The sequence below is a fragment of the Aulostomus chinensis genome, chromosome 14 (assembly GCF_037954235.1).
Source record: "Aulostomus chinensis isolate RoL2024-O1b breed Wild chromosome 14, RoL_Achi_v1.0, whole genome shotgun sequence".
In the NCBI taxonomy this organism is placed as follows: domain Eukaryota; kingdom Metazoa; phylum Chordata; class Actinopteri; order Syngnathiformes; family Aulostomidae; genus Aulostomus; species Aulostomus chinensis.
The window spans coordinates 11,403,175-11,547,353 of record NC_141333.1 but is presented as its reverse complement, the minus strand read 5'-3'; the positions used below and the strand labels follow the sequence as shown (position 1 = coordinate 11,547,353).

The 144,179-nt window shown below is 44.0% G+C and overlaps 2 protein-coding genes and 1 long non-coding RNA gene across 9 annotated transcripts in view; all 3 read left to right on the top strand.

Moving 5' to 3' along the window:
- opa1 (OPA1 mitochondrial dynamin like GTPase) overlaps positions 1-11,093 on the top strand; it is a 36,162-nt gene extending 25,069 nt beyond the window's left edge. For 4 of the 6 annotated variants that reach the window (XM_086224116.1, XM_086224115.1, XM_086224118.1 and 1 more), the window contains 2 exons: positions 5,770-5,843; positions 6,158-7,940. In XM_086224116.1, the coding sequence (XP_086080242.1) occupies positions 5,770-5,834 (65 nt within the window). In that variant the 3' untranslated portion in view covers positions 5,835-5,843; positions 6,158-7,940. Of the gene's footprint in view, positions 1-5,769; positions 5,844-6,157; positions 7,941-10,736 lie in introns of those variants that run through there. The other 2 variants (XR_015119204.1, XR_015119203.1) reach the window with 2 other exon arrangements.
- Positions 11,094-37,208: 26,115 nt separating this feature from the next.
- Positions 37,209-126,236, top strand: LOC147249735 (uncharacterized). 2 transcript variants are annotated; one of them, XR_015119315.1, is made up of 3 exons: positions 37,209-37,379; positions 38,765-38,889; positions 125,982-126,236. It is a non-coding gene; the product is annotated as an uncharacterized LOC147249735 (long non-coding RNA). The 2 variants fall into 2 exon arrangements; XR_015119314.1 differs by lacking the exon at positions 125,982-126,236 and adding an exon at positions 44,370-44,956 and having other exon boundaries at positions 37,210-37,379.
- On the top strand, positions 90,104-91,863 carry hes1 (hes family bHLH transcription factor 1). Its single transcript, XM_086223646.1, has 4 exons — positions 90,104-90,480; positions 90,605-90,700; positions 90,796-90,883; positions 91,031-91,863. Exons 1-4 carry the CDS (start codon positions 90,373-90,375, stop codon positions 91,570-91,572), a joined length of 834 nt encoding a protein of 277 aa, XP_086079772.1. The 5' UTR covers positions 90,104-90,372; the 3' UTR covers positions 91,573-91,863.
- Positions 126,237-144,179: the final 17,943 nt, after the last annotated feature.

Below are 144,179 nucleotides of genomic sequence, written 5' to 3'. Positions count from 1 at the left end.
GTTAAGATGAGGTACTTGGAAAACAACACACTGAGTAAAGTAGCATCTTGATTCAGAATTCTCCAGTATCTCATATTTTATCAGCTTCTCGTTTTTAACCACTACTGACAGTTCAGTGAGTGAACAAAGTGACAAATGCTGACAGCAGCAAGTCATTTCCACCATCATCCCTCCATGCCAATATTCCGAGTAACTTGATGAGAGGCCAAAATTAAATGTGTCAGTTGGTTCGCGTGTCTGTATCCAGCCCCTTTGCACACCACTTTATCAGAGTGGACTCAATGTTCCTGTACACACTTATACAACAGAGGAACACATCTTTTTACACATTGATTGCGTCTATTCTTAGGGGTCACATCTCCTCTAAAACATTTCTTATCCTCAGTGATTTATTTCTCCCAAACAGGAAAGATTTCGAACAGGACTTACAGTGTTGGCGTTAACTGACATGCCCATCATAGACAAATGGACGTTAAACACCTCAAAGCCCAGTGACTTCAGCCTTTGGGCCTCAGCAAGCTGTATCACAACTCCAGGTGTGTGTTGCTGTGCTCTTTGTGTCCTGTAGATGTGAAGGTGTATGGAGGCAAGAGCAGCTGTAGAGGAAGAACTGGACTGTCTGATGTCTCACTTGAGCAGGCGTTTTGGGAAGGGACTGAGCCAGACTGATTTTAAAACCTGTTCCTCAGTTAGATTCCCAGCTCTCCGCCAGTGGTTTGGTATCTCCATGTGCTCAGGTGCAAGTTTCGTGTGTGTTTGGCAGCTTTGCGTTCACCTAGGTGTTTGTATGCCGCTTTCCATGTGCATGTGTTGGTAAACTCAGGAGTAAGTTTCCCTGCTTGTGTTCACACCTGTTGCTGATTCAGCAGAGGGGAGTTTTATGACAGGATCTCAGTTTAAACCAGACTCGTCGGCCTCACATCCTCGGGCTCATGTGTTTACCTAAGATTGATTGCCGCTTTGCCTCATCACAGAGTTGCAAAAGGTGAGTCTTTGAATACTTCAGACATGTGTCCGGCTTTGATTTAGAACACGAGGTAAAAACAGATTTATAGCTTATTTCCTAAGAATAGTTATTGAAAGAAACATTGACTTGTTGACTCCTGTGTTTGGATTAAAGATTGCACTTAGCCTGTTCTCAGTAAAACCCTTCAGGCCCCAGGTTAAATCCATGATCTCCAAAATTTTGGTATTGCTACCTCTATCTTTACAACCCCTTGCACTAAAAATCTCAAATGTCTGGCCCTTCAAAGACACAAGTAATGCCTGTCAATAAAACCTGCGCCACAAAGCCCAACAAGCTGTCACCTGGTGCTTTCAAAGGATTTTTCTTCGCATTTTGTTGTTTTTGCGCTGTCCGCCCTCTGGCTGACCCCAAGCTTTGACCTGTTCAGACCTATGTACGACTCTCCCCAGGTTGGGCTGCTCTCTTCCAGGCATCTGTTTTCTAGATAAGAGCTGCGATTATAAGGGCTGATGCATTGCTTTGCCGCTGACACAGCATTGACATCCCGGTTGTGCTCGTGTCCGTGTCTCCCCATGAACCATTTTGTTATAGTGTGACAGTCAAACAGTCGTCTAAGGAAAAAGGACTTTTCTGTTTGTTACATTAAAAGATCGGCTTTCAAAGACTGAACCAGCCCTGTTCCCACCTACACTGTGACCTTGACAGTCGTGAAATATATAAAAAGTTTCTACATGAATGATGACGGGCTGGAACTGGAACCAAATACTTTGTCTCTAGTGACCATGCTTTTGGTCTTTGGTAGAAGAGCAGGATGATGAAGTGGCCTCAACCTTGGCACTGAACTTCATCCGTTGAAACCGTTCTGTTGCCACTTTTTCATCGCAGCCACCTCGTCTTTACAGTTCCCTCCTTTTCACATCCAATAGAGAAGAGTGGCCATCTCTCATAGAAAGAGGATTAGCTTTTCCTTTGAGCCTCCCTGTCCTCCATCTCTCATCTTTTTCTGTCCTCTGTCCACCCCCCCACCCCACCCCCCATACTGGCTACTTGTCCAGCAGGCCACGCAGTTTCACAGTCTAATTACAGGTCAATTAAAGGCTTTCTGGCTCAGCTCTCCTTCTGCCAGCGCTTCGGCCATAGCAGGCTTAGTGGACTCCCGAGTTAGAGTGAATGAGATATCATTTCATGTGGAGATCAGCCGAGAGAAGGCCTTGAAAGAGGGGATTGGGCTTCCCTCTCTGTCTCTCAATGGGCGAGAGTCCCTCCACCCTCTGCAACCCAAACAACACCCAGCATCTTAAAGAAGGGGCCTCTGGGATAGAGGCCAGAGGATTATGGGAATATTCATGACTAGATAAAGGGGTGAGCGGTTGAATGACTGTATTTTGGGGCTCATCTCTTAGGTAAACAGGAGTCTAAACGGAGTTTTAGATCTATACTCCCTCCGCTCATGAGGAACAGGCAATGTTCCTCATGTTGTTGCATTTCCACAGGACAGTGAAAGGAAAGCCTTGTTGTGATCTTTTCTTCCTCCTGGTATTTGGTGGCAAACAGATGGTTCGGGGGGAAATAAATATCTGTTTCTCACAGTTTTTATCCACAGAATATTGGCTTTTCTGAAAGGCGCCATTCACTGTCACCCGTGGCCTCCTGGGCTCCTGAAAGCTGCCCAGGGCTCATTTTAAAGTCATTAAGCATCCCGCTGTTGATGGATATAACTGCTCTGATCCATTTGATAACCAAAATGTCATAGCTGTAGTTGCGCGATTATTCAGGATACATGACTGGACATTTGGGCGACATTGTGACACACATTCAGGATGAAAGATTTACCCCACTTTTTTGTGAGTGACTTTAAAACTCCCAAATCGACTGTACACTCACTTCCAAGCACAAAACAGCTGAGAAACCTCAAGACGAGCTGGTTATCATCGCAGAGCATTTAGTAAATCCCAACTCACTTTTGGTGTCCTATTGTCTCTTAAGATTAGGAAACCCTACAACAGTTAACAACTTCCATGTCTGTTCTCAACAAGCTTTTGTCATCGCTCCAAGATCATTTCAAAAACTTGTTCAATTTGGTCATTAAAACATACAAAATTGAACAAAAACTGGGCTTTGATGACATTAATTACATGTTTGCTTGTCCTGGATAAGGAATTCCTCCTCTGTGGGTCTTCCTGATATCGTTCTCTCTTTTTCCTGTTAAAGGGACTTTTACCAAGTTAGGTTTCAGGATACCGGATGCCATCTGTTGCACAAATTGACAAATTGCAAAGTTTAGAAATGGAATCTACAGGTGGTGTCCAGTACAGTGTTGGCTTTTGCTCTTCAGAGACTCTGGATCCATTCCCAGCCAGTCTGGGGGTTCAAGTCTGTGTCCTTTCTGTTCACAAGCCCCTAATCTAACCTCCAGTCCACTGCTGCCCTCAGTGATCACGCGAAGCTGCTGTCTCTGCCCAACAGTTGGCAGGATCCTTAATGTTTGACCCAAGTTAAGAAGTCTGCATCTGTAACACCAAGGCTCTACACCGCACCTTATTGTCAACCACATCAAAACCCACTTCAGCTTTGAAGCTTGAGCCAGGGGATTCCCAGCGTTTTGATGATCTGTCAGTCGGTACCCTCCTTTCCTTACACCAATCCAAATGCCACCCGCTCCTCCAACCCTCCCTCACCGCCACACTCCTTTTCATCAGGTTGGACAGATGTTGGTAATCCTGCTCTGACTGACTAGGATTGAGTTATGTTGTCCTGTGGTCAGGGCACTCAGCCCACACGGCTTACTTTGCCGGTTGCCTTTGAGCCGTGGCCTGCGGTGCCCTGCATGCTGGAATGGCGTACCGCAGGGTTATGTTTCATTCAGCTCCACACCTGCTCCGCTGACTTGTCAGCATGCTCTATAGGTTCTCTTAATGCCTCCATTAGGTGTTGTAATCTCCCCTAACGCCCCTGCGATTTTGTGCGTGTATTAGACTATCAAAGGTTGAACTTTTTTTTCCCCCCACCTGCCAACTCTGTGTGTGTGTGTGCACGTGTGTGTGCATGTGTGTGTGTGTGGAAGGGACTTGATTGTGCAGCTCTGACTGGCTTTCAAGACATTGGGGGCAAATTCTGCCACCCTGTACGTGGGGGGGGGGGGGGTGTGGAAGTGTATTTCTCTTTTTATTCAGCACTTCTCAAATCTGCTACTGTTTCAGGATATGTGTGTGTGTGTGTGTGGAGGGGGGGGGGGGGCGGTTGCATCTCTCCTAACAACTGTGTGCTTTTCATCTGTCAGGAAAAGGATACCTCAGCAGCCGTGCGCCCTTCAAAGGGGCTGCACACAAGCCCCTGAGTATAATATTTAGTTTCACTCCAAAGCACGCACATAGTTATCACCTTTGTGCTGACCTGAAATGGACACTTAGGACATGACGCTCTGAGGTCCAAACCACAACGATTTATTTCCCTGAAGCTGACAGTCTCTTTAATGCTGTGTTTTCATTGGGCCTCCTCATAGGAAAACAATCGACAATAGGTTGCCTATGGATTTCGTGTGGCCGATTGCTCAAGATAGAGCAGCGCTAGTTTGTTCTTCAGAGCTCGCTGTTTGAGTTTGTGCTTGGGGCAGATCGAGGCAGATTAGCAAAGGGTGACGAGGAAGTTGAGAGCCAGCCAGGCCTGGAGGTGCAGCTGGCATTGGGAGCCATGGCTTCCTTTTCTCTGAGTTGGCCCACAGTCTTGCTTCAGCCACTGTTTAATCAGTGATTAAGACCGCTTTAGACAGCTCGCTCATCTCGTGTGACAGTACATGTTAGCTGGAAGGATTGCTGGTCTTATGCAGTCTCTGGACAATAGCTGTGTAATAATGAAAAGAAATGACTGACTGTTTTTCCAGTAGATTCCCCCCTTTCATGTGAATTGTTGTTGTTATGGTATCTCCTTCTGTCCGTTTGCAATGTGCCTGGGAGGGACGTACCATGAGAAGGGGTGGGGGACAGCTTTGATGTGGCTTGTGTTAAATGGTCCAGGGTACACAAGGCTTCATCATCAGATGTGTGAAGGAGGTTTGGCTGTCACTGTCAGAAAGGACCATCTGGTGTTTTGGTGAAAAATGTGAGGGAATGACTACCTGTAGCTGTGGGGAAAAAAACCTGAAAAGCTCCCTCCACTCAAAAATCAACTTGACTTCACTTAGACACTCAGAATGATATACGTGCAGAGTTTATGACTAAAGTCTGTTTTCACAATTCAACATTTCTCTGCGCTCATGTGAAATCACTGCGAGGCTCATTTGTGGGTTAGTGACATCACCAAGAGTTTTAAGCCAAATGTGATCCAGTATGCAACTTACATTGGTGCGCACACGCAACTTCAGACACACATTTACATATTTGTTTATTCTAGGCTCTGGAGTTAATTGAGTATTATTTGTGGGCAGAAAAAAAAACCCATTCTTTTAAAACACTACAGGCACTCAGGTAGTGCAGTGGTCTGTTGCCTATCAGCACACGAACAGAGCAGCGTTTACAGAGAGTCTTTTTCAACGCTGTTGGATCATCGTGTGATGCGGGGGGGGGGGTACACCAGATGCGTCACACGGGGGCGACTGCAGTCGCTGTGGACAGTGTAGCTGCTCAAGTTGATTTGAGTGATTATTGACGGCTGTGGCCTTTGCACATCTTTTTTGTACAAATTGATTCCATCCTGAAGTTGCATCCAAGTGTTTCATCCAATCATTGACTTTTGTGCCGATATTTGGGAGTTTTTTTTGTATGTAGGATTTGAATAACCAAAGTCTTTTTTGCAATTCTCTACAGAAAAAGTCCGTGAGATCCAGGAGAAACTGGAAGCGTTCATAGAGGCTCTTCACAAGGAGAAATAAGAGAACCAGGTATTTGACTCTATGGTATTTAGCTCACCTGGACTGTAGTGATGATCAGATATGCAGCCAAACCAAAGCAACAGGCTCTTTTCACAGCAAATGTTTCAAATTGTAAGTCCTGTCTTTGAAGATGGCTGCCATCCTGACCCGGTGCTCTGAAACTCTGCATGCTCACTCACTGTTTTGGTGTATTAGGACAGTCAGTGTTGGTGTTCATGAAAAGACCTTGCTGTTGAAAAAAAGTGATCCATCTTTGTTACACCAAGATGGGAACCCTTTAGAAATCACCGTGTATCTGATGTGTTTGTCCTTCTTCTTCACAGAACTGCTGAAGGTATCGCTCATTTTTTGGATCATAGCAAAGAACTGCACTGAACAAAGACAACAAACGCTGTAAATGACATTCGCTCACTCACACACACACACACACACACACACACACACACACACACACACACACCGGCTCCCACCCAACCACTCACCGGATTTTAACACCCACGGTTCAGCTCCGCTGCCTCACCACCATGGAGGCCAATGGAAGGATGGACCTGAACAGAAGGATGTTGTGGAAGAACTGCTTTCTCTTGAATTTTCTCTTTTTTATTTGATGTTTCTTTGGGGTTGTTTTTGTTGCTGTCGAGAGGAGGACTACTACGCAACATCGTCACACAGCGTCGTCTATCTCATTTTAAACAAATGAGATTGAACTGATGTGTGCACAGAGAGACGAGATGGGGTTGGAAAAAAATCCTTGAACTTGGTACCTCTTCTTTTCTGGGGCTCTAAATATTTGACGTTAGATTTCTTTAGTTGCACTTTTGCATCCAAAGCACTTGGTTGAGTATTTCCTGTTGGATCGATGCGTGTCCCCTAGGGTCTCCTATCCCCCACACAAGGAGGCGGTATCAGATCCCAACCTGAGAACAATAACATGTATAGATTTATTTCTTATTATTTATACTCTGCTGGGGTTTATTTTGACAAATTCCATACATCTGCCAAATCCACAGAACACCCTGATCACACCTCTTAACTCGCCTTTTGTCTCATGGTTGTGTGTGTGTCTGTGTCTGTGTCTGTGTGTATAACCACATGAACATGTCACCTCTACTTTCCATCTGTCAACCAGTTACAAATCGCTAAAAATGCTATTTGACTATAAACGCATATTTCAAATATCCCTGCTTAATTTACTGATAATTCAAGAAGAGGAGGACATGATAAAACTAGCACTGAGTAATTCTTATTCCAGACCGATATTTCATCACCAGATCAAATCCTGCAGTATGTTTGAACAGGTTTTAATACACGGTCCATCACTTAAGAGCTGCAGATTGTCTGTCTGCTTTATTCTGAGATATTACAGCATCAGCTGTTGGACCAGAGCTTATGCTTCTTGATCTGGACTCAGTCACATAGTAGCAGTTTGGCCGGGCGTCCACGTGTTTTTCTAAACTCCAGCAGGTTTTGTTTTATATTTGGCAGAACAGTTTCTCCTTTATTCACACACTTGTACCAATCTCCTTCCCTTTCTGCGTTTGACTCGGCGTGGGGATCTCGTGAAATTAGACAATAATTGTCCTCTCATGTTCCAAAAGAAAGAAATAATCTAACATACATTGGGTGAATTTGTTTTGTTTTTTAACCAACTCCTCACCTTTTCTTCTTCCAGTCAGATCCAGATGTTCTTCCAGCATTTGGAGCATCCTGAGTCTTTCCATCAGCCATGTAGACGAGAATGTAAATTTCCTAGCTTGAAAACTGTCAGATATTTGACTGAAAGCGCGAGAAAGGCCGCGTCAACCCCCTTCATCCATGTATTCATATGTGTATATGGGTATATATAAATCTACTGCACATTCTTGTACAGGTTAAGTGGATGGGAGGTGGCGGAGCCGCTATCATGTACAGCATGTGTATGCAGAGCGAGTCACTAGTGTCACAGAACATCGGTCAGTTGGTGAAAAGAAAACAAAAAAGTTTTATGTTGTAGAAAGTAATGTTTGCATGGTGTACCCCATCAGATGTGCATTATTTATTAAATTTGTGTTTAAGAGGAGAAAACGTGGAAATAAAATTGACAAATAAAAATGACCTTTTTCATGATGTGTCAGCAGCATTTCCAGCCCACCCCCAAAAAAAAGACAGCTGTTGACAAAATATATTCACTTCCTGGTGTTTAACCAAACAACGGAGAATCTTCATCTGGTCTGCACCGTGGTTAAGAAATAGTAATAGAAACTATAGTAATACCTGCTACTCATCAGCGTGTGGCACTATAAATATATTATTGGAAAATTATAGGGAATCACATTGAATAAGGGCTGTAAAATGATAATCTTTACTATTTATTGATGACCTGTGTCATCTATAAAATAAGGTATCAAAGAATTAAGAAAGAAAAAAATGCCCGTGTCTGTTTCCTAGAGCTCAGAGTGATGTGTCCTAATAAAGAAAGAAAAAAGCTTTAAATCCTTATACTCAAGAGTCTGAAACCAGCAAATGTTTCACGTGTTTTCTTGAAAAAAAAAAAAGACATGATTAATTAATTAATCAAAATAGAGCAATGATGTAGTAACGGAGCCTAATGAGTTGTCATTGCAGCTCTCCATGTTGATGTGGTTTCACTCATCCCTGCATCATCGGTCTGCTATAATCCCACAGCCGTTGTCTTCTGGGTGAGTGACCAGATGTGCCGAGGCCTCCGCTCCAGGTCTGGGCAAAAACTTTGGGGTATTTAACTGTGTTATCTCATCCCAGATCGGGTTGAAGGCATGCTCCAGCCTGCAGCGGCGATGAGGTAGGGGCAGGCTGGCTGCCGGGGGCCTGACTGATTAGTAAATCAGAGAGCAGAGGTCTTCCTGGGCATCCTCTCCTCTTTCACTAGAGACTGGTTGTTATCACATCTCTTCATTGCCCGCAGCACAGCAGTGAGGTGTGTGTATGTGGGAGGGCTTTGCAACACCTGAGGCTTTACTCATGGAGTTAACTGCCTCACGTCAACTAGCCGTTGACTGAGCAGCTCCTCCTCTGTCTTCTTAAAAACAAGGAAAAGTGCCTAATGACTATGTAGCAGCCATGAAAAAAAAAGGGGGGGGGTGGGGGAGTCAACCTCCAGCAGAATGCCTTTGTGTTATCAGATAGCCACGTTCTGGGAGGAGGGAGGCTGACTGAGACACACTATACGCTATTAGCATCTGCAAAGGCCGTCACGTTGACTAATAGCCAGTACCACAACGGCACAGTGGTTCAGTTTGTGTTTTCCTTCAATCCCCTTTATGCTGTTGACACAAAAGCAGCCGGGCCAGACCTGTCAAATGTGCCACAGCAGCGGACGCGCACAAAGCTTCATTTTTAGTCTTTCTCAGGAATTTTAAAAAAAAAAGGGGTCAGTCTTGCTTCATTTTTTCTAATCCCCCACCTCAACACAGACCCTTTCTGTGCTCTCTGGCAGGGGGCGTGGCGGTCGGTATATGATGAAAACCTTGAATAAGGCAATAAATTGTGGGGATGGGCGTATTTTGGCAGTAGCAGCAGTGTTCACGTTTGTTTGCCTTCTTGTTGTCCACGCTGGCTTTGTTCTCCTCTTTCTGACTCCTGGGTGATGGAGCTGTCGACTGAGCTTGAGAGGCAGGAGTGAACGTGGCGCTGTGATCTCCTCGGGTCTGGTCTGTTTGTTCTACTAAAACTGAAAGAAATTTGTCTGTAAGATTTGAATAAATGCATTGGTGTCCTTAGCAACACATCCTCAAACTAATAGAGCCACGCAGGTGCGATGATCGAAAGTGGGTTTTCTCATGAAGGCTTTGGACTTTTTACAAACTAACTGTTGGCAAATTATGGAAGTAAATTTAAGCTTTTAAAACATTTGGTCTCATCTTCATACGAGCTCCAGCCAGATGCTTCAGTAATATTTTCACCAAAACTACATTGTGAGGTCCATTTGAGAAATAACATTTCTTTGACTTTGTTTGTATTTAATGATATTTATTATTCATGGGAGATCCTGAAGATTTACTTGAGAGGATTTGAGGGATTTTTAAATTTTATTTTTTTTTTTTAATAACTGGGATCACGTCAGGGCGTCGCTTGCTTCGGCCACATGAAGCAAATTTGAATACGGATAGGACGTCATGAGGCCTCCACGGAGCATGATGGACCGCTGACGGTACATTAAAGAGACTATACCACATAAAAGGCGGCGATTTGGCCTGTGAGTCACTTATCAGCAGTTCAGTCAACAAGGGCAGAGGTAAATCTTAACACTTTGCGGGGGAGAAACTGCTGCTGCTGAATCTTATCAGAGGATTGTTGAAGCAACAAGCTTCCTTCTCCGTTTCAGCCAACAGAACTTCTACTGTCCCCAGGGCCCGCGGCTCTCTGACCTGCAGAGAAAAGCGTCACAATTGGCCTTTGTGTTCATTATGTCGGTGGCATCTTCCCAGTGCACTGTGGGGTCCATTCCACTGTTGAATTGGCCCATGGGGATTTTAGCCAAGTCACAAAGGTCGGTGACCTTCGTTGTTACACCCCCATCTCACACACACACACATACAGAGAACCCTCTTCTTCTGTGTGAGCTATAAATTATGGTAGTACTCCAGGCTTAAATTTTAAGAATTGAAGGAGGCTTGACCGTGTGATTCCTGCAGTGGTCCTGTATTATTAATATATACGTGTGTGTGTGTGTGTGTGTGTGTGTGTGTGTGTGTGTGTGTGTGTGAGACTGAGTCAGCCTCCACAGGGGCATCAGGGCAGAGGATTACTGCATGCTCTCACCATTCAAGTCTTGTATCCATCCTGGAAGAATTCATAAAATGACCTCACCATCTCTCTCTCTCTCTCTCTCTCTCTCTCTCTCTCTCTCTCTCTCTCTCTCTCTCTCTCCCCCTCTTTGCATAGGACGTCACAAATGAATCGAGCCATTGTGGAAGAGAAACAGCCTCCGTTAATAAATCCCTGACACTCTATATTTTCCTTCTAAAACCCCCGAGATGCAGGATGTCCTCCCACACAGAAGGTCGGCCAGGGAACAGGAAAAAACAAACAAATGCTGGACTCTGATCCCAATATATCAACTTCAGATTTGACAAGTAGAAGCTTTTAAATTTGATTAAAATATGTTGTATGTATGAGTATCCAGATACTGGGATCTTCCACACTTTAATGACTTACAAACATTTTTTCGACGTGTATTTATGTGTATTTTTTGATGTGTATTTAAGTTTAAAAACAGGTAAAAACTCCTCCATTCAATCCAATTTTACAGAATTAAAACTGATTAATAAAGTGTTTTTTTATTATATTATTAGTATTATTATTATTATTAGCCGACGCAAAAATATCGATAATCTGTCCAGTAATTATATAAGCATCCAACATAAAGACACTCAAAAGAATTCAATGTTAGCCGTCCCGCCTCCCCAAGATGGCAGTGGAACTGTGATTGAGTGATGAAAGTGAGCCGAGAAGTGAAAGGGACTTGTGTGTAAAAATAGAGGGGTGGGAACTTTCCTTTGCAGAATGCTGATATGTAAAGTTGCCATGGAAAAACTGATCGTTGCACAAACTGTTTCTTAATCGAGTGGAGGTCTAAGGGAGAGGGAGGGCCATGGAGCTTTTAGCACAAGAAGCGGCTATGGGTTTGCATCGACTTAGTGGGATTATGGGAGCATTCATGGCGGCTAGTGAGGCCAGCAGGTGAGGTCTGGGCTCAGCTGCCTGAGCCTTTAGGTAAACAGAGAACAGGGCTGCCGGATCCTGGATGTGTTGCCAGGCTGAAATTGTATCTGTCCATACGACTTAGGTCAGTCAGGCTGATCAGCCTCCTCCTGTAGAGCTGCGTTGACAGGGGCCGCACTTGTTGCCGGATGGGGGAAGCTGAGGACCAGCTTTTATCATCTAAGTGCCACAGTCAAGCCAGACCAAAAACAGTCTGGTGACATTACTTGACTGGCCGTCAATAGTATCTTAGCAGGCGCTAAAACCAAAAGCAAACAGGCACCGAGGCCGAGTGTGAATGTTTCAGGCGAGGCAACGCTAGCGGGGATAACCACAGGATGATCGAGCCTTTGTCTCCGTTAGGGAAATGCTGATCTAATTCTACTGAGCTTATTCCTTAAATTAGATTTACATGTTCAATCAGGCCACTTTTACATGTGTTTTGGCAGCTAAATGCTAAAACAGGCTTATGTTAAAGAATTGGAGCTGTGTTTCCCAGAATAAATCGTTTCAACCTGCCTGACACGGCATTCGATTAAGACACAAGAGTCACCAGGTTACATTTTAAGTAGTTTCTGGAATTGCTGTATATTTGCGTCATATTCACTGGACCGAACATTTTCGTAATCTTGTCTTGAATTTTTCCTTACTTTCCCTGCTTAATATCCCCGTGATTCGGAATTCTAAAGGCAATTTGTGGATTTAAACTTAAAGACTTTTTTAAAAGAATCAACTAGACACAACCCACTAGTCATCAGCAAAGTTTCACTGCTTTGGGGAGCAGGGATTTGTTGTGTGTGACTGTCAGACAACATGTCTGAACCACTGCAAGTGAAAATCCATAATGCAAATTCATTGCGGAATGTAATTAGTAGAGGTAGAATTTATGTTTTTTTCTGTTTTTAAACAAAAATAATGCACGTCCAGGAGAAAACATCAAGCTCTTATTTGCTGATGTGGATATCCGACACACCAGGAGCGGCAAAAGTAAACGAACGCTGTTGGCTCACTTTTGTGGGCTCTGTTATTAAAAACTGAAACTTTTGTTCGTCTCTCTTTGTCATCTCTGTTGTAACCATAGAAAACACAAACTTAACCCTCCTCTGTGGCGTCCTATCATGTCTGCTCCTCCTACACTGCAGCCTCTCTGTGTTTGTTCACCTGCTGGTCAGTCGTGTCCAGGCTTAAAGGCCACCTCGTTGCTCCGCTGACCTCCTGACCTCCCGCAGCCTCCACACGCCTCCTCTCTGGACCAGCAAATATTGAACCAGTCAGTCAGGGTTTGTTACTCCACTGCCCACTGAGTGTTTGACTGTTGCCAGAGAACAGCTTTACCAGCGCTGGACAACAGCAACAGCAGGCCCAGACCTGCCCTGCCCTGCTCTGTTGTTTCTATATATTCTCATAATAAATGATTAATGTGTAAGCGCAGCTTCAACTCACTAGAATTATCTTTAAATCAATAAACTATTGCTCAACTTCTCTTTTTTTCATTTGCAACCTAATCTGAAAGTAAATCGTGGCATGTTTGGCCCTTGCAGCTAAAAAAAAAGCTCCTGCTGAATCAATAGATTTAAGCGTAAAAGCAATTTGAACCTTTATGTTCTGTCCAATTGCTTCAGATGTTGAAAGAATGCTAACAATAAATGGATTATTAACAGTGATTCATTCTTCGTGCCATCCCTAGATAACGTCGAATCCATAATTTTCCTGAAGAACGAGCAGGAGCCAGTGGCACTAATCTATACTGTAAATGAGCAAGAATTTCAATTTTACAAATAGAAATGCTGCAAAACACTTGCTGGCGAGTATTTTCGTCTCATTCCCGGTATGTTAAGGCCTTTGCAAACACAAAAAACATTTGCAAAACTGTCTGAGTATTTCTCCAGGAATCGCCACGTCATCTTTCAGCAGTTTTTGCTAACACTGAAACACTGAAATGACTCGTTTGTTCTTTGGAGGTTGTCCAAGTCAAGGTGAGCTGCAATCGATGCTGATGCAAGCAGTTGGACTGTAATACAAGGCAATGACCTGCAACAAGTTAAAAATACACAATCTGCAGAATTAAGTTTTAAATGAGTTCATCCTTCTGTGTTACTTATGGCATTAAGATAAGAATTTTTTTGCAACCTCGTGTTCATTTTCTGGACAACTCTGCGGGTGTAAATTCTAGCTGTTGTTTCTGAGAGCTGTTGCTCCGATGTGTGTCTTTCCCTGCATTGTGTGTGTGATCCTTGGTGCTCAGGGAATGTTTGCTCTGCCAACACTTACTGACTGTAGTCGTCGTCTTCTCTCCAGACTCGAGTGAAACAGACACTGCAGTCTTTTATCAGTCAGACACGGCCCGTCCCTTCAAGAGGACCAAGGTAAATAATGGCAGGACTTTAATAGGTGGATAATGTAGTTGCAGGGTGTGAGGCTGACTGTTCCTGAGCAAACAGGACCTTAGTATCCTCAACACACACGCATACACACACAAACACACACACACACACAAAAACATTTGGGATTGTTTTTGTTACATCGGTTTGGTAACTGTTCCTTTTTCTTTGTGTGTCCATCACTGGAACTGTTCAATTTTCCCTTAGATATAATCCAGATGTTTCAAACATGTTGCTCTTTGAAGAACACACACACACACACACACACACACACACACACACACACACACACACACACACACACACACACACACACACACACACACACGCTTGTTATCTTTAACTCCAAAGAATTAGTTTCTATTTTCTGTTACCTTCTCTTGCTTTATTCTTCATTTTTAACTTGTCTGATTTGTATGTCACACCTTGCTACTTTCTTTCATTATTGTGTCTGCTTCTCCTTTCTTGTGCCTAAGTACAGTTCCAAAGACAGACACACAAAGAAGATGAAGAACTGAACATGACTGTATTTTCAAAATGTATCTCAGGTTGACACCGTCAAAATATTATTCTCATCACATTTTCTACATCAATCAAAATCTTAAAGTTGAAATTCTGAAATGCGAGTTTAAGAAGTCAAAAAAGTTGGAAGTTTTTTTTTTGAGAGCTCCGAGAAGTTGGTTTTACCTTATTTGTAATGTGCTGAGCATTGAGAATGAATGAAATGTGACTGATGCAAGCCTCGTGTCATTACTGATCATTTTGGTCACACTTATTAGAATAAGTGACGTCAAATGATACTTGACAATTTGAATTGTTTTTGTCATCCTGCAGCTAGTTTTGTGCTACAAGTGTAGCATTAGCTGTCTAACTTGCTAAGTCCAACAAACAGTGAAAACATTGACCTCCTCCAGTTCACTTCAGCCATATTCGTTAGCAAAGGTGATGGAAAACAATCATTCACAATTTATGTGTGTGACTTCGCGGTCATCCTGCTAATGTAATGTTAGCCGTCTGGCCAGCTAAGTGCTGTTACCCATCAATGCTATACATGACAGATAATCGACGGTATTGGCGGTAATATTTGTGATTTTTTGTGCTCTAATCTGTTATTAGAAAAGAACGTCACCTGTTTATTGAAAGGGATGCAAGGGAAACTAAATAACAGTGGCTCCTTTTGCATATCATATCTTGTGTTTGTTTTCATTCTGATGTTTACTGGTTTAAGTTTGACGGATGCAAACATCCAGGAGTTGTGTCATCCTTTGCTGTTTTTTTTGCCAACTTCCTATGGGAATGTCTCATGTTTGTCTGTTTGCAGGTCGGGCAAAGTCATTTTTGGTTGTTTTTAGCTGTGTGCTACCGCTGAAATCGATGCTGATGCGAGCAGCGGGACCATAATGGTAACATTACAACCAAAACAATGACCGGGAACAATCAAAAAGCAAAAACACGGTTGCATGTGTTCCTTTATAACTTTCTCATTTTCACATTCACCAGTTTACGCTCACTTTTTCAACATAAAAACTTCTTACAGTGAAGGAATAATATAATGTTAATGCACCAATTTGAGGCTAATGAAAATTAGCCTCTATCAAATCAAGTGTGCAGCCACTAGTAATCAAGTACAAGATATTCCAAATAAAGTATTTCTACCTAATTACTGTCGGCCACTAACCACTGACTTACTCCCTGCAAACAAACATCATTATCCATTCATATCACATCTACATTAATATACAGCACATTTATCTCCAAACACACTAAAATATATTTAAACACACACACACACAAGCACACACTCACTAATGTCTCTAGAGGCCAATTAAGATAGTCTATCTACCTTGGGGCATGCGCAGGCCTCCAGCCCCTTAGCACCCCCGAGTCACCACCACCTCGAACCACCTCATCCTCTCCCCATAGACACTTTGACCCCTGACACACGACCCCTGTGCTGAATGAGTACACACAGGGGTGTCAGAGCAGGACCCCCGGGCATTCCTTACACACACACACACGCACACGCACACACACACACACACAACCCCTCTGGCTGTGCACGCTGAAGTGAACAGTGGAAAAAAAAAGGTATGGACCAGTGGTTATACACAAGGCGTCCCACTACACTGCCTTTTCACCACACACACACACACACACACACACATTCAGAGGTTAGTTGTGGGTCACAGGTTAATACAGTTCAGACAGCTGCAGAATGCAGGGGGCGCTACAGAGACCAGGAGCAGCTGAGAAAGTCTCATAAACACATAAATACATAAAATGTTCCTGTGATCCGGTGATTCTCTTGTGATTATTACACCATTTTATCGATTTTTCCTTTCTAAAAGAAGAAGGTTTGAAAAATCACCAATTTGTAATGTTCTCATCTCTGTTCATCTCTGGACTTGGAAAAGGTTCACAACATTTATAGAAAAACAACCACACTGATTACTTGCAGAGGAATTCAGGCACGGCCTTGAATCCGTGTTTTCATATGTGAGGGAGGGCTTTTTACCTCCAACCTAATTCACACATTGAAAGTGACCCAAAATATTGAATAATTCTGCTTAAAAATAGAACATCTCTCCCATGAATCGGTGTCCCAACTATTCCAGTCTTTTCCTGGGTCATGCCTGAACAAAAAGCCAGTTATTACAGTTTAAGGTTTGACACCAAATCCCATAAATCACGCCTACAACTCTCAGGTCGGACTGCTCAAATTAGGAGCAACAAATCCAATTAATTTACTTTCAGTTCCACAACTGCAACATACTCCATCCACCCAGGAAATCCAACTAACTACTTATTGTTATTGTGAGACAGCTTCAGTTTTATTTGGAAAGATCTCTTGTGCATTTAAAAAATTTGAATGTCAAGACATTAACTCAGATGTCAGCTTTCTGGTAAACCTTCCACTGACCTCCTGTTGAAATAAAATTCCTGAAGTAATAGCACCATTATTTAACGCTGTGTTACATTTTAGTATCACACCAAATCTGTAACAATCCCCTTAAATGTTTATGGAAAGTATCAGATGTGAGCTGCTGTGTGGTGGTGGTCAGTGTATGAGGACATCAAAGGGATCAGCCCAGCGGAGGCAACACTAGGAGGAGGATAAAACCAGAGCCGGCCAACAAAACTAAGTCCGACCTGAAAGGCAGCCCGGCCCAGTAATACGGGATCATCCTCGGTGTAATTCCTCCCTCCTGGCCCCCAACAAAGACCCTTGGGACAAGAGCTGCACATCTGGGGGAGGTGCTGAGGAAAGGTCTGGTGGTCCAACAGGGACTGATCAAGTTGCCATGCCAACAACACACACACACACGCACGCACGCATGCACGCACACACACACACACACACACACACACACACGCGCGCACGCACGAGCACACACACACGCACACACACACACACGCACACACACACAAACAACCTTGCAACAGTCCAGAGCCCCCTTACACTCTTTCATCCCATCCATATTCTAATCAGCATCTCTGGGGTTCACTTTGTGTGTGGACGTGTCCAAACATGGCGGGAGATCAGAGGTCACGCCGGACGCTGACCTTGGCCCCAAGTGGCCCCCTTAGATGTGGGTGGTGTCAGGCCATGGCTCATTCCCTCTGTGGCAGGTCCGGTTCCTAATCGGCTCAGAGGCCAGTCAGAGGCCGGAGACCAGTCGGTATTGTCCATCTGTGTCTGAAAGGCCCGGCGCTGAAAAGCCAGGGCAGGACAGGGTCAGACTGGACACAGTACCCTTTCAGATGCCATCGATACCCCACCGGTCGACTCCGCATGCTGAGCAGCCAGCGAGTGTCTGCTGTCCTGTGGTAGCAGGATGAGGTGTCTCTGGAGAAGAGCATCAGCTAGTTATTAATCAGAATAGAAAAGATCATTTTGATCTTCACCACCAATCTGATACATAATCCACTGTCTCTTTTCTTCTTCTTTCCATTCCTTCTTCTTTTTCTTCTAAGCCAGATATTTGATGCTCTCCTTTTTGCATCCTTAGAAAATTCCCTGGGAGTGTTTGGAAGGGGGAAAAAAAAGTTTTAATCCACCTTTAAGTAAACTACCTCAAATTCAGTAGGGATAAAGCAAGTAAGAGAATGTAAAAGACGTCAGTGGTCAATGATCGGAATTTCGTTGCAATGCTGGTGGATTCTGGTGATAATGTAGAGAAAGACTTGCACTACTTCTGCTTGTTTCCTCTGAGGAAGACTGGCCATGTTAGCATCCAAGCGTTCAGTTCAGGGTTTCAAACAAGAAAAATATTTTTCTGAGAGGACTCTGGCCCACATTAAAAGAGTCGCTTGTGTTTTTGTGCCAGTGAAGGCATTACTAGTGTAACAGGAGAAGAGTAATTTTAGTGGTAAAGTTTCGTACTAACATAACTTTCTTCACAAATAAGAACAGAGATGCAGATGTTATTCCTGGGGTGTCATGGCTCAGAGCTAGAGTGGCCGTCCAGCAACTGAGGGGTCGCTGGTACGATCCTCTCTTCCTCCGGTGACCACGTAGAAGTATCTTTGAGCAAGATACTGAACCCCTACCAAAAACCCCCACAGGCACCAGCACTACTAACACCCCCCCCCCCCCCACACACACACACACACACACACTCACCCCATATAGCTTCTGCTTGTTGACTCGGGACTCAATTAGCAGCTGATAAAAAGTTGTTGCCAGACTCTTAATTCGCTTCCATTCACACCAGCGCTGACGACCGGGCGGCGCCCTCACACACTGACCCACACACACGTTAATTCTATTACTGCCATCTGTCAGACTAACTTTGTCAATTATCTCTCACTAACTTGAACCTACTGATCAATGAAGTGGCTGAGAAGATGAAGTGGAAACATGCAAGACTAATACAGATGTTCGCATTCCCTCGCCGTAGGCCGTATGAAGAAAAAGGGAGATTCTCAGGGATTGTTTTTATTCACAACGGTTCTGGAAACACTTATTTACTTTCCAAAAGCAAACATGTGCCTCCATGACAGTACACTGATGACCTTATACTGGTAGTTTGACTAAATTATCTAAATATTAGTTAATTTTCTACTTCTTTCCTGAACTCTCAACTGTATTTTAAAGTGTTCATCCGCCTGTCTGACAAAGACAGTCCCTCTTTATTATCTGTATTACCAACATTTCTTTTGCTTGTGGAAAATTAATCTTACCAGTATAACTGATGTTCCTTTAAACGTGGGAATGTCACTTTAACGTCCGACAGGGTGTGACTGAGTGGGAGAGACCGTAAGAGCTTTAAATGGTAAAAAGGTGGAATGGGAGGGCGCTCTCAGGTCACTGTGACAACACCAACAACTACTTCTTATTTCACAACGAATTTCTTCATTTTCCAAATCAAAATCATGATTATCATACAAAGAAACAATATGGCACACATTTAGTATACAGTAAGGTCTATATAAATAAGAAGCCAGGAAAATAATGAAGAAATATAAAAGAGAGAACACAAAAATTTCAGGGGGGGTCAACATAAAAAATACAATAAAAGTTGACATATTAAATTGGGAGACCAATCTTTCAGCTTTCTTTTTTTCTCCCGCAGGTTGTGGTTTAATATGGGACTAAAATATAAACATTATATTTTTTTGTAACAATAAAAAAGTAGTTGGAATTTGATTCGGCAATGCTGATTTCCAGATAATGCGTCAGTCTCATCTTTTAGAACTATAAAGTACAATTTTCCAGCTTGGCATCATATTTATCTTTCTTTGACACTTCCTGGAAACTCTCAGGTACAGTAACCATGGTAACCAGTATTTCATGCTTTAACTCTATGAACTGTGGGTAATTCCCTCAGGCAAGTACTGTAGAAATGCAGCCTTATGTTAAGTGGGCGTAAAGGGATCAAAATGTCAGTAGTGGAGCCCTCGTGCACTTATCGATTTGTCCCTGGGACAGACCTCAAGCCCTCACATGTCACAGTCCATTTTTTGTTATGGACTTAAAGTTTGGACATTACGACTCTTGTGTTTTGGTTTTACATTGTTTTCATTGCCCCTTGCTTTCTCTTTTGTTGTCAGTTCCTGTTTTACTTTGAAGTTGACTTCCCTCGAGTGTTACTTCCTGCATTTATCTGTTTTCCCACATTTTCTGTGTCTTCCCCCTGTGTCTTGTCAGTTAATCAGTCCTCACCAGTCACGGCCCTGCTCCCAGTGGTCCTCGACCGACCCACCCCTTCCTGCCCTCGTGCTCTCCCACCCGTTTCTTGTTGCATCATCAGTGGAGTTTTTATTTAAGTTCAGGTTCTCATGTCAATCTTTGTCAGATCGTCTGCTCTGTCCTCCAACCTGTTTGCCCCATGTGTGAGTTCCACTACTGATTATTTCAACAGTAGACTTTTTTTTTTATTATTAAACTTTGCACAAAAAATCTTTTCTCTGCCACCTTCACAGCTCTGAGTTTGTTACCTGGTTCACACCTGACATTGCTGACTGCGCGGGTCTGTGAGAGGGCAGATTGGAGTCGGGCCTTTCTCTTCCTCTTGAACCCAGCGTGATTGAATGCGAGTGATATCAGGTGACTGTAATTCAATGTCAGAACATCTAATGCAAAGTCAGTTTCACTTAAAACACTGACAGCAGCTCAAGATGGTGTTTTGTTTATTCTGAGTTGTTTGCGTTGTGTGACTCAGCTGTGCCGGCACCGTTTGACTGACGGATTCACTGCGATCCGTGTGAGCTTCTCATCTGCAACGGTAAATGTCCACAAAATGTAAAAATGTAAAATTAGACATTGAAATTTAGCGGGACAGCCCAACGTCTGTCAGATGATAAACTGACATCATTTGGTGGCAAGTCTTCTGTATTAACCTGCCCTAAATTCCACCTTGGCTTTGTTTTAATAATGTTGGCCAACATTCTGAGCAATTAAATTTGTTATAGCAATGTTATAATTACCAATAAACATCTGCTAAATTTACCGCAAAAAGGAACCCAGAATTCCCTTTAATAAGGGTCCTTTCTACCTCCAACCTGCTCTCCTGCAGCAACTCATTACAGAATGCTAGTTTATGACACAAGATGGCTGACAGTGCAGAGTGTAAGGAAAGTCCAATTGCACCTAAGTGGGTATGTTTTAATGAAGTGGGCTCTTCAAACACACTCACACGATGTGTGACATCCCAGACCTCTCAGGCTAATAGGACCTGCCAATGAAATCGTCTCTTTTTCCTCTCACGCTCAAGAAAAAGACGAGCAATTAAATCCAATTCGAGCCTAGAGCAATGCTAGGACCTGGGCCCCTGGAGGCCCTAGTGGTCCGGACATTTAATCATCATCTGACCTAGTTGCCGGTTCTGATAAATGGGTCTGGGGAGGGAAAGCGTTGGCCAGTCATTAATCTACAGTCAGATGGGGACAAGCACACATGGTCGCCGCCAAGTTAATTGGCCACTTATTTTTGCACGAGCGGGAGGCTCCAGCAGGATGGAGATGGATGCGCCTCTGTTGATCTGTAATTTGGCCCTCCGGGGTACTAATACAAGCAAAACAAACAGAATAGGTGGAGAGGGTGAAGACGATAAGTGGAGTAAAGGAGGAGGGGAGCCACAACTCCACGGATCATGAAGAGACGGCATGTGGAGGAGAAGGAGGAGACGAAGAAGTCTCAACCTCTCGTTTAAGGTTATGTAAGATGAAAAATGCTCAAAGACGTCCCATCTATGCTCCGTCCTGAAGAGAAAAATACTGAATTACAAGAATTTGCACAAGCTTCTTATCTATCTTATCTCCTCCACTCTTGTGACTCCTCTCTGCACGGCCATCCAATCAGCTCGTGGCGAGGGTCAGCAGTCGTCCAGGTGGCCGCCCGTCTGATGGATGATGGGAACAGGCGGGACTGACCCAGACCTGATAAGGACCATATCTTGACAGGGGCTTCCTCTCCAAGCCTGAGCTCAGTCACATGGTGTTGACAGAGAGAGATGGATGTGCAGTTGGGAGGACGGATGGATGAGGGGGAGATGGACATGAGGGTGTCTTATGGAACGAGACACAACCCGTCTTTATGTGTTATCAATTCACCTCCTGACCCCTGGGCTTTTTTTGGTCCTTTCTTTCAGCGCAGAGGAATGAGGAGAAACTGTTTGGGGATATTTCTTAACTGGCTGTGTATTTTTGGGTGGAGAGACATAACTGCAACTCAGCTAAAGTATAAACTCTAATGACAAAAACAGGCATTAATCTTAAAAAAAGCATCCTCATATTTTCCACCAGTATTTACAAGAGCACAACGGGGAGTTTTGCCTCGAAAGGTTTTCTGCCACTGAGTTTTCCTAACAGAAAACCTGTGCGAAAGGTTCTGTTTTAACCTGAACCGGGATGGGTTTTTTTTTCAACCTAACTTCTTTCTGAAAGAGTTTACAGGAGCTTTCTGCTAGAAATGGTTCAAGGCAAACTTCTCCTCTGTGCTTTGAAACAGTCCAACTTTCATCGAAGGTCTCATGTGATCCCTAGGGACCTCCAAATCAGCATCTTAAAATGATACCATTTACACACATTGATCCAAATTGATCTGAATTTATCACCAATGAATATTCTGCATACATAAACTTGTCTTGGTCACTGTTATGTTAAAGGAGGCCTGGAATGAGAGCCAACACATCGAGTGACCTGCAACCGTGCATACGTACTACACTCGTTTAAAATGTATTTACAGTTTGTGTGTGGACACACTCATTGTGGCAGTGGAATACAAATTTAATTTGGTTAAGGGCCACTAGCACCAAAAAATAAAGGTATGAGACATTAGAGCATCCACTGAAAAAAATGAAAGTTTGACCTTCAAGTCTTCGGAAAATGATTGAGATGTTTCCAAAATGTTTTGCTAAATCCATGACATTAAACTATTTGTATATGATGCAGAAAAAATGGAAAAAGCATGGAAGAAACATCAAGATCATTTCCCTCATGGGGGGGTTGTCTAAACCCATGCAGGGAATAAATTTGTCACATATTTTTTGCACAGAAAACCTGATTTCATGCATAAAAATACACGTTAAGTCTGGAATTTCCTCTCCAGAAACACTCCACGATGTGAGCTGTGATCTATGACAACAAACAGGTAGATGGCCGGTCGCTCTCATCCATCACGCTGAGACGTCAGATCAGATCAGAGGACTGAGCGCTCTCGGTGCCTTGGAGGAGGCTTCTCATGGGACTCTGGCTCAGTGTGTGAATATGGGTCCAATTTATATTTTCGTTTCCGTTTGTTACTCCGTTTTACGTGTGGGAGGAGTTGAGCGTGGACTGTAGACCAAATTATGAAATTTGAGGATCAATTTTTTTTTCACACTTTAACAGTTTATAAAAATTATTTTAATATGTTTGTTTTAATTTCTCACCAAGTTACCTAATTCTTTGTGGAAGCAAAAATGTAGCACAGTCATTGAACATAAGGTGGTTTCAGTTGTGGATTCAATTATGACTGAAGGGAGTTATTGGCCTCAGCAGTGGTCTGCGCCCTTCTGTTTCTGCATTTTATTGTGTGCTTCATCCAATTCTGGTGATGCAATGTGATTGAATGTGTGTTTGTCATTGTGTTTAGGGATTTTTGGGAGGACTGACCATCTGGATTTTCACGCAGTGTTAGTGCTGCATGACTTATGCTGCTCCACACCATCACGCCTTGGTGATTACGAGGAATTGGACTGAGCACCATGAGTCTGATCAATATGATCAATCGGGGCGTCACTGCACCGCACAGCCTAATTCCAGCTAATTGGGACTTTTCACTCATTTCTCCCGAGCAGAATGCCTTCCGTAATGAACGCGGCTGATTTCACTCTCTGATCTGCAGCCAGCAGCAGGAGCCTGGCCCGGCTGACCTGCCTGGTCCCTGGCGGTCAGCCCTGAGCAGGATACAACTCCTGGTTCAGTTCTATTGAATAGATGTTCATCCCCTGCTCTCAGCTGGAGCTTGAGGTCCTCTGAGCATCAGGCCTGACCCCACAGGAGGGGAGCAGGCCAGGGTCAGGTCCCAGAGTCAGCAACTCTGCACTGGCCTCCACATCAGTGCTGTGCCCTCCAACCACCAGTCTTTACTCAACTGACCCTGCTCAGGCCTGGCGGGGCTCCCTGCAGTGAGCCATGGCTTCAGTCTCCTGGAGGGACATTGTACCGGCTGCTGACCAATGATAAAAGAGCTTGTGGTCAAGCCAAGGAGGGGTCTCGGTGCTATGAAAGCGAGGGGATAGCAGCACCCCTACCGCTGCAGTCTAATTTGGCAGGATGCTGGTACATCAGCGAAAGACGCCGGACCAACAATGGCTCGGCACTGGTAAACAATAATGTTTGTGCAAGGTCTCTTTCTTGGGGCCAATCTAGAGCTCACAAAGCCCATCTGGCATCAATAAGATGTCCTGAGATGCTATTCAGCACATCAGTCTTCATTTTGCCCGGCTTTTCACCAGAGGATGCTCTATACGCAGTGTTAGCTAACACTCAGAAAGTGACAGATGCTATAGATCTAAAGTTTTTGAGGTGAAAGGAGCAACTGTGAATTGACCCGTGATTAGATTTCGGATTTCATGTTGTCTCACATGGAAGTGTGAAAACACTTGAGTGATGTTTATTAGAAATCACTGAGTGGTCCACATTCCTGATGAAAGTTGTGACATCTATTGATCACAATTGTAACAAGAGTTGCATGATTACAAAAACAAGTCTTTGTCGTGCAAGAATTGATTGGATTGGTCAATGATCTTGTAATTTAGAAGCTGTGATTCCAAATCCGAGCAGGTTTGATATTGACCCTATAATTCCATTTTAGTTCAAGCAATATGTTCTCCTCAAGTCTGGCAGTGTTTTCTTTTGCCTCTTATTTGCAAGTGACGATGAGAAATTAATGGCACACTTCGCTGCTTCAGCCCTAAAGTGCACAGCAGCACACAACGTCATTCTAGTCCTCAGTTCACAAATTTCCTCTGATAAGCTGAACAAGTCCCACATGTAAAAACCTCCTCATTCAAGCCTGATTCAGGCCCATATGAGTCATGTCTTTATACGAAGGAGTGTGGGAGGAAGTTTGGAACAAGATGGCCAGTGAGTATTTTGTTCCCAGCACAGGGGCTGGGCTGGCTGGGGCCGGGGTGAATAGTCAGGAGGATAATGAATAAGAGCGAGAGCGTGAGAGTGGAGGAAGTAAGCACAGCAAGTGGCAGATAGAAGCCAGAACTCTCTCTCTCTCTTTTTCTCTCTGTCTCTGTCTCTCACTCGATCCGGGACAGGAAGTATGATTGTTTGTAACCAGCACGTGTGATCCACAGCCCAGCATGTTGTGGTCTCCTGAGGGAGGTCAGGCAGGAAGTGGCCAGGCGTGGGCTGTGACCTCTGGGTAATGAGCGAGGACCCTCCGGGGGAATTGCTGCCTGCCGCCACGTTCGCTGCACACACACACACACACACACACACACACACACACACACACACACACACACACACACACTAGTAAACACAGACACTCAGTGATAGCATGTGTGGACAGTTGACTCATGGCTTTATCACTTGGAACCTCTGATCCCTCCATTACACTGGAATATTATAAACAAGTATAAATACTGATGCTGAGAGCCCCACTGTCAATATTACACAACAGTCAAGCAGCAGAACTTCGTCCACACTGCAAAAGGACATTGTCAGTGAGTTTTGATGTGTGACGGGTGCTGAGTGTGGCTCCAGCTGCGACTTCACACTGTTGTGCTACTGCAGCATCTTGATGATTCTAAACACCCCACATTGTTTGTGTTTGTGCGTAACTCAATAGTGAGTCATCTCACTTAAGAACCCCCAATTACGTGGACTCATTGCAAATGATGAGCGCAATTGTCCTCAGAGATGCATGCAAATCAAAGACGATGTCTGCTGTCTTTGTGATGTTCTCACAATATATCTTCCTTATTGGACGTTTTGGGGATCTCATGTTAAATTTCCATGAATTGTGAAGTTTTAAAGTGTGACAGATTACAGATCAGTCACCTACAAGTGGCGAGACTCATTCATGAATCATAATCCAAGTGTTATTGCAGACCATTAGAACAGTCCCTGTCCCCTCTCAAAGACAGTAAGTGTACACACAGCTGTAGTGATACTAATAGTGTTGCTACAAAAATTCATCATAACTCTGCATTGGTCATTCAAGGAGGGGGGAATCAACAGCAGATTTATTTGGTTGAAGCTACTGTACATGACGATGTTCCGCCTTTCATCCACAGGGCCTACTTAGACCCCTGGAAGAGGGGCAAAATATGCGCTTGCCCTTGATTAAACCTTCTCAGGATAACAGCGACCAGGACGACTGAGGATATTCGCAAGCATCTGCATCAAATCTCATCTTTACTTTTTTTTTTTTTTTAAAGCAAAAGTCAGACATTTTCAGATGCAAACTTTTGTTTGTCAATCCAGGATCCTGTCATTGTACATTTGTGAATGTACCACTGCAATCAGACCCCCTGGTGCATTATCCTAAAAACATATAGGCCTAACTGTAAATAGAAAATAACTTCTCATCCTGGAAAATGCTGGTCAGTCTGCTGATGATGACTAAGACAAGTCTTATCTCAAAAAGTGTATTTTACCGTGAAAGTACTCACAAATACGTGTCTTGAGCTCACAAAGACTATTTTGCCGTTCTTAAACATCTTGTTCTGACTTCAGAATGCAGTAAAAACCAACCACTTACGTTTACCTGGAAATCAATGATGACTGATGGCTAACAACATAGCTTACAACCCAAAAACGTCCATTTTCAAACTCTCAGGCTAGTGTTTGTGGACTACTGGTGACACGGCAGATCAAGAAGATGTGGTGTGCTTGAAACATTTGTTTATTTTTGCTCTTGTTTTGTTGCTGTAGTTTGTCTGTTGCTATCCATCATTAGCTTCAAGCTAAAGATACATGGTTTCTTTTTTTTCTGCATAAAAAAACTTCTTTATGAGTTTAAGATTGTGAGTAACTGCTTGAAGTAAATGTATCAAAAGACATATTTTCGAGTGTGACCCTCCGTATGGGTGTAAGTATGTCTATCTTGAGAAACAGTTTGAGCTGTAGACATTGGGGGTGAGTACACTTTTCAGTAGCGAGGACATTTGGCTCTGCCCCTGACTCTCTGACACACACTCAAAGGGCAACTTAGTGTGTGTGTGTGTGTGTGTGTGTGTGTGTGTGTGTGTGTGTGTGTGTGTGTGTGTGTGTGTGTGTGTGTGTGTAGCTAAAAATTCACTGGCAAAATGCTCGTTTCCCATGCCTCTTGCCCTTTCCCTGGCAAACTGCTTGTCAAACTCTGCCATTGTCAGTAATGTGTGCGCATGCATGTGTGTGTGTGTGTGTGTGTGTGTGTGTGTGTTCATCTGTCCATTTAATCATTGTGTGTATGTAAAGTGAGTGGCCTGTCCTGGTGTCAGACAGTGGGCTAATAAGTGCTAATTCAGGGGGTCTGACCTGGAGGGATGGATGTTGAGTTGAGGTGGGGATGGGGGTGTGGGGGGTGTCAGTGGGGCAGTCAGCCAGGTTCCCAGGGCACCCTCTGTGGACCACTTGAGAAGAAGAGAAAGAGAAAAGAGGGAGAAGGAGGAGAGAGAGGAGAGGGAAGAGACTTCCCTGAAATTAAACACAAAAACCTGAGGCCACAAGTCAGTCTGGGAGGCTTTCAGATCCCATGCAGGTAGCCAGAACACAGAGCAGCCAAATTGTCCTTTGTGACACAAGAGCCATTCAGCAGGAACAGGATGCTGTCTGCGGGATGTCCCAGACCCCTCGGCGCTGTATTGTAGTGTGTGTATTTCTGTGCATGCGCACGCACGTCTGGCCCAATGTTGACTTTCGGGAAAGATTGACGAGGGAGAACTTGGCCTGTCTCGAACACAGCTCTCTTCGCTGTCAAATGTCTGAGCCTGAATGGACACCTCATAGACAAACTCAATTAGCCTGTATAGAGATTTGAAGGAGGTGTCCATCTCCTTCCACAATAGGACCCCTATTTTGACATAAAGCTGCAGTGAATGTATGGCAAACATATCTCTTTGTTGATGCTGAGACAGTGTCAGACAGGTTTACGAAGTTTGAGACAGCAAGACAGACAGAGATGGAAGACCATAAGTAGTAGCAGTGGAGAGAAAGGCTGAAAGAGACGGCGGATAAATGATACACACCACAAGTCAGTATGTTTCATATGTGTTGAAAAAGAAAATGTTAGCATCTCGGGCTGCCAGCTGAATCATGCAAAAACTACAGATTCCCATGAGGCGCAGTAGATGGGTGGAGCATGGTTCGAGGACAAGACCCATTTAACGTGGGATTCGAACGTTAACATTGTCAGTGTGCGGAACTGACTCGATGTTCAGAGGCGAGTAACATCACACATAAAATGGGAGATTATGTCTGAAACTTTTTGTTTAACTCCATTTTTCAACCCTTCATGTTTCTCCACCATTTACCGAGTCAACAGAACACCAGGACCGTTGACGTCACTGATGCCGGGGGAATCTAAACGCTGATAGGCTCTCTCAACACAGTGTCATGCGCATTTGTCGCTCAAGTTGAATATTTTCAACTTGCTCGTAGATGTAAAATACGAGTCATTCGTGTTTGCATCTATTCGCCTCTCTATATAGACTTTACATGTAATCTTAACACGTGTAGCATTCGTGTCACGCTTGGTGTGAACACACCTTAATCTTTGACTGAAATTCTCAGGTGAATCATTCAGGTGAAACTAAGCAGTTACCATCACCATGGCAACCCCTGATTGCAGTTGAGATTCTAAACTGATGCAGATCAGATGATTAGAACCAGAATCAGAAATCAGAAAAGACTTTATTGCCAAGTACGATTTTATACATATGAGGAATTTTTTGTGGTGCTATTGGTGCATGCAGTCCAATAAGCTAAACTAAACTAAATTCTTAAAGTGCAGAAACAAATAAAAGTATGAATATAAATATATACAACACTTGTCTTTCTTTCTGGTCAATGTAATCTCTAGTTCAACTTGTGTTTAGACACACTATTAATCAATAATTACTCTGAGCAGTGAGTTTGAGTCCTGGCATCGTGTGATTGGACCCTGTGTGCACACATGCATACTAGATGTGCACTGAATGCTTCAACATGTCACACATGTTCAGCATGTTGAAGCAGCATGTTGTGGCCATACCCCACCATCATAAAGAATACTTCACCCAACTCCGCCCTGATATTACAGACAGTTCCTTGCTTCGTACCATAAAGTTCAGGTGCAGAAAGCTGCTACACAGTGGGAGATGAGCCAACACGACCTGCACAAAAGAATGAATTTATGTTAGCTAAAATCAGTACAAGGGGAGGCTGATGAAGGGGGAGGAGTGTGTGTGTGTGTGTGTGTGTGTGTGTGTGTGTTTTCATCCCCATGACAACAAGGATGAAAACACGCACTTCCTCCACACAGTGCATCTGTATAAGGGGGCCGCTGGGCCGAGGCCTACTCAACAATACCTTTAATGTCATAGCTCAGTGACCGCTCTTTGAATGTGGGGCGGCACGCTACGACCTACACAAAAACTCAAAGGCAAAATGGATTAGAATATGAGAGAAAAGATGACTGAATCAAACTCAGTGGATTGGAGGAGATTATCTGAAGGGATTATGGAAGAAATGACACACTAATTACTTTCTGGTGGGGCAGGCAATGTATGTGAGTTCTTGAAATTTTTATGTCAGAGAGGTGTGCACATTTTTGGAATAACATTTTATTGGCTTTTCTCATTCTTAATTGATTGCCTAACACCAGGTGACCATATATAGATAGATAGATAGATAGATAGATAGATAGATAGATAGATACATACATACATACATACATACATAGACATAGATTATATGTGTGTGTGTGTGTGTGTGTGTGTGTGTGTGTGTGTGTGTGTGTGTGTGTATTCTGCAAATCCATTGGAAACACAGGATATTGAATTACATTTCCAACTTGTGTTTGTTTAACCTTGTGCTTTCTATTTTTCCTATTTTGGGAGCATAGAGGCGATGTGTGGGACCCTCCTTCCTCTGATTCAGGAGTGCATTCGCATTTTCAGTTCACATTTGAGCTTTTTTTTCTTTATTTGCAAATAATCCTTGTAGCTGAAACTATGTGCGTGTTGTTCAGGAAAAAAATCAAGTTTTCATTACAGAAATCTTTGCGAGGAGAAAAAGACACAAGTGACACACATTTACAAAGCGAATTCCTAGCAAAGAACCAGCATAGCTTCTTAAACCACTGCATTTTTCAACCACCAGGGGAATATTTTAAATTGTTATTAATTGAAAATTTGGCATCAACCCTTTAAACTCCTGAAGCCTTTTAACTGTTTTCTTCTACAACTAAGTCCAACTGTGCCGAGCTTTGAACGTGACTAATACCTGATGTCCGTCTTCTGGAGCACTCAAGTCATTCCTGTTGTGTATGTGAGGAATCCAAACACTTCACCAGAAACAACAGCGAGCCACTCAAACTTAGAGTCTGACTTTGTGACTTTCCCTCTTGTTGACCGAATGCGTCTCTCTTGCTGTTAATTATGGGACCAAACTGGAGTCGAGGGGCTTAACTTATCTGGAGTTTGCTCTGCTCTCCAGGTCTCCAATTAGCCTAAAAAGACCCCAGGAAGGATAGAAAAGACAAAGGAGGAGAACAGGGAGCAGGAGGCCAAAAGAAAAACAAAACACAACAATCAACAAGACCTCCTGCCATCCTTGTGGGGGAGGACACACACACACACACACACAATCACACACACACCTCCTCCCATCCTTCACAAATGCTGTGGTGTTTTCGGCGCTCGGGCCGTCACTGTGGAAACCCGGAGCTTTTTTCGTTCATTTCATTCGTTCACCTCCCTTCCTCCCTCCTTGTATATTTTCCTCTTTGCACACTGACATCCCCCTCCAATCCCCACCTCCTCCTGCCTCCCCATTCACGCCCTCCCTTCTTCCTGGGCTAAAACAAAGCAGGGATCTGAAAGGACTCTGAGGTAGGTAAATGTATTCAGTGACACCGGCCGGATGATTCCATTCTGCTCTCGCCCTGTAACATTTGTTTCAGGCCTTGTCTGAGGGCAGGGACAGCGTGTTGGGCCTTTTGTCCTTCATGCCCTCTGCAGTTAATGGTGGCCTTGTCCCAGGCTGCTGGACCAGAAACCTGTAGCCCCACAGGATGGGAGGACATGGTGACAAGGGAGGTAGGAGAAACAGGCAAAGCTGTGGAGGTTAGGGGGTTGATGATGAGCCCACCACGGAGGTCTCCACGTTATGTCTCTTGTCTCCTCAGCACTCTTAAATGTAAAGAGGGCGGCTTTTCTGGTGTGAAAGGATGACACTCGCCAGAAAGTTGCATCTGCAGATACACGCACTCCAAAACAGAGATGTTCTTTCTTATTTTTATACGTTTGTACTCTTCGTCTTTACTCCTCCTGTCATGTCCTGTCCTGTCCTGTCTTGTCCTGTCCTGTCCTCTCCTTGAGTGACAGCTGAGGGGCCGTGCAGGTGCTGGCGGAGAGGGCCAACTTGATCACTGGGGAGGTCATCAGAAGCAGACGCCCTGCTGCTATCTGTCTGGAGAGGGCCCCCAGCATTTAGGAGTGAGGGTCCGCACTCTTTCACTACTGGCTGCTTGAGAGAACATCTTCACTGCCGTTGTGTGTGTCTCTCTTGCTGGGAGAGGAGTGGGTATTGGGGCTGGGAATTATACCACACTTGACTCTGTTAATCTCCTGAACAGCAAAAGAGCCGAAGCCTCGGTTGATCTCTGAGGAGAGCGAACATGCCTCAACCTCAAAACATCGGCGTTTTATTCTCATTTATACCAGTCTTTCATCTCTTGATCGATCAAACAGTTTTTCATCAAAGGAAATTGCAATGTCTTCGTGGAAAGTGCAGTCATGTTTCAGGCAGGCGGTTCTTATGCCTAAGAAAAGTAATTTAAATTTCACCATAATTTTTAATTTATATTTTTTGTATTTATTTGTATTGAAGTCCCCATCTTACCAGTAACCAATGTCAAAAAATACTGCTTGCTTATTTATTTATTTATTTTTACTGAGACTTAAAGTAATGTCTGTTTTGTGCTTGGTGGTCCACAGGAGTTTGTGAGGGGGTGCGGGGACTTTTTAGATAACAGTCCATGAGATATTTAAAATTTTTGCATCTTTTCACACAACAGACAAGTTTCGTTCCGCTCCCCCCCCCCCCCCCCCCCCTTGTCAGGATCGGAAAGTTGAATAGGATGAATAGTTAACTGTTTTAATACTGATAAATAAATCAGTAGCAAATTTCTACGTGCCATTTATGAACCAAGGGTAGATTAAAAAGAGTTTCTCATCTGAGTCATCAGCTTTTCTTCATACACATTTACTCCTGCATTTAAACATCTCTCTGGACCCCAGAAGTTCATTCCCACCGAAATATTTGTGCATTTACTCGACCCAAATCTCAAATGCTCGCTCTGTGTGTGTGTGTGTGTCTCTCTCTCTCTCTCTGTCTCTCTCTCTGTCTCTCTCTCTCTCTGTTTCTGCAATAAAATCAGCTTTTGTATTGGGGGCCACCACTACAAACTGTGTATGAGGGGATTAGGGGCTCCTTGACCACTCCTTCAAACACACTCCCAGCATGGCCGCCTCGATTATGACCATTAGATACCCTGAAAATGAGAGTGAGATGAAAGGAAGGAATACTGAGGGCTTTTCCCAGGGACGAATTTGCCCACACGTCCAGCAAAAATGAATCTATAATCCAAAACCCTACAAAGACCAGAGTGGAAGCTGTCCTAGAGTGTTGTGCTTGCTTGCTGAGAGAGGCTTTATGTTTCTATTGCCTTCATTGAGCCCGGGAGTGCTATAATAATGATTAGGGACTTTAAAGGCTAGATTAAAGTGAGGACAAGGGCAGCTTAGTCTGTGAAGTAATTTTAGGGCAGCTGAGCAGGTTTCTTAATGGGAAAATTCTTCTGAACAACAGTTAAAAGGACACAGGACTTCATCCAACTGAGAACGGGGTTACGCTCAGATCAAGCCGGCAGTTAGAATGAAAGAATAGAAATAAAAAACAAAACAAACCTCAGGTTCACATGAAATGTCCTCACTCAATATCTGTCTGTCTGTCTGTCTGTCTGTCTGTCTGTCTGTCTGTCTCTCTCTCTCACACACACACACACACACACACACACACACACACACACACACACACACACACACACACTTCTGCTCATCTCTTGGCTGTGGCTGTGTGTTGATCAGAGCTGCAGGCGGTGCAAGGTGATCCCGTATTATCCAGGCTGCCTTTACTCAGCAGGTGAAAGTGCTGTGGGGCAGAGGGGCTTAACGTAGCTGCCGTCTATTCATCGGCAGGGCAGCAGCTTAGCGGCGGAGGGGTCCGGCGCATCTCAAATGACCGACTAGAGAGGCTGGAGAAGCAGCACACACAGGCCGAGGGGTGTCAACTCTGTAGACCTACCGCTCCTTGAAGGGTATGATTGCTTTAAAGAGGGAGACAAAATCTCATTGAAAGCTTTGTTGCCGTCTACCACTTCGATGCACTCTCCATTATGCCTGATTTACAGTTTAAACCAATTTGATTCACCAGTTTAAATGTAGTTGACGAGTGCTGCATGAAGTTTTTATACAGATGATGAAAGATAATTTTGTTCATATTGCACTTTTCAAAAGGCCTCAGCCAAGATGAACTCAGCCTAACCCAAAGTAAAAAAACAAGACAAAACAAAACAAAACATTTTTTTTCTTTTTTATTACATTACATAGATTTGACCCTAAATTTCATGGGTTTTTCTTTGGCGTCATTCTGCTAAATGAAAAATAGACAGCAAAAACAAGGGAAGTGTTGACAGACGTAATGGAAGAAAACCCAAATATTAAAATGTAAGCACACGTTGCTAGACCACATTAGAGGAATGTATGAATTTACCACCCATAGTGAGGCAACACAAGTGAAAATATAAAAAAGGTAGGGGTGAGAGGAAATATTGAAATGAAGTCAAAATCAAGTGAAACAATAATTAGATGTATTTAAAACAAAATTGGCTCGACCAGATTAGAGTTGTCAGGTCAAAATCTGTCTTCAGAAAGCAGATGCAGTGTCAGCAGACCAAATACTATCTGAACGATTGTTCCAGAGAGGAGATGCTGTCGCCCTTTCACTCGATTCAAAAAGACCTTCACCTGGACTCTGGAACCACTAGCAGATCTAATCAGACACTACTGAGGGGTCTTTTGAGCGGCCCCTGGACATGTACAGCCTTGTAAATTGAGAAGAATATTTTAAAATCGATTCAAAAAGAAAATGTAGTGCAATGAGGCTAAAACTGACCCAATGTGAGATGAGTGTTTGGTTTTGATCCATACAAAACTGAATATCAACTAAATATAAGAACTCTGAATCAGGCGTATTTAAATGTGGTACATGAATTCAAATTGTCTTATAAGTTTTGTGAATATTGCTAGAATTGCAACAACATCTGCGGGAGGGGAGAGGTTTATTATCACACCACAGTGGTAGAAACAGAGCCGAGGTCCAAAGATAAACCCTTTGGATTTCTTTCCTTTTGGAAGAAACACAAGAGCTTTAGTGCTTCCCCAGGAGCACCTCCATATCAGATATGACTCTAGACCTTTATGTTTTCTTTGATATATTATTGAAATTTTCTTCATGTTGATTGTAGTGGAACGTAGAGCCTAGCATTTTTTTTCACACGATGAGTGCATTCTGAATGTGGATAAGATTAAATAATCTTGCGGTGAAACAGGTTAGATGTGTGTATTGATTCTATCACAGACCTCCGGAGATTAATTGTATTGTCCCTCTGTTTCCTTCTACTGCCCTCTTAGAGCAGCGCTCTTTAATATGAATCATGTTAAATAGAAACATTCAATAAATCAATTCATGCTAGGTGAAGTCATCTGTGCACTTGGTGTTATATTTGATACAATATAGGTACAATACCATAACATACATGATACGATACGATACGATACGATACGATACGATGCGATACGATGCGATACGATACGATACAGGATAAAATACCATACCGTACAATATGATACAATATGATATCATACGATACAATACGGTACAATAGCTACAATGCGATACAATACAATACAATATGATATAATACAATACAGGATAAAATACCATACCAAACGGTACGATACTATACAATATCGAAAGATACGATACGATACAGGATTTGATATATTAAGATACTGTATGATACAAGATGTGATGCAATGCTACATAATACGATGAGATACAGGACACAATGTGATATTACATGATAAGGTACGATACGATATACAATACAATATCAATCGATATGATCCAACTTTATTGTGACTTTCCACCACTGAAATTTGTTTTATTTTCAGGTCAGAACCTTTCAAGAAAAGATATATGTAGACAGAACATGCATTTCTACACATGACATTTTATAGCAGACAACATAACACACAAATGTTACATCCATTTGTTCACACATAAAACGTCCTCATAGGTGTAGAACAGATCATACAAATATTACATTACATCCTCCTGATGACTATAACAGTTTCATAATTCTCTGGTTCAAGTCTTATATTAGACTAACCGGTTTTGCAGCAAGACTGACTGATGTACAAAAAGTGTTTTATCAGCACTTACGATAAAATATGTTTTTATTGACAAAATTATTTAAAAAAAAACCTTTTGTTCGAAAATTTTTGAAGAATTAAATCGGCATTGCTGATGTATGGAAGTCCCAGTAATGACAGCAGGAGTGTGAACAATGGCATCACAGGTCAAAGTTCCATAAAGAGTAGAGTTTGTTGGTTACACAAGTTTCATCGCTAAAGACTGTAATGGAAAACATATTCCAGACTGAAATAAATAAAATCCTGATGTTAAACATAAAACTGTTACAGCCCCATATACTCAACATAAATCAAATGCACGTTTTACTTGTATATGTTAGGTCTATCCCAACCCACCCCAAGCAAAACTCCTCTTGAATATTCCCTCCTTCCCAACTGGAGCCGATAACAAAGCCGTACGGGATGCCAACAAAGCCCCGGGAGATCCTGAAATATCCTACTACCAGCTCCCTCTCCCCTTCAGGCGGAATAACTCCTTTTCCTGCCAAAATTCCTTGTCTGTTCATCTCAGGCCAGACAATATATGTGTTGCAGTGAATGTGAAACTGATGGGCCCTCAGGGACGTGTGCTCATCACGTAGGTTCAGGATTAAGAGAGACCTGTTGAGAGAAGGGATGGTAACTCAAGTATGGAAAGGAGAGAAGGGACAGGCCATCCAGGGAGACGGGTGAGGAAAATAAGACCCAGGTTCAGCTCCCTCTGCACGTGGCTCACACACCTCTGGGCTCAGGTGTGCTTTTCTCTCCTGAGGGAATGTTTACTCAGAGCAACAGCGCTGGGATCTGGGGTCAATTTGCAGACAATTCAGTCAGTTCAAGTGGATTTTGGTCAAAATCAAATATAAAAAAACAGTAAATGCTGCGCTAATGTTTTAGCTATCAGCATTAACATTTTTCTTCTCTCTTTTTATACAATCATCAGCTGTTTTTTAAACTACTCTATTAACCAGACATCCTCATGGCTTCTCCAGCTTGTGGGGGTTGCTCTCAACCCATGTCAAAATAATTTGAAGGGATTTAGATTAAGAAAAACAGCCTCAAACAAGTGTTTCAATTAGCAGGTGTATTTATCTTCTACCAACTGTTGCATAAATCCCATGAATCATTTATTTAAAGCATGCTGTTTTATGCAGTTGTTTATGGTGTTTAAGGTAACATACAGAACTAATCAGGTCTTTTTAGACAGTTGAATATTGATTTTATTGATAACAGGCATAATTGTATGATTTGAGGTTTGTTTTCAGATACCTTCATTTGACAAACTGAACGCTAATACATGATGATTATGGTGTGTTTCACCCTTTTTCCTATGACTGAAGACAGTCAAATAAGATTTAAAATATTGAAATATTAATATTAATCCATGCTTTAATATTAACTGAGCGAGTCTTCAAAATTGAAGAAAAGATTCCCACACAACTGAGCATTTACTCCATATTATTTAAATTTCTGTGTACTGACCTATAAATAAAAAAAATCCATTTAATTTGCCATTTTTTTGGTCTTTTTTTTTATTGGTCTTCTCATTCAATCCAACTACAACCATTTGAGTGCTGGAGGACCGTGCGCCAGGTGCAGTTTACATTTTCGCCGCAAGAGGGAGGTATTGGCTCTGAGTGCTGACTACCGGAAGAGAGGACAGGCAGGCGGATCAGTGGAGTCGCTCTACCACAGAGCAGCGTGGAGTTTTGTGCAGGGGATGCTTCTTTGATATTGAAGGAAGGAAGAAAAAAAAGAAAACAACAACAACAACGGTAAATTAATCAAAACGTTCATGTCGTCCAGTGGGAACGTCAACGTTAACCACCGCCATTAGTCAAATTGATCCCACCTGCTGATTCAGGACGATTCAGGGGAATAGTTTAATTCACGTGTTGATATTTCAAGATTATAGCACTTGGTCGCCGAGTTTGGAGCTGCATAGGGAGAGGGTGAGGTTTGTTCAGTCAAAAGCAGTACAAGACTTTGTCAAGTTTTCTTGGATCCATCATGTTTAAAGGCTCTTCCTGTTAAAAATGTGTTTGCTCAGGTTTCTGGCTGTTGCCATGCTGAGTTTCAATGTGTAGAGTGACACTAGGAAGCTGTTCTTACACTCCTTGGTTAGAGTTTTAATTTTATCTACTCACACTGAACATTTGACAAAGGAGGTGGGCCTAGAAGCATGGCTTGTGACATCACAAATAGTGTGGAGGACTGTCCTGGTCTAAGATTTAGCCAAATGTTTAATTCAAATGATAAATATGTGCGTTGGTCTATTTGATGTATTAGATATGCATGATGAAATTGGCAAATAATGATATTTTAGTTTTCAATATATTGGTGTCGGCTCAATTGTCAGCGTGTGTATCCACCCAGATTTGCTGGTTTCTTCTTCTTTGGTGTAAGTATTTCATCTATGGGCTTTTCCTAATGTTTAAGACATACAGGCAAACATTACCTTTTCAAAATAACAATATTTACATGTGTTTTAGTATTTAAAAATGTGTCGTGTTTTACAGATAATATGGACAACTATCAGCTGTCGGCCAATCATTAATAAAAATACCAGCATATCACTGAAAAATCAATTATTGTGCATCCCTACCACATATTCTGATATATTTAAAGAGACATTTGTTTTCCCCCTGCAAAACAAATGTATTGAAAGTATTCATTAGTAGAATATTTGAGTATTTAATGATTTAAAAGTATGGAGTGGACCTTTTAAAGAACTCAAAATACTCTTTCCCTGAAATCGACAGCTCCTCAGATAACTGCAAAATCCAGAGAAGTCTGGAAGAAAACTGGACGGGATCATTTCTCCTCAGTGAAATTAGTTTTGTGCTTTAATAAGGACAAATGGGGTGGTAATCTCCAAATAAGATTAGGAGACTAAAATGTAAAACATATTTCCCTCTGGCCTGGAAAAAAAAGTGTAACCTTAGCTAAACTGTCACCATTTTATGTTATTTTTTTCCCCTTCTATTTTTGCAAAGCAGGCTGTGGAAAATATCTTACACACACACACACACACACACACACACACACACACACACACACCCTTTAACTGTAAAACAAAAAAGTAATGTCCCTCATAAAGTGGGTTTTAATGTGAGCGTACCCAGAAGGCTCGAGCTGCATTTGTGCTGTCACTTCACAGATGTGGACCTTTGAAGGAGGCATCATAGGAGGCTACACACTTCAGATGTCACAAGGTCTGTGTTTGCTCCAGGGATCACATTACCACACCAGAGACCGTCCAGACTCCCTGCATCACCACCCAAGGTAAAGTCTCCTGTGCCCTGGGTGCTGCAGCATAGGTGCAGGGGTGTCATGGTGTGCCCCTATTTTTTGTAGTGTTCGTACTTCTGGGGAGTGTGTTGACTCAGATGGGGCGAGTAAACAGAACTGGGGGGAAACCCTGTGGGTGCTCCATTCTCATGGAGCCCTGGCCCAGTGGATTAGGCTAATGTTGGCCCATGAGGGGGGTGTTGCGGTGCAGCCTGTCCTGACAGGAGGTAATGGATTAGGGCTTTGTCAGGGTCCATGTCGGCCCGAGGGACCCGGTGATGAGGGGAGGAGGGAGGCAGAGGCAAAATCAGGGTCCAGGGGCAGCCCAATCCCAGGATCAGCAACATGTTGACAAGGGATTATCCTGTTTCATGTGTTGCTGAGGTCTCCTAGATCATCCAGGAGAGATTTAGGAAGTGCAGGCCCTGAACAACGATGTCAGGTGTCTAGAGACTCTTCGGAGGGTACCTGATGATCCTGGTGGTGCAGGTGAAATGTTTCTGACTTCCTCGAAAGTTGGGACCAGGTTTCCCAGTGAACTACGGTCAGTTTGTCACAGGTTGGGATATAATCCTACTCCTGCAGGAGGTAAACCAAAACACAGTGCAATGCGGATTGAAAATTGATGCTGAAGCCACTAAAATGAGCAGATGAGAGGCTGCAGCCTGACAACTAAGAACAACAAAATTTAAAAATGTATCAATAAGAATAAGTTCTCATCATTATTCTGGTTATTTGTTGATTCCATTCTCTGCTTGTTTACCTTTTGCACTTGAATTTATTTAACGCCGCTTTTGCTGGCGTCCTTATTAATTTGATTGATGAATAACTTGTTGGACCAGCTCTCATTCGTTAGCTACAAGCAGAACAGCGTAAACATTCACCGGACTGGAGGAAAATATAACCAAGTACCAAATTATCTACTGTCTCGAGGCGTAAAAGCCCCTTCAACATACCGTGTTCAACTTCTGCTGGGGCTCCCAGTCAAAATAACAACAAAAGACATAGCGTGACATTAAGAAATAGCCAGGAATCGTGAGGAGAGTTGTTTTCATTTTTAAAGCAACCACTGTTTTAGATAAATCTGTCACGTCTCAAGCAGAAATCATGTCCATGCACACATTTAATCACTTTTATTCACACAGTGCATTCATTTCGGTGAAATAGCTGCAAGTGACATTAGCGTACATGAGTAAGGTCAGATGTCCCTCCAGTGCAGGGGAATCGCATGGCTCCATCAGAAATGGCCTTTTTGTGTTTCTATGAACCAACAATAATCATGGTGGGCGGAGCTAAACCCAGCAGTGCATCTTATTAAGTTTGGTTGACACTGAAATATTATATCAAAGACATAAATAGCCAATGAATTTTTTTGTTGCAAATCGTCATGAAGTCACCGGGATTATTCAGACTTGATTCCAAACATTTGCGATAATGCTCGCAATAACAATTAACATACCACTCAATGATTTCTCCCTTTTCTACTTCTTTGAATCATGTAAATGAGTGAAATGCTTTTGGAGCGACTGGTAGAAATGAAAAACTTCATCATTTTTGGTGCTGCAATTCTTCAGACTTATTAGCTGTCAAGCCTCACACACGAAAGACTGACTGAGTCACAGCGAGAGTCCCTGGAAATGGCGGCGGCATGATATCACAGCCATATTTTTTTGTTTCCTTCATTGAAATGTGAAAAACAGATTGCGTCTTTTTTTTTTATTGGTTTCCCTTTGAAATCTGGCACACTTGACCCTCCCTCTGCTGCGTTTTTACTGCGTGCTCCGGTTTATTTCTGGAAACCTCCTCCTACACTCCTCTGCTTGTTTAAGACGCATGCCCGAGTGTGCCGTGTGTTTACTTTGCCATTTGGGACTGACGGTAAAGTGAGGTGATTAAGCTATTTACACGAGCTCTTGAAGGAGAAAAAACACATGGAAGATGTGGAGGTTACTCCGGTTGTATTGTTGAGTGTAGCAGCCTGGAGGGGAATAAATTAGCAGCTCTTGGCAATATCAGCTTGGCACCGTCTACGCATCTGGGCTTTGATTGAAAACCAGTTGTGCGTGGTGATGTTATGGGAACCAACATGGACATTATTTGCCACAAGAGAGTTCTATCATCCATGTTTTTTTTGGGGGGGGTTCAAAATTAGAAGGTCAGATGTTTGTCATTTAAACGTTCATCTGAAACTTGCATGATTAGTTTTACACATTCAGATCGTGAGGGAGTGAGACGTGACCGTGAACAACGGTGACTGACATGTGGCAACCAAGTGCAGATCCGTCTCTTGACGAACTTGTCACCTCACCACGCTCCGTGTGTCGGGGCCTGCCGCTCTGGCAGTGTCAGGCGTGGGTGGCCTCCTGACACGCGCTTGAATGTGTGTGTCACGTCCGTCTGGGCTGAAACCGCTCCTGAACACACACCCATGTAATGACACCAACTCTTTGCCATCAGGCCTGCTACAGAGCCCAGACGGAGTCCCTGGCAACCTTTATCTCTCCCCTCGTTCTCCACGTTTTCACTCAGCCTTCTGGTTGCTTGCTCTTCCTAAGAGAGTTTTTCACTCATCGGTTGAGTTCAACCGCAGCCATTAAGTAGCAATTTGGGCCTGAATGATTATATTTAATGTAATTACAGCCATAAGAAACAGAAAGAGGGCCTTGGGAGTGTGCCTAGCTCTTGGACAGGGTTCATGTGAAAATGAACCCAGCTCTGTAAGTACCTTTGTGGATGTCAGTGAGGAGAGTGCCAGCCCGTCCTACACAGGCGTCACTCATAGACCCCACTATGTAATTGCCTGCTACTTGGAACTGCTATGTAATTTTTTTTAACGTGGCTCTGTGGAGGTGGCAGCACTGACAGAATAAGGGGCTGAAGATTTAAAGCCCAGTCTCAACTTTCTCCCAAGCCTCTGCACTATCAGTGAAGGCTTTTAATTCCTGGCTTCAGTTATTTTCTGGGTCAAACTCAGGCTGCTCAGGTCACAGCAGTCTGGCATGGATTAAAAGCAGCTTTATTCTCAAATGTATAGCTGGATCTTGGCTTGGTGAGGTATTTTGTCGGAGAAAAAAAAATCTGAGCTGAGATCCCATTAATTCATTGGGAAATTTTGGAGCGATGGCATTGATATTCACAGAAGAAGGCCGTGGGTCTTCACATAACAGATGTCGACCCATTTGCTGACAAGCTGCATATTCATTCCAGCAGATTCCTGCAGGTGTGTTTGTAGGTGGTGATCTGCCTGTGATGCACTCACTCAACATAAAGAGTGGGAGGAGGAGGAGGAGGAGGAGGAGGAGGAGGAGGGAGGCTGAGTCTTTAGTGACAATAGCCCCCCCCCCCAACACTCTCTGTGGGTGTGGGTGGGGGGCATTTAAAGGCCATTCATACCTAAATCCCCCCCCAAAGATGCCCCCACATTCTGGGGATGACTACCTGCCCAGGAGCTCTCTCTCGGTCCATCTGTCCCCTCTAGAGGCTGAAGGAGAGTCCCTCCTCTTCCCTCCTACATGATGTTGCGCCGAGAGATGCTGCAGACTCACACACACACACACACACACACACACACACACACGCCCACACATGCAGCCCACACTCACCCACACACACACATACACCACTACTAATGGATGATTGCTGACTCAGCTCTGCATCGTGCTGACAGTGCAAACAGAGCTAGGCAGGGGGTAAAGTTGGTGTGTGTGTGTGTGTGTGTGTGTGTGTGTGAGTGTAGGAGGGTGTAGGCTGCTGTTGTATTTGTTAGAGAATGAGTTGGCTTGTCTTTGTGTGTGTGTGTGTGTGTGTGTGTGTGTGTGGGAGTTACTTTGCTGGGTGATTGAGCATTCATTAGCGGTGATGGATGTGTGTGTGTGGGTGTTTATGTGAGCGGACAGATACATGTGTAGGAGGGTGTGTGTAGGTTTGCTTGTCGGAGGAATTCAGTGGGTGGGTGGGTGGGTGGGTGTGTGTGTGTGTGGGGGGGGGGGGGGGTTCCCAGGATTTGGGCTGATATGCAAAGTGATTCAAATGCAGACATTATGACATCATGTAACTCTCAACTATGTCAATAACGATGATGACAAACCACAATTTAAAGTCCATTTATTGCTCTAGAGCCTTTAAATAGCATAATAGTCGACCAACATGTATTCACAATTGGGGAAATTTCTTAGAATTGTAGAAAATTCTTGATTCTAAGATGCAGTGGGATGCAGATGTTGTAGATTCTGCATTGTTGCAATGAAACAGGCATTTTAGTTTGAAACGCATCAGGGCACATTTCACGTTTTATGGACTTGCAGGGAAGCATGAACTGAACAGCACGCCACATGTTAGCCGGTTTAACCTTGAGCTAACGTCTACAACCATGAAACAAACACAGGGAGCTCAGCCAAGAATTGAGGAAACGCCGTCAAGTTTTCCATCGAACTGAGGTCGAAGAGACTCACCTGATCTATGGCAGCTCTCTTGCAATCAACAGATCTCACATGTAACAATGTCCCATTATATTAGTGAGGCCTCTGAGTCAGGACATAGTTCATTCTTTATTTTTAATATCATCGTGGAAATTGCTTTCATGCATGTCCCTGAAGTATTGTCTGCAATTAAAATGCCGTATCACCCACCCCATTGATTTCAGAGGGGTTCTCGTTCTGTTATGCTACTTGCTAACCCAAATGTACTTGGGCGAGTGTCGCTGTCTGTGTGTGTTTGCCTTTTTTTTGCTTCACATACCTGCTGGATAGATGCAACCAATTTAGTGAGCATGGAGAGAAAGGACTGATTAGACAGAGACTGTGACACTCCTACGTAGGAGCTCCACATCTGCGTTTCACACTGACGCCAAGTTTTAAACAAATGGATATTTAGCTGCAGGGTATTTTGTCATCAGATGATCTGTTCATGATATTTTGTTGCCAGTATGTTGGTGTGTATATGAAGCAACATGCTCTTATTTCTTGCTGGGAGGCAGCAGTTCGTAGCCTTATTCTGGAACATAAGCACATCTGTAGGCGAAGACACGCTAATGTGACCTTCATCCCAGAGTGTTCAGCCCATTAGTCCAGTTTACTCAGCTGTCAAACTCAGAATTCACACACTCAACCTTTTTGAAAGCAGCAGGTTAAAAGAAGAAAGACGTTCAGCATTCCTCTCACCCTCCTGGTTTTAAACCTTATGGTCTTTGCACAGAAACTTGCTGAATAAACCCTCCTCTTTTGTCCAGCAGTGAGAACCCAAACCTCATCCCCCTCCCTCGGCGGGAGGATGACTGTAGATGGGTTTGTAGATGAGAACACTTTCTGGCAAGCAGGCACACCGCCGGCTGCACACATGAGGCCTACAGGCGTGGGAAAGACCTGACTCTGATAATAAGCAGCATTTGGCCCTCCTAACCTCTGCAGGCTTTGGCTCGGGCTAGTTGTCTCTTTCTCTCACACTTGTTTTCTCTCTTTTTCTCTGTGTGAGTGGAGGAGTCACAGGAGAGGAGGTCAGCCAGGGAGAGGCCCACAGCTGCGGCAGCGAGGTCCCAGTGTGTTTATTTGGGCAAGCCCAACCAAAATAAGCTCCAGCCAGGCATTGCTCCTGAGGACTGGGGCCACCGCCGCTGCGGCGCTTTTCATCCTAACAATGGGGAAAGTGCTCTGATGGCGGGGGGAGCACAGTAGAGTTTACTGTATAACAGCTGCCTGGTCTGTGGGGGAGGAAGTGCGCTGCAGATGTGGACAGGATGGATGGTTCATGTTCCCACACCTACTCCTGTTGTACGGTTGTTCACCCGTGCTCAGCGGTCAATGAATGAGTTCCTTTGTTTAACATGAGAACGCTTGCCTGCCGAGTGGAAACGCCACAGGGGGCAGATCCAGAATAGTGTTTTTTTTCCCTCTGACTACACAGGTCACATAGGGCTCATACAGAGCAATCCTAAATATTACTGTACTAAGAATCTTATGTGCCAGAATTTAACACCGCCGCACATCAATGGCTGCTGGACATTACCTGCGTAACCCGTGTTACCTGCAGCAGTAAAGAATTCTCATTTTGGCTGTGTGACTTTTCATCTCACTCTTTTAATCCATTTAAAAAAAATCCTTGTATTTTTTAAATAACCTCTTGAAACCTGATAGCCTTGTTAGATGGTACCAGCATGAAATAAAAAGGAAGGTTATCCCTTGGGTCTCTATGTGTGTTTATTAAATTTTTTTTTAAAACCAATTAATGACGATTAAAATGACACAGAGGATGCAGCAGTTTTTACTTACTACGTCAGTGTGTGAGCAACACTGCGAGGCTCTTGGAGTTCAGTGAAGGTAGACAAGTGCTATATTAGCTGCTTCTACATTTTATACAAACGGAAAATGGTGGCAAAACACAGTTGCATTAATATTGTTATCAAGTGCACTTGTAAGAGAGGAATGAGCTTCCTCAACATATGAAGGAGGACGGACGGTCTATTTTTTCATTTATCACATATTAATAAAGAAATTGAAGCCATAGCAACAAGTAAAACAATCAAAGAGAAGTGGCTATGCTAGCTGGGTGGCAGCCAGTGTTAATATAAGGTCCAGGGGAATGTGTGTCTTGATATTTATGAAATTTTCAATATCTTTCTGTCAGTCATGTTGGTTGAATCTAATTTGAACAAATATTCCCGGTCTAGGGTTACTTTTGGGGAATGAACAGATGTTTGTATTCCAGGTGTTTCTTCTCACTGTGCTAATAGCAGGTATAAATTTGGAAGGGCCATAAAATGCATAAGGTGACAACAAAGCCTTTGATACCCCCACCTGCCCCGCTATCACTCAGGTGATCTATATTGAGGGTCAGCAGCCCTTTTATATGTAGAATAACAACATCCCCATCCTGCTGTACCCCTCAGTGTCCTGCAACACACCCCCACTGAAAGGTCACTCAGCCCAGAGGTGAACAGGTGTGCCCCAGGCCCTGCTCGGCTGGATGATTGACAATTGAACCGCCCACTGCCCCCTCTAGCCGCCAGTCAATCCTCTCCACCCCGGCCACCTCCTCTGTGAAGCTCTGCTCATTTGTTGCAGGCTGTAAAGTTGACAGATGATTAGCAGCCCTGCTTATCTCTTAGCCCCGCCCACTCCGTCCATGCAAGGGAAGTCACCTAGTTGTTCTTCCGTATGTGGCACATGTCACACCTTGCCCACGCTCAGGGCCTTCCCTTAGCTTAACCTCCTTTTGACCTCTGTAAAACCTCTCCAGGAGTTAACGTTTCCAACAGCTTCCTTCATCAACGAGCCCCCCCAGACCCCTTTCCACTCCTCCTTGCATGGCTTCTGTCGGTCAGTCAGCACCTTTGGTAAAAAGCCCCTGGATGTGTTTGCCTGTTGAGGCTCCTCTTGGCCTGAGGGACTCCATGGGGCCACAAAAAGGGACATGTGTCAGCGGAGCCAACAGACAAAGCAGGTGCTGTTGCCGGCGTTCAAGGAGGGGCATCTGTCCGTCAAACCTCCAGCACCCAAACACCGACCACATCACATATGGCCACTAGATCAGTGTGTGTGAGAGTGATTGACAGCCAGTCTGGCGGTGGTTGGAGGTAACTCTACTGCAGGAGACCAAAGCCAGACCTGTAAAACGAGTGCTGCTCACTACTCATGTCGGGAAGAAGCTCAGCGAGAAGTATTTTAACACAAGTTAGTGGATTAACTCTTATTTCATTAAATGTCAGTTGGTGCTGTACTTAGCAACAGATGCCAACAAACTGAATCTGCCAGCTCCTTTGACTAACTGCAGGATTCTCTCAGCCAGTCGCCACCTCCGGGGGGCCCTCGATTCTTAACCATGACCCCCCACCTCCACTGAAATTAAAATGCAAAAATGCAGACTGCTCTATGAGATTCCTCGCTGTAATTCGCTGACCTCCCCCTCCCTGAACCCGGCTTTCCTCGCGCATCATCCTGAGGTCTGACAGCAAGTGGGTGACTTTAGACAGGTCGCATTGATCCTCTGGCGGGAGAAGAAGTCGGCTTGACAATGGAGAACATGTGTTTGTTCGGGGACAAGCCTCAACTTGTCTGCCCCCCCCCCCCCCCCCCTCTAATTTGGGATGTACATCCAGCAAAGCTATCCTTTGCTCAAATAAAACCACTCTAACCAGAATTTGTCCTCTTCTACATCCAAATATTGACTATGCGTACTTGTGTTTGATTGAGCAAAGTGATCGCGGGCTCTTTTCAAGTGGCAGGAGGAGGAAAGTCATTATTGCCTTTGTGTGATTTAGCCGTCGTGCTCAGTTTCCTTCTTTAAATTTTTTTTTCATTTGAATGGTGAATATTAATCCATTCCTAAATGTCTCATTTTAACAGATCACTTGTGGCTGTCTGGTTACATTTGGTAGAGGGATGAATGAGAGCCTAAGAAGAGCCTTTTGAGGCAAATCAGTTTAACACTGCAAGAAAAAGAAGTTCATTCTGACTGGTTAATATGACAGTTTTTGTTTTGTTTTCCATATTTGGGGACATTCCTTCAGTTTTCTGGAGCCTGGATGGCTGGTTTTGTTTTTAAAAAAGCAGCAATATACTTTTGGGTTCAGCTCCAGATGTGTTTTTCACACGTATTCCTGATCAGTTTGGTTATTCAGTCGTCCCGAAGGAGGCGGTGAATGTCATCGTCGATTTCCTCTTGGCTTGGGCGTGAGGATTGCTCATGACAGTGGGGTTTAATGGGTCCGACCTACTCATCAGCGTTGACGTCTGAGAAGTACTTGCTAAAATAGTCACCCGCTGGTGCAAAATGAAAGGTGGCAAAGTCATGCTCATGCCATAATGTAGCAAATGAGGCACCTATTCAGAATCAGAACTTGATTCCCTATTGTTATAAAAAAAAAGTCTTTTCAAAAGCTGAACATTTGGAGGAAAGTATTATATTAATCAGCAGGAAGAATCTTTATACAATAAATGCAATAACAGGAATTAAATTAATCGGATCTCAGGTGCAGACCAACATTTTAGATTTTCATGTGCCAGCGGTAACTTGCAAGTTCGGACTTGGATAAACTTCACCATGTCAACACTGCTCCTTTAGTGAAAACATGGATGAAAACAATACTTTGAGTCATTTTTGTCTTTCAAGAGCCCAAGAAGTTAATTGATGACATCGCTCCCTGCGTCACTCACAACACCACAAGCTGAAGTGTTGTGAGTGTGCATGTGTGTGTGAAAACGACAGCAAGTGTTGTAGCGAGGAGGCGGAGGTGGCGACAGCGCCTTCCATACTCGAAATGAGTTTGTTCTGTTGAACGCATCATAGCTTGACGGATCTGCCAGCAGCATGTGTGGAGAACTCCAGTCTGCAAGGAGGCACAAGTGAAGGAACATGGTTACAGTTTTACTAGTGTAGTTGTTCCATTCCATGATTACTCCGTTTGGGAACAGCAGATGTGCGGAGATTAAACCAGCCAAAGTGAACACAGAATTTCTCATCTTTTCCACCATTGGTAGAAAGGCGGTTAATTAAAAATCCCTCCTTGTAATGTGACCTTTCTCAACCGTATTTAAGGCTTCTGTGTGCAGTATTTTGATAAAGCTCTAATATCGTTTATTTCATTGTTTTACATGGAGTGAGGCTGGTGTCATAGGATGCTCTCTCTCTTTTTTTCAAGTGAATGATAATTGTGTGCTCATAAAACATTTGCCATGATACAACTTTAAGATCATGAAGACTTCAGTTTCAAATCGTTGAATTCTAAATTTTATGTCAGTCGGTAAGGCAAGACGAATAAACCTCAAGGCAGGAGTATACGCTTTTCCGCCTGTAGAAGTATATGGAGTTGAAATGGGGGAGGAGCAGAAGGCAGTACCAGAGCTGATTTGATGTCTGTGTAAACGGGACGATCAAATCAGCACAACACCTCATTCACACAGAGGCTGGCGAGTTCATAGATTGCAACTCTGCTGTAGAAACCTGTACATTATCACGTGCAGAGGAAGCATTAAGCCAGCAGTGTTTGTTTTCAAAATCTCTGTGTAAAAGTGGCTGATGACAGAAACTCCTGGCTGACAAAATAGACAGATAATCAAAATCAGGCATTTTCCGATTTCAGGGCCTATTTTTCTTTTATGTTTTGTGAAGATTTTCACCGTAAAAAAAAGTCGTAAAAGTTGTCAGGGGAGAAACACTTTCTTGGAGGACTCAATTTTCTTTTTCTTTTAACGTGCGTGCACAAGATCGCAAATCTTCGGGGAAGTGAAGCACATTCAAGAAGCAAACTCAATGCGGATCGTGGAGTCTATGTTTGAATTATATCTTTTGGAATTTGCAGTTAGATATACATTTTACAGGATGATTTATGAGTATTTATTACAACATGGTGAAATGGATTTCTCCAATGACAGCACAGCATTTGTTTTGTTTTCCAAGTGAATCTTGCTAATCTCTCTTGACCTCTCCGGGGGATCGGGGGTCTCTGTTTTCCATTCTTTTACATCATGTGACCTCTGATAAGCAGAACACACGAACCAGTCATTGTCTGATGTCCAGCTCCATTCAGAGCTCAGGGTCACAGTCAAAAATCAATACTCTGTGTTTTGTCTTAACAAGCTGGCCACTTATCTCCGCCAGCAGAATCGCCTAATTGGTCGGGAAACGTGTGAATCACGTGGAGATGCTGATTTGCATCTAGTGAGTTTGTTTCGTGAGAATTTATGGAAAGATTATTAATGAATCCATTGTGTGTGTGTGGGTGGGTGGGCGTGTGTGTGTGTGTGTGTGGGCGGGTGTGTGAGTTGGCTTCTTGTTGATCCTGTCTGTTGTCTGACAAATGTCCAACATAGAAGTCTAGTATTTCAAACTCACCTGTGAGATATCACTTAGACATTTGAGGTGCTCTTATTTACTAAAGTTTACTCTTGAAATTATAATCTGTCTCTCACCCATCATCACTCTAGATGTGGACAGATGGCGAGCATCTAGCTGCTTCCTGCAGTCACTCACGCGTGACAGGCTGCTGGCATTTCTCTGCTCCTCTCTACCACTGATAAACACGCAGCTACTCCCCACACAGAAATATTCACCTGAACTCTCCTGCTACGGTTTGTATCCGTCAAGGCTTTGATGTGAGCCGTGTTGGGTCAGGCACACCGCATCTTTGGCGTGACCCGCAGGGTCGCATTGAATAGCCTCCCCTGTCTGTGATTCCTCCAAGGGGAAAAACACACATATTCTCATTACAACAGGCTCTCTTGTTGTTGGTCTGCATGAAGGCATTCCCACCTGTGACTCGGACTACGAGACGGGATGTGTGAAATATCAGTCTGAGAGGGCTGGAGGCTGGGCAACAGCTCAGAGAGAGAGAGAGAGAGACGCAGGGAGCGGGCCAGCTGGAGATCTAATATCACCTTTGGGCCTGCCGGCTGGGAAGGCCTGCCTAATATGATACACATGTGCTACATCCTGTCTGAGCTGCTGCCTAGCTTTGTGGCTGTGAGTTGATGCGTGGAGGGAGGGAAGAGCTGTACATTTCTGTGTGTGTTTGTGTGTGTGTGTGTGTGTTTGTGTGTGTGTTAGGGCAGCTGGAGAGTGCTCTTGCCATTTAATGATCTTGGAGTATTTATGGTGTTAGCGGGAAGTCATATTGTTAGCATTTACTGATTAGCAAGACCAAAGCATTACTATGGAGCGTTGTTGTGTCATTTTTTGCATAGAAGGAGACAAGAGATAATCAGGAACATGCACTTTGAATTCACGTAATTATCATTTTACTTTAAAAGCAAATAGATTTTGTGAGATATGAGAAGTTTGGGTATTTTGCAAGTGTGGGCAAACACTGTGTACAATTAGGGTGTGTTGAAATATGTTAGTGAATTGAAGCCTTTCTTTTAACATACACTTTATCTCTAATTAACTCTCTTGTGGTTACTGATTGACCCTGTTATACCTGAGCGGATATGCTGTGCTTTTAGCTGCCTCGTTGAGGGAGAACAGCTCTTTTGATTTAAATCCACTTCGAGTCTCTTAACTTAACCGCCGGGTGAAAGAGTTTATCATGCAACCCTGGCTGACACTGGTGAGCTGAGATTTCAGTGTTGAGAGCACATTAGGGTCTCCTCAGAGTCTTACTTAATAATGCCAATCTGAATACCTTGGATTCAGCCCCTATCCCCTCCACAAGTGGTAGCCATGCTTTGATGACTTGTAATTAATTACTAAATTACGGAGTCCATAACTTTATCTTCAACTCCTGCTTAAGCTTTATCGTGCCAATTTAGTGCAATCATCAAGCTGTTCTCGAGTTTAATTAGGAAATGGTGCCTAGCCAATTAAGGAAAATAAGGTGTAAAAGAAAGAGAGGTTAACTTAGAGGATAAATCCTGAAGTAAAATCCACATAATAAGGACATTTCACATTCAGTGTTCTTAATTGGTGAATTCTTTTTTGTGTGAAGTCCTCTAGTCTTAAACTGTGTCTATGCTTAAATTATTTAAAGGACTGCGATTCTTTGCTTGGTTAGTGAACGGCACCATTGGGCCTTGGAGACTGATTACCGGGGGCTCAGCAAGGGCTTTTGGGAGCCTCATGCCTGGCTTGTGCGGAACGCTGGTCTCCTGAGGAGAGGTTAAGGAGAGGAGTCAGTACCTCCCTGGGAGCTGCAGACTTGCTCTCTGCCACCATGTCATCCATCCTGCAGCCTAATCGAGTTATCATATCAACAAATCTCCCATCAGGGGCCCCACAGCTGACACTCTGAGAAAGACACCCACAGAGGACAACAAATTTTCAGCAGCAGGGCGTTGCTAAGTGAAGGGCTGAGGCACCTGTAAAGGTCTCCTCTCCTACCCACGGAGAGGGCACTCCCGCTGGGCATCACGCTGCTCTCTGGCCCCTGGTCGGCTACGGAGCACAAGAGCAGGCAAGCAGGAGCCATGGTTAATGCTGTTCACAATAGGCTGCGGACACAATGGAAGCACTATATCACCAAGACTGTCAATAAATTTAAAAGCAACCCACAAACAATTAGCTGAAAGGGCAGCATAGTTTCATGGCCACTGGCCTCAACTTTGCAGGCTCACGGAGACAAACTGTCCACCCACGTGCAAATGGCAGCTGGTGATTCCGCCAAGAGAATACGATCACAGGCTCCTGTGGATCACCACCTGACCTCTAAGCGTGTCCCCGAAAAATAAACCACATGCTGAGCTTTTCCTCTTGTCACGGGATGGTTTATGGCTCCTTTAACACAGGAAATGTCACCCAATGGTTCGTCCTTGTGGTTCCATAGATTTATGTAGTTTTTTTGCTCTGTGGTTGACATTGTTGCTGCTATGAATCGGCCAGCTGTTCCTTGCGATATTTTTGATGTTGACGCTAAATGTTTACTTGGTGTGTTGACTAAGGACAAGTATAGTAGTTTCTGCTGCTAATTTCTAACTTTTGAATATTGTTTTTCTCATCAAACTCTTCCATTATGCTTCTCTTGGTGAAGCCAGATGAGGCTAAACTGAGTCATCAGCAAACCTTGGATAGCACCACGTCTCCCTTGATTGGATTTTAGTGAGATCATTTTCAAAAAGCTTTGCTTGCATCGTGCGCGTAGCTCTAAAATCAGCCATCATGAAAAACAAATGCCATCTTTGATTTGGGCAAATGGTTATGAAGTCCATCTGTTCACAATAGTCTTAACAAGAACAAAACTCCCTTCAGGGCAATCAGAGCTCGCCTGCCTTCCATGACCAGAACACTTGTGAGGCTCTGAACTTCTGAAGTGTCCCAGTTCGATGGAATCACTTATATAGCTTGGCAAGCGATAATCCATTTGCGACAGGATGACAGATCAAGCTTGTCTTTTACTTTTGGCAACCGCTAGTTTTGAAACCACATTTGTGAAGATATGAGCTGGTCCAGGTTTTGTTCATTAGCAGAAGGTTTCAGAGGAAACATATGCAGGAAGACAAAAAAAAAAAAAAAAAAAGATGATCAAAAAGGACGCTTCAGTGATGTCCGCAGGGTCCGAAATTAACACTCGCCAAGCTTCCAGTGCGGTTAGATTTTCCGTTTGGTGAGGAAATCTCGGAAGGCTATCTGTCACACTTTCGGGGTAATAAAAAAAGTGACTCACTTTGGTCACTTTGGGAGACATAACACAAACACAACAATACCATATGTGTTTTTATACGCATCTGAACAGTGCAGCAACTTAGCGATTTTAGCGCTCCTGATGTAGCAGCACTGCTTACTGCACAGACGTTAGCTCGTGTTAACTTCTTGCTCGCTACAACTCCAGTAATTTAAAATGCTTTTTACGAGCAGTTAAAAAGAAAGTAAGGAAACGACAGCAAATTCAAACAAATCTGTGATTTTTGGATGTAAAGGGTGAAACTGAGGCTGTTTGCTCACATGATACTTTTTTGCGTTGTGCTCAAGATTAAATTGATCTGTCCGTTAATAAAATGAAAAATTAGTTCAAATTTTGCTCTGGCCTCTTCTCTTTGTTTGTGTTCAATGTAAGTCTATATTATTTCAATGAAGTCTACTTAAACAAGTACACAGTATATCTGAAACAACAAGACAATTGATTATTTTGGTGGATTTCAAAATTTGCATTGCTGTGACACTTGGTTTTAAAAGTCTCACAAAAAGTGGTGCCAAAAATACACAAGTGATGTGTTTCTGGTGGGGGGATGAGATTGAACATATTGTGCCTTTATTAAAACTTAAAGAGTAACCCTAGACAGATTTAAGTGCAGCCTCTTGGCATTCTCTCCATCCAACTCGTCTATAAATCATTCGTCCGACCACCACTGCTCCCCACTGCTTACCAGCTCGACCCATTGGCCAGGAGCCAAGCCTGTGTCCGGACAAGGCCCTGACCCGTGAACCTTGGCCAGAGGCCCTGGGCCAATGGGGCGAGGCCATGAGTGCTGCGACCCCGGCAGCTAGGGCTACCTGCTGCTCGGGTATAATGCAATTGGACACAGCCATCAGGATGATGGAGCACAAGGAATTCTCCACGCTGACCACTCTAATGGCTGCTGACCACTTCAGCAACATTGGCTTCAGCCCCTCCAGAATGTAAGAAAATAGGCCTTTTGATATGATGTCACAGATGCCTTTTTTGAGGGTTTTTTTGGGGGGGGGGGGCCTCACCATGTATGTTGTGTTCAAAAGTTCTCGTATGCTGCGATGTGGGGTCTGAGCAGGGTGAAGAATTTACTGTGTTAACATAGATTTCAAGCCAGTCTTCTGCTTTGAATTTGCCAAGGTAGCCAAGATCAAGTAATATTACAACAAATACACATTTAGAGATGAGCCTGCTTCATTCACACATCATATAACCTCTGTGTGTTCTCCGCGGGTCTTACCAATTCATTCACATTTTCACGTCAGGTGCTAGGTAAGCCCAAACTCAGCCTCCTGCTGACATTTCCTCCCTCCGTCTCCACCTCTGTTTTGTTAATGGCATGAGCTTCACACTGGTAGTATAATTACTAACATTAGACCAAACTAAGAAAGACTCTGCGGGATGCCAACCCCATGAAGCCTGCACCACTGTTTCCCAATCAAGAGGAAAGGTGTGCCAGTGGCTGGCTCTGTGTAGAGTGAAGGCTGGCCAGTGTATTTAAAAGTGTTACCCCTCCTCTCCCACACTTTGTTTTACACACACACACACACACACACACACACATACAAACACACCTGAAGCCCCCCCCCCCCCCCAAACCAACTCAACACAATTAGCATCCTCCATGTCCTGCCAAGTTAAACTCTCATTGCAAACAAATGCACCTGACTGACAGGCAGCTTAGGCAAATGACTTGTTTAGGGAGTGGGTTGAGATTCTTTGGATTTACAGAAAAGGGCTGACTGCATTTCAACGCGTAGCATTTTGCATTACAGAACAGCGTGAGAAAGAAAAACACCTGGATAGAGCTCACCTGATTCGACAGAGGATATCTGGTTGAGAATGGGATTTAGGATTTTCCTACATCACCAAGCGGATGGATCGAGAGATGAATAAAAAGGATAGACGGTGTAATGGAAATATCACCATCTTCGTGACAGCTGCAAATGGAATATTGTGAGAGCGAAAGGAGGAGAAAGATCTATAATCATGATGATCATCCAAGAGATGTGTGGTTGCCATGGTGTCTCAGATACATTGCTCCTGCGGTGCGGTCGGAGTCACGGATTAGCAAATAATTCTGTCATCGTTCTTTTAAATTTCTATAATTATCTCCTGTGTAGCTGGCGGGTTTTGACAAATAAGAAAAATGAGACGCAAATGTGTGAATTACTACAGTCATCAGCAGAACAAGCATCAGGAACATGACCGATATTTGGTAAAAATAGGAATCGGAAAAAAATCTGTATCATGATGACTTTGTCATTGTAAGCACTGCAAACAACAAATGACTGGTGCGACTCAGTGGTGCAAGTCAAGCTTCACAAACAAAAAGACAACTATACAAAAATGTTTTAAAATTTAAAGTGTAATATAATAACAAGTAAGTCTAGCACAAGTAGTAAAGTGCTTATTATTTGCTGTTCTAAAAGTGCAGCCTACACAGCAGGTTGTGCTCAGCTTCCTCTGGCATGTGCCTGTCAAAGCTGTACAATATATAACAATATTTGGACAAAATAAGAAAAAATCTCAGCAGTGTGTTAATTCTTTCCAGTTTTAATTTTCACTGAAAAAGGTTGATGTGCCTAATAATCAAGGTTGTAATTTGGAGGGACGACTCCCAAAGAATACTGTCAAATTTAATAAAAACAAATAATATCGATACGTGTCTCAAGTTGAGGAATCATTTTGGGAAGGAAAAACATGGAATCGGGGAACGCGTTCAGAATACAATTTTACGTGTTTTAAGAAAAAGAGGCCTTTGTCATCGTGGTTATACTGAAAGAACCATGTGGTTGAAGTTAGGTGACGTTTCAAAGAACCAATGATGTCTTTTGTTTGCACATGGGAAACGAACAGCCAGCTCCCTCCAAATGTCCACAATATGTTGACTGTTATCGCTTTAATTCAAATATGTCTTTGTGCCACTTTGGACAAAAGTGTTTCCGACGTAAATTCATATAATTGCGTTAATCAATTTGCAAAGATCTGATACCTTTTTTTTCCCCTCTCTCTTTTATTATTCCGGTTTTGAAATCATCTATTGAATCATATGATACACAATGTGCTCCTTGTCTGCTTCAAAATGCAAACGATTAAAAGCAGCTGTAGCGCACAAACGCAGCTGCAGTTTCGCCTTCAAGTCAAGACTGCTGGTGTATTGATTGTAGCATTTTCAAGTTTGTGGAATTGATTTGTGTTTCAGTTTTTCACTTTAATACACAAATAAATGAATTCTCTTCCTCTTAACAGGAAAGAAAAAAAAAAGTGGACTCTAATAAAGCCAAGAGTTTGACATCACTATGGAATTAGCCTTTGTGCTATTCTCCAAAAAGCCTTCAAAAGCATATTCAGTATGGGCCAGTAGATCCCATTACTCATCTCTAGAGAAGTTTGGTTTGGGTCCTGACACTTTGAAAGGGGTTGTAGGCCTGCTACAATGTCCTCTATGTGTTTTGCAATGGACCAGGGTTACTAAGCTGCACCGCTAGATGAAGAGAGACAGAGGTGGGCGTGATATTATGTCCTAATAGGCCAAGCTGGACAGAAAATCCGATTGCAGCATCTGCCTGCTTTGTCACTGGAGGGGAATTTAAAGGAGGAACTGAGCACCAAACGTTGAGCAGGACTGGATGAGGACAGAGATGGATGGTTGAGAGGTCACAGGCTTCTTCTGGCCAACGGGTCCAGCTTCTTATCTCTGACCCTCACCGGCCAATTGATTGGTTGTGGAGCATTAGTCATCAAATAAACTCAGGTCACTGCTTTTTTCTTCAGCCGTGGCCCACAGGCAAAGCATTGTCTGCCCTCATGTATACGCCACTGTATGGAGATTGATGAACGTTCAAGCAAATATGCTGCCAGTGGCAAACTTATGTCAACGTTTCAGTTACGATAGAAGAGACATCTTGATGTTAGACTTAATTTTTATTGTGAATGACTCAAATTTGAGTTTTGTTTTTTTTTAATCTAAAATATAATCAAAAACAGTTTTTGCTTTGGAGTTTGATATTTAGTCACTTGCCAAACATATTGATCATATTTGGACATTTCCTTTGACTTGTTTTTGATGCGGCTTGTTGTTAGTATTTTATTGTGAAAGGTTGATGGAAGCAGCAAAATTTCCCTCAATTTCCCTCTAAAAAAGTTTTTCCTCTTTTCTGTTCTAAAACACGCACAAACTCGCACTTTCACTTTTAAATAGCAGGACATTTTCAGGTTTTGTGTGTTTCTTCGACTCTCTGTGTGTTTGTCATGCATCATATCGCCTTCATCACTACCTTTGGACAAAAAACAATGGACTGCATTGCCAAGTTTATCGCTCTAAACAAGTTGATGGAAATCATCACATAATTTGCATTTCTCTTTCTTTTTTGCATCATCTCCAAAGTTAATTTTTAAAATTCAACTGATAAGTCATTGGAATTACAAATACTAACGCTTTGTTTCTATATATTTATTTAAAATCAAGATTTCTGGATCTAAAGCAGAACTAGAAACTTTGTTCGGTGTGACATTTCTGTGTTTCACAACTGAAGAAATCCCTAGAAGCTTAGAATTCAGGGCTTCACATGCTGCTTCTAAATCCTATGTTGCTTTGAAATGACAGATGTTGGGAGACTTTTACAAAACTACTTTTCCTTTCCTCCCTCTGTGATTATAACGAGGCATCTAGGCATATAAGCTGTCTCTCCCTGTACACTACAAGAGCATTCTTGTCCAGCCTGATCCTTCATACTGTGAGCAAGTTGTTTTTATCTCAACCTGCCAACACCTAGAAGTAACAGGTATTCAGCCCCAGGATTCATTATTATGTTCTAATATGTTTTGAAGAATGCACTTTTATCAGGAGTATAAAGTAAATGTATGAAACCAAACTGCTCCTTTAATAAATGCTGGTTGAAAATGGTGCAGCCTGCAATATACAATGATGGGAAATTCTTTCCCACACTCCAATCAGCTCACTATGATGGTAGAAGATGAACCCATCAGATTCCTGGTCTTTCATGGGTTGTAGAGTATTCTAGATGTCTGATGGGGGGCAGGAACGAGGCTTTAGATGGCTTGAGGAGCTGGAGTCAGAAATCATGCGGCCTAGCCTTCAGGGCACAAGATGAGAGACGCCCAGAGGATGTCTGCACTCCAGGGATCTAATCCAGTTCTGTGAGTTCTGCTTTGGAAGGAAACCAGTTCCCCAGTTCCTGAGCTTCCTCTGGTTCTGGCAGGTGCTTTTGTCCACCAGCAATTAGCTAGCTCCACGGTTTGGCTACCTTTTGGACCAAACTAAGCTCATAGGAGCATTAACTCTGGTCACATTAGTTCAAATGGAAAAGTCAGCAGGGGCACCTTTTTCGGCTTGGTTAACTTTATTGTTTCATTTTTTTTGTCAGGATGTTAATAACATCCAAATCCTGACTTAGTCCTGGGGATCTTTTCATACGATGTCAACAGAAAAAAAGAAGATTGAAAAACTCTGCATGCGCTTACAAAATGCTTAAATGGCATAGTTGTAACGAATGTTGTCCACAGTTGATATCTTAATGATGTGAAGGACCACAGAGTTTGACTCCAGCCCTCAACGCTTTATGTTTACTCATCATTGTCCTCTTCTGGACTTGGTTCTTTGGTCTAGGAGCATCTGCTCTAAGCAATTCTTAGTCTTCAGTTTAGTGGGAATCTTTAGTTCCTCACCTTTTAATCTTGGTTTTGGAATCAGCCCTCTTCTTATTGGGAAGCTTTCAGCTGCTGGATGAGAGTGAAATTAATTGTGTGCTAAGCAGAGTGGAATTAATGGCTTGTACTGAAACCTGTGGCCAATGCTGGCTTAGCCCTTCGCCGATCCCCCTGATCCTGCTTGTTATAGGAGCTTGGCCATTGTAGATGGTGAGATGATTGTATGGTTTCAGCCTCTTGTCTCTGTTTCTTTTGTCTTTCTGGGGGGAGCGCCGGGATCTCCCCCTTTGTCTGCATCCATGTTCCTTTCAGGCGGTATCACAGCTGGTCCCTTTAATTCACTCAGGACGTAGGATGACCCTACCCCCCAGGAGCCTACTGTAAACACACACACACACACACACACACACACACACACACACACACACACAAATACCCCAAACAACACAAGATTATTGCCCAAAAGATTTATTTCTACACCTAAGGGAGATCCAGATCTCCATCTCTATCAACTTTAATATACAGAGTTTGTATGATCGGAGCCATAACTAGACCTGTCGGGCAATTATGACACCGGTTGGCATTAGTTTAGTTTTCATACACACCCAGTGTCCGTTTGGCTGTTCAACAGAAATGTTTGAGTCAGGTTTCTAAATGCATCAGGTTATCCCTGGGAATCCTCAGCATGTGTTGTCTAGCCATCTGCCCACTCTAAAGATGCTGACTCATTGAGCTCCACAAATAGAACTACTATACGGTCAAACAATTACCCTAAACAGCTTGGTAATGGTTTTATGGTGTCTGGAATGATGGCCTGCAACATAAAACTACAGGATCCCTACAAAAACCTTACATGGCTGTAAATATGTATTAACCAGAAAATGGGCCTTGTGTGGGATCATTTAGAAGAGACAAAGACTGGAACTCAGACAAAGAGCCAAGTTGCAGTAAGAAAGAGGGGATTCTACTTAGCTAATGAGTTGCTCCATAGAAATGTAAAGAGCTGAGTCTTTAGGATGAGCGGTTGCCCCGCTGGTCAGGCCTGATACACTGTAAAGTGTGGAGGTCTGGGCCACTGGGCCCACTGTCCATTGTGGCCATGCTAATTCACCTGGGCCTCTAGTTATGACTCAGAGGGCTTTTTATAATGGCGTGAGGTGCAGGAAGCTCTGATAAACCAAGAGAGGAGAAAGAGGCTTTGTTAAGTGTTGGCTCATTGCAAAGAGAGACACCCTCCTCCAGCCTCAAATAAAAATAAAACTTCCAACACAAGAAAAGGAGGGCTGGCAAATTGAGCTCAGGGTCCTTCACAGTGCCTACTTTAGCTCATGAGTGCTAAAATCAGCCATTAAGAGGAATTGACATAGAAACCCTTGTGTCAAATGAACATCATATAAGAAGACAGACATGAAATACACACCCTTGTGCTTTTTTGTAAGTTTCACAAGGTGTAGACAAAAGGATTTCTTAGAAATAATGAACAAGAAAGTTCTGATGCAATATCTCCCGCAGAGAACGCAATGAAAATGTAAGACTACAGCAACAACTAAAAATCCTTGAACCATCAGTATGTTAAGATGTACATCAGCGTCTGCAAACGTCATGTATAACGTTGTCAGAAAAAGTGGAACTGCCGGTGCTATATTGCAAACTTTAGGCTGATCCCCTCATTATCACATCTAAATGGCTGAATTAGGGGGATATCAGTGTTTTTGTGTTGGGGAAGATGGGGACTTGGAGATTATACCACCGATTGAAATGTAAAACAGCTTTTGCAATTACCCATAACCTCAGCGCGAACCTTGCCTGAAACAATGCAACTAGTTTCAAAGGCTGAGAGGCAGGCGCATCCCTGAGAGGCACGGCTAGATAACAAGAAGGCATCATTAAAGGTAGGAGGAGGAGAGTGGAACGATATGGTCAACAGAGGAGCTTTCATAACCAAAAACCTTTTAAATCTCTGCTTTTTTTTGTAGCGGGTAATGAAATCATTTAAGATGAAATGTGAGGTCAGTTTTTCTACACTGACATGAAAGCATGAAATAAGACTTATTCTGCAAAAAAAAAAAAAAATACCCATGACTTTAGAGTTAAATACCTATGTATGAGGCAAAAGTAAAGAAAACAAATGTGAGCTACAAGTAGTCTTATTGTGGAACTGTCTCTCTTGTATTAGCTGCTTTTACTGGACCGGTGCGGATTACTCCTCCCTGAAATCTGCCGGTTCATAGGGTTGTGAAAGGCCACAGACAGAGCTGGATTTAGCAGATATTTGCATGCTAATGTCTGCAGTACAATCCGGCACAGACAACAGATATTGGATCAGACCAACTGCTACCTTTTTGAAAGGGTCCTCTTTTTTTCAGGGGGCTCTTTTGATTGTTGTACATTCAGTGTGTGTTTGTGTGTGTCAGTTGGGTGTGGAGCTGAAACACACAACCTCACCCTCCTGATTTCCATAGGTTCCCCTGTTTTTGATGTGTGCTGCTGTTCCGTCACTAATTCCACCCTGTAATCACAAAGTGATTAAAGGTCACAGAGACCGGGGCTTGCCCCCAGCCCACTTGAGAATGACCCCCCGAGTCCTTTTCCAATCTGCTATGCTAGCAGGCCCAGTACGAAGGACAGATGAGGGACATGAGCCAGTCTTCCCCGGAGGTGTTTGCCATCTCCATCCTCTCTGTCAACACGCTGCTTTCTCTGCCACTCTTGTCACTCTCACAATCAGAGGCAGAGCTCTATTGTGAGAGATGAGTTTAGATGGAGATGGGCAAACATGGACTGAAGTTAGAAGACGTCAAAGGAGGGACTTCGGTGTTTGATCGTCTGTTGCCATTTGTGCTTTAAAGGTTGACCGTTGGGCCTTGAGTGTCCCAACAAGTATTCTTCAGATTGGTCTTTCCATTTATTTGCATACCGGCCCTGAAGATGAGCTTTGATGAAGAAGTGGGTTCAGTGTATTTACATTTGTGTGAGAGTGAAGGAGCTGTTCAGCCTGTTGATCAACAGATGCCAAATGTTGAGCAGCTTAAAGAAGGTTTGAGCTTTAGCTCCGGACCTCCAAAGTCTTTTTTTGTCAATTTTGTGATTTGCCTCATCAGCATCACACTATATTTAACATCGAAACCAATTTGTGGTTCATCAAAATCTCAAACGTAGCATCAGACAAAATGGGATAAAGGATCAATAGCGATCATTTAATTGGTCGATGTGTGTGGGTTGCGCTTGAGTTGTTCTTCTTCTGTCCAGTTCAAAACCGCAGGGACTACAGCGTCTGAATCAGATGAAGGTCAAACTTTTTTTCAGATAAGTTAGGATTAAATAATAATCAATAAATATTAACAAAGATCAAGTACGCGTAGGTTTTACGATGTATGAAGATGTATATCCATATATATGAAGATATCAGGTTTTTGGAGTTAAGTCAGCCAGTGTTGAGCCTCAGTTTAAGGACTTGAATACAACATTGCAGACATTTGGTCATCAGACATCAATTACAGTAAGAAAATCGTGGATGGAAGTGGTCACATGACCCTCATCTTGCATATTCTATCCTTCCAATTTCGTCAGCCAGCTTCTTGAGTCAGTTGCTGAACAAACACCTGACTAGACTCAGAAAGAAGGTTAAATATAGTGTTCTAACATCATCCTCTCAAGTAATTTTCAGTGTGAGATGATGACTAAATGTGCTTGAGAATGGACCACTTAGCTTCACTTGCTGGGCAGCACAAGCACCTCATTGAGATACACAATAGCTCACCACAGGAGGATGGGTGCTACTGTTTAGAGAAGGAAGCTGTGACTCAAACTACTGCCTTTAGCCGGAAGGTGTGAGACACATTAACACCTCTTTAGCACAGTGACACACAAGATTATGCATATGGTAGCTCAACAATGTATCAGTGGGAGCATTCGTTCAAGCCGTTCTCACACACCAGCGGTGCATCAGCTGACCCACATTTCAAGGTAACATGACATGCAGCTACTGTCTGAGAATGAGAGGCTGCAGTGCGTGTGTGTGTGTGAGAGATAACATCTGTCATAATGAGTGTTGAGGTAATGAGCCGAGTCTTGTGACTGTCCCCTTAGTTATGCTTTAGTTCGTGGTTTAGTCCAGTGGTAGCCAAAGGCAGTAAGATGTGATCACGAGAACAAAGATTGAGTTTATGTTATGCTAGGCAAGGTTAGGGAACACAGAGAGGGAGTTACAGCAGTTGGCCGAAATAAAACAAATAAAAAATACAAATTCATTCAGTTCTTAAAAACGCGATAGAGCAGAGCACTTTAATGTAGATGACTGGCAAAGGGTTAAGGGAAAATGTATGAAATCCAAAAGCTTGGGTGCTGGGCAGACAGGGTGAGGCTTGGAGACGGGAACCGGATACCACACACACACACACGCACACGCACGTACACACACACACACACACACACACTCATACAGAACTGGAGGAGCTGCAGCAGGTCAGAGGGGGAAAACTTGTCAACAGACCTCCAAAAGCTCTATTGATAAAGAAGAATCATATTAAGTGTTAGAAAATCCATGGACAAATCCACCAGACGTGGAGCACAAATGTGTTCAATGTGAGCAGAGCAGTGCGTCACTTCTAGTTAAAAATTCCTGGATGGCGAGAGTCAGGACTGAGCGAGGATTTACTTTTTAATGCAGACGAATGCTTCCCTATTAGTCTGAAAATGACAATATTCAGAATTTGTGTTTGGAAGTCTGTTTACAGCCTTGCGGCTCACCGTCTTGTGCTTGTTTTATGGCCAGGTGTGTAAACGTGTGGGCAGACAGTGATATATCAAAGTCTAATTAATCGTCAGACATGTCATATTGGAGTAAAGAACCAGTAGAATAACATCACATTCTTTCATAAATGCACATTAGCTGAAATTATTACTGTTTATCGTGTTCGCCTTGTATAGCGCTATAATTGAGGGGAAGGAAAGCACAGCAGGTTTAAGCTGAACCCCTTTTATTTTCCTGACAGCCAGTCAGAATTTGTGCGATGCGTGTAAACAGGATTATTAGTGGAATATTCATTCTCCTGAACCATGTAAACAGCTTAGATGAGATTTTGTCATTTTTGGATGAAGGGCAAAATACTCCGAATAATAGCCGAATGTTGAGGGCATGTAAACGTTCCCTGTGATTCCAGACACAGCCAGCAGACAGGTTGTGGTTGTTCAAGTCTCAATTATTATCAACTAATTTCTATAAACAGCATCTGAATAGATGTTGGGACTGGAAGCAATTTGGGTTCCATTTGTAGCCTTAGTAGAATTTGAGAGGGTTTTGATCCCATATGACTGTAAACGGTCCGTGTGAAGAGCAAATGAGGCAGAACGTCTACGACGAAGCAAGTTGCATCATGTCACAATGATTTAGTTCATCTGAGATTCATATTTGACGTGTGACATAGGCACATCAAAAGCCGATGTTTGTAGTTGGTTCAACATGTGTCTTTTTTAATGTATAACATGTAAAACAAACACGTTCATCTTTATATCTGTGCTGCTTGTATATTTGTGTGTTTCATGAGCTTAAATGCCTACGGATAAAAGAGTATATGATGTTCAGTCGCTCGCCCAGAAGCAGCAGCAGCAGCAGTCGGGTCGGACTGTTCCAGACCTGCTATTCATCCTGGTTATGGTCGGTCATAAAGCAGATGATAAGTACACCTTTAAGGTGCGGCCGATCCATACTACTGATGTAATGGCTGTTTAATGTCTGTGTCCACTCTTAGTTTAGTGTGTAAGTGGCTGCTGATTGCCAAATGCAGGCCAGGTCTCCTCTCCACAGACCCGTCTGGAGGCTGGTGTAACACCAGGCCGTGACCCAGCTCGTACACCATCCATGCCGCCTCCTCTCCCCTGCTGCTTCCTCCTTCCATCCATTTCTTTGTCCTGTCATTACTTTACGCAGAAGTGGCGTGACGGTCGTTTGGGTGAGAGGTGATCATTTCACAAGGGGGGGAGGAGTGTGCCATCTATCAGACGGCTCGGCCCTTGCTGTCTCCTAATGATGATATCACTGGAGCCAGACATTCAGAACACACTCACCCAAAACACACGCACACACACACATTTTGTGTCGCCTTGCCTCAGGCTACTTGTCTACCAGGCTGTGCAGGTGACTCACAGTGGACCTGATGGAGTGTGTCATCGAGGAGTCTTATGTCTGAGTGTGTGTGGCGTCAGTGTGTGTGTGTGTGTGTGTGTGGGTGGGTGTGTGCGTACGCGCATTTATGTGCAGAAGGACACTTGGGTGAAATGGAGCATGATTTACCCAGTGACCCCCCCTGGAGTGCGCCTTTCTTATGAACTCATCTGTGACTCAACTAATAGCGAAACCGACCACCGATTTAGCTGTGACCTCATCACCCTGCAACCCCGCTGCAGGTTTGTTGAGGGGGGGTCAGCGTCTGCATCACTCAGCTGAGAGTCCTTGATAGTGGACATATTTGAGGTGGGTGATTTAGATTTCCAACTGTGACACAATATTTCATCAAGCTAGTTCTGGTAATGATATAAATGGTAAAATGAAAATCACACACAAAAGTCACATCAGCAAAAGACACACTTCATCTCTGAATATCATCAAGTTGACTCAAAGATTTGAATAGAAATTAGAATCATAATTTCAAGTGCCAGAACTTGCAGGATTCATACTTTTAAGGTTGCAAAAAAAAAATCCCTTTTCTGTTAAAGTGCACTGATACCTAGCAGCCCAACATCAATGCAATGAAAATTCTTATCAAGGGAAGAATTTTCAACCATATGTCAGGGATATGACCTGGCTCGGTGTTAGTGCTCAGTGTTTCTTAAACGCATCGGACACACACACCTTTGATATTGTCTTCATGCCCAAAGTATTTTCTGTAGCCGATACCAAAGCAGCTCATTTGTTTCCTTTTTACTCCGACAGTGTACGTGAACACCCTTGAGATATAGATTTAATTTGATTTGGTGCTCTGAACTCTTGTGAGGATGGAGATGAGTTAGTTTCAATAAAATCTTTTCGGTGTGTATGTTGCCTAAGAGGCCTCACTCAGTGGATTCATGCGGTGTGAACATCCCTTAATCGCAGTTAAAGCCAGCAGGCTTGAAGAACAGCTAATAGTCAGGAACCCTCAGTGCAGGACATTACTGATGAGTGATCAACCATCTGGTGACACGATATTCATATGCTCGCTGTGAGCAGTGTGTGTGTGTGTGTGTGTGTGTGTGTGTGTGTCAGCAGTGATGATAGATTTAATTGCGACACACACAGAAGCGCATAATACTTTATGGCATCATATTAAAGATGTGCGAGTGTGTGAATTAAATGGTCGGTTAGACTTGTGAGGGGGTCAAAGTTTTGTTTTATCGTCCGGTTTGGGTGAACCTGCCTGCCTGCTGTCGGATGATGTTTATAGTCCTTATCAGGCTCCACAGCAGCCAGGCGCGCGCACGCGCGCGCACACACACACACACACACACATTAAACATACAAGCCTCTCCCCTCTTGATTGCTTTAGTGGCAGAAACTGCACGCAAACCAAACAAACGTGCACAGACACACTCACACATAGGCACAGTTCCTCTGGCCTCCGTCTTTTCCCACACTGATAGAGATCTGGAGCATGCCATAAAGCACAGCCTTGGATCACAGGGCACAACCGAGGCCCTCCTCTTTTCTCTCGGCCCACTTAGATCACTCCCAGCTTGCAGGGCTGATAAGATGACCATGATGCCTTCCTTACCCCTCCTCCCCTCTCGGTTTCTCCTTGCCCACTCTTTACTTCTGCTCCTCAGCTACAAGTGTAACCTCATGAACACTCATGAAAAATACCAGTTAATTCTTCTTTACATCCAAATCACCGCTAGTTAATACATGGTGCATCAGAAGCCATTACTCTCCTGTTTCCTTGACCTCATGGCCATATAACCAGGATGACCTCAGCTTAAAGGAAAAAGTTCCCTCTCTGTGCCGCCCACACAGACCTCACCTGCCTCTCCCGAATAGCTACATTGAAATATCTCAGCTATTTCTATGATGTCATGATTTAATGTTTAATTAATTGATAGCTAAGGAAACAAAGATTCTTTCAAGCTTCCTCTGGAGATTATTTACTGGTGTTTGAGCTTGTCTAGCCCTTTGCCGGTTGTAAATCATCTGCTCTCTCGACCCTCACACTGCTGTAAACCAAACTTCCTCGGCGGGGCTACTAAGTGGGCTTTAATGGAGCTCCTCAGTGCAAGTTTCACCCTTTACAGATTTTTAGTACTTGTTCAGGACACAGCAGCTTATCCAAAAAAGATCACATAAACATGATTGTCTGGAGGTTAAGAATGTTCCTGTCTCCTTGAATTTATTTGCTGTGCTGGTGTAGCATGTGGATCGAGATGTTTCAAACTACTTTCCTACTTGTTAGACAACCTTGATTTCAGTCTGTTTTCAAACTCAACGCCGTCTGAAAGAGGTTAGAGCCGTGCTCCAATGCAGACGGGTTGAACTTGTGGCCGAGATGACAAAAAGCCACAGAAGTTACAAGCATTGTTGAACCACAAATTACAGCGTTCCCCGGGTTTCACGTTTACGCCGGTGCCAATCAAGGCCTGCGGCGATAAATACCTCTGTCACTGCAAGGTCATTTGACCCGGGATGCAGATTAATCCTGTTCTCACTGCAGAAAAAAGGCCATTTTTAGATTGTTTTTCCCAGACAGGACAAGAGCAGTGTTGTAATTTACACATCACTAACTGTTGTTTGTTTGGGGTCATTAGAAGAAGAGATCTGTAGATGATGTTCTTGACCACTGGTACTAACATCAGTGTCAGAGAAGCCTCAGGAGCCTACACTCCCAGTACCCATTTACTCTGAGAGGTTCTTTGGAGAATTTAGAAATGAAATCATATAATTAGATGAACGTTAGTTTTTATTTGTATGAAATAACAGTCTAGGTCAGTTATTTAAGAGTTAAAAGTGGTTGCACTGCTCCCGCCTGCCTGGAGGTTTAATATCACTCTATTAACACTCCATTAGTGCCGTCCCAAATGTTGCAGCTTTACCACAGAAATACTGACATTCAGCTGCTCATCTCCAAATCACTAAAACATGAACATCAGCAAACCACACGGAAACCTTTAACTGTGCGTCTGCGTTAAGCCATCGTGATATAACACAAAGGTGTTGCTAGATGAGACAGTGTGGGAAAAGACTTTAGAGTTGAGTGATGCCAGTTAGGAATGAATGGGTGAAAAGAGGGGTCAAAAATAAAGGGAATGACCACCCCATGTTGTTTCTGAAGTAAGTGTGTGTGTGTGTGTGTGTGTGATGGGGGGAATCCCAGTAATAGCCACAGAGCCAGATATGGGAGTGTGGGAATGAGACTGAGGGTTGGCAGGCTAACAAGGTCTAACACAGGCGGGGAGGCCCAAACCAATATGGCACAGAGACTGCTTATTCAACCAGTTGAGACAGCCGTGTGTGTGTGTGTGTGTGTGTGTGTGTGTGTGTGTGTGTGTGTGTGTGTGTGTGTGTGTGTGTGTGTGTGTGTGTGTGTGTGTAGCCCTTGGCCACTTATCCCCATCACTGGTTCAGTTAAATTGCACCCATCCTTGGACTTGCAGTGGTGAAGTGTACACACACATAATTTTTCCTCCTGTCTTTCCCTCGCTCTCTCCCAGGCGTATTTGTATTTTATTTCTGTGGGGGTATTTGGCGCGGTCTGTTACTTGATGTGGAGAAGGGAGATTTGGACGAATTGTGGATCTGCTCTTGGCGCCTGGCTTGCACTCAGGATAGCTGTGTGCGTCTGTATGTGATAGAGTGGGTGAGTGCTCGGAGATGGTATTGTGCAGACACAGTGAGGAAACGACTTCCATTAGCATGCCTGAATACCTTTACCAATATATTGTTTGATTTACTGTGTTCTTTTGAAAAAGAAAGAAAAGGCTTTTAGACAGTGGGCAGCTCAAGAGAAAAATACAGCTGCCACATCATTCTTGAGTAGCTGTGCTTTGCAAATAATGCTAATGTACCTATAGAGCACTCAAAAACATCATATTAGAAGTTAGCTGGCTATTAAAATGAATATCATAGAAATGGTACGTTGGTACAGTTGCTGTTGTTATAGTATATCTGACTATAGCTGGGGAAAAGGTGTAGATGCTGGAGAACACTGAAACCCTTCTCAGGACTGGAATATCACACCGCCGACAGGCCTAGCAGTCAGAGTATAAAGAGGTGGACCAGGGCGAACATGCTGTCAGGCCTCTGGGCCTACTGCGGAAGTATGGAGGCAAGCGGGGACAGCTGGAACGGTTTACGCAAAACACTGAAAATATGCAGTTTATATGCTGCACTTCTGTTGCAGAATGCCAGAAGTGTGTATAAATTAACATACAGGGGACGTCATTATGGTGGCATTGCTTGGTTCTCTGTACACAAGTGTCATAACAGTGGGGTCATTATACGGCGGTAAAATGGACCTGAGGTTTACACCGTGGTGCAGAGGCTGAATGTGGTGTGTTTCATTGGTGGGAGGCAGCAACGCTTGTTCATAAATAATAACACAACTGACTATGGGTCTATTCCTCATCTTTGTCTGGAAAAATCAAATCAGGCAAGATGTTTAAGGCACCTGTAATGTATCTATAGTGACGTTTTTTTTAAACATTTCTGATATTTAAAAGTAAAGGTACAACACCTCTAGCATATAAACACATTCTTCCAATGATGCTGGCAGATGAGGAGGTGGCCCTGGACACGTATGAATTCAGAAGAATGTGGTTTTCGCGATCAGATATCGATGCATTCTCACTGTTCCACACAAGCTATTCCATATATCTTTCAAGACTGAACAGGGCCTGGCTTGTGTCTCCTAGGCAGGTGGGGACAGATCCCACTGAGCTGATAGATCTGACCAGAGATCAGCTCTGGTTTGCGACCCTCTGGATGTCTCAGAAAGAAACAGACGACCTTCTCATCTTTCTCCAGCTGGAATACAGATCAAGAGGGCTGAGGACTGCTTATGTCATCAGTCGTCTCTGTGTGTGAGAATGAGAGAGAGGGAGAGAGTGTGTGTGACTCAGCAGACATGTTCTATCACATGTGGGTAGGCTGGCAGGTGCGAGTGTATTTTTAGGCCCTGTTGCACAGGAGCATGGGATGATTGACGGAAACATTGTTCTTTAAAACTGCTGGCAGGACAAAGATTAGAAAGAAAAGTTCTTAAGGTTTTTTGCAGGCTAAGTGCACTCACATCACACATGGAATAAAAAAATACTATTTCTTCAATTTGGGAAAATTGTAAGCTGCAATTTAAGTTTATGAATCCACAAAGACATTTCCTTTAATCGGAGTTCACATCATCTAGAAACAATTACGAGGCTGGATTTTACCCAAGCTGCTATTGTCCAAGCAGATATATGTTTTGTATCACCAAATAACAGCGTGCAGATATCAAACTCCAAAATTTTATCTGATCAGAAATGGATAACGGAAAAGATTTTGTGATTGTTAAACGCAAATTTTGGTATCGCAAAATGAATTTTCAGTAGGCTTGATGCTGGGGAGATTTATAGCTGCATACTGAACAATTCGTTATCTGTAGCAACTATCTGGTTTGTTGGCAAGTGTCAGAGAAATTCAGAGAGCTGCGCCGGATCCTGGAACCGATGAAAGCTGTGAGAGAGAAGATGTCAGTGTTTGTGTTGAGGAGGACAAGGAAGAGAGAGGGATGCAGAGATAAACACACACAGAAGAGGAGAGAAAGAGCAGCCTCCCTCGTTCTCAAGGCGTCTTGTCTGTTTCTGACAAGGAGTTGAGGAGGTTGGCTGTATGACAGTGAATGTGTGTGTATGTTGTGGGGGGCTTGGTTGGTGTTGGCATAGAAACTGTCTGCAGGAAGCGGCAGTTCCAGGCGGAGCTCCTCTGGCAGACGCTCTCTGCTCACTTCCTGTGTGCTGTGAGGCAGGCAGGCACACGCACTAACACACACACAATCACACGCACAGACACACTCGCACGGGGTTGGAGCAGGGCAGGGCGCTTGCCTGGAGAGCAGTCCAACCAAACGAGAGAGCGAGGGAGGGAGGCACGGAGGGAAGGAGAGAGCGAGGGAGGAGGGAGTTCAGTAGAGAGCAGCACTTTCCCACAGTCTGGGGATTTGACACATGGCTCTCACACATTCCTCAGCCCTGCGGCCGACTGAGCACCGGCACTCAGAGAAAGGAGGGAGAGAGAGACAGAGCGGGAGGAAGGTTCCACCCTTGGCACTTGAAAACAATATGGAGTTATAGAACAGCAGTGTGTGTGTGTATGTGTGTGTGTCTTAACATGTGTTTACCTTATGCCTGTGTGTTTAAGTCTGTCCTAGCTACATTTAGCTTGTCAGACAGGATCAATCAGTGACACATAAGAGCTGACAAGTGAGGAGGTCTGTTTCACTAACACTGCACCGGCTGCGGTTTTCAACTAGGCCAGAAAACAGACACATTACTGAGGTTTTGAAGGAACGAACAAAACAAGCTTGTGCTCCAAATCATGAAGGAGCGACATATTACTAGAAAGTGAAGGTGTCCACCCCTATTTTATGGGGGGTGGGGGGTGGGGTGCTAACTTCCTTACCCTAACCCTCAATATCTCAGTCAGTTTACATTCCAACACTCAGATATGTCAAAAGCTTGAGACGTGACAGTGCTGATACAAGCAGCCTAAATAGGCTTCTTTCCACGTGTGGAAGTCACTTCCTCGCGCTGCAACACCTAAAGGTGCACCCATCCCCATGTTTTCAGTTTGGATACACACCTTCTGATACCAGAGCTCTTTTTTTCTTGAATATTTTCATTATTGGCATTATCTGTACAGGCACATCATAAGGCTGGATTAAATCCCACAGTACTTTTTCTTAATTAAGGGAGAGCAAAAACAAAAACAAACCAACATATTTTTTTGCATTCCAGAGAGAATAATTTGTATTTATCCCAGCATCGGCACCAAAATTCAGATATTTCCAGTCGGATTTTCACCTCCAGTTTGTAACTTGGTCGGCAGAACCTGGGATCCTTCCTGCTACAGTGATGAACCATCAAAGAGTAAAGTAGAACTATGAGACTGTGGAGAAAGAAACTGCAGAAAATCCAAGGTGCCAGCTTCATACAACATAGAGAAGATTAAACAAATGGGACTCAAAAGATATTCTGTAGGAACTGCATAATGCTTTAGTGGAATGACACCACGCGTTTCACTTTTCTTGTCATGAGGAGTGCCTGTCTTCAATAAGAGATGTTATTCAGCTGCATTGTTAAGTTAGAGTTTACCACTAAACATTTCCCGCTTATATGAATTAAGAACGTTAACTACACGAAGGGGATATGACATCATCAAATCCCGATCAGTTCCAGAATTGTTCTTCTATCTTGTAAACGTACAGCTTTTCCCTCCTAGTGAACGACCAGATAAATCAGGGCTGGTAACGCAGATGTTTGGTGTGCTTTGTGTAAAAAAGATATTCTGCAGCACGCTGCTTCACTTTAAGAGTAATCAGCTCAAACTGGCTCCATGCCTGTCACACAATTAAGCAATGGCGTATTCTTTCGTCGCCAAACAAAGTCATGCGACAAGACACTGATACCATCCCATTTCTCATTCGTCTCTGTGGCAATCCGTTTAGTTCAGGTCATTTCAAGTAAGAATAGACAAAATATTAATAATAGAAAAACAAGATTGACTCAGCTAATGTCCATGGAATGTAATCACAAGCCGGAACAGAAGAAAATCAGGAATTTGGTCTTGTGGTTCCTTATCATTCATATTTTGTCACTTTCTGATCTTCCCCGTCTGTTTTTTTCCATGTCTTTTCCCTTTAAGTGCTTCCTTTAAATAAATGTTCTGCCCTGCAGGATTTTAACAGGAAGCCAGGGTTTCCCTCCTTGACAATTACAACATTGTCCAGAAAGACCCCCCCCCCCCCCCCAAAAAAGAGACCATCCATGTGATTGTGCGACCATTAAAGACCCAACAAGCAGAAGAAGAAATCGCTGCAAGAGAAACCTGGAGGGAGGTAGCATGAGGAGAAGATGGGGGAGATAAAAGCAGGCAGGATAAGTCATTTCCTCTTGGAGTGTTCTTCCGCTATGAAGAACCAAATTGCCAATTAGGATGTCACATCTCCTTTTCTACCCCTCCCACCTTTCCCTGCATTCAAGCACGGGGTCAAAATCAGAACGTCTCTAAATGGCTGTGTTTCTCATTTACGTGAGAATCCAAACACAGCAGAGAGGAAAACAACTGCCGTCCAGGTGGTGAATACCAGGCACGTGTTTGATGCCAGGGAAGTGACAACAAAGCTTCGTTGGGAATCAATAGGGCAACGGAGCCGCACGGCTACTCTGCACGATGCATGACTGTGACACCTTGACACTGCAACTTCCTGCTAATTAAAAGCCGGCAGTCTCTTCCCTGTCAGCACATCCTCAACCACGTGTGTGTGTGTGTGTATGGTGTGTGTGTCCATGGCCAGAGAGGTCAGCTGGACCGATGAGTCAGGTCACTGGAGATAGGAAGGGATGGGTGGGAATGAACATTAGAGTGGGTGTGTGTGTGTGTGTGTGTGGGTGTGTGTGCGCATGAGAAAACATGTTTCTGTGGTAGCAACGCTCAGCGTCTCTCATCCTTTGCCAGTTCGTGTGTGTGCGTGTTTCTTTCAATGGAGGCATCAGGATGACAGCTGGCAAAGAGTTTAGTGCGCTAATAAAAGAAAGTGAATGATATGATGGGGGTGTTAGCTGTCTGAAATCTCCTGCAGAGCCAGGGATTATTTTGAATGAGTGCAGCAGTTTTTATGTGATTTTAGATCAACATCAACCATCTGTTGATTCATTTAAAGGTACATGTTAAAGAGCTGCCATGACATGTTGCTTTTCTTTGCTTTTTGATGTTTTTTTCATGTCTGTTATTTTACAAAAAAATCGGGCTGTAATTACCTTCGTCTGCTACAGGCCATTTCTTTTGACATTAGAGATTAAAGCAGGAATGTCAACAAAATTCTCACCTTTTGGTTGTCATGTCAGCAGTTCCTGTATCATTTTGTGTGTGTGTGTGTGTGTGTGTGTGTGTGTGTGTGTGTGTGTGTGTGTGTGTGTGTGTGGCCATGTTAGGGCCCCACCCAATTTGGGACGCCAGGGTCACCCTTTTGTACCCAAGTGGCAACAGTTTCCCACTGATGTCTAATCTTTTTCAAGCCGACAGAATGATCTTTTGTTTCCAGATGACTTGCCAGCACAAAAAATATGTGTTACGCTTATGAGCAGATAACCGTGCTACAGCAAAGGAACAACACACGCACACACACACGGCTTCAGTTTGGGGACGCAGATGAGGGTTGCTTTGATGTTTCCTCAAGATGTTTTGTTCAGCATGGCAGACGCCGCGCACCACAAAACCATCACCCCCACCTCCCCCAGCCCCCGTGTGTGTGAAGGCAGGGGATTAACAGTTCCTGGAGTCTTTCTGATGAAGCCTTTTTGATGTTAGACCCCAATTACCGTATGGGGGCCCAGAGAGAGGGCGGGATGTACGGTCGTCTTTTGGGGGGAGGGGCTGAGGGTCCATCTACAGCGACAGCTCAGATGACCTAGCCATTCACCCTTGTACACTCCTCCCTTCCCTTGTTTCACTGGTGTCAGGGCTGAGCTGTGGACTGAGGTCTGCATCTCTGTCTCCTCCTCCATTATGGATTTAAAATGCTAAGGTAACATATGTCAATAAAAGATTGACAGAAATATTTAAAACTTAAATTCATAATGTGTCCATATTGGGATATTGTCATAATTGAGGCATGCACAGTGTATTATTCTTTATGAAATGGATAATGATGGAACTGGGAGCGCCGCTAAGTTAAGGTTCATTTATGCTCAGTGTTACATAAGGATAAAGACACAGATGACCCTGCGCTCATTTCATCCACGTTTGTACACAAGAAAAGCATTGTTTAAGATATGCATTATCATTTTCATATTCATCAGATGAGACTAAATTCGACTTTACACGTTACATCCCTGATTGAACGGCAACGTTTAATTTGGTGTTAAAAAAACAGGAGTTTTTTTTTTATCACGTCAGTATTGAGGAGTTGTCGCTTCTCAATACACAACTCTTGTGTGGTTCATACCGATGGAAATGTTGTTATTTGAAGTACATTTAAATGCAAAGTAAGTTTTACATAAGTATGGTGATTGTATGCGTCACGATGAATAGTAGTCTACACACGAACTGTGCTGATAGTTTACAGGCGAAGAGGCTGAGATGCATTTTCCAATCATCAAAAAGGTACAGAGATGAGTGAAGTGGATGGTTTCTTTCCTTCCTCACAAGACGTACAGTGGTACAGTCTCTATCTGTACATTGTTAAAATAGTTCATCTCTGTTTCCCTAAATTAAATGGAAGCCTCTGTCTTTATTGCTCAAGAAGTCAGTTTTCACAAGATTGAATATTCTAAAACACTGCAGCAGTTGACAGAATCATAAAACTCTACAAGTATCTGAAACAAGTACAGCCACAAACGTGCTAACCTGGATTACTGTAGTTAATTGTAGTAATGTCATGTATTCCAGGGATGTTCGGTACTGCCTGTGCTTGAAGATGATGCATAGTAAACAAGACAGGTTTGCCTTTTTTTTTTTTGCATTTATTTAACATTTAAATGAACAAGAAGGTTGTGTTTTATTATTTTTTAAATGTTAATTTGAATATGCTTTTAAGTAGCAAGTTCCGCACTGCTGTTAAGATTTGAGGTGTATGAGTATGAAAGAGATGAAGTGCTGAAATGCTCCCCGTCATTCGAAACAAGTGTAAATATTTGGTTTGTGGGTAGGGAAGAGGTTGGATATGTTGGCGCAGGGAGTCTGGTGTGTGTGTGCGGATTGTGGTGACGGAACATGTGTCTGTCTGTGTGTATCTGGACAGTTGTGAATCAGAAACATGTTTGTACACATAGGATTTACCTTTTTTTTGTTTTTTTTTTTTTAAATCAATCAGGACTAAATTCTCTGCACTTCAGGGTTTTGTTTTGTGTGAAACCTCTGCAGTTTACGTAAAAGCTCAGTTGTTGTGTCTGAAAGTTGCGGTTGAGGCCACAAAAACCTTCACCAGAATTTCAAAACAACAGTAAAAACCAAGCACATTTTACAGACAATGAAAATGTTCCTGCGTGTTCTACTAAGCTGCCACAGACGACTCATAACCCTAAGACTTTACTGGATGCTCTGGTTTAAACTAAAGAGACTTACACTGAGAAATAATCGTCCTGATGTTGATTATGGGCTACGTACGTCACTGAAACTTTGTCAAAGTAACCCGATGACTGACATTCTATTGTCTATATCAAGTAAAAAAAAAAATTAACAACGGGAAAAAATGTGTATTTTATCATCAAATCTGTTTGTGCACCTACATTTTGTTCTTTATCGATATTCTTTGTAAGAAGGAGCATCACGACTGAAGAAATGTTTGTTCAGCCAGTCTGAGCTTACTCATCGTTTGGCCCGATGAAGTCTGGGTCCAGGTTCACCTGCTCGGCTGCAGTCTGTCCCTGTTATTATAAGAGCTGATGTCACACAGTTGCACCTCTAATGTGAGAGCTGCAAGCCCTTTTATGTCACTTTGTTTGAAAGAGGGAATCCTTCTACAATTTGGTGGAGTTAAGAAAAAGTACTGACCTCAATGTAGAGATGTGCTTTTACAGCCACGATAGTCACCAGAATTTTAGATTTTGCATTTAAAGAAGCATGTCAAATACAGTTTGATAATAATAATTAATAAATAAATTCATTCATTTAGTTCACATTTTTGGATTAAGCTCTTTTTACAAATGAGCCCTATCTAGGTCGGACCCATTGTTATGTTGTTGTTTGCAATTTAATTCAATTCCATTCATCTAAGATTCAGTAACATGAAGTTGTCCAACTTTAATAGTTGTTCAACATTTCAAAGAGTGTCAACTACCTAAAACTTTAAATTACTTTCCATCCCCATTAATCATGTCATGGTTTTTAGGGCCCCGGTCTCAGAGTTCAGCGCCACTGGAATAAACACAGTGTTGGTATCAATTAAAAATGAACTTCCTTTAAACAAGCTGTCTCATAGAAGTCGGGTTTCGAGGTGCATCCTGAAGTATTGCATTAGAAATCTTTTTTTTTGTTGTTGTTGATTGCGTTTGCTGATGGAACTGTTGAAATGTGAGAAAAAAGAACTCAAAATTTTGCCAAAAAGTCAACATGTTGCTTTGTGGTTGTTGTTTTTTTTTCTCCCTTTTTTGGAAATGTGCAAGATGGAATCTTCTAATTCAAATAAGCTCTGATGTAGTGAATTTCTGACTCTCAGGCTGATTCTGTGGCCGGTGTCTTCACAGGTATTCCAAGAATTTGATTTCATCTTATAGCCGATACCTAAGAACAATTCCAAGTTGCCCCACCAAAGTTTATTCCTCTATTTCTGGTAAGGTTGCTTGTACAGTACCACCACATTCCGACATCATGAAGTAGCCTATCTTATTCTGTACAAACCTGTTGATGGAAATACACCCGGGGGGGGGGGGGGGGCAGAGACAGTGTAAAGGAGGAGTTGGTACGATGAGTAATTTCATAAACAAAGACAGAGAGAGGAAGTAGATGACATGCGCTCCATTACATGGCTGGACAGGGTCAGCAGGGGTTGCCGGTTCGAAGAGGATGTGTTTGTGTGCATACGGCAATGGGGGGGGGGAGTTTGCTACTGCGTGCCAACACGGTCCTGTTTGCATCTCCAGAGAGGCAAGATCTTATCTGGCGCGTGCCTCTGCGGCTGTTTCCCACAGTCTGCATGCTCCACAGCCGGGAGGGGCATGGTGGAGTGGGGGTGGACTTATGATTATGTGTGCATGTCTCGCAGGGGTCCCGTTCTGTCAACTTTCCGCTATTTTGACTGCCATGACATAATGCGCTTCAAGACAGTGACCCCCCCCCCCCGACACACACACACACACCATCAACCCTCCCTCACATACACAGCTTTTCTTCAAAGGTTCCGCTCATCAACAAGGGCCTCCTTTTCTGTGAATGTCGCATATTTGGCTTTTCATCACTGCCCCCACTCCTCTTTTTTTCTAAAGACCGGCCCACACTCTCCCTCTCGTCTATGTTTTTCACTTTGATTGCGGCTTTGCTAAGGATTTGCCCCCCCACCACCACCACCCCTCCTCCGCCCCCAGCCCTCCACTATTACCACCCTCGCCTGCTTTTCTTCTCATGAATTAGAAGTGGTCAACCATTAAAGGACATATTGCCACAATTTACTAACGACCTCGCCCCACTTGCTGGATGGAGCGCCTACTGTGACTGCATATGCATCACACACAAACACACACCTGTGTTGATACATCGAATGTGTGAAGGTCATCGGACAGAAATCATTCACCATGTTATAAATTCAGACTGTAACATCTGCTTCTTTACAATCAAACTGCAGTTGTATGTCTTGTGTTATTTGGTCCTTGTTAGCATGCGTGCATCCTTGCTAGTTTTCAAGTGTACAATTGTTTGATTCGGGGGCCCATTTTGAATTTTGGATACATTTTTAGAGGTTAGCTAGGGGGAGTCACACCGGGTCGAACGCCTTTACATTTGCCGCCACTGCTTCAAGGTTAGGAATCTGGTGTGTGCGTTTTTCAACCGCCCCCACAGCTGCGAAAAGATCGATGCATCCTCCACCAGCAGGCTCCTGGCCCCGGCTGCTACTGTCTGAGAATGAGAGGCGGCAGGGTGTGTGTGTGTGTGTGTGTGTGTGTGTGTGTGTGTGTGTGTGTGTGTGTGTGTGTGTGTGTGTTAGGGAGGGTGGAAAGAAAGATGGAAGGAATGAGTGAGTAGCAGGGAGGTGGGGGTGAACAAAATGAGAGGGGAGGGAGAGAGGAAGGGAGGGCAGCGAAGAGACAAAATAGGCCCCGGCTGGCTGGCTGGCTGGCTGACTCACTCCCTCCTTACCTTTCTCCCTTACTCACATATATGCTCCCCCACACACAAGCATTCACATACACCCCCATGAACACACTCCTCTCCTCTGTCTCTGCCAAGCGCTCCTGTGCCCCTGCTCATCTGCGTAGGGGTCCCTGCAGGCAGTCTGGGGCCTTACGTGCCCTCTCTTTGCACACACACATGCACACCGAGGAGTCGATGTGTAAGACACGCTCTGATCCTGCATGCTGATGATGAAAGACAGGCAGCCGGGCTCCTGTCTTAGTGCCAGAGGGCAGGACCTTATAGGAACCTGCTGATTCTTGATCTTCCGCCTCCGTCGTCATCACTGTTGAAATCATTTGAATTTCAACACTTATTGTACTGTCTGTTTTCCTCTCTCATCTCAACATAGCCAGGTTCCTCCATTGTGTTGCTCTAGATTTGGATGACACCCCCAATCAGCAGGTTCCATGTTGAGGTCTTCAGTTGTTGGTTAGTATGGAAAATGAGCAGCGGTCTAATTCACATTCCTTCATGCTTCTGTATCAGGTGTTATGTTTGCAACAGTGCATCATGTTTTTACCTGCATAGCCCCCAGCCTCACACCTGGCCTGGCAAGCGATCTGGCCCCACCCCTCCTCCTCTGGTTCCTTCATTAACCCCCCACCACCACCACCACCTTCGGCTCCACCTCCCCATTAAGCATCCCCAGTAAAAGGACTCATTTTGGGGTTCTTGAATCCCATAAACAGCACTCTGAGGCTTAAATAAAACCTGTTGCTCACATTCCAGTGCAGTTTAGAGAGAAGATCACATGGTTACAGTGGAGATGGCCTGAGTGATGAAGTCATAAATTAGCTTGTGTAAGGAAGGGAGATCCCCTATTGTTCTGATGGATTGCATACGTTCGCACACGAGCCCCCTGAGTCTAGCTCAAGCAGGAAGATCACACACTGTCTGTCATAGGCTCTTGGATCAGGCAGCCCAGAGCTTCCTGTAATCCCTCCCCTACAACATTAATTATAAATTGGTGCTTTGTACCCCGCGGACCAACAGTGACTTTCCCAGGACAATTAAAGTTACTCAGTAGAAGACGAGGGATTGGGTAGAAAAGAACAGAAAGGGGATCAGCGAGTGAGTCAGAGGATTTGACCAGAACTGCATCGGAGGGCACTGAAATGAGGCAAAGGGTGAGAAGAGAGTAGGAGTTTTGGATTGGGTGTGCACGATACCTAAATTCAGCTGCAGCAGGAATAAGTCACAGGAGCTTTGATTGTTCTCTTAAGTGAGGCTTTTAGCGTAAGCCTGAGAGTCGAAGACTGAACAAGGTAAGGTCTGGGTGGGCAAACACAAGTGGCATAATTCCAACTACCAGGAACGGCAGTCTCACAGGTGCAGCAGAGGTATTACACATCCTGCTCTTTCCACTTTTCCTCCAAAGTGGACCAGAATTTACCATTGTTGTATTGAACAGGCTATCGTTTAAGACCATGAACTCATCATAAATCTGCTGAGTTGAGTAATCTTTTTACAACTACTGGTATAGCCCCAGTTAGCAAGAAACTGGACTTCACTGGTTTAACTTTCCAGTCTGGAGAGTCTGTCTAGGTATTTTCTGCAGTAGGTTGACGAAACCCAATGCAATGGAAGTAGACCTGAAAGAAGGAGTCATTAGTTGGGCTTCCAGGATAAAAGCCCAACAGGATATATGTCGAGACACAGTTATCTTTGTCTAAAAGTACGTAAGTAAGATCATGACTGTCCTCCTTTTGCTCAGCTTGGTCAAGTGCTGGCTCACACGAATCACATAAAACATCTTGATGTAGTTCCTTGAGGCTTTTCAGACTTATCAAAATGGTAACCATAGTTCTTTTTTAAAGAATTTTTTCGAACTACAAATGTCTGTCTTGGCCCAAGAGGGTTCATGTGACCTGTACTTACGTATTTGCCTACGATCCCAAAGTTGCTGCACAGTGTGGCACGGTCCCTGGGGGCTTGCAATTATTGACTGAATATCTCTCCCACTGGTCTCTGACCTTTAACAGACCACCGAATCACTAAATCCTGTTTGACTGGCTTTTTACTTCCTGCCAAGCGTGACTCGCTCTACGGAAGGCACCTGCGCTGTGCTGTACTAACAACTGGTGGGAAAAAAAGCATAAAATATGCAGCTGAATGGAGGGAAAAGAAAAAAAAAAGCCCATTATCAGAACATGGATGACCAGACTGTGTGTCCCTGGCCAGGTCTTTGCCTTCTGCGTAACCCTACGATGACACCACTTCAGTGGCACACTGAGCCAAAGGCAAATCCTTTCAAGTTGCTCCTGATCTGTTTGTAACAAGAGGGTTGATTTCTAGATAAGTGGATGCATGATAGTTATCAGGCCAGCCAGTGAAGTGGTTCATTTGACAGATGTTGTTATCCCAAATGCATCTGATAGGCCACTGTTTAATCCTGTTAAGTCACCTAGCTCTGGGACATGAGCCAAACTTCCTCAGTGACGCCCTTTCTCTGAACCCTCGACCCCTCGCTGGAGTGTAGCGAGGGGAAATACTGGGAAAAGACTCACCGCTGTCTCCCATAAATTACTTAGATTTTTGCTACAAATTTGCATTTATTATCGACATTCAAAATAGATATTACATAGCAGAGCAGAAAAGGACTGTGACTCGTATACAACAGAGAGAGAGGTTGTGGAACTCAAGCACAGGACTATTATGCCACTGTTCAGCTTGACACTGTTTGTGTCTGTATAAAACTACAGGAGACAGATTGAGGGAACAGATCGTTGCGCCTCTGATCGGCCAGCGGACACATCAACAGTGTAGCTCGCGTGTGTGTGTGTGTGTGTGTGTGGGACAGCTATTTCTGTGTAAACAAACATGGCCTCATAATAGCTGAGTCATTTTTAAGATTCTGTAACTCTGTCTTCTAAAATGCATTTGATACATTTGCGCGTTTGATAAAATGAAGCATAAGATGATAAGATAAACATCGAGGGTAATTGAAAGCTCGCATCCAGAATTTAGTGATCATGTAATAGCAGCAAATTAGCATCAATTTGATCATTTAAACAAGAATTTTTTTTTTTTAGCTTCTTCCAAGATGCTGTAGGTAGCTGAATCATACTCGCCTCCTAAAATCCCTGCTTTGGGATGTGAGCCACAGGCAGATTAGCTGAAGAACAAGTGAGAATATTCCTTTGCTAGAAGAGAGCAAGGACAGGTAGTGCCTCTGTCCATAGAAATTGCATAGAATTGTAAACAAGGCCTTGGCATAGCATTACCACTTTTATAGCTGCCTTTGTCTACAAGGAGGAGAGTATATCTTTGTGTGTTTGTCCTCTTTACATCCAGAGAAAAGACTGGGGGTCATTGTTGTTCTTGGGTAGTTCTTTTCTTTATCCAAGTGACCTTTTGATGTAAGCATTCTTTCTCCTCAGTGGCAGAACTTTCTGCTGTTCAGTGTAGAATAAAAGTTAAAGGATCCTGAAATGAAAAACCCAGGTCATATTGTGATTGCTCTGTTTTATTGTCCTGCAAAGTTTCAGTGGAGTTTGAACTGATCAGCTAATGAATGAATAGTAGTTAAGAGTGAGTGACTCCTTAACAATGGTCTCAAGAACGTGTTGGCACAGTCCGTTGACCTCACATCAGAAGGTTCTGTGGAATTTCTTATCTGATTCAAAAAAGTGGATTGGATGAATAGAAAAAGTCCGCGAAGAGTTTGCTCGCTGTCGAATGAACAAAGATAATGTACAATTGATATCGTTCTCTTAGCTCACTTCACTACGCTGTGAAGCTAGTAGCACCTCTAATGGCCCCTTGAGGAGCTGCGGTGAGCAAACCAGCCTTTTAAATCACAGGAATCAATTCTGCAGCAGCAACACTTGACTCCGGCCCAACCACTTACATGTCAGTGGCCTTTCCTATAATCCTTTGCCCAGCGGTTACTGCGTGCAGGCTTGAGTGGGTGGGGAAGAGAAGCCGACGGTTGATACCAGCATGAGGTTGAGAGTCGTAGCCAGGAGGCCCTCCAATCTTCCAGCGCTCTTAGTTGTCTCATCTCCTCGTTGAAAGCTTTCTGATGGAGAACAATAGAGTCTGAGATGGGTGTGGCAGTAAGGAGAGGTGAAGGGGCAGATAGAGTGATAAAATGACAGAGGGAGAGAGTGCAGGGGGGGGACTAGCAAGGTGAAACCTGGAATGTGGCGGTGATGAGGTCATACCTACACATAAGTGTGTGAGTGAGAGAGAGAGAGGATTGGGTTCACAGCCCCTTTGGGCTCCATCAGTAGTGATGTCATGGGAAAGGATTACCAAGCCCATCCTGGCTGTTTGTAAACTTTCTCAGTTTCCTTGTTGAAATTTGAGGGCCTCATGAAAGTTTTGAATGAAAAACACAGCATGTCAGAGGGCAGCCCTCTGTAACATTACCAAACCAGAGTGAAACGTTCACAGTGGAAATGTACCCAGACTTGGACAAGCTGTAAATCTTGACGTGTTTGATGTTCCTCGCATCCCGTCCCCCTGGTCTCCCTTCCGTCTTCATTAGTTATCATTTCTCTTGACCATAAACATGCCGATTTGATCCCTGCTGCTATCCTGCAGGAAAACGGGGCCCCTCTCTGTGGCGCGTTGAAAACCGATCAACTGGGAGCTGGGAACATGAAAGGAGGGCGCTAACTACAGGGGATAAACACATTCCTTTGCAACCTGGCCCGCTACTGCTGCTGCGGCTGCTGGCTGGTGGCAGCACAGGGGAGCTTGCAGCAAGGAGCATTGTTGCCACAAAAGTGGAGAGGACGGGATTGGGGGGGGTGTGTGTGGTGCGGCTGAATATCTCCAAGCTCCCTCAGATCTCACAGGCAGCAAGCAGCACTTGACCTTTCCAGCACTAAAGGAATATGACAGCCGTGAAACCGGCATAGAGAATAGGGAGAGCAGCATAGACAGGGTGAGAGAGGCAAGAGACAAAAGCCACACAAAGTGCAGGCTGCCACCAAAACAGTTAGTTTGCAATCAACGTCAGTCATCCCCCCTGTCGGGACAGTTTGATTTCCACTTTTCAAATGAGGCGTCTATTTTTGGCCTGATAACAGGGCTGGCTAAATTGAAATTGGCAGCTCGACAATCTACAAATAATAGTCAACTTCACAGGAGATCATGTGAACAGCCCTTTCTTTCACTTTTCGGGAGCCCCCACCCTCTCTCTCCTGTCGAAGACGAGAAAGAAGGAAACGAGGGAGGGACGGAGAAAGAAAAAGGGCTAATCTTAGTCACAATCAGATGAGGCTGAGAAGGCAAAAAAAGGGCTCAAAAATGAAGGGAGAAAAAGAAAAAATGGGGCGTGCAGAGGAAAAAAAAATAAAGTAATGTCCTGGTGATCAGGAGGAGGCCTTGAGGGGTGGTGGGCTGGGGGTTGCACAGAAGAGGTGAGGATAGAAAGACAAAAGGAGGGAAGGAGGGAATTTCTTTAATGTTTCTGGCAGCCGACCAGCTGAGGTCTCAAGGTTATCCTGGCTTTGCAAACTCCCACGGGAAAGGTGGAGTGCTGAGGGCCGAAGGGGGGAGAGGAGGGCTTGAGGCGGAAGAGACGAGGGAGAGATGCTGCCCCTTTTCTCCAGGAGGGAGGCTAATGCTCTGGGGGAGGGTAATCCTCAGGCCCTCTTGTCTGATAGGGTTGGCCTTGGCCCAGGTAGGAGGAGAGAAAAGGCTCTAGGGCCTCCCAGGGCATTCTGGCAAACAGCTCTGCCCTCTGCCAGGTTTGCACATGAGGAATTATTTTTCAACCCAGTTTGAATCACATTTGAGTGATAACAACGTAATAGCATATTGATTTCCCCCGGTGAAACTTTGTTTTAGCATTCTTCCCTCTAGGGAGGTCAGAGGTCATGGCCAGCTGCTGTATTGAACAGCTGCTCTTGATCTGGTACTCCATCTTGCTTAAGGTCAGTTCAGGAGAGCAGGCACTTCCTGACACTGGACATGGACCTGGACCAAAGACAAAAATAATGATATGCATCTTTGCTCTTCATGAATATGTATTTGCTTCCATACCTCATGACGTCAACTAGCCACCATCTTCAGATGAAACAGCAATGCCGCAGCCACTGTAACAAGATCCTCCAGTCTTTGCTCTTGCCACCGGATTTTAATACAAGACAAAGTGGTCCAATCATTTATACCATAAAACCTTCACCTCTGAATTCCACAACAGAGTATTTAAACTCCTCACCTTTATGCAAATGAGAGTAAAGTCTGAATGTGACACATTTGATCTGGGTATTATGATGAGGGAGATCAGTGAGTGCATGGGAAAGATCTGCATCAATACTCTGCATGTGTTTATTTACACTAAACTAGGCCTATTAGAGATAATGATTCACAGAATCAAGCTGTCAGTTTAGGGAGCTCTGTGTGTGTGTGTGTGTGTGGTGTGTGTGTGTGTGTGTGTGTGTGTGTGTGTGTGTGTGTGTGTGTGTGTGTGTGTGTGTGCATGCCTCTTCAAAGGGTGGCCTTATCTACAGTCAACAAACAGTCTCCTCAGGAGGAAATGGGGAGGTTTCATGCACCTGTAATTCAGATGTTCTCACTGAGAATAAACAGGCGACACTCAAGAGATTTAGTCCACCTCATGGATTCTGGATAGTGAATTTAGCAGTTTAGATCTGCTCTGAGGCTCAAAGTGAATCTTGATTATTCTTCAACACGAATCGGGTTTTGGGAGACATTGAAGATATTTTGGTGTGGCGCTGGTCCTGCCATGTTGTTCGAAGCTGCTAAGATTAAACACATATTATATCCATATAGTGGTGCTTATATGACAATCAACATCTTATTATCTTTCCTTTATGATTTGAAAGCTGTACACAAGAAGGTCCACAGCAAGAACATCCTGTACGTGATGGTTATACTACATTTGCATGAGTTGCCCTCACCCCCACCTGCACCACTACCCGCAGCAGCAGTATTCCCAGTTTGCTCCAGCCTCAGGCACGCTAACCAGAGACCCAGACCAACTCGCTGGTCCTCTCCTTAACTGCTTCCTCTGCACCGCTGTTGGGTTTGACTCACCGTGACCCCTGACCTTCGTTGCTACACGGCCTCCCCCACACATGCAAATAGTCTGCTCCAGGAGGCATGAGGAAGAAAGAGAGGGTCGGATGGAGGGAAGTGAGAGAGACGGAGGAGTGACGTGGATGGAGGGAAGAAAGGGGAGGTGTCGGTTTGGGGGATGAGTAAAGGAGAGAGAGACCCCTCAAGGAAATATGAGCATCTTAGTCTCTGAAGTGGAGGAAAGTGAAAGGAGGCAGTGGCCGGCGCCTGGGGAGGCACCGGTCTACAGCCCGGTACTGAGGCCTTAAAACATCTCTCTCTGTTTTAACCAGCCAAAACGGACCCCAGCGCCAGTGTCTGCGAGGCTTACAGTGACCCACACTGATCTCACTGTAGATGTTTGTGAGAGAGAAAGCTATCACGAGCGCATTCACTCTGCTTATTGTTTTCCTTGCTCCCAGGCTGCTCCAGGCACCTCACTGTGTGTGTGTGTGTGTGTGTGTGTGTGTGTGTGTGTGTGTGTGACTGTGTATGTGTGTGTGTGTTTGTATGTGTGTTTGTGTGTATGTACGTGCGTGTGCACGCAATGAGAGGTAAGCGATGTGCGCAGCTGTATCTGGAGAGCGTCCAAACCCCCTCATCCTTTCTCCCCTCTCCTCCTTCTGTTCTCTCTGCTTGGAGGATCTGTCAGTTCTCCTTCTCTCTCTTTGTCGCTGCTTTGATCCTGCTCTCCAAGCCTTGGCTGGCCTCGCTAACAGCAGCTGAGCACAGGTCCTACTCCACTCCCACTAATAACTCACATTCAAGTCACGGTGGAATGATGCGCGCACACACACACACACACAAACACACACACACACACACACATACACTGCTCCACTTACTGGCTCTCTTACAGTCCAAAACAACTGTCTCTTCCATCATTCAACACTTACTATAGGTTTACTGTAACCCCGTGCTCACAACTTTGGTGATGGGTCACTTGAGCCTAACTGATTGTGGGCGGGGCTGTGGCCCATAAACACCGTCATACTCGAAGGGTGTCACATTTTAAACTGAAGGCTTCCGGCTAATTTGAAATTGCAGATGGATTGTAAGATTAATTTTACAAGTATTGTGGAAATTTCATTGCAAACATTGATTTATGCACAATATTCATCACTTAAACATCCTGAACTGTTCCTGCATTTCCTACCTATTAAATGTGTATTTGCAAAATGAATGGATATCTATGTTTTTATGAGAAATTTTAACTTGTCTTTTTTTTCTCTAGTTTCTTTTTGGCGGTGCTTTACCATTAAATTCTGCTCTCTGCAGTCAACAGAAATGTGCATCACTCCAAACTTCTGCTGGTTTTGAACGTGTGCATGGTTGTGTGCAACCTGGTAGAACACACACTCACACACACGCACACACATACACATAAAACGCTGCCAAACCTCAATAGTAAAAGGTGCCTCTGAGGACATATATATAAAAATAATTTTATTAGTATCCCATTTTGAGGTTTCCACACAGGGACCTGATTGGTTGCTACTCCCACCGGCCTCTCGGATCTTACAGAAATGAACTGGCTGTGACTTGTTGACCGTGCTTATCAACTGCTGGATAAGTCCGTCAGACGCTGTGTGGCAACCTCTTGTGAAAGCAGGCAAATGTCAACACAGTGCCACCCTCCGTTTGGCAGCAGCAGCCACATGACACCTCATGACTGGCCTTGATACAGCGCCTGCCTGCCTTCCTGCCTGCCTGCCTGCTTCCATCCATCTCTTCTTGCCAGCGAGCAACGAAACTTAAAAGAAACTCTAAATGCCATTAAATAGTTGCACAATACTGTCACCCACATGGCACCGGGCGTGGCAGTGACACCACCCATCAATGGTTTACACATTAAGCTATGAGCAGAGGGTGACGGCGGGCCAGATGAGTACAATACTTCATTTTCACACACACTTTAGCCCCACTATCTCTCTGTCTAATTGCATTATTGCTGTGTGTGGAAGGCTTAATAAAAATTTGAGCCCTGGGAAAGAAGGTTTGGAGGGGTGATATGGGAAAAAAAAGGATAAAATAAGAGAACAATTGGGACGAGGGTGAGAAGGTCTTATTTGTTTTCCTGTCTACTAACCAAGCCATTGTCATATTCTGCTTTTCACCTGCAACCTCATGTGCCCGCGGAGTGATTCAGCCTGTTTCCCACAGATGTATTGTGACAGACAAGTTGACACACAGTAACAGGTAACACTCGGGGGACAGACGACAGCCAGGTGCGGCCGATAAGATGTTCAGGCTGAGGCGAAGGGAGGAGATTGTCCAACCCAGTGACTCAGTTCACCGCGGCAGACCTTTTTTTGCAACATGAGCGTGAGAAAGTCATTCATGCAGAGAGCATTTCAAGACCTACCCTCCGTCTGCTCAATACGTTTGTTTTGGAGCTCTGTCAGTACTATTGTGCAGGGGGGGAATAACTCAGGTGTGCATGTCCCTAACAATGAGACCTGTTAGTGATGTGTGTGACAGAGGTGGCATTGTTAGGGATAGTCAAGATTACAGCCACATGTACAGACCAGCCTCCTTTAACACCTGAAGTTGGTAATTACCTCCGCGGTTTCACTAAAATCTCACTACTAAACCACCCTTAACTTTTAAGATCTGGGTAGAGTGAATCAGCTATGAAGACTGGCAGGAAACGTATGCTGATAAAACAATGCATCCTTTTCTACAAATGATGTCATGTGGGGTGTAGAAATCGTAATTTGCATGCTCAAATGCGGCTATGTGAGGATCCCGAGCCGTGTGCAGCTCCCTGGTGTCTATCAAAGTCACGATCTTGCGGCCAGCCGTCGGTGACGCCCCGTAGATCCAGGCGGCAAGCCGGCGAGAGGAGCTCCTTCCACTGGTCGCCTGCGCGCCACGTGTCGCGGTCTCTGCGGCAGCTGGAGGTGTCTGAGCCCGGCTGACAGACGTGTTGAGCTCCTGAAAATACTGAATTAGCGGAGAATGAGAGCGTTGTGACATAGGGAAACGTTTTCTCTATGGAATATGAAGGGATAATATTAAGATTAGAATCATGTGTTTATATTTCCTTTATGAAAATAATATCCACCCTGAGAATCGAGGTAACAATAATCACCTCAGGACTTGTGAAACTTCAGTTTTACACGGGTGAAATGCTTTACAGATGAAAAACGTTATAGCTGCGGTCTGTCAATAAACGCACCATTATGGGCCTTATTTTGTTCGGTGTTTTCGGCGGATCTCCAGCTGCAATAAAGATAAGGAAATGAAATTATGACCTGAAATCTATAAAAAGCCTTGAACGCTGTGGGGCGACCACAGGCGGGGAGAAGGCGGAGAAAGAGGAGGAGGCATCGGTCTGATCGTGTGAGCTCTCCGGGCTCAGAAATATCTCTGCTCTGGCTCACATTCCGATAAGGGAGCCCGATCCAGCTCGCTCTGGAGGCGTGGTTTTCCCAGGCTTTTAAAACAGCAGCTGCTATTTACCTTCCCCTCTAATGTAAACCACCGCCGCCGCCACATACCCTCCACTCACCCCTCCACCCCCTCTCTCCCTTCCCTGGCCCGGCGGCCCCCCGGCAGCCCGGCGGCCAAACCTCCAACCACCGGGCTCATAAAACATCCTGGCACGTGCTCCACTTTCACAACACCGACAGATGATGAAATGCCAACATTTGTAGCACAGTTAGTAACAGCGTGGAGATGGAGGTCTAATTCGATTTCCTTTCTCTTTCGGAATGTTGTTGCTGTGTTTGTCCCCTCTTAAGTTGCCATTTCACTGCAACTTTATCTGTTGCGGAGTATTATTGAACCCTCTCGATGGCACATGACCCCGATTACCACCTCCTAGGGCTTGTTTCAACACTATAAATATGTTTTTAATACTATCATGTGTTTAAGCAGAAGCATTTATCGGTGAATGGCGCGAAACTAAGACTGACGATTGAGCTCAAGGCTGAGAAAAAGTTCGTCAGTGTTGCAGATGTCTAAGAGAAAAAAAAAACATTTTTATGTCTATTATCGTTATAGGTGTTCTTTGTGTACTTTCACACTCTTCATATAAAAGTTTCCATGTTTATTTGAAGGTATTTTTCGTCCATTATCGCCTGTCTGGAAGATATAAAAGGTCCCTGCGGCCGCTCCTGGTGGCGGTGCCCAGTCAGCGGCTCCGCTCTTCATGTGTAAACGCCGCGATGATTGAAGACTGAAGGCAGTTTCCCCGGCTGTGCCCTGAACCCGGGCCGCGCGCCATTGGCCGCCAGCTGCAGCGGCCAAACAACCAATGGGAGGGCGCCGACCACGAGCCGTCCTCCCTCGGGCCGCGTGTCCCTCGCCCTGATTGGTGGAAAGTTACTGTGGGAAAGAAAGTTTGGGAAGTTTCACACGAGCCGTTCGCGTGCAGTGCGAGATATAAATACAAGCCACACGCAGAGCAGCCAACAGAGAGACTGCGCGTCCGCTCCTGATAACCAGCGCTGCCGCTGCCCTCCGCCGCTGCGCCGCATCACACACGGATTCTAACTTCCTACACACCTCAGGATTTTTTTGTTTCGTTTTGTTTGTGGGCTTTTAGAAGAACTGAAAATATTCATCACCTCCGTTTTCCCGCATCAGAGGATCGTAATTTGCTGTGTTTTTGTGGGATAATTCCGATAATAAGATGCCTGCTGACATGATGGAAAAAACCTCCTCCTCTCCAGTCGCTGCAACCCCGGCAAGCATGAACACAACCCCCGATAAACCCAAGACAGCCTCCGAGCACAGAAAGGTGATTCTTCAACCCTCAAAACACACAGCCCTGTCGACAATTTGTACCTCATCCAAACTACGTACCATAGACTTCTTAGGCAGGAAAACCAATGATATTTAACCATGTGTCGTTTAATTTGTAGTCATCCAAACCAATAATGGAAAAGAGGAGAAGAGCCAGAATCAACGAAAGCTTGGGGCAGCTGAAAACACTCATCCTTGATGCGCTCAAGAAAGATGTAAGTGGTCATCCTTGTGATTAGTGATTAACTATTTAAATCAGAGAGAAAGGGAGCCGCGTAATCCTAACCGTGCGTGTGTTCCGTCTCCTCAGAGCTCCAGACACTCCAAACTGGAGAAGGCAGACATCCTTGAGATGACGGTGAAGCATCTCCGGAACCTCCAGAGGGCTCAAATGACCGGTGAGTCGCATTTCCCTGCGTAATCTGTCTCATGACTGAGCGTTTTTGTTCATATCTGGGCCGATCCAGCCTGGCACTGATGAATTAGAGTCGCAGTAGGTGTGCGTGTGTATCCCAACTCAAGTTTTGTGTTTTCCCTCCCTGCAGCTGCGCTAAACACCGACCCCACGGTCTTGGGAAAATACCGCGCTGGTTTCAGCGAGTGTATGAATGAAGTCACCCGGTTCCTCTCCACCTGTGAAGGTGTCAACACCGAGGTCAGGACGCGGCTCCTCGGCCACCTCGCCAACTGTATGACCCAGATCAACGCCATGAACTACCCCAGCCAGCACCAGCACCAACACCAGCTCCCCTCAACCGCCGGGCCCACCCACCCTTCCTTCGGTCAGTCCATGGTGCAGATCCCCAGCTCGTCTCCGCAGGTCCTGCCTATGAACGCGGTGTCATGTAAAGGAGGATCATCTCCGGCCAGTTTACCTTCAGACGCCACCAAAGTATACGGCGGTTTCCAGATTGTGCCTGCCACAGACGGACAGTTTGCCTTCCTCATACCCAATGCCGCGTTTGCGCCCAACGGCCCTGTTATCCCTGTGTACGCTAACAACGTCAGCACGCCGGTCCCCGTGCCGGCTGCGGTGTCTCCCGGAGCCCCGTCTGGCAATACGGACTCGGTGTGGCGACCCTGGTGAAGTGTGAACTAAAGACTCTGAATTGACACTTAATAGTTCTCTCTTTGTTCAATGTTAGAAAAAATGTTTTAAATATGTTTTTTCTTGTAAAATGGAAAGAGTATGCACTATATTTGTACAGCTAACAAGGGAGTAAAGTTCATATTGAAATGAGATTTGTATTGTGGAAGTCCGTTCACTGCATTTTTTTTATATAAATTTGAGTTGTCTTTCTTACTGTTTGATGCCAAAGATATGTTCGATGCGCTTATGCTGTTCTTCGTTTTGGAAGACAAATAAATTTGTAAAGTTATGAACAAATATACGCTTGTTTGTGCGTTTCTTGCAGGTAAACCAAACTCCTGCTTGTCTTTTTATGCTTCACGAGACAAACACTGCAAACTTAAACTTCATAGTGCAGTTCGTTACTTTTTTTCCGCCCCTGTCCGTAAAGAGCACCAAACTTTGGTTATAGTGAAAATTACAAAAACCTACTTTTATTTTATGTTGTTATTCTAAGAGGGGACATAAAACACCAACAAATGCAGTGTAATGTAGAATGTAGTAGGTAAAAGTGGGTTGCCCAGTGATAAAGTCGCATCATAACACCAGTTTGTGGCGTCTGTAAAAAGCTGTTAGGAAAACTTAGTTCCTAAAGTTCGTTTACTCAGAGTAACAATGCGCCGGGCAGTCACCAAATAGTTGGCCAGATTTAATTCAGTCATCATAAGAAGGGAATCAGGAGGAGCTGTGGCTGTAAATGACCGCAGCTCCAAGAACTAGATTTTCTACTGGTAGGACACTTTAGATGTTTACAGAGGTCACTCACGCCATCTAGCAACGCAGAAGCGCATTGCAGTCTCGTTGCAAAAAAAAAAAAAAAAAAAAAGAGTTGTGCTGGGTTTGGTGAAGAAGAGCACAGTCTCTCATTTAAGTGCTGCTTGAAGAAATATTATACCCTGATTATTGTTTTATCAGTCAGAGTAGGGCAGTGCTGGTGTGTTTGTGTATTGCTGGATTAACACAAAGATCCCATCATGCAAAACCTTTTTTCTTCCTTGTGCATTAAGAGTTACAGACACTCACCAACGTAAGTGAACCAATAATTTCCCTCTGTGAGGCTAGAGTACTGGCCAGGGGTCATTTCTGTTTTTGCATCTGTAATTAGACATTCTTGACTCACTCAATTCACTCTCAATAATAATGCGCAAGAAATGAAAAGCATGTTTTTCCTTTATAATTCCTAACCTTTTAAAACATGTAATTTATCGTTTTTGTATTTTAAGCTCATTTTGATAGTGTATTACTCACCGTATTTACAGTTTCTATCTCATGTCTGCTATTTTGTGTTCCTTGTCATCCCCTCACCTCATTTCACGACTTGTCCGTGCATGTTTTTGACGCCATGGAGGGGACAAAATTTCTCAGAATGTCACTTAGATCACATTTTGAAACACAGAAAGACTCACAAGGTGAAAACAGTACCAATCACATGTTTTCAGAAAGAAATGACAGGTTCAGGGAAAGGTCACTGGATTTGAACACAGAACAGAACTTGGATACGTGTTGCACACTATGGCAGGAGAGCTAATGAGAAGGAAACATTTTGTTTCTGTGTGTTTCTTGTTTTATAGTCGGCCTCCCCAAATTACAGATGCCAGAGATCCCCCCCCCCCCCCCCCGCCTTCCCTGGTGATGGTTGACACATTCAAGTTTTGTGCGCCCATGCATTGAGAAGCCTCTCCAAAAACATCCAAATGTGGATTAATTCAAAATGTTAATTGTATGTCTTTAATCTGCTGTGTAAATTCTGGCTGAATCGAGTTATTTCTTAGTATATTTTGATCTCATTTGGTTTCTAGAACCTCCTCCTACCAGCTCTCTGGACCCCGCTTTTGGAACTTTTGTATTATGGGACCTGCTACAAAATCTTCCTGAGTCTTGCTGTATTTGAGTGGGATTGAGCCACATGTGGACACGCAGCCTCCTGTATTATTACAGATCGCCCAGTAATTTGGAATGATCAAGGCTGTAAAGGAAGTCATCATAATCAGGATTCTGCTTTCACGTGACCAGCAGCATTAATTTCCTGACATAATAGTGCAAAGAGGAGCTCCGGGTTGTGTCTTTAATCACTGCTAAGGGAGCTCCTTGATGCAAGGGGGGCTGACAGCAGAAGAACAGGCTAAACACCTCGCCGCTGAGCCATGTGGTAGCGCTCTGCTCTGCCCAGGTGTGTGTGCCCCCTCAAGCTATCTGAGTGTGGCCCTCTTTGAAGGGTTGTGTGTGTGTGGGGGGGGGGGGTGCAGGTGTTTGCAATTATCAATGCGCTAAGAGGCACAAAGTGTGGATAAGTGCCATCATTTTGAATTTCCATCACACCTTTTTACGGGGGGCCGTGCATCCTTGTTTGATTGGAGCCATGTGTGTGTGCGTGTGTGTGTTTGTGCAGGGTGCTGGATGCGGACATGCCTGGCCAAAGGGCAAAGTGTGTGAGGTAGTGGGGAGTTGAGTTTGTGTGTGTGTGTGTGTGTGTGTGTGTGTGTGTGTGTGTGTGTGTGTGTCAGGGGGGTAACCGCACAGGATAACAGTCAGCCTCCTATCCACACAAACACTGACTCACATACACACACTCAAAGCGTTCCCACAGCATTCCAGCTGTGCTCGAACCAGCGTCGAGCTTCCTGCCCTGAGCCCCGGGGCCACAGCTGGACAGAGGACGTCTGGGAGGCACGTGGTGTGACCCGGACAACACCCAGCTGCTGAGCCCTCCCACCCCGCCGCACCAACATCTTCAGTGGTTTCTTCCCCTCCGGAGAACAGCTTTACGAGCCTCTCCAATTACCAGTGCAGTGGCCGAGCTGCCGCAGTGACCGCACACATGTCACAACACGACCGGGGGGTTAGCTGCCATGCGTGTCCATTAACTTTTCCCACACTCCACGTGCATGCAGGGAGCGAAAGGAGGGGAAAAAAACTCCTCTGTTTCCTCTTTGGCTCCCTAAGTGCTACCATATGGTCCACTCTCCCTCTCTCTCTGATGGTTCTTCTCTCTCTCTCGCTCACTCTCTCTCTCTCGGCCTGTCACTAGGGCTGTCTTTGATTGCAGCCCAGACAAGCGAGAGCTTTATGATTTAAGCCCAGGGCTTGCTGTACCAAGCCCTGGACTCATTTTGAAGCCAAACTCCTCTCCTTCCCCTCCTCGCCTCCATCCCCTTGCACCCCCCCACCCCTCCTGCAGTTGCAGGGGAAGGCTGTTTTCTGGCAGGAAATGAATAGCTCCCAGATGAGCGCAGGAACCTGAGAGGTCGTGAGAAAGAGGCGAACCCCCCTCCGCAGGCCCGGCCTGCTGCCAGCCGCCGGGGGAATGTGGGAGAGCGCCTCTCTGACACACGCATCAACCCCTCTGCCCTCCACCACACCGCCTGACTGACTGACTGCCTCTGCGCTGGGCTCTGAGCCTAGAAATAGACTGAAAGACAGGGCAACCGCCACCGAGCCAGGCAGCACTGCTCGACAGCCAGCCAGGCAGGGAAAGAGAAAACTGTGGGAGCAGAGAGACGAGTGCTGGATGTGTGTAGGTGGATACACTCTGAATCCTGACCCATACATACACACACACACACCCACAAACACACACCCACACAAGCGCGCGTGCACACACACACACACACACACACACATACTACAACAGAAAGTTAAATCTGTCAATTAATATTTTATTAGACACACATATGACCCTGAGTGGGTATTTGAACAGATTTTGTACACAGACCTACACGCTCACATGCTTTTCGCCCTCCCTCCCTCCCCCAGGCATACACTCATTCCAGAGTACACACTCGCTCAGACAGGTGTTCTTTCTCAGGAGCAAAGGGTTTTTCCCTTTGCTTCCCTGTGTGCTGAACTAACATTTATTCCCAATGATGTTGACACTGTTATGGTTGGATGTGGTCTGAAGTTCAGCCACAGCTGTCTGGGTGTATTTTAGGAGTTTTATTTTTTTAATCAGCTTGCTTCTGCATCAGCTTGACGTGTTGGGATCAACTAATTACTAAGTGAAGGTCAGCCATTTTATTTGCCAACTTTAACAAATGCACCAGATTGTTTCTCAGTGATATTGGCTGAGGATCATACTAGAGTATTTAGAGCTGTGGTCCACGACTTATTTGGGTTGAGACCCACATCCTCCTCATCACTGGCTTTAGATGGGTTAGAGTTGTGTTTAAGTACCAAGTGTGTGTTTGCACCCACATGAAGGCAGAGATACACTCCTTAGCTCATATTTTTCCAGAAAGGCTGTTTTAGTCATGAACACAATCCGCGAGTTTGAAACGATGTGAAGTTGCTCACAAAGGGGAATCGACATCTCATAGAGCCGATCTCGATATTATTAGTATATTAGTCACCAGAGTTCCGTCTTCTCTTAGCAGTGGTCTCGGTGAGTCATCTAACACTACAAGGCGTACCCCCTTCGTGCTTTCATGTCTCCTATCTTTCTCTCACACACTCTTTCTTTGTCTCTCTCACACACACACATACGCGCACACAGTTTGTGCAAGGCTCCTATGGTAACCTGTAGGCCCAGTAAACAGGACAAGCTGTCTATACACAAAACCCAGCAGTGTGCTTGCCCATTTTCCTTGGCTCACCCTGCATGGCAACAAAAACCCCACCAGAGGCTCCCACCACCAGCCCATTCAAATGTCAGCCACCTCGTTTGAAGTTGCAGACTGCTATGTAAATCCATGTTGTTTCTCACCAGCCCAGCCTCTCACACACACTTCAAGACAAGAACTCAGGCAAAGGTGGTCATGTGATGTTGGAGGATTGTTTCCTTTATAATCACCAGCCTTAAAAAGAAGTCTTTTTTATCCCCGTCCTCCCAGGTTTGGTGCGTAAACATGTTGTTGAGGGTTTTTTGGTGAATGGTTTTAAGGCATGGTGACTTGAGAAGAGCAGGACATGGCAACCATACGAAGCTGTCAATTACGAAGTTGGCACATCCCCCAACTCTGAACGGTGACAGTGATGACCCCATCACACTGCGCCTTTGTATGACCTGTCCTCCAGCTACTCTGGAACCCAAGGCCAATTGAGTGGGAGGGCCCCCCCCTCCCCCATCAGAGACCATCACAACAAACAAATACACCAGGCAAACAAGTTCCCACCACACCAGCGTCCAAACAACTGCCAACGGTGACAGTTTGGTTGGTTTTGATATCGAACAAAGCGATTGTTCATGACACACTGGTGTGCCTCTCTTTCATCCTTCAAAGCCAAGTTTCCCAACCTCAGGGTCAGGGCCCTTTAGGTTTGTCCCCAGCTATAATAGGAAAATGTTTGGTGTCAAAATTACCAATAATTCTAAATGTGTGCATTATGGCATTGTTCTCATGGTGGATGATTTGACCTTGAAGAACGCAAAGCTTTGCTGATGATACACTTGATGTGACTTTTGAATAACTTTGTATTCGTTTATGAAAGAAATAAGGTTTAAATTCTGACTCCTTTCTGGGGCGGTTCGATTGATGTCGATACATCAACCGGGCTCAAAGTAGCATCGACATGTATGTCATCTGGAATTTGTAATAATACACAGCATCATGAATTCTACCTCTTCCAGACCATAACATACCCAGATTTACTACCTGTAGGCTGTGTCTGATTTCTTTCATAAAGATGTATGTAGTCCTCACTATTCCACTTTCCAGTTATATGGCACATTAGTTTAGAGACCCTTCTTCTCCGGGTCAAGGGAATATAATGCTAAGCTACCCAGAAGTCTGATGGACATTAACAATTAACTTACTGCAGAGATGAACAAATATTGTAAATTCTAGATCTTTTGTTCTGAACATCATACGATAGAAAGGATTTACATTATTTGTTCAGTTCTGCTGCTGTTTTTTTTTTTTTTGCTGCTGGTCTAAACCAGGTTATGGTCCAGTGTGTGCGTGCGTGTGTGTGTGTGCGTGTGTGTGTGTGTGCGTGTGTGTGTGTGTGCGTGTGTGTGTGTACACTGTATGTGTGTGCGCGTGCGTGTGTTTATTTAATAAGATATGGAACGCTTTTACCCACTGTGTGAGCGTTCGTGAATGTGTTTGCAGAGTCAACATCGACAGGTACGTGTGAGCATGCCCTCTTGCAGCGTGTTTGGTGTTTGTTTGCACATGGACGCGGGGCTGAGACCAATTTATGTGGCCAGGGGAGACTGGTGAAGAGCAGCAGGAGAACTAAACACACCCCTAACCACTCAACTTACACACTGTTTAGCTGGATGATCTACAAGCTCTGCCCTCGCGTGGCTGCTTTTATTTTCCTGCTCGGGCCCCTCTGAGATGAAGGGAAAGCTTTTTTTTTTTAACCCTTGAATACATCAAAGCCATCCAAATGACCAGTGCTTTCAGTTTGATGTCAGTAAATCAACACTCTGACTGTTGTAAGGTCATGATGATGGTTTTAATGATGTAATATTGACTCTGAGACCACACACACACACACACACACACACACACAGGAGCGTGAGACACTGTGGGAATTGTCGACAGATACTGATGGATTAAATTTTGTCTGTGCAAACAATTTTGCTTGTGTTCTTTAGTTTGAATGTCACACAGTCAAGCACAGGAAATGAGGCTCATGTTCCACATTTGTTTGGTTGTGATGTTCTTGGTGTCGTTTGTCTGCCTGCAGGATTGCACAAGAACTATGCGGCCGGTTTCCGCAAAACTTGATGGAAGCTTTTAAAATTGGCCAGAGAATGAGGAGAACCTTTATAAATTAAGTTTTCTCATTAACATACTAGATATGTACGGTTTCATTCCATTAACAAATAACCATAAAACACATACTACACATACATTTTGATTTCCACAAAAAAATGAACAGAAAGCATTTTGCTAGTGTGTTTGGAGTACAACACAAGGACATAAAGTATAAATGCTCCCACTAGCATAGAGCAATAATAATGTAGGGAGTAAGCCACAATGATTGGATGTTTCTTGAAGAATGTTCCTTTTACTTCCTTTGTGGGACAGCATTATTTGATGATTTTTTGGTAGTAAATGTTCCCATAATCTCCATAAATATGTAATTGTACACACACTGACATTTAAACAGGCTTCTGATGCAGAAATTATTCATTTAGTATAGGATTTTTATGTGTGATGTGGTCTGTAAAGCTGGATTGTGTTTTATAACCATGGAAGTGTCAAATAAATTCAATCAATCAATCAATATTTTTTCTAAAGGTGGCCAAGTATGAATTAACGTACAACAAATGCCAGAAGACCATCGTCCTCCAAACTTGCAGGAAGTTTCACATTGTCTTACTTCAGGATATATGATGAGTTGATCCTTTTCTGTAGAGTCTTCACAAACCAGGCACACAGTGATGTCATGACCATCACCATGTTTCTATGTATTTACAGCACCATGCGTTATATCACCCCTCAAACAAACACTCTTCTTCACTTGTAAGTTTCACTCCGTCAGTTTTCTGTAGACGTCCTTCCTTATGTTTCACTTTTGGGTCAGCTTGGCCTTTAGTTTGATCACGGTTTGTTCTCCCCATACTTAAGTGTTTCACCACTGAGAATCATTGCATCATGCCCATGCTCAGAGACATGAAATGGCATTATCCCACCTCGCTGTGCTGCTGGACCAGCACTTAATCCTCTTTCCCTTGTTGGAGCCAGTGGCAGGAGCCGCAGAAGAGCTGGCCACAGAGATACGAACATGAGACGCTATGCACACAAAGCAAGCTGCTTGCGTGAGTGTGTAATTGTTTGAGGGTGTGCACAATAAAGAGTTTGTCCATGTCATTCAGTGTGTGGAAGTGTGATGGCAAGTGTGTGTTTTGCTTTCCTATCTGTCATCCAAACACATTGATAAAGCTCCAGTGTGGATTTATACTAAACACACGTGTTTGTGTGTGTGCATGTGTATGTGTGTTTTCATGCGAATGTCTGTTTCATGCCTCCCACCTCATCTGTCTGTGTAGCTTCACCTTTGAGGAGTGTATTCTCAAACACTCCCACCAGACTCTTGTTATCTCAGCTCCAGTTTGCATCAGACAAGTGTTCATGTGTGTTAGTGTGTGTTAGTTGGGGCCCTCGCAAGCTTGCCATGGTGTCTGGACTTGTAAACCCCACTTCTCTGGAAAACGGGTTTGACATGATTATTCCAGGAGCTGTAATATAGCCACCAAGAGTGGGCAGAGGAGCTGAGGCCTCAGAAGAATAAGTGGCATTTTCTGATGGTATTGTGTAGTCAAATACACAAAGCATTCTGTGTCTCTTGGCTTTTCTTAAGTACAGCAGCTGTATGGGAAGCTGAAGCGTGTCATACCAGAGAGCTGAGATAAGTCCCTGAATGGAAAAGATGACAGTTTAGCACCAATGCATCGTAGGGGAGCTTCTTTCTAAACTTGTTTTTATCAAAAATGATGAATGAGTGCAGTATTTAGAGCAACACCAAGTAGTTAGCTTCATCCAAGTATCGCAGGAATTACTGGAAAAATCTGCAATTTATTAGTGAACAAATTTACAACAATGCCAGTGCTGTAAAAAATCTCCCTGATTTAGCAAAGTTGAAACCACATTCATGCAAGAGTATGCAAAATATTTTCAACTTTTAGTTCATTGTTGATATCCGACAGATCTGACAAAAATGACTTGCGACAAAGGTATCTCAAAACTGTTTGCATCCAATATCAATTTCTTTAATTCTGACACGCTTTTTAATATTTGCGTAATGCAGAAACACGTTGAAGCTGTTTCAGGCAGGCAACTTGTCCATGACCCAGACGTCCCTCTTCCCTGCAACAGACTCCAGCTCCTGTTGGGGACTCTTAGATGCTCACAGGACCGATAAACTGCTCTGTCTAAAGGGAGCTGTATTTAGGGTGAGCTGGACCCTAACCTATAGAAGCACTTTGCCTTGGGTGGGCCTGTAGGGGCTCTTGCATGTGACAACACAGCTCACATGGACATACAAACCCCTTCAACCACAATAAGGTGACCATTCTTTTATAGAGGGGGTCCATTTAGACCCCTCTATGTAGCACTATAAAATTTCCCACCTCTCTCAGGCTTTAAAAGCTCTAAATGCTCACTTTCCAACGTTCTTTTTCTTTGTACAATCACTTGATCTTGGACCAGCCCGCCCAGAAGTTGAGGGATATTGCCCTCATTAGGCTTCTGGAAGAGACCCAATCACAAGTGGGGATGTGGGAAGGGGGATGAACTGGCAATCAATTTAAATCCAAAACTTAAATCATTCAAAGGCTGGTGATAAATGATGCTGCTGTAGGGATTTTATGAGGTTTTTATCGATGTTTTCATGCTACTTTACGATAGAATATTACATTTGTGTTGTTTATGAAACATTAAATCAATCAAATTTCATTTATGAAGCCCCAGATTCAATTATCAGAGATCTGACCTTGCAATCTATACATAATGCTCCATCCCCTGTCCTTGTTGAAAAACTTCCTGAAAAACTTCAGAAAGGGGGAAACACGTGGCCTTCTTAGCGTTCTCTCTTCTTTTGTGGCGTACAGCATGAAAATGTATCACATTATATCTTAAATTTTACTCAAAATTATCTGAGGAAGGAACTGTGACAGTGAAGCAGAGTCTTTGAATAGTTATGAGGAGAACTGGAGTCCTCTATCACCTTTAGGCTCTGCGGCTCACTATTCTGCTCATTTCAAACCTCAGAGCTTCTTCATTACCACCAGGAAGAGATGTTTAACTGTACATCATGACTCTGTCTTCAGTTTCACTCATCTCACGCTTTATTGGTCCCGTATGGTCAGATGCTTTCTTTCTTTCTCAGAAAAGACATATTGACCCATGTTGAAACATCATAATAATTTGGTGAGGATGTGGTAGAGGAGCTGTCAGAGATTTGCTGAATCAGATCATCTACATGATCCACTAATCTAAAGCTGGCATGTGCACTTCCTCTTTAACTCAGCCAATAGGCATTACTGTGATTAGTGTGTGGCATCCAGGGCTATCCCCTTACACACACACACACACACACACACACACACACACACACACACACCTACTCTGCTTTTCCCACGTGCTCAACCACAGAAGCAGCCACCAGTTGCTGAGCGCTCTTGCTTCCCCCTGAAGTGCTGGCTGCGTGTGACCTTCCACAGACGATATCAGAGTAATTGACAGTGACTGAAAATATGCAGCATCATTGAGCTCCGACCCGTGTGACTAACAGGGTTAGGGCTTCCCTCCTTTGAGACTGACCCCTCCTCCGAAACCATCAGTGATATTCAATTTGTGTTAAAGCTCCCTTTGAGGGGCCTCCAGGGGCCTGATTTGATTAACATATTTTATGGAGAGCCCTTGGATGTAGATGGGAATGCTGCAGGCCCTGTATGAATAATAGTCAGAGCCTATTATGGGTGACTATGTGACGACAGTGACAGTGAGGCCTGAAACTGGTTTATGAACGCTTCTGCAGAGCCTGAACCGGCGACTGGTCCCCAATGGAAGAGAGAATCCTGATTTTCTTGAGGCCTCGTGTGATTGTGCTGCTTCTCTGACGGCCCGGCCATGCCGACTTGAGGCTAATCAGAAGTGATTCATGTCTGCGAGTCACAATGCTGCAGTGGATTGAATTTGTTTCATCTACGGTTCTCTCCATCACTTATCAGCGGAATGAGCCACACTGCAAATAAATGGTGGGTAGACAATAGACACCGTTTGTAAGGGCACTTTTCCCACAGTCCTATCTGTCACGAAAATGGACACACACTGACACAGGGACAAAGCGACAGACAGACGCACACTCGAGCCCGACTTCCGAGAGTGTCTACAGTAAGGACATTCCTGCGCTCCACACGCCTCGATCTTTGTCTACTGCAGCCGTGCCTCAAACAAAATAAGCGTCTCTCTTGCTCTCCCTCCTCTGCCTCAATGCCATGGAGCAGTAAAATGTAACCATGTTACCCCATAAATGCAACTCCTCTCTCCTCCATTTTTATTGCCAGTTGATGGAATCTATATGTATGAGGAGCCCCTTTCACTCTCTCCTGTTAAAACCCTTCAATAACTGCCTCTATGACACAGGTTTTTTTTTTCCAACAGGCCATATAAAGGAGACCCCCCCCCCCCCCGTAAATCAGTGCTTTTGTTTAAAAAAAAAAAACTCCTCAGTAGCGTTCAGCAAGTCTTGTGATAGCCGTGCTGAAACTGTACGACCTATGGAAAGCAACAAGATAACGCTTTTCTCTGCGTGTAGATTTCCCTCACATGCAGACAGACACATAAGCGGCCTTTGAAAGGAGAACGTATAGGCTCTCATATACGGTGCAGCAAGGGCGAAATTGGCAAAAGCTAAAGTTTCGCTCTGGTCCTGTAATAGTTTGAAAGAATGTCAAGCCCTTGACAAAGGCGACTACAAGGAGAAACAGAGAACAGGTGGTCATCGCTGGCCTCGGCCAACAGACATGGAGTCAGTCGGAGGGGTTTAGATTTCAGTGATAAAGACCCCAAGGTTTGTTTGCTCTTTATATCTGCAAAAAAAGATGTGTGAAAAGATGCCAGCCTTGGAACCCCTCCCCCCGTCTCCTACCAGCCTTGAGTCAAGAACAAGAGGTGAAACCACACAGGAAATCGCCAATCTGAGGTCAAATGAAACTCTTAAACAGTCTTTCAGCATTCAAATTAGAGATTGTATATTATTTAGCTCGGGAAATAGGCTGTCAAGTAACCAAAGGTCTGACTCCTGACTCCACCAGAGACTGTGCTATAGGGTCCTTGAGCAAGGTGAGCTGGTTTGTCGTGTTAATTTCATCACTTAAAGCGAGTCTAAAAAAGGTTAGTACCCTTTCTATATTGTTTAATGCCCAAAAATATATTGGATTTAGTCAAAAGATTAAAAAAAGTTAAAATAAGATCTAGAAGAGACATGCTGAGGCTTAAAGAAGTTAATTTTCAGGGACTAAAACTAAAAATAGTTGCGTTGTTTTTGTTTAAGAATTGACTTAAACCCTCAGACTTTTTGCCAACTAAAGTTCAACCAAATAAAAACAGGATGAGGACATTTGACACAGGATGGAGATAAAATTTATAAAACAGCTGCCAAAATGAACACTACTGGATGTCAGTGTGTTTTTGTGTGTGTGTGTGTGTGTGTGTGTTTGTATGTGTGTGTGTCTGTGTGTGTGTGTGTGTGTGTGTGAGAGAGAGAGAGAGAGAGAGAGAGAGAGAGAGAGAGAGGGTATACATTAAGGAAACACTAGTAAAGAGAAGAAGTGCTTTGATCATAAAAGGGAAAATGCACAAATGTGTGTAGCACCACCTTAAATGGGTAATGTCTTGTTATGTGTATATCCATCCATCCATCTTCTTCCGCTTATCCAGGGTCGGGTCGCGGCGGCAGCAGTCTAAGCAGAGAGACCCAGACTTCCTTCTCCCTGGCTTCTTCATCCAGCTCCTCATGGGGATCCCAAGGTGTTCCCAGGCTAGTTGAGAGACATAGTCTCTCCAACGTGTCCTGAGTCTTCCCCGAGGCCTCCTACCATTTGAACATGCCCTGAACACCTCCCCAGGGAGGCATCTGGGACGTATCCTGAACAGATGCCTGAGCCACCTCATCTATATTCTCTTGATGCGGAGGAGCAGCGGCTCTACTCCAAGCTCCTCCGCGGAAGTGGAGCTTCTCATCCTGTCTGTACAGGAGAGCCCAGCCACACTCCAGAAGAAACTAATTTTGGCTGCTTGTACCCACGATCTTGTCCATTCAGTCATTACCTAAAGCTCATGACCATAGGTGTGTGTGTGTGGGGGGTGGGGGGTGGGGGGGGTGTTGATCGAACAGTAGGAATGTAGAGCAACCTTTCGGCTCAACTCCCTCTTCGCCACAATGGACCAATGCAGAGTTTGCATCACTGTAGATGCTGCACCAAGCCACCTTTTCCAGGCAAGAGCCATAGACTTGGATTGGAGGTGCTGATTCTCATCGCGGCAGCTTCACACTTGACTGTGAACCAATCCAGCAAGAGCTGACGGTAACAGCCTGATGAAGTCAGAGGGACCACAGTGTCAGCAAAAAGCAGAGACCCAATCCTGCAGCCACCAAACCCCTCAACACCCTGGCTGTGCCTAGAGATTCTGTCCATAAAGGTTATGAGCAGAATCAGTGAAAAAGGGCAGCCCTGGTGGAGTCCAACCCTTACTGGAAACGAGTTTGACTTACTGCCGGCAATGCGGACCAAGCTCTGCCACCGGTTATACAGGGAGTGAACCTGCCGAATCAGGCAGTGTGATACTCCACAGAACAAATGTAGACTGGTTGGGCAAACTCCCATACACCCTGAAGGACCCTGCCGAGGGCTTAGAGCTTGTCCACAGTTCCACGACCAGGACAAAAAACACACTGCTCCTCCTGGATTCAAGGTTTGACGATCTGGCGCACCCTCCTGGCCTGTCTGTACCTGTCAGGTGCCTCCGGAGTCCCGTTGGTCAAACATGCCCAATAGGACTCCTTCTTCAGCTTGATTGCATCCCTCACCGCCAGTGTCCACCACTGTGTTCTGGGATTACCACCACAACAGGCACCGATCACCATACAGCTACAGCCTTGACAACAGTGGCACGGAACATGGCCCACTTGGACTCAATGTCCACTGCCTCCCTAATAACCTGGTCAAAACTTGTTGAAGTTTAACTCCTTCTGACAGGAGACTCTGCCAGACATTCCCAGCAGACCCTAACAATGCATTTGGGCCTGCCGGGTCTGGCCAGCTGTTTACCTACATCTGGAGGGAAAATCAGTCCAAGGTTGCCTTTCTTCATTGGGGTCTTTTGAGCTTCTATTTGTCTGGTCCCTTCCCTAAGACCTGTTTGTCTTGGGTGACCCTATCAGGGGCATTAAAGCCCCTGGACAACTTAGCTCCTAGGCTCATTGAGACAACTCCACCATGATAAGGTGGTAGCTCAAGGAGGAGGTTATGGTTTTAGATAGATAGATAGATAGATAGATAGATAGATAGATAGATAGATAGATAGATAGATAGATAGATAGATAGATAGATAGATAGATAGATAGATAGATAGATATGTTGATCATTCATTTAATAAATGAAAGTGAATAAGAAATGGTAAATATAGTCGATGCATGACCAATACAAAAATCTTAATGCATTTATTCACTCTATATTGTGGCCATATTGGGCCAATGTTCATAATTTAGAAATAAACCTTGTATTTCATTCATATCCCATAATAGAACAAGTGTACTGGACAGGATAGTCACTGTGGTGCTTCATAGATACTGTTCTAATAAAAAGGTGAATGGTAAAGTGATTCCACCTTCATACCTGAGAGGGGCTGCTCTGCCAACCGTGGGGCCATGAAGAGTGTGTGTTTGTAACCATGTGTGTTGTCTCCTTATCTGTTTCCATCCGTGTGTGTGTGTGTGTGTGTGTGTGTGTGTGTGTTTGTGTGTGTGTGTGGCTTAGGGTTGTTGTAACCATAGGAGCATGATGACAGACAAGTGGAGGGCAGGCTGGGTAATCAAGCAGTGGCAGACATTCAGGTGTGTGATACAGTCGATGTGGGGTGCAGAGCATGTAGAAGGAGTGAATTTTATGATGGTGTGTATGTGTGTGTGTGTGTGTATATGTGTGTGTGTGTGTTCTACTTGGGTGAGCTTAAAGAATGTCCATGTGCCTTTCATTAGATGAAGCCCACTCCACCCCTATAACCCCCCCATCATCACCACCATCCCCATCTTTCAGGGACCCCCTCCCACCTTTTCCCATTTATTCCCCCTGCTCACTTCCTCCATTATTTGCAGGAAACATTTTTTAAAAGAAAGTGGACGCATGCTTTCCAGTTAATTCACAATCCACCCCCCACCCCCCCCCCCACCTCCTGCTCTGTAGCGTGGGAGCTGTCAGTGGCATTTGCACTGACACACACACACTCGAGGCCCGGCAGCAGGCGAGTCACTGTGCTTTAAAGGCCAGCAGCTAATTAGCCATAATGGCTTCCATTTTGTCCCGGCCTTGCGTCATGCCTTTGATGCCATGATTGGAAGTGCTCAGGGGGGAATACCAGACAATTTTCCATGTCTGATTTGTTTGAAGGGGAGGTGAGTGTGATAACAATGATGTCAGGGCAAAAGAGGAACCATTTTAGTGCCTTCCAACTGAGCGATATGGACTTTTCATTCTTGAAGTCGGTAATTACCTCTCCCGCAGCGACGGTTTGTTTTCCTGTCTGAAAAATAGTGTTGTCAAACAGTTTGAGGTTGGGAAATAAGGTGTGGTGGTGCGAGAAATTGTGTGCAGCTTGGCATTTACATGATGTCAACTTTGAAGATGTTTTCCAGGAAGGGTTTAGTCACTTTAGCCATATGTTAGAATATTCAGACAAGTTTTTGGGACTTCTTTCAGCACCTTGGCTTTTTTGAGGATAGGAGACCCACATGAAAAGAAGTGGCAATTTGACATCTTTAGAAATATTTATTAGCTCTAACTCTAATTTTTATCATACGAATAGAAAATTCTGTGTGTGTGTGTGTGTGTGTGTGTGTGTGTGTGTGTGTGTGTGTGTGTGTGTGTGTGTGTGCAATTCTATTTTCCATACACATCCACATCCAATTATCCTTAAAGTTAAGAGAGATTTGTATGTTTGGATGAGATTGGCTAACATTTATAAGAAAAATTAGGTTTTCAACTCGGTCAATTTGTCCAGGTAGATATAGGAACAGGGCATGTGGTGCATGATTAAGATGTTTTGTGAGGTCATACAGTGCTGGTCTAGCTTTTTTAATCATACAATGCTTTTTAGGTTTGACAAAAAAATCAACTTAACCCTAATGGACCCGCTTGAGAACATCCTGCACAGCTGCCCCCCCCCCCCCCCCCTCCACTGTCCCCCATGGATGAGGTTGACTGGTGAACTATAGAGGTAAAAGCCTTTGAATCTCCTCAACAAGGACAGAGAAGGAGACAAACAGAAATAAACACAAGAGAAGTCACAGCACTCAGGTGTTAATGATGCCTGAAGCCCAGCACTGTTCGATGAGATGAAGGCAACCAGGAGAGGAGAGGTGGTGAGTGTCAGCTTCCCCCTCGGCATCACTAAAATAGGTTTATCTCTGCCAGGGAGATGTCTTTTTGTGTTGCCATGTTGGGGGCTGAAAAGGGAGAGGATGCAGGCAGAGGGTGAGAGAAAGAAAGAGATAGAGGTTGGTGGGGGGGGGGGGGTTGGGGGGGGCTCACAGGGATGGGACCACCTGCATCGCCTCCTTTGCTAGGAGATTATACGGGCACACAAAGCAGAGCTGGGAGGAGGGCAGGGGCACTGGGGGAGCCCAGCGTCAGGAGAGTGAGCAGCGTGGAAAGTGAAGCTGGCGTGTGTGCCAGGGGTCTGCCACATACTGTAACACACACTCTCTCTTACATACACACACACACACACACACACACACACACACACACACACACACACACACACACACACACTCTCTCCCCAACATGTCTCCTCACAATTGCCCCCTATAGGCCCTCAGGATACCTCAGCTTCCCCTCATGTTGTATTGTGGTCAGATGTGGCTGTTGTTCTAATTCACTGATATCTTCAGTCTGACTTCTGCTAAATATGAAAGAACAAAGTTTATGTTCCAAAGCCGCACAGGTTTGCTACTCTTCATTCATAAATGTACTTCAAACTTTACATTTGGAACCCCAAATACAATTTTACCAGCTTAAATTGAAAGCACAAATAAATGTGTAGCACTTCTTTTTTTTTTTGACAGGCAGATATATTGGAAATAATATTACTTATCAAATACTGTCTTATTTTTGGTGGATGGACAGATGAATGATGGACAGATGGATCGAAGTATTTGGCTCCCCTAAGTTGGAATTGATAAAATCTTTCAAACTGTATATTAAAAGTCATATGTTGTGGTTTATTTGTCCATACACCTGCAAACCTTTTAGAGAATAAGATAATAGTCTCATATGCAAATGTTTACATCGTAACTTTTAACATTTGCAAAAAAAAAATCTCACCACAACAGACAAGCTCTCTTGCATTTAAGGAAATTGATATTTATGTGCTTAACAGTTTCCAAACCATGTGTGACCGTAGGTAACACATTATTTATGTTTGATTCTCATGACTTGCTCTTGGCTATTTTGCAAAAAGTATTAGATAGAAGGCATATTTTCATAATTATGTAAGCGATAAACTGATAAACTCAGCACGCAGGAGTAGTAAAGTTGCTATGTGAGCACATTTTTTGCAGCACTCATGCTCTCTGCTGCTGCTCATGTTAGCACCCCACACACAAACAACCCCCCCCCCCCCCCCCAATCAGTCCAAACTAAAGTCATTATTTGAGGTCTTCTGAGGACACACTCCTGGACTCACCGTTATCGTGGTTTTTGCCAGAGCTCAAACAAGAATCTGAAGCCACTGCATAGGATGTGGTTTTACCTGATCCTCCACCTGTGCTACAACACCACCAGGACTAGCTAGATATAGACAAGCTATATTTTCATCATTTTTATGATTCGTTAAATACGATTACTTTTATTTTATAAATAAACAACTTTTTTCACAAGCTTTGTGACTTGCCTTTCAGTCACTTTACTCATCAATCTACAATTCATCTATCACTGTACTGTGTTAAGTTGATTTATTGTGGTTAAACTACCAGCCCCTCCCTCCCTGTGTTGGTAACAGTTCCACAGCTGTGAAGCTGGGTCCCCTGAGTGGATATTACCATCAATGATTGGTCAGTCCCCATTATTTCAGGTGCTGGCATTGGTCAAGATTAATAGCTGTGTCTGGTTAATTATTCCAAGGCTGGGTATTGGACTGTATCTGAACCTCAGCTCACCCCCTACTTCTCCATCAGCGTACAATGACTTCATTTGGACTTCACCATTCACTGCAGCCAGCCCTTAAATCTAATAATTGCCAAGTTCCTTTTGTCTTTCTGCTGATGTGGGCTATTAGCGGAGCGGTAAGAGCATCTTGGTCCAGGTCTGGGCCACGCCACTTTTGATGGAGCTATTCTGTGCAAGTCTCTCCCCCATGTCTTGTCGCCCCTTCTTCCCCTTCCTGAAAGGTCTGTAAGGAATCTGCATGCCTCAGCAGACTGACTGACCAAGGTGAAGAAAGGAACAGAAGGAGATGGGGAACAGAGGGGGGACCGACCACAGAGGCAACCTGTGCTTCTCAAGGTCTGGCTGAATGGAGAGTTTTTATGTATTCTCTTACACCCGCTCTCTATTCTTCAAAGTATTTGCAGAGGCCTGGCTTGGCGTGGGTCTCAGCTTGCATTCTTCCCAGCAAGAGCTCAGCGGGCCGCACTGACGTTCTAATCATAACCCAGTGGCAGCACCTTTGTGTTGAGCGTTGGGAGAACTGGCTTCCTGCCGCTCACACTCCCTTTGTCCCACTAGCATTAAAGCTGGCTACAATAGAGGTCACTCTAAAATCTATCTTGCTTTCTCTGGCATTGGTTCTTTAGGATGATAACAAGGTGAAGAGCTTTTGTTTCTGTGAACTGCTGTGCTGAAGTATTTAAACTAAACTTTTAGATCGATGAAGCAAGGGTGTGTGGATTGAAGGGATTGCTTGCTCAAGAGCAATAAAAATGTGGGTGATATGAAATGAAAAGCAATTGCAACCATTCCTCGGCTAGAGACACACTACGTGAATTTCATACAGGATTCACAAAAGCGCCGTCTGGTAAATTGGCATAAAGTGTATGAGGGGTTATGCATTAGCCTGTGTCCTCGTATATGTACCGCCATATGTGTTGCACCTAGCTATAGCTTACATAGTCTAGCCTTGGCTCTAAGTATTTACTCCCAACGCAGTTCAGAGAGTCCATACTCCCCACGTCTAACCCTTCAAGACTTCACCAAAAAGCATTTATCTTACTTTTGCATTTTTCGGTGCAGACGGAGGTGCATAAAAAAACAGCTGCTCTCTCACTTTCATGTTTGTTTACTCAGCTGACTCTCATTTTCATGTTGAGATATTGGTGCATTTACGTGGCTTGGCAGTTGAAGTGAGAAGTCAAATAGTGAATCCTCCCTATAGTTTTCACATAATTAATTAGGATTATAGAAGCTGTCTAATCTAGCCAAAGTTTTTGATCAAAACTGAGCTGTTAGATCGAAGCGAAGTAAAATCTGGTCAACTGGACGTAAGTTTATCTTGAAGACGTTTCACCTCTCATCCGAGAGGCTTCTTCAGTTCTAGTGAAGAGTGTGGAAACTCCAGCTTATAAACCTATGTGGGAGTGGTTTATAAGCTGGAGTTTCCACACTCTTCACTAGAACTGAAGAAGCCTCTCGGATGAGAGGTGAAACGTCTTCAAGATAAACTTACGTCCAGTTGACCAGATTTTACTTCGCTTCGATCTACGATGACCTGGATGAATGAGAACCTACACAGACAAAACTGAGCTGTGTTTTTATGTAGAGATGTGATTTGTGTCTGTGAAAACGTAGTCTACTGTATGCACATGCTATGATTTGCTTGCATTGCATAACCGTAAGAGTCCAAAGCTACAATGGGGTTTTTTTTAAATTGCATTTTACACTGTTTATACTTTGGTTTTACATTAGAAATATATTGATTTTGCAGTCCTTTTTTGTCACACAGACATTAAGTCATAAAAACTTAAATTTTCAGAACAGAATTCTGCCGATTGCAGTTGCATCACCATGCAGTGATATTAGTTAATTTCTCCTTCTGCACAGAAGCTTCTGACTACAAAATCTCTAGAGAATACTTCTGTTCTACACCCACACTGTCTCCTGTTTCCCTACAGAGACTTTCAGGCTGTCATAGAAATGATAGATAGATAGATAGATAGATAGATAGATAGATAGATAGATAGATAGATAGATAGATAGATAGATAGATAGATAACCTATGATGATATTATCATATGTGCTTTGACAAAATTGAGCACTAGAGAGATGTGTTGGTCAACTAATGTTCATTTAAGAAAATTTTAGGGTGTAGTTTATGGTAATGTTTAAAATTTGGTCCGTTTTACCCCTCGCTGAGGATTAAAAAAAATAAATTGTCATACCACAAAGTGTCGAAACAATTGCTTTAGTTCCCTGTTCGTGTTGAACACCTGAATTAGCCATCATTTTTATCATCTGAATAAACGAATCTGCTTCATATAGACAAGAAATTACAAAACATGCACCATCACACATGTCAATTGGTTTTCATTAATTGACCAGCATGCATGTTGAGTAAAAGGTCTCAGAAATCATATTTTTTTCCCCATGTGTCATATAAAGATCCAGTGAGCCAGGTCAGTTAGCAAACAGCTTCTCTTAATGTGTGTGCAGTCTGTCCTCCATGACACTGACAAAGTGTGTGATCATGATGATGAGGACAAACCCGCATTCCTCTCCCTAGCACGTTCCCTCTCTTTCACATCTCCACCATGCAGACCCCCAGCCGTCATGTAATAAGTGTTTAGTGCCATAATCAATTTGCAATGCTTTTGGAGCATCTCTCTTGATTTAGCCTGCAAAAAAAGACAGGGGAGAGAGAGAGAGAGAGAGAGAGCGAGAGAAAGGGATGAGGCAGAATACAGAGGACAAGAAGGGTTCCTGTTGAATGTAGCGAGAGCACGAGGCAAAGATGAGGGAACGGGGGGGGGGGGGCTATTAGAGAAAAGGCTTCCTGTGGCGTAAATAGTATTCATGGATGACAGAGTGGTCATGGAGGATAGACGAGGGTCCTCTCCTCTGTTGAGCTAGAGCTGAATCACTCTCCGCCTGGCTTTTCTCCCTGACGCGACTCGCCAAGGGGCTCTTTTGTGCCTTATCAGCAGGTAGCAATGGAGTGGCAGGTCAACTCTTGGGCCAACAGTACCACCACATTCTCCCTCCAACCCCTGCTGAGCATTTCTGTGCGCAGATGAGAAAGCATGAGGAGATAGCGCATCTGTGTATGTGCGAGATAGGAGGTGGGATGAATGGTGAATCAAATGTAATTTCCTTACAATTAACTTACATATTACGTTCCTTTAGTTTGATTTTTTTGGAACTAATGCACTTCATTTGCATTTTGTTTGAAAGTTGCCTGTAATCCACCTCAGTGGGGGGAAAATACCAAAATCTAGTGAAGGTATGACTCAGAGTTTCACTAAAGGAGAAGATGACCTTTGCTGGCACTGCACTTCACAGCAGCATTTTCTAGCAGCTTGGTTGCTTTTGATCCTGGATGGTTTTCTCTTTTGCTCCCCATGGTAACTTTTTGTTTTCCCAGCGGGTGGTTCAACGGGCCACGGGTCTGTAGAATGGGTTGCCAACATAACACGAAGCCTAATCGAATAACTGTCCCAGCGTGGTGCCCGGAGTGAGTGTTGTCCCCAGAGGGGGAGCTTGACCGGAGGCTGCAGGTACCTTTCATTGCCGCCTGGCAGGCCGGCTCCTTTCTCCAGTATCCTGCTGCTAGAAATTTGTTGTCCCCCTCTGAGTGTCTTTCTTGGAGCATCAGCTGTGGGGCCCCTGATGGGAGATTTGTTGATATGATAACTTGATTAGACTACAGGATGAATGACATAGTGGCAGCGAGCTAGACAGCAGCACACAGGGAGGTGCTGACTCTTCTCCTTAACCTCTCCTCGGGAGCCCAGCACTCAGCACCTGCCCTTGGCTAATCAGCCTCACTGCTCAGGATGGTGGCTGGAGGAAAGTTTGAGGTCAGGGCCTGTTTAGACGTGAAGGATGGTGGAGCCTGACGTTGGCGTACAGCTCCTTAGCCTCGGGACATCCAGCAGACTTTCACTCCTGTAGTGGCTCGACTCAGTCTGGAGAGGCGTCTGAAGTGTTTCTGTTTTGGTCAGTTATGAAAGTAGTGATTTAATTCTCTGTCATGTGAGGTGAACACAGGAATTTCATTACCTCTGGTATGTAAACAGCTGTACAACTTGAGTTTGTTGTCAGAGGGATTCACAAATAATGACTTGTGAAAATAATTTTAACACATTTGTAATTACAGATGTCTGAGTCTTATGATCTAGTTCCGGATCTCATCTCTTTACAAAGCTCTTCATTGTTACGTCTCACTTCTCCCACCTCTCACAGAAGAAATCAGATGGTATAAAATTCTCCAGGGTTTCGTTGGTAGCCGTTGTATGAGCCCTCACGAGTTTTCAGCACAGTTCAGATGGTCAGCATCAGTCGTAGATGCACAATACCTTCTCTGTATCTCCTCCAGGTTATTCGCTATGTGGTGTGCTGGGGCCATTCAAGTCAATTAAGTTCACATCTCCTCTTTGGCCAAACAAGGGATTGTAGCGATATGAGGAGCGCTAAAGACCAACAGGAGCCTCCCCTTTCCAGCCCAGGCATTGAGAAGCAGCAAAAAGGACACCAAACAAAGGGCGGCTCCTCTGTGTCTCAATGACTCCTCTCTTTGTTGCCTTCTTGGGCCCCATAAAGGAAGAGGGACGCTCTTGTTTGCCCAGGAGGTGGTTTAATGGCCCCCAGTAGAACAATGGCGCCACATTCAAGTCATCCAGAAGGGCTCATTATATGGGGCTGTCCCAAAGCGCAGGGTCTCTGAACGTTCCCACTGGAGCACTGCCTGAATGGTGGCGATGGGCGGATCGGGCCAGGGAGGGCATGCAGGGGGGTAGAAAAGAGACCATTGAGGTGACTAGCAGGTTCCATCTGCCCCTACTGCCTCCTTACCTTGCATCATGATCGCTAGGGGCCTCCCCATTCACAAAGGGCAAATTTAGTGTGTCGGGGTGGCTTAAAAACGTTCACTTTAGAAGAGACCATTGAGGGAAATATCAACACTGTAGACAACGCAATGGTGTATTCAGACTCTCCAGCCCCTTTCCCATTGACCGAGTTCCTTTTCCTTTCAGCTCCTTTCTGCTTTTGGCTCCATTGAAGGTCCATTTCTCTCATCTCTCAAACTCTTCTGTCCAGGCCATTTTTCCCATACCTTGCAAGGGGGCGGATGACAAGAATTAAGTTAGTTCTGGCCCAGCCCAGTGGTTTTGTCCTCTCTGAGCTGTGGCAGGTAACTGGCGGTGATAAGATGGATCATCAATCACTTGCAGACATACACCTTGCAAGGGATCGGACATTGGCACTTATGGGACACCAACAGCAGCGCAGATAGGATGGCATGGATGAGGGTCGATGTGAAGGAATCCAGTCCAAATACTGCCAAGTATATTTGTCTAATCTGTATTCAAAGTGTCTCGTAACACAAGAAAAGACACATCTCCTAACAGGGAGTATTTCTATGTATAAAGGGCCTTTTTTTTTTTTTTTTCTTTATCTTGTTTTAAAAATGACAAAAGATAATTGAGCTTGATTTGGACTTGTTTAAAGCATTAAAATGTCAATTCAAGGTGTGACGGGGAGATGAGTGGTTACATCCTGTGACACGAATGCAATGACCGTTAAATTTTATCAAGCCAAACATGCCCACATGATGCTTAACGTGATTTACCGTCTTCCAGTTTGACTGTGCTGCAGTTAATCAGTGCCCCACCACTTGTGTGTTGTTGTTGGTTTTTTTTTTCAGAATTACAATATTTGAAAATGTATTTTAATTTTTTCTTGTTCTTAAGAAGCTTAGCAAATGGACACGTTCACGATCGGAGCACAGAGGATAAGCAGAGCACAGTACACCCACAGTGCACATTCAGTATCATGGGTAATTTAATCGAATTATTTTTAGTATGTCAGCCACTAAAAAAGGCATCATAAAGGTTGATAAAGATCCTGCAGCACTTTGCCCAGGGCAGGGATATTTGATTCAGAGGGTTGAAATAAGAGATTTTTGGACAACCAGTGAAAACTACAACAATTTTCTCTATGCACAACTGTCGATCATCCATTTTAAATATAATATCAAACCGACAAAACCTCTCCTTAGTTCAACATATAAAGTCAAAACAAGACATCAATATTTTACTGAAATAATGAGTATTGTTGCCTGTAAATAGCATTAGTTTTGTTACAATATCAGATGTTTACTTCACCATTATTGTGGCAAAACAAATGCACAATAATGGTCTAACCTAGAGAATGATAATGCTATCAGTCAGTTAATATTTGAACTAATATATTGTATGTTGAAAAAAAATTTGCAGGCCCAAATTATTTACTTCCGTCCGAAAATCATAACAATTATTACTTATCTGAATATCACAGTTATTGTTGATATTGGTCATTTCCACTCTTTCCTCATGTAGACGACTGTACTCTAATTTTAATATTTAAAAAAACACTCGTAACTGCTTTGTCCGACTGTTGTTTAGTGAACCTAATTCTGAACGTTTGCCATCTATTGTTGCTTATTTTCAGTGATTAATGAAGACTTCAAAAGGATCTTTTTTTGGCGTCCAGTTCTTTCGAGTTTTCTGTGGTTGAATTGAAACGTTTTATCTAAACTCAGCCAAGATGACACATGGAATCCAGCAGTTGTCTCAGACATATTAAATCCGTTCTGCGTCAGATTTTTTTTCATGGCCTTTAACGATCCAAACGGTGATTAAATGGTCTGAAATAATTTCTCAGGACCCTTCAGGTTGAGGCCATGGGAACAACTGTTGCAAAGTAATGGTCACAATCGTCCATGTCTAAGAGCATATGCCTGGGCCTGAGAAAACTTGGACTGTCTGAGCATCAAGGCCTCCATGGTCACCACACCACCCTTAGCCTTATAGTCTCCTGGACCACATCTCCCAGACACCCCACTGGGCAGCTAGCCACTGGCGGTGGATCTCCCACTGGGCAAACTCAGCAGGGGCCATGGGCGGCAGGCAGGCTCCCCCTTGGGACAAATTGCTCCCATTTTACACCAGGCTTTTGTGTATGTGTCTGCATATATGTATGTTTCCTCTAGAATATTCATCTCTGTATGCACACTCAAAGGTTTTTCGCCCATGAGCGGGAGGAAGATGTTTTCCACCAGATGCCTTTGCTCCCAGAACTCATAGCAGGGTGCCTGTGAATTCCCGCTGGGCTGTCACAGTAGGAACATACATCTCCCTGCAGAGAGAGGCCAGCAGCCCTAATGATGAGACACATCAGTCTTCCTCTCAGCCTTGCCTGACATGCCCAAGTGTCTTGTTCATGGTGGCATATCCAGGGTGAAAGAATGCATATGGTAGGGGTGCTTTATCAAGCCCTGTGGGAACCTGTGTTCCGTCTCAGCAGTAGAGAGTATTTAAAGACTGTTCAGCGCAGTTGGTGCAGTTTACTTGCTTGGCAGGAGGTTGTGATCTTATTTCCCTTCTCGTGATTTTCCTCCTGTGTGTGCAATTGAATAATTAAAGAAGTATTTCACTGCTGGAATGATGGTGTTTTCATAAACCTGTGCTGTCTACGCAGCAGAAGAGGAACAAATATGTTATTAATTGTGCCACATGACCAGAGAAAAGGGGATGTGGTTTTCTTAAAAAGGTAGAAAACTTACCAGAATGCACTGGGCTCATGGGCTTTCAAGTTTATTTCAGAGGCTGTGGTTAATATCAAAACCTTGTCACTATACTGCACTTAGTCTAATATCAGAAGTCCAATTTGCCCTGCTGGCTTAGGGGAGAACATGGTGAGGGAGGCTGTTGTGATTCTGGAGCAGGAGAAAACTGGTCTTCATCTAAATGCCCTCGGTGGTACACATACAAAAAATTGAAACGTGCTGATTGAACAGCTGAAGAACCCCATTTTGCCAGCTGTCAGAGAACTCTGGACCAGGCAACAAATGGGAAAGTTACACAGTCTTACCTACATTGTAATGATTGAAAGTCAGTTCAAACGTTTCCCGTTAATATTTAATTTTTTATCTTTTTTTTCTCTCAAATAAATTGATTCAGAATGTTATTAATTCAATTTGTAGTTGCCTCTCAACAGCAAAATGGTTTTAAACCTCTCGTGGTTCAAGCAAGACTGACTTTAAGGGTTTTGTAAGTTATCCAAAAATACAGAGGTAAGCAGGGATAAAACAGCCTGAAGTGCTGGTGTTGAATTTTGGTTTTGGATTGCCTCATGAAGATAAAAGACAGTTAGAGGTGAAAGCAGGTGAAGTTTGAAATCGCCCACGAAGGCGTCGCAGTCTTCAAGCGCAAAACATGGCTGTTTTTGGTATTTCAGTGATGATACCAGTGAGACTCTGCTTCTCTCCAAAAAGGAGAGTTGGACATCAGAGGTCATTGTGTTCTGCCTCTCTAGCACACATCTCCCCCACTTTGCTTCCAACATCTCCATCACTGCGAGCTATCCACTGCTGCAGATTATATAATGACAAGCGCTTTACTTTAGGAGTTAAACCACATCAGAAAAACGAAGCAAACGGGAGAGGGGGATGTAGGAGCAGAGGGTAGAGCGCAGAGTAAAAAGACAGAGCCTATGCGCGGCCATGGACGAGTCCAGAGGTTGTTTTTGCATGAAAGACTGCTTCTCATTCTCTCTTTCTTTCTTTGTCTCTGTCTTCCTCTCTCGCTCTTTCTTGCATGCTGTTTGGAGAGCAAGTGGTGCTTCGCTTGCCTCCAGCCAGGAGGTAAAACTGAACTGCAGAGCCAGGCTGCCAAATGATGAAAGACTCTGGCATCCAGGGAGGCTCTGAGCCTGGACCAAAAGCTCAGAGCGAGAGAGAAAATGCTCGCTTTTCAACTTAACACTTTTTTCCTACTACATTTCTTCTCTCTTGCTTTTTTTGGTGTCGTTTCTTCCATCATCAGGGCGAGCGTTTGTTTATTTTTTCTTTTGTTTTTATGAGCGCTTGCACTGCAGCCTTGGAGCAAGAGCTCCTCGTGGGAGACGGGTGGATGGAAGTAGTGAGGAGGAGGAGGAGGAGGGCAAAAGGATGGGCAGAGAATTTAGTGTTTATGTGGGAGTGTGTATGTGTGAATTGTGGGGATGAAGTCTGAACGTGGGTGTGCAGGGTTGTTGTTTTTAATGCTGTCAATGCTACCATGCCCCCTAAACCAAATCCCAAGATTAAACACAGTGATTTAAATCTCTTTCTAGAAATGAAATTGCAGTCTTCAGTTTAACCAGAATTTTACTGCCGCATCAACCCATTCATAAAAAAAGAAATAATTGACAATACCACAAATAGACAGCCCTTTTTTTTTAAACTCTTCAGCTCATTTCCAGAAGCTTATTTACAAGATACAGCTTTGAGAATTAAAAAAAATTCTAGTCAGATGGATGAGAGGAGGTTGTAAGGAAGAATTCACAATCCAGACGTACTGCATATGATAAAACGTCATATCTTGGTGACAGTTTTAACATGTTCTATCATTCTTTAGGTTATTAAAATTTGAGATGATATGGAGTTTATTCAAAAGCCCCTATAGTTCAAGACTGATTGCATCACTGCCAAAGGGATGAACTTAAATAGGATTTAACCATGTAGGTAATATTGATGTAATGTTGGTTTGTCTATTAGCAGGATAAGACAAAAGGTTGCAAATTGATTTTTGATTAAATTTGATTTCATGATGAAGCTTAACAATTGATTCTTTTTTGGAATGTCTGATGACATAATCTCCTCAAGGTTCAGGTATTGGCCCTCTAGTTAACAATGTGGTCACTTTGACTGGCAGGTTGCTGTCACAGCTGTGTCTAGATTTTAGCTTCAGTTGAAAAAAGCCAAGATGGCGATGGCCAAAACTCCCCAAAGCAGTCCGCAAACCAGTGAATGATGTCATACTTGCTCCATTCTACATGGCCAAGATGGGTATTGCTGCAGGAGAACAGGATTTGGACTCTTTGTTTGTAAACTGCCAGCAGATATATTGTTTGCCTTATGGGATGATCAGAGTAACGGGGACATTTTTAAGAAGAATTCAAATCTTAATGCAATGGACGTGACTAAAACGAAACATCTCGAGTTGAGCTGCGAAAAATGAACTTAAACAAAGCTAAAGACTATTAGCCAATACAAAGACATTTGTGGCTTTTGCCAAATTCACACTGTATTGAAGAATTCTTCTGCTCTCCTCCATGTGGTGTGAGGGATTGAGTGGCCCAGCAGATAGACTATGTGTTTGTTTGAGAGACTGTGTGTACGCCGTGGCTCAATTCAACCGCAAACACAGAGGAATCCCTGATTCTCAGGTCAGGCTGTGAGCACCCTGCCAAGACTCTGGTTCCCTTCCATAATCCCGTCTCAAACGGAGGGGAAATGTGATGCAAGGTGTCAGCAACACCATCAAGATTGTGGTTTTTTTCTGTCTTTACAGTAAAGCCCTTCAAAATTCCATCCAGGGGTGTAATCCTCCATCTTCCGATTCCCTCTATTCATCACACTTCATTTTTCTTGCTGATGTGAAGAAGGGAAGGTGAGGAAACTGGAAGAAAGACTTTAGAGTATTTGTGTGTGCAACAAAGACAATGTCACCAGCAACACAATCAGACAGGCTATGTGCGTGTGTGTGCGTGTGTGTGTGTGTGTGTGTGTGTGTATGTGCGTGTGTACATTCAGTCTGAATAAGCCTGTCTAGTGCTCCATTACAATACGCTGATGTAGTCTCACTGCCTTCGGTCATGCACACATGTTCTACAATGAGAATAGGTGTTTGTGTGTGTGCGTGTGTGTGTGTGTGTGTGTGTGTGTGTGTGTGTGTCTGTGTCTGTGTGTCTGTGTCTGTGTGCGCGCGCACACGTGTGTGTCTAGTGCATGCAAAAAAAAAAGGAAAGAGACTTCCAAGCAGCGGCCAGAATCCAGATCCAACACAAAATTAGTTTCATATGTGGAGGCTGGATGAGGTGGTGGTGGTGATAGAAGGTCTGCGTACTGTGTGTTTGTGTGAGTGACGGAGAGGGTGGGTAAGACGGGGTGAGCTGTAACCTGGGCCTGTTTATGCACCGCACTACGTCGGTGGGGAGGCCTTAAATTAGAGCCATGCTGCGGGAGATTAGAGCTGCATTGCAAAAAAAAAATCTTAGAAGACCTTTAGTTTCGTATCCCCAGTCTGGAGAACAAACCTTATTTTACTGCCAGAGTCTTCCTGGATGTTCACAAACTTTTTCCTCATCTTTATTTTTTCTGGTAGATGGCTGTATTTGTTCAAGGTGACTTAATCATGTATATTGTCATCTATAGTGCCATCTTCTGACAAAAATGTGCATTGCATAACCAAGTTCATTCACTCTAAATCAGTTGATAGAAACATTGATTGATTCACATTTCCTTTTTTTGTGATATTCCTGACTGTTACTTGACTGTAAAGTAATGGGAACAAGATGGTTATCTTCAGGTATAAGTTTGTCTTTTTGTGCCAATTTTCATCCATCCGTCCATTTTCTACCACTTATCCTGTTAAGGGTTGTGGAGGGGGTGGAGCCTATCCCAGCAGCTTTCAGGTGTGAGGACAGTCCATCCCTGGGCCAACACATACAGACAGACAACCATTCACACACACAGCCACACCGACGGTCAATTTAGAGTATCCCAACTTGGTGAATTGCTTTCACAGATGACAAATGACATCTTTTTTTTTTGTTACTTTGCGACTTGCATAGAAAAGCGCCTGAATTCTCTTGAGCATGGCACTCGCCCTGGAGTTGCCTGAATAAACTAACTTGTACAGTATAACGTGAATGACTTGAGCCAATTGTTTCTGGCAATATAATTAATATCCCAGGACCTTTTAAAGGTTCATTTACTTTTTAATGATGGTTGATTGATGGTTTGAGGTGTATAACATTTCATCTCACCATCCTACCTGTTTCTCTTTGAGAGATTTAAAGTCTCCCAAAAACAGGAGTGCTTTGTGAGCTCTTCTCAGTGGATTAGTGTAGGCAAATGAACAGAGGTGTACAGCTAAAAAAAAATGTTTGTGGTCTTGGGAAACAGCCAGTCAGTCAGCCAGCCAGTCAGCACAGGCTAAGACGGATCAGTGCAGCCCTCCATGTGTGGCGGATGTTTTCCACAAGCCGAGCAGCCAGCTTGGCCACAGCTGTCCAAACCGCAGGCCCTGAGAGAAGATGAGGAGGAGGGAGCACTGGGGAAGGAGGAAGGAGGCTCAGAAGGAGGGGAGGGGGTGCATTGAGGAGGGTGGCGGGCTTGGCAAAGGTCAGACAGGCTGAGGCAGCCGGGAGTGTGGGAACTGTCCGGGAAGGCATGTGCGAAATGCTCAGAGATGAGGTATCATCTTACAGCCAGACCGCCTGAGGGAAAGTACTGTGTGCCGGCGTGTGTGTGTGTGTGTGTGTGTGTGTGTGTGTGTGTGTGTGTGTGTGTGTGTGTGTGTGTGTGTGTATACACATTTGTGAGGCTACCATGACTCTTGGGAAACCAGGGTGAGCAGTTTTATATTAAAAGACAGGGACAGAAGGAGGGAAAATAATCTGAAGCAAGACGAGAAGAGGAAATAACTCTGAGCCCCCCATCTTATGCACACATGCAAACACACACATGCACACAAGGGTTCTGTGTGAGTGCAAGTCATATGCGCTTAAAATTGTATACAGCAGTTTGTAACCAGTGTAACGTAATTTCATGTCAGGGGAGCACACTGACATTCTAAACTGCCTCATCACAAAGAAATTAGCCTGCTGCACCATTAATATTGTTGTGGTTTGGAGTCATGTGTGGCGTTCTGCTAAACTCTGTGTATGTTAGAAATTACCGTAGAGAGTCTCAGCAAACTCCTCAGAGTTGCAGCAGTCAGATTCCCTCACGTTTGGGGAGAATTTAGCTTCATAATGATGCATGTTTGTCTGCTGCTGAGAGACACTGATGACTTTAATGAAACACAGACATCCTCAATTGAACTTTCGTTGCACTCAAAGCTCAGATGAGAAGTTTCCACGCTCAAATGATTGTCTACACACACACACACACACAAACACACACACACACAAACACTGGAAGTCTGGTAAGGCTGGCTTGGCTTGGCTGAGAACAGCAAGTTCGCACAGCAAGCAGGTGAGGTGAAGTCTGATCCTGCTGTTGATGCCTCAACATGCAGTCCACCCCCCCAAATCACACACCCAGCCGCCTTCCTCCTCATCTCCCTGATCCTCCTCCTTAGAAAGACTCCAGGACAGCCAAACAAACCCACACCTCCACTGTGTGCTGGTTCATACACCATCTCAACTTTCTGTGTGTGCGCCTTACTGTCATAACAGAGGTTATGTGTGTACTGCTAACTCCCACCTTTGTCTGCTCCTCCTGCTCCCATCGTTCACAGGGCCAGGCCTTTGAAGAAGCCTAATCCGGGTTATTTGCTTTCCCATGCTTGTGTCAGGTCCCACTCTGAATTGACTGTGGAAAATACACTCTAGTCTGCTGGCCGCTCCCTCTGTCCCTGATTTATCCGAATAGGATGTGGCCGATGGGCGTACATAAAGCAGGCTGAATGGTGGGTAAATATGATCTCTTCACCACTCTTTTTATCCACAAGGCAACACTCTCAGTGTTGGTCAAAAACCTTTATGTAGCCTGACATCCATTCAGGGCTTGTTTCATTCAGCCTGGTTGAATGAGAGGTCCCTGAAGAATGCCGTGCTCACAATGGGCCCAGTTCATTACAGTAAATAACTGTGGCAGCCGCCGCATTGTTTCCGTAATGCAAGTTGGTTTAGCACACTTAAATGGGTAATTGTTTTAGGCCCAGTGCAGCTTCCTCTCCGGGTAAGAAACTAGACCCTGGTGGATGGTGCCTCCCCACTTTCTCTTCCTGTGCAGGAGGAGGGAAACGAGGGGTTTCAGAGCTTTTTATAGCGAGAAAGGTGTGGCCTAACTGCTGGGAGAGAAGGGAAAGTTATGTGAAGTGATGTGTTTGAGATGAACGTGTGTGGGAAGTGACAGCATATATTCCAGATATACAAATATATCCAGAATGCTTGAGCACCATATGGCGCCTACATATTTGTGTCTGCATGTCTGAGTGACATACGCATGCATTTATATACGCACAATTGTTCCTACCACTGGACAAGACATTCCTTTAATGTATGTGTGGTTGTTTCTCTGGATGTTTCTCAGACAGTCGCCCTCTTCAAGTGCTCTTCCCCGGCGTTGTGCTCTAGTCATCCCTCTCCCTCAGTCACGCGATGGACGTCTGTGGGTGTCTGCCAGGGCCGCAGCGGCCTCCACTATGCTGCGTGCCATTTTCTGTTCCCAACGGCTCTTGGAGCTCCATCCTTGCCTCAACGCACCGTGTTTATGTCCTGTGTAATTGCAGACCTCAGCCTGAGCAGGAGGCCAGCGTCTGTCAAAATAGCTGTGTGTTCCCTTCCAGCAAAGCCTAAATCACAACAGCTCCCGCAGTCAGACCACATTTCCCACAACCCCCTGCCTGACTAGGCTGGGGGCCCGCAGGTCTGCTGATTAGATGAAGGGGAAATGACAAGGAATTTCACCATGAGCCACACAACCACCTCTCATCTACATCAAAAGTGTAGCTACAGCATTCTAATAAGTCTCTCACACACACACACACACACACACACACACATAACCCATACAAAATCCAAACACATTATTTCTCTTTCACAGCCCACTGACCAGCCATGAGGCCCACTCTTGGTCCCACACCTTGGGCAGGCAGCCGTGAAAAGGGGCCCTGTCTGGGAACCATTGGCAAGCCTGATGGAAACTGCAAAAGCGCAGTCATCTGATGATGCTAGCAAGCTTGTCGTCTCTGGGAAGCATATTTGGCTGTTGCCCATGCTGCCCTTGCTTCAGTTACACATAAATTAATATCTACTAAATAAATTGATATGACCCAGACAGTGCCTCGTTTCTCTTGTTACAGTATCAGCAGCCATGACAGCATCCACTGACCTTGAGGTCACCCGACCCACTGACCCGATCTGACCAGGGAGGCCTTACCACATACTTTTCTTGACCTCCAGTGCGTTTCGTCCCTCCCACTCTCTTTCTTTTCCCATTTTGGGATCTGGGAGCAGATCAAGGCGTGGGTGGGGTGAGGGGTGGGCTGGTGACAGGAGAGCATAACGAGTGGGGAAAACGTCTGACTGCTTAAATCCCTCCACATCCACCCTGGAATCTGGAACTCACAGTGCACACACAAACACAGCCGTTGTGACACTCCTGGAATGCCAAAGCTTTTTTATTTTCTTCGCCAATTTAGGCAATTACCACAGTGGTCATGGTGCTGAGAACAGAGATCGTGACCCTGGGCGGCGCATGGTGACAGTAGCTGAGGTGGCGCTTTGCTTTGTGCTGCCGAAACCTGACCTGCTGACAAATTCATCACTGATTTCTCTTCCATGGCCTAAATTTGAAGGTTAACAAACAGGGACAACAAACAGTTCCATGGAGTGTGATGGAATGTCATCCTCCGTTGCTGTTTGTGTTGTTTTTTTGTATCTGCCATGCAACTAAGTGTATCAGCCTGATTTTAGAAAGGCTGTAATCTCATTTACACCTCTGACATATTTCCTAATTTATATTGAAACTTTTTCAATTGTCTCTCTTTGCAAAGTCTCTCAAAAAAACAAACAGTTTGTTCCAGCAAACCTTAATAATCATCAAATTGTGGTTAAATATTGTATCTGTGATTGTGATCTGGGTTTGGCCCCCAGCTATGAACCGCCAGAGCAGTTTGAGCTATCTTTTGCATCTTTGCTGTGTCATCAAGTACTAAATCAGCAAGACTGCTTTGTTTGTATATTTGAGGACAGCTCACGATATTTGTCCATCAAACTGAGACCAGTTCAAATTTAGATCAACAAAAGGAAATGTGATAAAACCTTCCATATGTAATAGGAATATTATTTGAGGTGTCAGTTGGAGATGTAGATTAGAAATCTCTCCGTATGTGTTAGCATATCTGTGTTTGTCAGGTTCCAAGAATGGTTTCTGCCACACATCGGGACTGTAATCTGTAAGAAGAGCAGGTTGAACCGAAACCAGATAGAGGCCGCGGTGCATGGCAAGGGTCTACAGTGTCAGAGGTTTCAATGCAGTGTGATGTCATGTATGCATCCTGTGGAACTGAGGTAAACCTTATATTAGCCCTGACAACAGCCCTCTATAATAATCTTCAAAAGCACCGGTGGTGGTATGTCTGGAGTCCGACTCACACACATGCTCCCGACCCTGTGGCAGGTCCCAAACCCCTCCGTGTGTGTGGGGTTCAGGTTGCATCGCGTCTCGTAAGATCCCATTTGACTGCAAGTGTTCCATCAAAGTGCTGGCTGATGCAGCTCTGGACTCTGATCCCAGTTCAGTTGAATGCCTGACTGGCTGCAAACACCCAGCCAGCGATGAGACTGCACGCGAGTGCCAGGCCACAATGATAGGGCCTCTGCTGTAGCACATCTCATGGCCAGAAGTGTCATCCAGGGAATTCACTCAGACTCCTCGAGGGCCCTCCTACTCATCTTCTTTTTTGTTCCCCGGCACTTGTAATTGAAAATGTATTTATTGCAGGCCCAGAGGCTGGATTGGAGAGAGGGAGGGAGGCACTGCAGCTCATGAAGATGCAGCTTGGGTGAGAGCCGCAGGCTTTGGCTCCTCTTCAGCACCACCACCTCACTCAAGCAGTCAGTTTTCTCTCTACTTTTTTGGCTGCTCTTTGTTTACTGCTCCCTCACAGTCTTCTTTTTTCTAAATACTCTTGTTTGCTCATCTTGCCTTTTACTTTTTGTACCTCTCCCTTTTATTGATTGTCCTTTCATTATTCAAAAGATCCATTTCAAATTCCAATGGATGTGCTTGAATTAAACTAAAAGCTATCAAAAACAGTGAAGAAATTTTGTCCATTTAACACCTCTGGTGTTTTGCATTGTTTGATTTGCAGTTATGTGTGATGAGACACATTAAGTCTTAAGAAATTAAAAGTGATTCTGTGTTTCTTCATTCTTCGTATGACAGCTGTAAAATGTAATTTCAGCTTACTTTGGTGAGGTTGTTTTTTTTTAAAAGACTTTAAAAATACAATGCAAAAACTACATAAAATGTTCTTTGTTTGTAATTCATTGCAAAAAAAACCTTTGATAATTCCAAATAATACCTTGAAGTTCTGGGGCCCAGGTAGTGCAGCGGTCTGTTGTGTTGTCCATCAACATGGGGCTCTCGGTTTCTTTCCCAGTTGGTCATCTATACAGACACAGGCTGCGTCCGAATTGCCAAGAAGGTCGGATCATAGGTCGCAGAGTAGGTCGTAGGCTGTCCGAAACTACAACTGGCGCGAGTAGCGACGTACTTCGCAACCTAAATTCCAGTCTAAACACGCCCACATTGTAGGTCAGTTCAGGTGCATCCTACGGAGCTTCCTATGGCCCACAATGCACCGTAGACTTCTTCTTCGTCTCCTAAAAACTTGTGGACGTGCAAGCCAAGTTTGCGGCACCGTCTCCCATTCTTATGCAACACAAACATTTATGCACATACAAAGGTGCTTTCAGAGTGGAGTGCAGTACAACAGTCAGGCCAGCAGGTGGGGGCTTTCGTTGGTGCTGTCTACCTATTCGCGGTATCTGTGCTCTGCCAGCAGAGGTCCTGCTTCACCACCAATCTTCTAGGGTGTCCGAATGGTGCCGCCGTGTTTAGGTTGTAGGAGTAGGCTGTAGCGGTAGGTCGTAGCAGTAGGACGTAGGTTGCCACTTGGCAATTCGGACGCAGCCACAATTGGCTGTGTTTTCAGGTGGACAGTTGAGTTAGGGAATGGGTCCTTATTGCTCCACTAATGCCTCCTCTGGTCGGGAAGGGCAGGTGCTATGTCCTCCTGCTGAAACTCCTCCCCGTTAGCTGTGGCCAGTGACTCTACATGTGGTGGAGGAAGGTAAGAAACTGATAAAAGCATTGGTGAGATGAATTTGAGGGGCTTTAATTATATTAAATTCCATAATTTTTATTGAACTTATTGAACTACATCAATATATTTCTGGATCTGTTCATTTATCTGCTTACCTCAGTGTAAAAATGAGGTTATTTTTTTAAAAGGATTTTTGACAAACTTAGCCAGCACTACTTTGACACCTCATGGAGATTCTTTTTTACCTTGCCGTCACAATTACAAGATGATCTCTTGCAGCCCAAACACACTTGAGTCTTCTGCTCCCCATTAGACTGGAGCAGTGCAAACTTTTCCCGCAGCAGACCTCTTGAGGGGCCCTCATAAAACATGATTATCTTTTATGAGTTCCTCTCTCATTCCCAGGTCTGGCTCATCGGGGAGAGCGTTGCAGCCACTGGGCCTTCCTGCTTTATCAGGCCTGTGGATGGGGAGGGGGGGGGGGGGGGTGAAGGAAGTGCTGGGAACAGTCTTCTCTAAATCCTCCCTGTGTTTTGGTAGGAAAACTTAATCTTAAACATATGTCAGATGGATTTGATTCAGTGTGCATCTCTTGGATCATGCCCACAGTAGGATATTGATTAGGAGAAAATACATGAGATTGTCTTTTTTTTTCTTGCTGTTGTGTTTTGGATGAAAGAGTTTAGTGTTTCGGAGACTTCCTGGGTCAAATCAAATACAGAAACTGACATGAATTGTGGACTTGGCAATGAAAGCTTGTCAACTTTACCAGTAACATTTGCGACTTTTTGTCATCGGGCCCTCATATTCAACCGTTCAAGCACAGGGATTGAGTTTGAAAACAGACTGGAATAAGAGAGCTTAGATAGTGACCTCTCACCCTCAGGCCAATAGGAAGGCCAGTTGATGATTTTTAGTCGACAGAAACAGGAGTTCCCCAGGAAAAAGCATTGGAGTAAACTCTAATCAAAATAGTGAATATGAGCAATTTTCAAACATAAAAATCCCTGGTAAACCAAAAAAAGATGACATACTGCTCATCCAATGTAATCCAAGTGTCTTTAAGTCTCGACATGCCAAGTTGTATTAAAAAATGTCTCTGATTGCGTGTTTTTGTCGATAACTGACATTTTTGAGTGAACTAACCCTTTGCTAGAGCTGTGTACACACAGGTATGTGTAGTGTTAAACAGGTGTATGTGATGCTACAGTACATTTACCTTTAGTGCCTATTTAAAGTCGTTTACTTCTGTTTACTTGGCACTAGAAAGGACCACCTTTAGTATGCCCTTTTACCTCTCCTTTCCTACATCTGTATCAGATTTGTCTCTAAAAATCCTCGCCAGGTCTGCTCAATGCAGCGCTCTCCTCCAAGAACATCCTGAGAGGAAGGTTTCAAAATGTGTCCTCATTGTGGAGAAGCCCTTGGAGGGCAGACGGATGGTGCAGGCTGACGTAAGCATGCCTCAAATGCACCCACAAAGACATTCAATGTTTGGCTTGGGATGGTTATCACTTGCATCCACTGCCTCCAAGTCATGCTGAGTGACGCACCAGCACTCTTGGAATCTGTCAGCTGCAACGGGAAAATAAATAGGAGGGTTAAAGAAAAGTAAAGAACCTTGAAAGCACAATGGCTAACTGAAAAGATCACCCCTGCAAATGTCTGATTGGTAGCTGGCCTCGGGTATGCATTTTGGCAGGCGTCAGCATGACAATGGTGTTTCTGAAATAAGATGGAGAGCCTGAGCTACGATGAAATGGTGGCAGTTAGCATTGTCTCCATAGCGATTCTTTGACTTCCCTATGACGAATCCCAGTAACACAGTCACTTGGCAGACCAAAGTGGGCTGCTCTGCGCTATAGAGGGTCCCCGCACATGAGAAGCCAAAGAGAACATTTAAAACGAAGCAAGATGTAATGCAGCTTTTTATGCTCATTCTGGGCCTGTGATAGCTGCAGTGGCATGGATTTGTATCCCAGCTACACTGAAAGGCCTGCTGAATTGGATGGAGCTTTAAAGTGAAGCAAGAAAGCTCTGGAAAATCGGCCCTCAAAGGCACATTTCAACTGGAAAGCGTTTCTTTTAAGCTGTCACTCCTTGGTAGTTGACAATCCTATTATGGCACCAACTCATTGTAATTAAGAGGGAGAAGAGATATACGGGCAAAAACACATCCATCGGACCATCGAAGACACAAAGAACTTTGTTGTTGTTCTGTGTCTGGGGGCAAACGAAGTGCCGAGCAGCAGGATCACCTTATTTGCATTGACATGTGAGTGATGTAAACAGTATCCAGAAGCCAGTTTTTTTTTTTCCCTCTCTCTTTTTTATTTTCCTCCATCCCATCACTAGCAGGCACCACTTTAAAGGAGACGTAATGGAAAATAGGTTTTATGGCTTTTCATCTCTTCCACTTTTAGAGGTCAGAGATTTGGAGCCTTCAAAAGAAAATCCTGAGGAGGTAACGATCCTTCACCTCATCAACTCCTTTGCTGAAGTCTCAAAACCGTTTTGTGCTTAAATAGAGGCTAAAGCTCAAAATAAAGCAACCAGGAGGAGGATTGTGAGAGGCGCGTCCATATGCTGCCATTTATTTGCCTGATAATAAGAGGATTGTGCCTCTTTCTTCTTCACTTTCTCCACAATGGGCAGCTTTTGAAGCAGGAACAGATGAGTCCTCAAAAGTGGTATCAGCTGCCAGTAGAGGAATTGATAGATGTAAAAAATTTCTGACTGACGACAGTGATACAAAGCTCCCAGTGCACTGTGGGTAAAGAGTGTACCTGGGTGTTTGTTTGCGCTTTCCAGGAGCATTCAACCTTTTTGAACTCTTCTGCTGTTCTGTAAGATATTATCAAATCTTTTAAGTGAGAATTTGTGATCAATAACTTGCAGTGTTTTGTTCTTTGTTTAACATGAAAAACGATACAGCTCATAAGGTCAAAGGTCATCGTCTGGTCGGGTCTGATTCTTAGGGTAAGTATCTCAGCATCAGATACTCCCCTTTACCGCTTTGATGCTCCTTCTCTTTTCCTTCTCTATGGACTTGTCTTATGTTACAAATGAAGGTGCTGAGAGGGTCAAAATATCAAGGGCCACACTGTTGACATACAAATACACAGAGATACTCCTTCAGCACTTCTCCACAACTCTGGCAGCTGTGTTCCAGAGCTGTCACTCATCCTCTGAGAGTAAGAGACCCAGCAGCTGTGTCACCAATCTCCTAAACCGTCATGATTCGTCTGCAGAGGACCATTTCAAGATGTCTCCATTTCAGGGCTTTAACAGTCATTTCTCATCGTTTTTCAAACATGAGCTCCAATAATTCTGCACGTGGATGTCATTCTGTCTCCTGCCTAAAATTTAAGTAGTTCCTTCCATTTTCCAGTAAAGAGGGGTCCTCCATTCTCTTTTGCCATGAGGTTAAAAAAGGCTATCATGAAAGGAATTCACAACCGTAACTAAATACATCTCGCTATATTCAGTTTAAAATTAAATGCAAGTTTCACCATGGCTGTTGGAGTGTGTTAAAATCCAGGTGAACTGAAGTGTAATTTAACATAAACTCATTTGGTTTTGCTCCCATTTCTCACAAGTTTCAGTAAAAGACTGAATGCAAGCTTAAGAATTCGGAAAACGCACATATAATGTTTCTTGCAACATGAGGCTGGGTAACATTCTGTAACATGGCATCTAGCACCAGTGGGTCAATATCATATTTTAAATAATTATTGCTTCATCTGCAAACTCACGATCAGAGGTATCAGTGTATACCTAAAAGTGTACATATGCTTGTTTGAGAGAATTGTGGACCATTCCGTTCACCTTGTACTTTTTCTGTTACTCAAAAGGTTTATTTCTTACCTCTTGAAGGCCAATATTGTACTCCTGAGTTGACAAATGTACTTTGGAGAGAGCATTTTTCAGGAGTGCACCTGGAAATGCAGAACATTTTTTGTCTTGGGCCTCTTACATTGAGTCTGTATACTTCGTCCCACCCCCTACTAAGGATGGGAATTGATATGATTTTTATGATTCCGATTCTATTTTTGATTCTGCTGAACGATTTGGTTCTTTATTGATTCTCTTATCGATTCTTGTTATGTTGTTAGTTACCTGCAGTATTAACTGCAGAGGACATGCTAATGTTGCCACTGCTGCTAGGTTGAGATTCACTCCGGAGCAGATAGAAAACACAAGATTCATTCAAAGTTATCGCATGCTGTGTGTGCAGATGTTTCTGCATATTGGTAATATTTCCTCCCTTTGATGAAATATCCATAATGCAAGTATTGGAAGTTGCCCTGTTGCCATCCTTTCTCATCGAATGTAACCAAACTTTTGAGTGTTCGTGCTGCTTTGGCGCCATGTTTCCTACACCGGTGAATGACATTGCCATGCACGTTGCGTAGCTTGCGTAAGCAACGCAACGTTTTTGGTGTTGCCACCAAAATTGATAAGGGGAATTGAAACACTGGGAACCAATTCTCAACAAGAACCGGTTTTTGATTCCCATCCCTACCCCCTACACTAAACCTTCACTCAACCCTGACATTCTCAAGTCTTACACTTCTATCAGTCTGAATGAAACCTGGTTTGTTGAACCTGTAACCCTTAAATGTGTTACTGTTGTCAGAAGGGCCCATTGGTTCAAGCATGCAGCACCGTAGCAGATGTTCATATCTTAAAAAAACAAATACAGGTAGTTTTTCTCATCAGGAGGCTAGCTGGCTCAACTCCCCCTCTGCGCCTGTGAGTTTGGCCTGACTGATGTATTGTGTGTGAAAAAGGCTGGCTGGCTGTATCTTAACGCAGAACACTGTGAGGAAGGGAGAGGTGGCCCTGTAATGAATTGGTGTTAATGAGCTGTTAACTCTACTCCAGACTAGAGCACCATAATAACCGTTGCTGCCTGGCATCCAAGACAAGAATATACAATCCCGCACACATATCGTGGAATGCAGACATTTGCTGAGAACAAAATTTTTCAGCATAGTAGTCAGATGCCACGTCACCCCACAGACACATTGGCTTTCCCACACACGCACGCTAATACACATGTCGGGAGTGTAAATGCGCACACAGGCACACATGCTCATGCTCTCCATCCCAACACATACTCAGTCAATCCACCTCTCACTCTCAGGCTACATGGGCCCCAGGCAGTAAATCTTCCTGATGCTGACATGTACTTGTGGATGGCGTACACCCAGCAGGTCAGATTCAAGTGACGTTCTCAGTTTGTTTTTCTCTGATGCCAAGTGGACAAGGTTTACAATTTTCATCAATAATTAATAGACATCAACAGTAAATTAGAACCTGCAGATTTAAAGCTTGTTCTTATGATGTCAAACATGACTATGACTTAAATATAATCTGACAAACTTTAGCAAGTGTTTACTAAAGCTATTTGTGTACTTCCACATTTCATCTGCCCGTGACTTTACAAAAATATGTATGTGTGCATGAATCTTCCTCCCTACTTGCAAAGTAACAGGGTTTCACCATTTGTCTTTGTTCATTCATTCTTCAGTTGAAAGTATGAACTGATGTCAATTTCATCAGGGACATGCACCCCCCCACCGCCACCACCACCACCGCCACCCACCCACTCAGACTGACTGAGTGGCAAAACATAACATATCGTGGCTGCCATTAATCAGACAAACTTTGAACCCGGGAGTAAAACTAATTCTGGTTTAAATCAAAAGCAGATGGACTTCATAGTGATCATGAAACTATGGATATACACAAAGCAAAGTCTGAATGTTGCCCTATGGATTCTCGGAACGTAGGACTTTAGCTAAACATTGGCACGGCTACTGAAGCAAAATAAAAAACCTCATACTCAAGAAGACTCATACCATTGGCTGAGCTAAGGCCGAGCTAGTTTTAGCAGCTAGCTTAAATGCTCAATGTGCTTAGTAGCCCATGTGTTAATTTCGTCAGCTGTTTTCCACCCTGTACAGAAGCACAGTGACCACATTTACATGGACAGCAATAATCCAACTGTCAACCGTATTCGAAACAAGATCATATTTCATTTCAGCATTTCAGATTTCATGCCTGCGTTTCCCTGCAGAATTTGAAATGGAACCATTTCTGGCATATTGCAACTGTGGAGCCGATTTGGTTAAACTGGAGGCTGGGCCATGCATTGTGAAGCAGTTTGAATGCTGTATGTGTCACAAAAATGTTGTAAAAACTCTAGTAGGACTTTAGGACTTCACAGTGGGATTAAGATTTATACATGTCTACAACACACTTCAGAAATGTGACTGATATGAGAATATTCCTGTTTAGATCAGGTATTGCTTATTCCAACAATGACCTTGTTCTGGTAAAGGTCATCAGGAAAATTCTTTTCCCATGGCAGTGAGTTCTTCAGAGTACTGTCTTCATCGGGTCAATATCAGAACTTTGTCTTCCACTCGTGATGTCGTGCTTGCCATCTAGCGATGAATCTTTGCAATTGTTTTATTGGACCTAATGAATGTTATATCCAGTCATGCAGAGACGAGCACGAATTTGTAGTCATTAGGCCAGTAGCTGTCTAAATGTTTCAGAGAAATTTTTATCAGGATTTCTTGGAAAATAAAGTTCTGTGACTGTGAGCAGTGAGTCAGCTTTCCCTCTACAGTGAGGACAAAGACACTCTCTTCATACCTGCACAACGCTGATTACGACCACATCATGCTGGTGCTGATGCTTAGCCTGATAGTGCTACTCCAGCTTCATACTTTCTCACCCTGTCTGTGCGTGAACGCATGCACACACACACACACACACACACACACACACACACACACACACACACACACACACACGCACACTGCTGCCTGTTTCTGAGAAACCAAATACAGGGAAAAAAAGGAGAGCTTTGTTTGCAGTGTTTGACTCACCTGAGGGTTTGTGTGTTTGTGTGTGTGTGTGTGTGTGTGTGTGTGTGTGTGTGTGTGTGTGTGTGTGTGTGTGTGTGTGTGTGTGTGTGTGTGTGTGTGTGAGTGAGAGCATTCTACTGCTCTGGCTGTGCATGTCTATGAACGAATGCAAGCCCCCACTTTTATTGTTGGAGGTAAAAGGCCAATTAATGGAGGATGCTGTTAAATGATTTTAGAGGCTTCGCTGGGAATTCAGTGGAAGGAAGAAAGATGGCCGCCCGCAAGGTGCTGTAATACTCCCTGACAGCGCTTGCACTTTATAGCCAGCAGCTGGTCCAGGTGTTAGCGTCCGCCTGAGCACACATGCACACACACACACACACCGGTTGCCTCATTAAGGTTGGTTCTAACAGGAGAGGTCTTGCGGGTTTAGAACTGACTCAGTGTGTAGTTTTAGCGTGTGTGAACACATGTTTATCTGCGAGCTCGCCTGGAAGGGCAGGAAACAGGAGTGGAGGGAGGCTTGGTTGCCACGCTCAGGCATTCAATTTGCTATTTGTTGTGGCACATAAAATATCCCCTGAAACAACTGGCTTCTTTATAGATTCTTTTCCCAAAGATAGACAAAGTTTTATGGTCCTAATTTACAGTCACCGCAACCAACAAATTTGTGTTGTTGTGTAAGTGACCTTTTACTGCGTAGTCTGTTTCCCAAAACCAGGTGTATAACACATGCCATGCCTGAATCGTTAAAGTGGGCGGGGCTTTTCGCTGCATCATGCAACTTAATGAGTCACTGTTTTTCCATTTTGGTTATCTCTATTTGTGATCATAACCATCACCACTCACTGTTCTTATTCACAAGATCTGACTGAAGTGTCCACACATTTTCAATTTGGTCAAAGCATTAATTTTTGGTTGCTGTTGCTAACTTCCTGTGGCAGCCATGTTGGATTCCCTTTTTTAGATATCTTTTATATACCTGGATTGATTTGGTCCATATTTTAGTCAATTCTGAAACTAGATGGGGTGTTTATTAGAGAAATAAATTATCTGACGTTTAACTTGCTGTTTGAGTCACACTGGGGTATTTATTTAACACAAATCCTTTAATATCTTTGATGTACCTCATTGGATTTTGCTCTATGTGAAATTGTGTTATTTGGCTTGGGAGCAGGGAAGAATGGGTGAATACGGGTGTGACGATGAGTATGCTACAGTCGACCCACACATACAATAGAGTCTACTTCCCTAAAATCCCAATTAGTTACTTGGATAGAAAGCAGTTCATTAGATGTGTTTCCAAGTGGACCTTGTTATGGAGAGGAAGCTTCAGCGTGATGGCCAAGTGTGTGTGTGAGCGTGTGCCTTCAAATGCAATAATTGTAATTTGGCAATAAGTAGCTTAAGCAATGGGGGTAAGGAAAGGAGGAGGGGTGCTGGAAATAAGGAGCGCCGTGGGGGAAGAAGTTTGGAGGGCATTGCTCCTCACCCCCCGCTATGGCACTCTGTCTCCCTCACTGAGGCCAACATTCACCTCAGGTCATCCATAGCTAATGTTACTGGACCTCTCCTTGCACACGGGTACGAAACAAAGGTGTACCTCCCATTCACACTGTCCACTCTCTCTCCAGGTTTGTTAATGAACATTACAGAGCGGTTCACTGACAAACTAAAGATGCCCACTGCTTGTATCCCCCCCCCCCCCCACACACACACACACACACACTCTGGAGGACAATGGTGCTCAAGGAAAGTGTTTTCTTTTACAACATGTCTTTTTTTTATGTCCATCCTCTTATCCCCATGTGACAGGGAATAGGATGTCCCACCTCATTTTTGTCATGATCTCAAATAGACATTCTCTCTATTTGCTTCATCACTACATAAAAGCATAAACAAAAGTACGATGTTACTGATGCTGAAACGGATACGAATACTGCACACATCTTCCCGTGCGCATTCTCATTAGTGCTTTGCTTCTGAATCTACACACTCCGCTATCAGGATGATTTAGTAATTAGCACAAGGAGAGATGAACCATTTTCTTGTTGTTCACAACAAGGTAGGTTACACGCTGATTTCTTCCATCAAGATCATTTTAATATCAAACGATCCACATTCATGCATTTCCTACTACACACAATGTGGGGCAGGCTGATTAACAATTCCTTCAAGTTTATGCATGTTTGAACAAAACATTTCAAACCTTTTGTTATGAAATACTGTGACAATTTCTCTAAAAAATGATCAAACAATTACTAAATTAATTCTGCATTCTATTTGTATGCAGGTGCACTGTGTACGTTTTTTGCGACGTTACAGATACAGAGGTGTGACCAACAATAGAGATTTGTCATTCAGAGGAAGCGGCCATCCTGCTGTCTCATTCAGGGCAGCCAGCCTCAGTCTTGGTCTGAGTCCTCTTTCACCGCTTGTCCTTCTTGTCACACATTCAGCACATGCAAATATCACGGTGGCAGACGCACAGCAACCAACAGGGAGTAGCCATGTGCAGTTCTCAGTAGAATAAGAAAGTTGGAGTCGTGCCCGTACGTTTGACAGGTTGACCCAGAGTATATCGGATATTGCGTTCAATCATTTCTGCTCAGCACTGTAGAAGAAGATGAAGGTCACACACTCTAACTTCTTTGTCAGAGGTGTTGTATGTTTGACCACGTAACTAAAACATCACTGTTGAGGTCTGACTGAATAAAGCTCTGAATGGGGAGCTACAGTGTACAGACCTTCATCCTAATATCTAAGTTGCCTCTTTTGGTTCTGCGCCTGGTTTTGATTTATAGATGTGCACATCCACCATGTTTGTGTATGTATGTTTTTTTATGATACCTACACGTACCTCCGGTGTGATTATCTTTCAACAAATTCCTCTTAAGCATTGATTCACAATCCTTAACTCAATGCACAATCTGATTTATCTGACTGAGAGATCTGTCATTTTGGGGGGGGGGGGGGGGGGGATTATTGGCTGTTAAAAAAAAAAATCCAATACTTTTGACAGTGTAGATGCTCAGACACCCGCAGAACTTTGATGTCTCAGCATGAATATGTCTACTGTCACTGCTAAAACTTCTGACAGGAAGTCTGAGCGGAGATGTACATCTGTTGAGGCAGTGAGATTTGGGGATGTGGTTTTTCTGCAGGATTTCTATTTCTGATGATCCAGTTAGCCACAGACGATCTTTGTTTGTCATTATCCTTTTTTCTTTGATGGTTTCTTCACTCATAGGAGAAACTAGATACTTATCTAAGCCAAGTTGAAATCAGTTAATGGTATGACAATATTATGATAATCTGACCAAAAACACATGTCAGCAGAAGTATGAGACTGGTGGATTAGCAGGCAGTAACTAACTTTAATACTCCTGGGAGATTTCTGTTTATGTGCTACTGTACATTTTGGCAGGACAAAAGACTGTCTACAGTTACTTCCCCACAGGCATGTCTCCTATATGTAGCTGCATGTGTGGGCGTGTGTCTGGACGCAGTATATGGAGGGGAAGCATGGTTTGATGAGGCCCTCACAGACATGCAGGAACATGACACATAGTTCCTCCCGCGTACCCTCACAAACCACAGTGAAGCAGCATTAATGATAAGCACCTGGATTCCCACAAGCTCTCAGTTAGCTCCAATTGGCAGTAACTAATAAATTGGGATGAGTGGGGGTTATGGTGCGGGGTCCAGTGAAAGAAGCCTTTTCACATCAAGATGGAAAAGAGAGGCTGAAAGAGAGAGATGAAGAGATCCTTTATGCTGCTGGAGTGTTCACATGAGAGGAGACCACACGCTTGAGAGAGAATGAGATAGAAAATAAGAGAGAGGGACAGTGTCTGTCCCAGACAGCCCGTGAGAATCCAATACACTCCCACGCGTCTGGTCTTGTGTGTGGCCGCCGCACACACATATGCTATACGCCACATGTGTCCGTGTTCATCCCCTCCTCGTAACATCAGCCCTTCGCTCTCGCAATCCGGGCCACACTCCCTGCCGACTTTGATGCATTTTTTTCCGCGATGTGTACGACAATAATCTTTTTCACCCCGCCAAAAGAGTGGGCCATGGGAAGAAAGGCCCTGCTCTCGAGGCTTTACTTCATCTTTTGCCCCGACTCTACAGCGAGACAAAATCGCTTCGCCGGCACCACAGTGCAGTTCAACTGCAGCTGAAAAGAGACGAGGACCAAATCCCTCTCATACACAACAAAACAACACTGTAGCCTTTTCAGTGTGACTGGCCACAAGGAAAAGACCCTTTCTGTCCGTGGCGGACACTGTGTCTATCTATCTATCCACTCCCCACAGATGTTGACACTGTTTGTTGCGGGTTAAGATGCCCTCTAAAGACCATTGTTCCCCTTCTATCTTCCCCGTTATTGAGTTTTTCCTCTCTTTCTGGACGAGAGCCGGAGGTAGAGAGGGACGAAAGCAGTGAAAGACCTCCGGATGGCAGTCAGCGCTCCAGGGGGCCTTTCTGCCAAGAGAGACCCCGCCAAAGAGCTTCATTGTGGGTAGCAGCAGGCAGCCACTGAGGGCTGCATGCTGGTTGTATTGTGTTGCTGGATAGACCCGAGTCCCTCTCCAGAGCAGGGTCAAAGGTTAGCCCCCCTGTGGTTGCTCCATACCTGCCCTGCGTTGTCTCCCCCTTCTACTCTGACAAGCCTAGGGAGACGCAGCCACATACAATGGAGAGCAGTCAGTACGCCACTAAGGAGACTCTCAAGATTGAGAGGTAGCAGACCGGAGAGACTAATTCAGTGCACTCTACACTTTTTGATGAATAGATAATTCAATTAATGGACCCATGAGAGGGAATAACGAGCTTGGGGGTCAGAAGCTCTTCTGTGCCATTTACAAGGCCACGTCTCAGCACTTGAGCAGGATAAAAATCTTATCTCAAAACAAAAAAAACAAAAAACAAACCTTTGATGACACCTCAGCTATTGTCATTGTTGATGTGGGCACAAGTCATGAGGTGGTGTGTGTGTACGTGTGTGTGTGTGTGTGTGTGCACAGGCGACTGTGCAGCTGTGCATATGTAGATATGTAAGTTAGTCAGCTTTTGGAGGAGATGTTGAAAGAGCATGTCAAACATTCGGCTGAGCCAGATCCCGCCCCGATCGCCTTATCTTGACACCTCTATGCATCAAGGGAATGCTTGCTCTCATGCCTCCATGCACCGTCAGCAATACAAACAAAAACATGCTGCCATGCTGATTGGACAACACCTCGGGGAGCCGGCCAGAAATGGAATATAAAAACTGGAGTTTCTAAAAGATGTAATTATCTGAACTGAAGAGGTTTTGTTCAATCACCTCTGCTGGCTTGTTTGTTATCAGCGGTTAAGCTGATTTTCTGACTTGGTGGAGGTTTGTCACAAGATCCCATTAGAATTTTACGGAAGATACTTTTAACCTTGTGAAAAACTGCAAAATGTGAATGTTTTACAACCAGTTTTGTCACCAGAACAGCTGCAAGTACCCAAAAGTCTTGCTCCTCCTGACACACAACGTCACAGATTATTTTTGAATTTCAGTGTATTACTTTTCAATGGGAGGGAATGGGAACAGCCTGACTGGGAGAGGGTTAATTTTGTGTGATTCACTTAACAGGAAGTCATTGAGTCCCAAAAAGAAAAAAAATATACATGTAACTGCGGGCTAATCCAAATTAGGGTGAATAACATGAAAAGCAGTTGTCATGTTGTAAAAGTGGATCTTATAAAATTGCAACTGGGAATTGTGTCATGTGTGAGCTGTTTGTCTATGAAATCAGTCATTAATTGTGTTGATGTTCATGGAAATGAAACGGAACTCGCTCTTCTATTTGCCACACAACAATGTCACACATTTGCAACAAGTTGAATCACCTCTGAATAACCCACTTTTTATTGACTGGACAATTTAAGACTAAATGCGCAAGAATTCTGTTATTTCATGTAAAACAGTGCAGTTGGTAAAACACTCGAGTGATTCAGTCGGGAGCAGAAGAATGCTCTTCTCTGGACACTCAAGGTAATTTAGCTCTAGCTTCAGTGTGCAGTGTTTATGACAGAGGATTGGTGCCGGTAGTCATCACTGATTGATGCTGTCACTGGTGATGTATGAGTGTGCAGCAGCATCTTTGACCTCAGATTAACAGTACATTAACCCTTTCTCTAAGCCAGGCCAGCATGCCTCTTAAACCCTGACCCTCTGTCCCCTCACGGCACCACAGTGGGTCCTCGGTCACCCCGCTTCCCCTCAATACTCTGCAAGATGCCACTTTGTGTTCCCCCGGACTATTGTGTGCAGAGCTAAATAATGTGCATCCCCCAGTTCTCGTGCTAACCTTTAGAGGATATCCGATGCTTTTGGGGGAGCAGGGGTTTATATTTGCAGTGTCCAGAGTGTCATCCCTCAGAGGGGAGCTTGACCAGGAGCTGCAGGTAGCTTTCACGGCTGCTGGGCAGGCCGACGCCCTCCCTCAGTGTCCTGCTGCTAGAAATTTGTTGTTTCCCTCTGGGTGTCTTTTAGGAGTGTCAAGCGCGGGGCCCCCGATGGGAGATTTGTTGATATGATAACTCGATTAGGCTTCAGGATGGATGACATTTTGGCGGAAGGCCAGTCAGCAGCACCCGGGGAGGCAGTGATTGCTCGCCTTAACGTCTCCTCAGGAGGCACCAATTAGTAGAAGTAATTGGAGAATTAGCAGTGCTGTTACTTGTGTTCTCTACTTCATTTACACTTTCATTTGAAAGTGGGAAGAGAATAGCCAGAGAGCTGAAGACTACAGCACTTTAATCACTTTTTTTGCATCTCTCAGAATAATGTCTCCCGCTGTGTACCTCTGAAAAGTGGCAAATGTTTTGCTGCTAAAGTGAAGGCCGGCCGTGGTCGCTGCCTTTTCTTCTGTCTGTCTGTTCTTCATGCCATTTGGTATCTGCAGCTCAGACATGATATTTCAATTAATGTGGCCAAGGTCTGCATTTCAAAACTTGACCTTTATTTGTCTGAGAGATTTGCATTATAAAACTCTGCTCCGCAGCTGAGGAAACGTTTTATGCTTTTTAAATGTTAAGATGGAAAAATGAAACATACATTCACTTTCAAACAAGGTTGTTACCTCGACAACAGCATGTCCCTTTGTGTTTTTTTACATGGAAATTTTTCATAGTTGTACCTTCGATGCAAAAATGTTAAGGTAGTAAAATTAGATTAGAGTACGATACATACTACAACCTCATTTTTTTGTCTGAATTCTCAGGGAAACCTCTACTACAAAGACCTGTGTAATGAGTACATTTTACTGCAGAAGTTTTACCCTGAGAGCTCATTTGGCCTTGGTTCTTACGTGCTCCTCGCACTGCAGTCAGAATTAGCATAATGTTGTTTTGTTGTTGTTACTTGAGCATCGAGAGAATTATCTTGACGATGATTAGATAAGTACAAGAGATACGTAACTCTAAAGCTTCTGGAAAAAGAAGACCTTGAAGATGATTTAACTTTTCATTCTGACATGATGCTTCACTGATGTCTTTTTAATCATTTTCACTAATATATGGTATCACTGATGTATGATAGTGTGTAAAGTACATACAAATATGCTCATTAAATCTGTACGGAACCCATGTAACTCTCCTAGAGTTACCTACTAACATTTGTGTATACCATCTTTTATTGTGCTGACCTTTGGAGGTTTTGTGTGTTTTTTCAGATACAATCCAGATGAGCAGCCACTCAATGGCTGAACCACAGGAACTCATTCTTTGCACTTACTGCTTCATCTCAGCCCTTCACTCAGGTCTTCTGAGGGAACTTGTCGTCTCCGTGACCTCTGACCTGGTGTGCACTGTGGGTTTCATCTGACACATTCAAGGTGTGACCATCTGTGAACCACCCCCCCACCCCCAAACACTCTCTCTCTCTCTCTCTCTCTCTCTCGCACACACACACACACACACACACACACACACACACACACACACACACACACACACACACACACACACACACACACACACACACACACAAAAGTCACCTCCAGTCTCTTTGTGTCCAGATTCACTCTGCTGGAAAAGTTACTTACAGTGGACTGTTTGTTTGGCTTTGTAAATGTCTCAACCCTGGAGAAAGGATGGACAAAGAGGTGGCCGGACTCCTGGAGGACACTTTCTTTCTACTCTTTCTTTTCATTTCCTTTCCTTTAACCAGAGCTCAAGAGGGCTACACTCCTGCACCTACGAGTTAACTTGTAACCCATGTGACCTCAGACTTTGTGTATCTAGCCTGAAAAATAGTTGCGTGTTCGGTGTGTGTGAGTATGTATGTGTGCATTTGTATATGAATAAATGAATGTGCCACTATTCTGAGGAATAATAAGTCAATGAATTATCAGATTTATTTATGCGTGAAGCACATACATGACAAAGAATCGAGCACTCATCCATCAACAGGCTTAAATGACATCTATGATTAGATGACCTGCATTTACCTCAAACTGAACCAGGATAAAAATGGGGTCTATCCTCACTTTCTCCCCAGTCACACTAGAACACCCCCCGCCCCCCCCCCCCATCTAAATTTGTCCATGTCTGGGTTAAATACACTCTCTGTTACTGAGGTGTAACTCTAAACTTCACCCGCTGTTTTGACACACATCAGAAATATCACCAAAACAACCCTCCTCCAACCATAGATCATATTCAGATCACGCCTCTCAAATACAGTGCTACATCCTGATTATTGCACCACTTTTCTCCTTGGTGTTCCAACTCAGGTGTTAAATATGTCTAGAATTCAGATTCATGATTTCTATCACACGCAATCCTGGGAGCACATCAGCCGTTCCCTTCTGCAACCGCACTCCCTTTTTGGTACCGCGTTTGTTTTAAAGTACTCCTCGCCTCAGTGCCCTGGTGCATCTAACTATTCAATATTCTTCATCCATACACACCAACATGATCATCACATTCCCCTGATGCCCATCTTGTCTCCATAAACCCCTCCCACCTCCTGATTCACCTGCTTAGATTGGATTTTATGGTGTAGGTATACATTATATATCATTGTTGCTGTTGTTAGTTTTTATTTATTTATTTAATTATATTTATGTGTCTTCAGTCTTTTTCTAGTCAGGCTTGACTCTGGAAAATTGTGATGTTTGGGAGAGCTTAATAGATTAATGTTGAAATTATCTGGAGATTCACTGAAATTCTGATGGAGGAACGGAATAAAAGCCCAATATGCAGCCTAAGTTTAATTAAACTGTATTTACATTACAATAGATTTCAATTTCTTTCAAATAAAAGAGCATAACTTTAGGTGTTTTTGTGATCTAATGGAATATATAAAAAAACAAAACTGCCGGATAAGATACACGTATCAGTTTATAATTGAATTCACAATCAGCTAAATTATGTAGAACAATAAATAATGTTGACAATGTTGCATATACTTCTTGTGTTCTCATAAAAAAAGAATATTAAAAAGAAAAATTACGTTTTTTTTTTAGTTCAGCATTTCTAAGGTTACCTACAAGTTTTTAGAGCCTTTCATTAATCCAGTGTTGGTAGAGATTCCTGAATCTGCAGGAGACTGTCATCTCTTGATGTGTGTGTGTGTGTGTGTGCGTGTGTGTGTGTGTGTGTGTGTGTGTGTGTGTGTGTGTGTGTGTGTGTGTGTGTGTGTGTGTGTCTGCCTGCCTGCCTGCCTAAACCCTGCTCGAGTCTAGTTAGCAGGTGGTACTGCTGCATTGATCTGGACTGTTTGAGGACTCGGTTCAGAAACGAGCTGTTAAATGAAGCTGCACATGTAGTTGAATTGCAACATGTCAAAATTCCCAGAATATAGAGTAGCGGGGTCCCTGCCAACACGCCAACAAAAATAAATGCACCAGTATAAAATAGTTTTCCACCATTTGCATGCGTGAAGTTTCTGCTGCGTTGGTATTCAGCATCACTCTACTTATGTGTGACATTTGAATTCGA

What these genes read in the sequence shown, in the direction of transcription:
- hes1 (XM_086223646.1), top strand. Translation starts at nt 90,373, where the DNA reads ATGCCTGCTGACATGATGGAAAAAACCTCCTCCTCTCCAGTCGCTGCA. An exon ending in CAGCCTCCGAGCACAGAAAG is followed by an intron (nt 90,481 to 90,604) that starts GTGATTCTTCAA and finishes TTTAATTTGTAG; the next exon opens with TCATCCAAACCAATAATGGA. An exon ending in CCAGAGGGCTCAAATGACCG is followed by an intron (nt 90,884 to 91,030) that starts GTGAGTCGCATT and finishes CCCTCCCTGCAG; the next exon opens with CTGCGCTAAACACCGACCCC.